General features: G+C 38.9%; 8 protein-coding genes across 15 annotated transcripts in view; 5 read left to right on the forward strand and 3 right to left on the reverse strand.

Moving 5' to 3' along the window:
- Window positions 1-1,806: 1,806 nt before the first annotated feature.
- Window positions 1,807-45,014, forward strand: gas7a (growth arrest-specific 7a). 2 transcript variants are annotated; one of them, XM_067616296.1, is made up of 14 exons: window positions 1,807-1,946; window positions 9,070-9,193; window positions 15,269-15,346; window positions 18,100-18,185; window positions 20,844-20,906; window positions 26,279-26,368; window positions 29,034-29,149; window positions 31,917-31,991; window positions 33,281-33,359; window positions 34,869-35,000; window positions 37,233-37,356; window positions 40,166-40,245; window positions 40,336-40,434; window positions 42,970-45,014. In XM_067616296.1, the coding sequence occupies exons 1-14, from the start codon at window positions 1,944-1,946 to the stop codon at window positions 43,081-43,083; spliced, it is 1,263 nt and encodes a 420-aa protein (XP_067472397.1). In that variant the 5' UTR covers window positions 1,807-1,943; the 3' UTR covers window positions 43,084-45,014. The 2 variants fall into 2 exon arrangements, with proteins under 2 accessions (XP_067472397.1, XP_067472398.1); XM_067616297.1 differs by lacking the exons at window positions 1,807-1,946; window positions 9,070-9,193; window positions 15,269-15,346; window positions 18,100-18,185 and having other exon boundaries at window positions 20,559-20,906.
- A 602-nt stretch (window positions 45,015-45,616) lies between these two features.
- On the reverse strand, window positions 45,617-49,190 carry LOC137168364 (S-modulin-like). Its single transcript, XM_067570909.1, has 3 exons — window positions 48,336-49,190; window positions 47,444-47,555; window positions 45,617-47,324 (listed from the first exon to the last, which is right to left on the reverse strand). Exons 1-3 carry the CDS (start codon window positions 48,714-48,716, stop codon window positions 47,206-47,208), a joined length of 612 nt encoding a protein of 203 aa, XP_067427010.1. The 5' UTR covers window positions 48,717-49,190; the 3' UTR covers window positions 45,617-47,205.
- A 3,531-nt stretch (window positions 49,191-52,721) lies between these two features.
- LOC137168171 (germ cell-specific gene 1-like protein) lies at window positions 52,722-65,068 on the forward strand. The gene is made up of 5 exons (XM_067570674.1): window positions 52,722-55,421; window positions 57,354-57,401; window positions 57,954-58,106; window positions 62,273-62,384; window positions 63,377-65,068. The coding sequence occupies exons 1-5, from the start codon at window positions 55,118-55,120 to the stop codon at window positions 63,681-63,683; spliced, it is 924 nt and encodes a 307-aa protein (XP_067426775.1). The 5' UTR covers window positions 52,722-55,117; the 3' UTR covers window positions 63,684-65,068.
- A 3,098-nt stretch (window positions 65,069-68,166) lies between these two features.
- LOC137168662 (protein NATD1-like) lies at window positions 68,167-70,270 on the reverse strand. 2 transcript variants are annotated; one of them, XM_067571404.1, is made up of 3 exons: window positions 69,949-70,270; window positions 69,100-69,218; window positions 68,167-68,906 (listed from the first exon to the last, which is right to left on the reverse strand). In XM_067571404.1, the coding sequence occupies exons 1-3, from the start codon at window positions 70,043-70,045 to the stop codon at window positions 68,790-68,792; spliced, it is 333 nt and encodes a 110-aa protein (XP_067427505.1). In that variant the 5' UTR covers window positions 70,046-70,270; the 3' UTR covers window positions 68,167-68,789. The 2 variants fall into 2 exon arrangements, with proteins under 2 accessions (XP_067427505.1, XP_067427504.1); XM_067571403.1 differs by having other exon boundaries at window positions 69,998-70,229.
- A 1,161-nt stretch (window positions 70,271-71,431) lies between these two features.
- On the reverse strand, window positions 71,432-78,769 carry dhrs7ca (dehydrogenase/reductase (SDR family) member 7Ca). Its single transcript, XM_067571402.1, has 7 exons — window positions 78,620-78,769; window positions 75,901-76,078; window positions 75,672-75,784; window positions 75,381-75,591; window positions 75,159-75,251; window positions 73,582-73,728; window positions 71,432-72,657 (listed from the first exon to the last, which is right to left on the reverse strand). Exons 2-7 carry the CDS (start codon window positions 76,061-76,063, stop codon window positions 72,452-72,454), a joined length of 933 nt encoding a protein of 310 aa, XP_067427503.1. The 5' UTR covers window positions 76,064-76,078; window positions 78,620-78,769; the 3' UTR covers window positions 71,432-72,451.
- Window positions 78,770-78,872: 103 nt separating this feature from the next.
- LOC137168660 (splicing factor U2AF 65 kDa subunit-like) lies at window positions 78,873-98,661 on the forward strand. The gene is made up of 11 exons (XM_067571401.1): window positions 78,873-80,777; window positions 84,704-84,881; window positions 85,620-85,723; window positions 87,873-88,024; window positions 88,139-88,255; window positions 90,810-90,948; window positions 91,043-91,122; window positions 94,177-94,299; window positions 94,390-94,476; window positions 95,715-95,957; window positions 97,161-98,661. Exons 1-11 carry the CDS (start codon window positions 80,729-80,731, stop codon window positions 97,290-97,292), a joined length of 1,404 nt encoding a protein of 467 aa, XP_067427502.1. The 5' UTR covers window positions 78,873-80,728; the 3' UTR covers window positions 97,293-98,661.
- A 3,613-nt stretch (window positions 98,662-102,274) lies between these two features.
- LOC137201017 (myosin phosphatase Rho-interacting protein-like) lies at window positions 102,275-130,998 on the forward strand. Of its 2 annotated transcripts, none has more exons than XM_067615823.1 (22): window positions 102,275-102,532; window positions 105,338-105,415; window positions 105,505-105,570; window positions 105,920-106,071; window positions 106,188-106,272; window positions 107,664-107,841; window positions 110,103-110,304; window positions 112,495-112,600; window positions 118,828-118,926; window positions 119,943-119,999; window positions 120,111-120,179; window positions 120,275-120,364; window positions 120,453-120,562; window positions 121,314-121,836; window positions 123,015-123,119; window positions 123,279-125,666; window positions 126,735-126,882; window positions 127,011-127,128; window positions 127,242-127,401; window positions 128,072-128,173; window positions 129,790-129,876; window positions 129,957-130,998. In XM_067615823.1, exons 1-22 carry the CDS (start codon window positions 102,407-102,409, stop codon window positions 130,095-130,097), a joined length of 5,190 nt encoding a protein of 1,729 aa, XP_067471924.1. In that variant the 5' UTR covers window positions 102,275-102,406; the 3' UTR covers window positions 130,098-130,998. The 2 variants fall into 2 exon arrangements, with proteins under 2 accessions (XP_067471924.1, XP_067471925.1); XM_067615824.1 differs by having other exon boundaries at window positions 121,341-121,836.
- A 3,403-nt stretch (window positions 130,999-134,401) lies between these two features.
- Window positions 134,402-144,179, forward strand: part of si:ch211-165g14.1 (uncharacterized) — a 12,066-nt gene continuing 2,288 nt past the window's right edge. Inside the window, exons 1-8 of one of the 5 annotated variants that reach the window (XR_010932116.1) lie at window positions 134,404-134,803; window positions 136,258-138,302; window positions 140,373-140,466; window positions 141,731-141,780; window positions 142,090-142,158; window positions 143,170-143,288; window positions 143,400-143,445; window positions 143,992-144,179. The exon at window positions 143,992-144,179 is cut by the window's right edge and continues 2,288 nt beyond it. Coding sequence is in view for 2 of the 5 variants with exons in the window: in XM_067615825.1 (XP_067471926.1) it covers window positions 136,260-138,302; window positions 140,373-140,466; window positions 141,731-141,780; window positions 142,090-142,131 (2,229 nt within the window). In the remaining 3 variants the exon portion in view is untranslated. Of the gene's footprint in view, window positions 134,804-136,257; window positions 138,303-140,372; window positions 140,467-141,681; window positions 141,781-142,089; window positions 142,159-143,169 lie in introns of those variants that run through there. The other 4 variants (XR_010932115.1, XR_010932114.1, XM_067615825.1 and 1 more) reach the window with 4 other exon arrangements.

The raw sequence follows: 144,179 nt of genomic DNA on the forward strand, positions 1-144,179 counted from the left end.
AAATGGACAATGTAACAAAAATAGCTTTTTTTTCCCCTTTTCTTTCGGCTTTTATTTTGGAGCTACTTTGATCAGTGGTGACAGAATGAGGAGGAGAACATGCAAATGTTTTGATTAATTTATTAAAGCCCAAATTCTGAAACATTTTTTTACCAACTAAACATTTAAAGGTGAGAGAAAAATTAAATTTCCATCACAAACTGCATAATCAAAACTTGTAACCTCAATGATAACTTAAATCATGAGATATGAGATGAACATTACAGAAAGATTATTAAAGGACCACTGGTGTCTCTGCTGGTCAAAATGCAATTCCCAGTTACAGTTTTTGTGTGAGATTTAATGTGATAATGAGAAAAGTTGAGAGATGCTGGTAGGTAAACCTTTTTTAACCCTTGGGCCAGCCTTCCAGTCTTTATGCTAAGCTAAGCTAACCACCTGCTGGCTCTAGCATCATTTATTTAACGCACAGACATGAGCGTGGTATCGACCTTCTCATCTAATCGACAAGAAAACCAAATGCTGAACTACTCCTTTAATTTAATTTATTATTAATTTGTTGATGTTTGCTGTGTTGCGACACAGTTTATTTGTATTCCAATGCAGATCCAAAATGAAAACAAATCTAAACACAATAATGAAATAATGAAATATCTTGTCTCTGCATCCCTTTGTTATTTGGATTGTCTTTGCAGCTTCGTACAACTCCTTAAAAAATTAGTTGTCTTTTGGAATTTCTTTTTCAGAATTAAAGAACTTGCCATAAACTAGTCAGATTATGAAAATTATTAGGGGCACTGTGCTAATACATATTTTAAGTTTATGACCTAGTAAGTTTTTTTGGGTGCTGTACCAGAGCTAACAAAATTAGGGAGTGTATCTTAAGCCTGCATTAACTGATTTTTTTTGTCCACTTGGGGGCAGCAGAAACAAACGCTTTGAACACAACAAGGTCATATCATCAGATTTTTGTTGATATAAGTTGATATATTGAACACCAATTCATTTGGAGTCATTTTTCTGTCCATCTGGTGAATGTAAGTCCAATATTCACTCTCTTTTAGCTTCTGTTTTTGCTCTCTACCAACTCCTGAGGTAAATATCTTGCTATTTAGCTGCTAAATGCTCCACTATGTTCACCAGCTAGTCTACAGCTAACTGTGTCTGTTTGCTGTTTGGTGCAGAGCAGGTAGTGTAAAGTGGCTTTTTAGAGCTTTTTCTCTGAAAACAGCTGCCTGAAAGTTGCATCCAGAGCGCTAAACAATGAGCTGAAAGTTGCTATAAAGCTCTGTATGGATAAAAAATATTGATTATAGCTGCTTCAAGTTTTTAGATAGTTTTTATTTTTGCATTTGCCTTAAGAAGGACAGAATATTTGTTTTTTTGTTAACAGCTCTTCTTTGTCTTTGAGTTATTTTTAATTGCCATGAATTGTAGTAAACTGTTGCAGAGTTAACTATATGTCTTTTAAATCTTGGCCCCAGCCGGCGCTGCAGTATATCCACAAGTGGCTGCATTCTCCTGTGAGAGAAAGACCTTGTGTGTTTGAATGGAGGATGACCAGAATGACACTCGCTATATGCAGAGTCAATTCAATTCAAACAAGTCCTTGTTGTGCCTGCGTACATCACAGCTCAGTCTGACAGTGTCCGCTTTTGTGTCCATCTGTCAGACACTGACACAGACAATGACTCATAGAAAATGTCTCACATTGATCAAAACCAGGCCTTTTATTTGGCACAAGTAGGAAAAAAGAAGGCACTTAGCTTGAAACATATTCAGTGTTTCTTCATTCCTTCCTCTTTAGCCATAAGATCCCGCAGGCTTTGGGATCATTTTGGGTCCAATAAGTGTAAAAAGTTATCTGCTGTCCCTTCATTCATATTTCCAGTGGCTGGTTGACTGACTGGCTCTTCAGCACAACAACAGCATACAGTAGCAGCATGGTAAGAACTTCATTTTACTGGCCTCAAAACTGCAATAGATACAGTAAGATATGTATATATATAAGATATGGATGTGTACATTAAGCTGTATGGCAGGCTGTTTTGTCACTAGAGACTTGGTTAAAATTTTGTGTACATTTTGCATGTTTGCATCTTTACCAGTAAATAACGCAACCATGCAGACATATCCACAGATGTTCATGGTCCCCCTACAGTATTTTTTTTAAAACTCTTTTCTGTTTTATGTGTCAGAGTAAGTGTTTTACAGCAGATATGTAAAGAAACTTCAAATCTCACCTTGCGTCGCTAAAAGAGTTATTTTCGTATTTATGCATATTAACTGCTTATAATTAAATTTTCAGATGAGCGATGAGCAGAACAAGAAGATGCTGGATGCATTCAAAATCTTAGCTCATGCAGAAATAAAGAAAAACATGTAGATATTTGGTTTGAGGTGAGATCTGTACTCCAGACCAGCACCCCATGGAGGGAATCCTTTCAGTTATGGAGGAGTAAATAAAGTTTTTAAATTAGTTGCCAACGGGGTTTAGCCTCAGGATCCTGCTTTTCTTGAGACATCAGGACACAATCTTAACTTAACAGCCATTCAGACAGCTAAAAAAGCAAAAGGGAGGTGTAGTTTTCTTTGCACTGACAAATTAATCATTGTTTATCTTTATTAAGATCACAAAGTTTCAACTTCTAGAAACTCTGGAAAGATCACTACAGTCATCAAACGTGCAAGGCAAGGGTTACATGACCATCAGAGCTGGCATTGATAGGTTACTTGTGCTGTAAAGTTGCAGGTTGTTGCACCTCTACACATGAAATGGTACTACAGTAAAAACACTGTTGTGCTAGAAAACAGTGAAATTTACTGCAATTCAAAGCAAACTGCCTAAATGCTCATGATCCACTCAGAATGAACCAGTTGGGAATCACTGTTTCAAACCTAATTGCTCAGAAAATATCAGATTACCACCATTAGGTTGTACAATCTATGTCCACATTTTCCCCTCAAATGTTGTGTCGTAACTGGGACTGTTTATGTATTTCAAACATTTGGTTTTAAGATGCGTCTCTGCTGACACACTCAGAGCTCTGCAGGAAGAAAAGCTGCCAGTGGGTTGATTTATGCATCACTATATGCTCATTTAGCCTCTGAGAGAATAAAGGGCTCATTGCTGTTTCTATGCCCGCCACTGTTTTTTTTTTTTCTTCTTCTTCTTCTTTATCAGCATCCTGTGTGGAGTGACTGTACATTCCTCTTTGAGGCTTCCTCTTGGTTTATTTGTTTTTTTGTTTTTTATAATTGCTGCAGTTTGAAAATCTCAGCAGCTGCCTCGAGGCTCAGGAACTAACCATGTGAGAAATTGTGCTTTTGTCGGAGACGTCTAAAATTACACACAGAAGCTTTTCCTTTTTGATTTTTTAAGATTGCTTATACAGTGCATTCAGATTAGGACCCAAAATAGATTTCTGTTATGATAATATAAAACTTTACTCTTTTTTGGGGGGGTGAGATGTCCCATTTTTAACTTATTTTTCCCATCATATTAGTCTGGTGCTTATCACTATACCTTTTATTAAAAATTATGGCTCTATATGGTGAATAAGGTGCAGCAATGGAGGACAAAAGCACAGAAATTTAAACATCAGCTCCTCTCCATCACTTCCTTAAGAATGTTGAAGTCCATTAATCCAGTTTTCCAGGTATAAAGCGAGCTCAAAGCTTTCTTTCTTTCCACTGTCAGTCCTCATGAACCAACTGAAGCTCAGGAAAGCAGCGAGAGGCATCCTTCCTTCTGCGGGAGTCTGACACAGCCTGTCTTGTTAGTTTCTTCCTATTCAGAGAAAAGTGAGCTAACACGACTGGAGTGAAGATCCTGGTTTCAGGGTAACACTGATAGCACTGCCCCAGGGGACTATGGGATTTGGCAAGGCTATGTTAAGGATCTGTGTTTTTCTTTTTTTAAAAGAGTTTCCATAAAAGCTCAGATGCCATTCGGCTGCACTTCTCCTTGGCAGCCAGAGGGCATGTGAAATCATTATGAAAAGGAAGGAGGATAAATGGGTGATGATAAAAAAAATCTCATGATAAGGGTTTATCTTCAAGGTGGAGGATTTAATGATTTGATTTGTTAGTGTGAGAATAAAATATGGATGGTTTTCAGTGCGTTCATATTTTAATCCTGCCTCTTAAAAATTGCATTCATCTGCAATTATCTGCAGAGCCAAACCAACAATGAATTGATCTGCTTACCAGTACTGTGTGTGTGTATCCAAAGCCTGATATATTTTATTCCTCCGTGCCGTAGACCTCAGTTTTTGTCCAAAAACTATTAAAAACATGTCGGTGAGTCACACCGCTGCACTGGGTGACATGTTCACTTGCCAACAGAAGAGTTTGGGCTCAGTAGTTTATTTAGAAATGGCTCCAAAGACTAATAACAACAATCATGTTTCAGTCGCCGGAGAGTGGTTCTGTGTAAGGCAGACAACACTGAGCATGTGCGAGAACGCGGTTCTGTTTACAGTTCTTTGCTAGCATGTTGTGCTACATATCACGACCTCTTGACTTTGTACTGAAGTTCTTTGAGAAATTGATAATGTAGTACTCTGTGTAAAGGTGTCTGCCTTACACGGAACTTCTCTTCAGAGAATGAAAATGTGATTGCTGTTATTAGTCTTTGGAACCGTTTCTGAAGAAAATAACGTGCCCAAACTCTTAATGATGAAGGAACATGTCACCCAGTGCAGCGGTGTGGCTCATTGACGTGTTTTTTTACATTTTTTAGGGAAAACAACAGAGGTCTACAGCATAGAGGAATGAGATTTATCAAGCTTTGGATACACACATAATACTTGTAAGTAGATCAGAGATTTGTTGATAATAAGAAAAATACAGAAAATCACCAGTCATATCCTCTAAGGTTAGGGGACGATCACGGTCATGGTTTTTAAAAAACAGTGTTGACTCGTGGTTGGAAACAGAAAATAAATGGTGTTTTTTAATTAACCTCTCTGAGTTTTTCCTCGCCGCTGTCGCCAAGTGCTTGCTGATGGGGGAATGTTTGGTCTTTGTAAATGAAAGAGTGTGGACTAGACCTGCTCTGTGTGAAAAGTGCCCTGAGATAACATCTGTTGTGATTTGGCTCTATATAAATAAAATTGACTTGACTTTACCTACGTGGACTTTCTCGCTTTGTAATAACGTCACCTGATTTCCTCCCTCGCTGCCATCATAATTACTACAGCTGATAGAGGCCATCTGTCACTTGAACAGAGATATATATAGTTTTGATGTACTTGCTTAAACAACTGATTCTGACGTCTTTCTTCTCAATGAAATGGGTTGACCTTACATGAGTCACTGTCAGCAGAGGACGTCACTTATCTTTTCTGTGCAGTAAACGTCCCCTCAGTGTGAATTCAGCTGCTAAAATACTGCAGCAAACCACAGCTGAAGCTATCCGCTGCTTTCACATCAAACATACATCAGAAGCAGAGATAGAAAGATCCAGTGAGTCCCTTTAATGTTATACATCAATCGCCTATATCCACCCACTCTGCCCTGTCGCTGGTGCGGGCAAAAAGAACATGATACGACTACTTTATCATTCCGTTAATAATCTCCGCCATTTATAAATCTGTCCAATCGCTTCCACCCACCTCCCCTCAGACGTCTCATTGGAGTCCTGAAGTTCAGCAGGGCCTGTGTCAGATTCAGCAGCCAGATCTGTATGGGTCGTGCACTGCTGCATTTGAAAATGAACAGTCAGCCAGATCCTGCAGATTAAAAATGACTTTTCCCTTGTAAAGCACATTGCAATAATTTCTGGCCCAGTGTGCTTAGAGTGGCTGCTATAAAACGCCTTCATGGTGGAGGCTCCTGGGGACTGCTGATAAGGTGAACCGAGCATTTATCATTATTTATCCATTCAGTGGATCACATTTCACCATATGAATAACACCATTACTTAGCAAGTGGGAACTGCTGAAAAGCAGAATGAGAATTTGATGATAATAACATCACTTATTGTTGAGGCTGTCACGACTCCCACATTTACATTTACTGCATATGCAAGCTTGTAGAAATGTTGTAACTCTATAAACTTTAACGAAGCAGCAGCAGCTTGACATTATACAGTTGGATGTTTGAAGCGCTTAAGTTATGCGAGTAACACTTACTGGGTCTTTTTAAGGCGATCGGTTTGCAACAAGTAAATCAGATTGATGCTTAAAGGTATAAAATATAATTAGGTCTAGTTGTTTTTAGACATTTTAATGTGGAATATGTTATATATGTTGTTGAGTTGTGTACTTACATTATCCCAAATGTTTCCAACAATTTTCAAACCCAGAGAAATCTGTAATTTATTCAAAGTAACGGACCGTTTCATTTGGTCGCATGTCAATGACATCATACCTCCTCTACCAAAGAGAAAACACGCACAAGATGCATACGGCGGCGCTGTGTTTGTCCTCTACAATGGCGTCTACCAAAGAGTAACTTACACACATACAAGATAATACATCGGCGTTGTGGTTGTTCCACAGAAACTGTTATAAATGGACTTTTATTCAGTTTTAAGCCACATTTTCATGATAAATTTAGGTCATTTTTAAATGTATCTTTTAGCCGGAAGAAGGGTTATAGTCATTGGACGTCTGGATCTTAAGTTATCAGAGAAAAAAACTGGGCAAACGTTAGCAGCAGCTCAGCTAACAGCCCCTCCAGGAAGTCCGGTGGTCACCAAACATCGTCGGAGAAATATAGATTTTTTAGGTGAAACAGCTTTAATTAGTGTTTTTACCTGTAATCATTGGGTCTGTTTGTTCTGGAGAGGAGGAGACCTCTGTGGATAATTCGGCTCCCGCTAAAAACATCCCGAATGATTAACACTGGAGTAATCCTTTCCCGGTGAAGCTGGTTATTTAACAACGAAGACAACAACTCCCATGATCCCTTGCTACTTCACACCATCATCACACTCTGTCTTTTGTTATTGTTTTGATTGAGAGACCCCTGGCGGCTGAAATTATGTATTGTGTGTTTAAGTTAGGGGTGTACCCGAATACAAATACATTATTTGGCAAAGCACAAATAGTGGGTTTTAAACGAATATTTGTTTCATACAAATATTTTAAAAATTATTTGTTGAGGGTGTTCCCCAGAGATAAAGTTGAGCTACTGACACAAGCAAAGTGCTCTTAAAGACTCTCCATAACCTGACTCTCCCTTTCTCCTTTCCACAAAGTTAGGTTGTAAAAAATAGGCAATAAATGAAAAGTGCAAAGCAATAATTGCCCTTGAAGTTCCTCCCTACATGATACACGGTGTGCTGTCTCTGTGTTATGGGTGTACAAATAGATAGGTCTGGCTGCAATGAGGCAATGAGTACAGTTTTAGCTCAGTAATCATAATAAGCCTCTTTCCACTTTTATTCAAATACAAATACAGATACAAATAATTTTGCTGCCTCAACAAATACAGATACAAATACAAATACTGGGATCTCTGCACATCCCTAGTTTAAGTAAATACAACTGAGAAATTCTAAGTTGCAGGACATGTCACAGTAGGTAGCCAAAGTTAAATAAATGTGTTGTTTGTTGTTACACACAAAGTATATTTCACTTGAAATGATTTAATAGTAATTATGAGTAGTTTATACTGAATCAAGTCACATCTTAAGTAAATGATCAAGTACTCTATATAGTTTTTTTTGTAAATTACTTAACTAACTCAAGTGTAAGTATACTATAAATAAGCATTTGTTAGTACAACATACAATATCTATTCATATTCATAGAAAACCGAATAATAGGTTATCATTTTATAAATCTTTTGTATGTTTGTTACAAATGTTGTTTTCAAACTAAGGGGGTTAGGGTTAGGGTTAGGGTTAGGGTCATTCTCGTATACATGATGGTGAAGAAATCCTGCTTTTAGGCTAGTTGAATTCTTGAACTTGTGTCTATCTTAGGGTTGTTTGCTGATTTCTGGGGTTAACCAGAGATATCTTTGCCTTAAGTCTACTGTCTTAGAACCTGTGTGGATCATGAGGTACCTAAGCCAGCTAAAGTTGAAGTATGTCTTTTGTTTGAAGTCACTGATTGACCATGAGGTCTCTGTGGGATCATCGTATGACTGTATTTATTTGTAAGAAGGTGTAACAGTTTGTGGAAGTCTCCTTTTAGGGACCTGACTGCTTTGCTTCTGGAGACGTATAAAGCTGTCTGGTTTGGGTTCACAGTCTTTAGGGAAAGGGCCGACTGAACAACATGCTTTCTCTCCAAAAATACAAGATGATTGTATTTTTGTTTGGACATTTGTATAATTGTTACTGATGGTGTGATGGATTGTACAGTGTCTACAAAAGCTTCAGCAAGTAACAATGTTTAATGCTTTCTTTGTGTCTCTGTGTGGCTCTTGAGCAAAGATGAAAAATTTAGTTTTTTTAAGGCAATCGGTCTGCATGCTTTTTTCAAAATAAGGTTAACTAATTAGATTTTAATGTTCCTGTTACTGAGGATGAATTAAACTGTATGAGTTGGGTTGTTTCACTCAGAGAAAAACATTCATTTTCACAGCGCTCAAGATCCTCAGTAGTCAATGACCACATTATGTAGTGAACATTATACCAGAACATTATACTTATTTTTCATAATGTCCTAAATTAATCAACTAAATTAAGTTTTTACTGATTAGAACAGATTGGGCCTGCAAGAACATTTTCACATTCATATCCTGCGTTTTTTCTGTGAGGTTTGCTCGTAAAAAATGTTCCAAGTCGGATTCAACAAACTCTCTTAACTGCACAGACTTGTTGTAAATCGTTCGTTTCAGCCTGATGAAAGTCACCTGTTCATGAGATTTGATCATTAGCATAATCCATGCCCTTAAAACACATATAAGGCTACAGGTTCCACTCCTTTTGTGGGCAAGTTTCATTCACTAAAATGTTCCTAAAGAGTTAAAAACAAGAATTTCACACTGAAGAGAGAATACTAAGTATGAGAAAATTGATTAATGCCACGAATGGGAGAAAACACAAGTAAACATCACTGATCTGTTACAGTTTGTACTGTGGTGGTGAAATGTGTTTGTGTTCGACAGGAGCCAGCGGCCGTGAGCTCTGCTGCACCCAGGGAGGAGACAGACAGCCGGCCTCTTCCCCCAGGGTGGAGGAGCTACATGTCACCTGAGGGACAGAAGTATTACGTCAACAGCTCCAGTAAAGGTAAGAGCCGGAAAACAAAGAGAAAGCCTCAGACCATCTGCTGGGATTCATATCTGCAAGGAGCAGATTGGTGAAAAGTGATTTTCAAAAGGATTTCATGCCCACAAGCATCTGAAATCTGCTGTGTTTCACAATAAATGAAGTTGGACAGGCCAGAAGATGGTTCATATAATAAAAGGTGAAGAGAAAAAAGCAAATATGTTGCTGATTATGTGAGTTTCACAATGTTTTTTTTAAAAAAGCAATCAATGATTAAAAAGTATGGAAGCCAAATACTGTCAGGAAGAGAAAAAAAGAAGAGAAAGAACAAATAGACCAAAAGTTCTGCATGATCATGGTGAGTCAAAATTTGATTTAATAAGTTAATGTCTCATCATTTCATGGCAATGTTTTTTTTTCATTGGCTAAAATTGGCTTCCATTTCAAAGGGGACGTATCATGCGTATTTCCAGGTCTGTATTTATAATCTGTAGCTCTACTGGAATATCTTTGCATGATTTACAACGCAAAAAACTATCTCTTACTAGCTCTTTATGCAGCCCCTCAGTTCAGCCTCAGTCTGAAACAGGCTCCTGTCTCTTTAAGGCCCACCTCCTGATGAGCCCACTCTGCTCTGATTGGTTAGGAAGCTGCCCCTGGCATCTCCTGAGACTACGTAAACCAACAGTATTAGTGGGATTTTTCTTTTTCTCATTCTTTACTCGAAATGTCAACTTCTCAACTTCTCAACACAACACAACAATGCGGGAGACCCCTGAGTCTGTTTCTGTCACGTTTAGTGGAGCAATATCTCAGCAGGCAGTTGTTTAAATTACACAAATATCCTGATGTATATGTGTTTTCAACTTATAAACTGTATCAATAAATCAATAAATACAAACACTGTTGATTTTTTCCTGTGGAGCTGACATGCAAACTGTTTTGGTTGAGTAAATTTCTGCTGTCAGTCAGCCTGGTGAAGACAGTTTGTCCTATCAGCTCACCAGGAGCTGCAGCTGACAGACGACAGAGACACTGGACGCAGGTCGAGTGAGAAGTGGGGAAAGTGTGGATGGACTGTTGTGCTCACATGTTAACGCATCGCTCTGGAGTCCACCATATTGGCAATGCGCATCCATGAGTTTGGGGGGCGGAGCTTCTGAAGGTGCAGGAAGGGAGGGGTGTATTTGTTTAGGTGCTTAGTTAGAATATTTACCATCTTTCTCAATAATGACTGACTCTACCTTTAACATAGACATCCAACATCATAAAAAATACAGAAAATCACAAAAAGCATATGTCCCCTTTAACCAAGTACTTTTGTTGCCTAAAATTAACCATACGCGGGACCATACCCCGACCACCTCAGACATACTGTAACAACAACATAATCCAGGCAGACGTTACGTTTGTCAATGTAACATAATTGAGAAAAAAATTTGCACTATATAAACATAATTTGTAGGAGACAGGGTTGAAATCTGATTAGTAAACATATGGCAAACTGAAGATATCCTCCTCATGTTGTTTACTCTGGTTATCATGGCGTTCAGCTCTCATTGCCTGAACGCTGTGAACTATGATGACTCATTATCATTCCTCCCCATCATCGTGTCTCAGCAGTCCATTCATGTGGAGACAGACCCACAGATTCGACCCACGTTAATCTGATTATCTTAAACGTGTGGCACTTCAGGCCTTCAGCAGCGCAGCCGGTAACTCCGCAGAGAGATCTGTGGATTCAGAGGTGGAAGGATGTTTGTCTTCTGCTCTAATACGCTGCTACCTAACAAGACACTAAAAAGGGTTACATTAATACAGTAGCTTGAAGGCAGGCGACCTTTCACAAACATGCTATGTGCTGTATGGGTGTGTGTGTGTGTGTGTGTTTGTGTGTTTTACACCTCATTTGGGAAGGCGTCCAGGGGGATAAGACAGGCTCCCACAGGACAGACCAAGGCTACATCAACAACAACTCTGGCAGTGATTGCACTTTGGCTCACAGCACACACACACACACTGGAGCAAAAAAACACTCAAAAGCTATTTTTACATTCAGAAGCCATATGCTGCAGCAGTCACTCTTTATTTTGTTACAGGTTTTTTCGTTTCATGTCTGAATATGGAAACAAAAAGCTGCTACTGAGACTGTGTGTTTTACCGTATTTATTAGAAAGCAGAAGTAAAGCAAATCAGATGAAATCTTTCCAGTTAATCCCCTCGGAGTTGCAAATATGACAGAGGGATTTGGAATGATAAGAAAGAATTACTGTGTTTTAGTTGCCTAAACCTATTCATACATTAACCAACCTTAAAGGGGACATAACATGCTTTTTGTGATTTTCTGTCATTTATATACTGTTATGGTATACATACATACTGGTATGTTAGTCTGATTATGTGATGGCTGAATGGAGCAGCAGTACCTGACGACACAGAAAACACTTTAAATCATGTTGTGGCAGGAAACGATGTTGGCCTACAGCCGAGTAACTATGATTGGTGGAAAACTACTTTACCTCACGGGTTAAATGGCAGCCTGGAGAGTTTAAATATATAACCAAGACAAAATATTCATCCAGACGTGTTTTTAACTACCGAGCTTCAGCACCAACCCCCGGTCAGCTCTCCCTAAGCTCGGCTCTGTTATCACAGCTGGGCGCCAGGTTAGCTTGTTAGCTTGTATCCTAGTTGAGCGAGGCTCGCGCAAGGCTCCATGGTGTCCCACAAGCAAGAACTCAGTGCGTGCAAACTTGAGGTAGGTATGTATGTGTGCTGCCTTCAAGTCAAAATAAGCCAGATACCCAGATTCCTCCTTGTGATGACATCAAATTGTTCGCACATGCCCATGGACGGCCGTCCACTCTGTCGTCTTTGTGGTTCTCATTGTCTATTTGCATATTTTGGGTCTGATGATTTCGGCTCAAACATGTATGGATGTATTTGAGAAGTTCATATTTTGAGTAAAGAACGAGGGAAAAAAAGTGAAATCCTACTTCTATAGTTTGTATACGTAACCGCCAGAGAAAGAGGAAGCTTCCTGAAGCTGACCAATCAGAACAGAGTGGGCTCTTTGTGAGGGCGGGCCTTAAAGAGACAGGAGCTAAAACGGCCTGTTTCAGACGGAGGCTGAACTGAGGGGCTGCATAAAGGGCCAGAATAAGATAAATAACTGTAAATCATGCAGAGATATTCCAGTAGAGTCCCAGAATATAAATATAGACCTGGAGATGTGCAGAATATGTCATATTATATAATATGTGTTACTGTGTGATGTGATATTCAAACTTTCACGTTCCCATCCACACGTTTGGACATTTGTTCCTCGAGTTCTTGCCATTATAGTAACAGCACTGGCAAAACATTTGTGCTGACAGACACTACATTATTTCTTTATTAGAAGACTCAGATTACACAGAACACTGCTATTACAGCGTAAATGACTTCCTGCTCTACTAAGTGGAATGAGTCCTGATATGTGACTTGTGTGTGATAGAGAGCTAAAACACAGCAGGCAAGTTGGAAATCATCCAGAAGAGTATTTCTTTCCCCAAAGGTTCACATACATGGATAAGTAGAATCTTCCTGTTTTATCTTTTTAGGAAATTAACTTTACAGATCACACCTTTCCCCTTCCAAAATGTTTTCTCATGTCTGTTTGAAAAACACAATTTTAGTTTTTACTTTTACAGAGTGATATTTAAAAAAGGAAATCTAATGGTTTCTGGTGCTGAAATGGGGACATCAGATAGGCAAAAAGCATGTGCTATATGAGAAAATCACAATAACAAGACAAAATGTCTAAAGTTCTTCATATAGCCAAGAGAGTTTGAGGGTGTGTGTTAATATTTCTTTTATTCAAAGATGACATATTGGTAGAGGAAGAAAAAAACTCAGGGACTCTGTGTAGATCCTCACTTTTTTATTAGCAAAAAGGAAAACATATTGGTGGGAGTTTCCAATTTTTAGCCTTTGATTAAAATGTCAGACATTACCAGCAGCAGATTAGATCAACTGTAGTTTATTAACCTTAATTCTGTAACAGCTGAAATAATACAGTTCTCTGGTTAATGTGCTGCTTTCTGTATTCAAACAAAAACACATCACTCTGTAACACCTCTGTACGACCGCCAGCAAGCTGTGTGTGTTTTTGTAGTTTCACAGATAAATGATCAGCTGATCAACCTCACATCATTCATATAAGATCAACCTTTTTATTCAGATTTATAAATGTAATAATTTTGAATCAGGACCTTCAGTATTTGGAGTAAGTGGGTGGTGAAGTGCAGAAGGCTGCAGCTGTTAATTAAATCTGTCAGATACATTTAATGAACACATTCATATATTAAACCACTGAGCTCATTTTCAGGTTGTGAACGTTAATCGGGCTTCAGCTGAAAACAGTTTCTGCCTTCTCAGACAACAAGAGTTGTAGTTATTTTAGCTTTTAGTTACCTTCAAATGTAGAAAACTAAATAAGATTTGAGAAGGGATTCGATACTGGCATTGAATTTGATAAAATGCTATTGAACTCCATTCTTAAATGTGTCATATTCACATTAAAAGGGTTTACAGAGGACCATACACCTCATCAAAACTAATGATGTTTGATTTTAATGCAACTTTTTCACATCAAGGACCCTTAAACTGACACAAAAAATTGACAATCCATCTGATAAGAGTTTTGCTTTTATATGTTTTGTTATAGAAAGTGTATGAAACCCAAACAGTCATACATTATATCAGTGTGTTACTCATAGTGAAAATAAATTATTCCTCTTTTGCTGGGGACCCCCTAGAACTCCCTCAAGGACCCCTGGGGGTCCCCAGACCCCACTTTGAGAACCACTGGATTAAGCAATTAGTGGATCAACAAAAAATTAAAATCACCAACTATTTTTATTATTAGTTTTGAGTTATTTTTTAAAGAAAAAATGTCAAAAATTCTCTGGTTCCAGCATGTGAATGTTTTTGTCTTCTATGGTGGTAAACTGAGTATCTTTGGGTTTGGACTGTTGGCCAGGATATAAGACATTTGAGTATGTCGCCATTTTTCACTATTTTCTGATATTTTATAGACCAAAATATAAACCAGACTAATCGATAATGAAAATAATGGTTAGTTGCAGCCTTAATTAAAACAAGAGGGGTGTTGATGTGGGTTCTGTATCAACTCTGTACGCTGTAGTGTTTTGTATAAAACTTGCCAGTTTGGGTGTGTACTAGGGGTGTGCCCGAATACAAATACGTTATTCGGCAAAGCACAAATAGTGGGTTTTTATGAATATTTGTTTCATTTAAATATTTTTAAAAAATATTTGGTTTTGAGAGAAAAAAAAACCATGTCAAATACCAGCGCACAGGTCGGTTACATCGCTATCTCAGTGTCTCTCCTCTGCTCCGCTGTTACGTCTATCAGCAGGTCTCAACGAGGGGAGTCACATCCACCTGCTACATGATGCACATTTCCTTATTTGGACATCACTCCCAGAGTTGGGGGTGTTCCCCAGAGATGAAGCTGAGCTACTGACACGAGCCAAGTGCTCCTAAGGGACTCTCCATAACCTGTTGTTACCCTTCTGCTTTCCACAAAGTTTGGTTGTAAAAATTAGGCATAAATCAAAAGTGCAAAGCAATAATCGCCTTTGAAGTTCTTCCCTACACGTTACATGGTGTGCTGTCTCTGTGTTGTGAGTGTATAAATAAGTAGAGGTCTGTCTGCAATGAAGTGATGAATAAAGTTTTAGCTCAGCACAGTCATTTTATCATCTGGGAGACTCCAGTCTGAGACCCAGTGTGGGGACCTAGTTTATTCATGAACACTTATTGTAACACTTTAATTTCCTAAATTAAACTCTTTCCACTTTTATTTGAATACAAATAATTTTGCTGCCTCAACAAATACAAATACAAATACTGGGGCCCTCTGCACATCCCTAGTGTGTACATTATTACAGCACCTGTCCTCTTATCAAATGTTCAGAATGAACAAAATGTTGACGTGCAAGAATTGCTGTGAAGGACTTGATGTTCTGTGAAATTGTGCCACGTTCTCTTCTTCAACCGTGATCCTTCCTGTTGATTGTGTCATTCCAGAAACAACATGGCGACGCCCCTCTATGTCAGCTGAGGCCCCGCAGAGATCACTGGCACAACAGAACTCCTCACCATATGGTAAAACTGGGCCTTTACATTTGTAAACATCCATTTTTGGACTCTATTTCTAAATCATGTACATAACAAACATCCACATGAGCAAACAAACACTGAAAAATGGAGGCTGAATGTAGAAATGAGATAAAAGAGTTTGATGAAGGTTTCAGTGGTAAAGAATGACAAAGATATTAAGAAGCTCTGTTTCCTGTATTCATTGGGTAAATTGCTCTTTCCATTCAGATGGTTTCCATGTGGAGCTACAGGTCATGACTTAATTTTTAACATTTTTCCAGTCGGACAGATGAAGCCTTTTGGGCAATCATTCATCAGCTGTAATCTGCTTATTATGCTAAAACCAGATTCCTTCAGCAGAGTAGTTTAACTGACACAATAGTGCTTCACTGTATTTCCAAGAGACTTCCAAGAGTCACATTTCGTTCTTGACAAATCCCGCTTGTAAAACAATTTTCCGCTGTGTCCGACTTTATCATGAACCTCAGTTAGTGTTACTGGATCAAATCCTACATTTCCTTAATGACTGGCTTATTATGTTTCATCGCTGCCAGCAACACGCTCGCTAACAGCATCTTAGCAGATAGCAGATGGTTTTCTTCTTTCTGCTGGCATGCAGCCTAAACACACTTAGAGGCAGTCAGCTGCAGGGGAGTTTGTCAGCATTCAACCAGACAAGTGTGAGCCTCCTTAGAGAGAGAGAGAAGTTTAATGAAGGCCGGGTTTAGATGGTCGTCTCCTTCAACCTCTGGACAGGAAACCGAGTATTAAACCGACTAATGATGCAGCGTCCAAAGGGAAGTTCACGAGACAAGGCTGAATTGCTGAAAATTAGCATCGCAGATACACATACATGAACACATGTACAACAAATACAGATAATGCAAATCTGCTTGTTTGTTTTTCTTTGCAAAGAGCAGGTAGAGGGTTATGACTTCGCTAGATGCTACAATTTCTTGTTTTTTAATAAGCTCATTCGTGCTTCGTCGAAGATCCTAATTCCATTTTAAGACGATGATCCCAACCTTTAAATGACAAAAAACATAAATAAAATGCATTTGAAATGACTGTTGCCCCCTCAATACATGGAGGATCAATTGAATTTTGTTTGTGCTGCTCAAAACATTAAAAAAAAATACATTTTAAAAATTCAGTAACAACATGTATAATCAGAAATTACTCAGGATATTCCCTAACTGTTGCTATTTCCATTTAGACTATTTCTGAGGTAGAGACTCATTCCTTAACTGAGTATAGTTTAACATTTTGGGAAATATGCTTATTTGCTTTCTTTCCAAGGGTAGATGAGAAGATTGATAACACTCTCATGTCTGTACAGAGCTGGAGCCAAGAGGGGGATTTGCCTAGCTTAGCATAAAGACAGGTAAAAATGTCAATATCTGGTTTTAGAGTTATGGAGTTATGTGCTGTGACTTTTAATTGGCGGACCACAGTTTATCCTTCTACCTCCTGCCAGTCCGGGCTGGGATCTGATTCGGGCTTGAACATGCACGGATGTATTTGAGAAGTTTATATTTCAAGTAAAGAATGAGATAAAGAAGCGAAATCCGACTGCTACTGTTTGTTTACGTAGCCTCTGGGCTTATCAGGAGGGACAGGGAGTTAAAACAGCCTATTTCAGACAGAAGCTGAACTGAGGGGCTGCATAAAGGGTTGGTATAAGATAAATAAGGATTTTTTTAAAACTGTAAATTATGCAACATTATTCTAGTAGAGCCCCAGGATATAAATACAGACCTGTAAATGTGCGTGTGAAAATGTCCTCTTCAACACACAGACAGGAAAGCAGCATCTTCTTATCTAACTCCCACAAAGAAAGTGATAAGCGTATCTTCCAAAATGTTGAATTATATCCTAACTTGGTAAAGATTGGACTACAAGAAAGTCCGACATTTCTGTGAAGGACAAAGCACAATTAATATTCCAGTAGCCTAGATGATAAAATATTCCTTCTGTTACTTTCTCTCTTTTGTGCAAATGTGACTCACTCATGTCAATTATAGAGAGTCTCAGAGAGTTGTTGACGCTGTTAAATTGAATCGGTCACTAACAAAAGTCAGTGAAGGTCGTGGACTTCTTAAGGCTCCTTTAAGCTAAGTGACCGCCATCGCTATTTTCAGAGTTGCCTCCGTTTTCTTCAGGCAGGTCCGGTCCTGCTCCGACCAGCGACCACAGCTTCAGGGGTCACTCTGCCGGACTCACGTGTTTACCTTCAGCCGGCGATGGGCCGATTTGATATGCAACGATCGGACAGCTCATGAATCACAGGCGATGATAGAACCATTAGCCTGTAGGATGAAACCGGGGGACGTTACTACAGAGCTGCTCACAAAGCTGTGAGCCCCCCAGGGCCGGGCTCATGTGTTCATATGTGGGTCTGAGAAGAGGACGGACACTGCAAATACCTGAAATAAGAACATTCAGTGCCAAGAGGAGATAAAAAAAGCTCCGTCATGGCCTCAAATTGCCTCAGACGCTGAGTGAAATAGTCATTGTTTATTGTGAAGGAGAACAAATCAGTGTCTGTCGGCTCTGAAGCTGCCAACAGCTCGGACATCCCAACATTAGGATGTCACATATTAAAATCTCAGCAGAACGTGACCTTTCTGCTGTAATCGAATTGAATTGTCGATTGCTCATTCCCTTTCTGTTCGTTATTGTGAAGTAATTGTTTGAAAGTGAGACTGCAGCTGTCATTCTTGACAGTAACGTGTGGTTTATGATGTTTCTGTCTGCAGCCAATGGAAGCCACAGCAGAATAAAACCCAGCCAGCCCACAGAGACGGCCAATGTTGCTCTGAGGAAACCTGTCATGAACAAACAGGTACGTCTCAATCTGAACGAGGCTGTAGCAGAATGAGTTGTCAGCATTGTTTCTACACAGACAGTGACAAGTGTTCTTCTTTTCTTTCTTTAGTCAATTTAACAACAACTTTGGACATTCATGGTTTCCAGCTTCTCATTTTCTATGTTTTAAATTGTTGCAAATTAAATATTTTAGAGTTTTGGACTGTTGGTCAGACAAAACAAACTATTTGAAGATGTCACCTCCGGCTCTTGGAAATAGCAATGGACAATTTTCACTTAAAGCGGCTATAATCAACATGTTTTATTATACCAACATATACACTGTCATCTGTCTCTGCAGCTCCCCTCAGCTTTAAGGAGTTTCAGCTCATTGTTTATCTGTCTGGCTGCAACTTTACCATTTTGGCTCACTCCCAGCGCTCTCATAGCGTCATTTTTGGCTGCAGCAGGCAGCTGTTTTCAGAGAAAAAGCTCAAAAAATCCACTGTACACTACCTGCTCAGCATCAAACGGTAAACAGACACAGTTAGCTGTAGACTAGCTGGTGAACATAGTGGAGCATTTAGCAGCTAAAGAGCCTGATATTTCCCTCAGGAGTTGGTAGAGAGCAGAAACAGAGTTAAAAAGGAGTGAATATTGGACTTACATTCACCAGGTGAACAGAAACACGACTCCAAATGAATGATAATGTTGCTACGTAACTGCTGGATGTGGAAACAAGCAACTGTTTGTTCAACATATCAACTTAAAAAGTGATGATGCATCAGTGTTGTGTTCTCTAATTGTTTCTGCTGAGAACATGTGACCAAAAAATCAGTTAATGCAGCTTTAATGTTTAACTGATCAATCTGTAGATTAAAGGTTAATAAAAAACAATCATTAGCAAGCAGTTCACTTTCACTGACACCTTCTCTGCTCCTGTCTTACGTTGGCTTATTGCAAAGACTCCAATACATTTGGCGATTTCTCCCGTTTAACCGTCTTCAGTTCACAATATGATATCAGTATTTCTGTGAGACAAAGCTGCCCCACTCCGTCCACTAAAGCTCCGATGAACCCGGGCCAACATCGGTTACATGCCAACCCACGTGACTAATTACGAGTCAGATGAGGGCATACCGTGTCATGATCACACAGGAGACTAGATGGACAGACAGTTGGGCCATATGGGCGGCTGAGATTTGGACTACACGTGTCAGAGTTTCTCAGCTTTTGGAAAGGAGGCCAGCCAAAACTCAAAGCTCACACTGGGAGCGCTGGAGCCCCCGATCACAAAAACCTGCCTGATCTCCGGCAGCCCGGACTGGGATCGTGCTGGTCAGAGCTGCCGCCGCCATGTTCTGTGCAGCAAAGGTGAGAACGTGAGTCGACGCGCTCCTCGGTGTGGTTTGTTGTGGCTGTGATGGTGTTGTTGTTGGACCGGCGCAGGTGGATGTTGTGAGAAGGTGTGAGAGGGCTGCTGCCCCTGCAGTGATCACGTGTGCCGTCGTAGCCGCTCCTGCTCTGCACACAGCTTGTGTTTGACGCCTCAGGTGAAGAGCAGTCATATGAGGAAGATGATAACAACGTAGCTGCATGCATGCACATATTTACTGTAAACACTCAACACACAGAAATGTGTTTTTTTTTTCCCACAAATATTTTTCTGTTATATGCCTCCTCAGCACACCTTTTTAACCCCTTCATGTGCATGCAGCTCATCCCAACACGTAAACACATAATCAGAGAGGCTGCATTTCATTGGCTGCCTGTTTTCCCTCCTGTGCTCTTTCTCCTCCTCCTCCCCCCTCCATCCTCCAGTTCCCCTCCCAATCGTAATTAGTCTTTTAAAGATCATCATTCAACCATTTCCATCAACCCCCCCCCCCCCACCTCCACCACCACCACCACAGCTGCTCCCTCCTCCCTCACTATCTGGCTCTCTGGGGAGGGACGAGGGAGGTGTGGCGAGGATCATGTAAATAAATCCCCCTCCTCCTCCTCATCCTCCTCCTCCTTTCTCTTACTCTCTTTTAACTCTCCCTGTCTTTTTCCATTTCTTTCTCCTCCATGCTTTTTTTAAAAAAAAAAAATTTTCTCTCTTCCTACTCGCATGCTCTTTTCTCCCTCCCCTTCCCTTCATGCTCCAGCATCTTCATCCACAAAGCGGTTCAGTGGTCTCTCTTTCTCTCTCTGCATGTACGTCGTTGGGTGAGGGGGTTGCGACGCAGAGCCGCCCCCCTCGCAGGCAGCATCCATCTCTTCGCAGACTTCAACCTTAAAACTCATGTGACAGCAGCTTAACCGGAGGCTAGACTTCGTTACGCTCCCACAGCCGCCACTGTCCCCCCCCCCCACCACCACCACCCCCCTACAAACCTCCCCTCCTCCTCCTCCTCCTCCTCCTCCTCCTCCTCACCCGTACCTTCCCACTGCTACACACCCCCCTCTCCCTGCAACGCGACTCTTCTCCACTCACTCCTGGCTTGTGAGACTGGAGGCAGCCTCGGTGCGTGGCGGGGGAAAGATAGAGAGAGAGACGGAGAGAGAGAGCGAGAGAGAGAGAGAAAGAGAGAGAGAGTGTGTGTGAGGCTTTCCCAGAATAGAGAAGCAGGAGGTGGTGAGAGGGATGATGATGGAAGCCAGCTTTGACACTGAGGAGAGTTTTGACGATCCCTCCTGTCTCGCCCCGCAGCCCCCCGGCTCCGTTTCGCCGGCCAAGAGGCAGATCAAGGAGGTCAAGGAGACCAAGATAACTGTGAGTACCCAGGAGCTCCAACTTAATCCTCCTCCTCTTCTTCTTCTTCTTCTTCTTCTTCATCTTCTGGTGCTTCCATCTGCTGCTTCTGTCAACCTCTCCATCCTCTGTGAAGCTCCTCATGTGGCAGAAATAAGTTATTGTCTCATCTTTTTTTTTTTCTTTTTTTCTTTTCAGCTGTTATCTTTAAGCTCACAGCTCCACACTAATGCATTATGGGTTCTCGCGGAGTAACATGGGGTTCCCTGCATATTGGATACTACATTAGTGTGAATGAACAAGCTGTCCAGGAGTCCTGCGCTCATTTCTGTCTCACTGATTGACTCGATCTCCATATTATTGATTTAATGTCTGAATTTATGCTGAAATGTGTTTCCTCGACGTGCAGTTTTCATCATATCGAAATGTTACTGAAGTGACTGAAAAGTACAAAGCTGATGTAGTAGCCTGCGGACCGCTGTTGCCATTTTTAGACTCAAGATGTCTTCTGTCTGTCAGATAAAGAAAGGATCTTGATCTCTGAGTGTTTCTGTCATGGAGTTGCTGCTCAGTGCGCTACTGTGTGTTCCCTTATTCTTCCTCAAAGGGGGACTTATCTGCAGGGCAGCGCAGGTCACACAGAACTGCCGTTTTGTCATCCGGCAGCATTTGGAAAGTGAAGACTTTGTGCGCCAGGCTGTGAAGAACTCGTAGTAGAATTTGGGCACCAGGATCTATTCAGATTTCTGTAAAGAAGTGTACAGTACCTTTGTCTTAAGATGCCTAGACAGTAGCCGTGGTTATGTAATCCTTAAGTCCATAATGATGACTGTGGGAGGTGGTGGGGGGGGTAGGCGTGCGGTGGTGATGGTGATGATTTGCTGGGCTGAGGGTAGACAGACAGAGGTGGTTTTGTGTCTCGCAGGGGCTGATTTTGCGCTCGGTGGGCTCGCTGACCTGCCGCAACCACGGGAGCCGTCAGTCTGGCTTTTGTGAAAACCCCACAGACCTGCGAGAGATGCAGCAAGTCCAGTTTCCATGGTGACAAAAGCAATAGCACTGATTAATGGGTGTTGAAATGGAAAACACTGCCATAGGAAAGAGAAAGGGGGGTGGGGGGGCCATTCAGATATTCACTGAATACGTACTGTTTGAAAAAGAAAGAAGATTATTTTCTTCCTCTTCCTTTGCAGGGTTCTTTCAAAGCTTCTCATACATCTTTTGTGGACACTTTGGCTTCACTTGTATCCAGTGAATTCTCATGAAGAGATGAGGCGTGACAGTGTTTTTTACAAATTAATCAGTATCTTAATTAGTTCCCGATACACATGAAGGTGAAAAAGTGTTAATTTCTGAAAACACAGACAGAAATGAAGCATGTTCTGTGCAACAGTGTTAAATATTCCTGCTGCGGTTGATGAGAGTTGGAAATAACACAGGTGATAATGATTGAATCTGTGGCTGGACGATGTCAGTCCACAAAGGTGTCTTTTTGTTCGCCACGGTGCACCTCACATTACACAACCCCTTTTACAGCCGTGCAGTTGTCATGGAGACGCACACATCCATGACTGTTGTGCAAAATGGACCCCTCGCAGGACGCCGAGGCGGCTCGTGCATCAGATAGCAGAAGGAGCAGTAACCTTGCTTTCACCTTCACCGAGCGTGATCAATATGAAGCCGTCGGATGAGGCGCTTCACTCCTCCGTTTTTTTTTTTTAGCTTATTAAACATTCATTTGTGTGCTGTTTGACTTGTTGCTATGCTGCGCTCGGCGTAGGCTATCGGGGAACAGCAGCTCGTTAAGAGTGTCATCTGGCTTTGTTGGCGGGACTTGGATGGGGCATCTTGATTGGTCTGTTTTCAGTCTGTGAAGAAGAGGAAGGAGGAAGGAGGGAAGAAAAGGCGATTAGAGAGAGAGAATAGAGGGGAAGTCTGAAATTGTTTTGTTATGAGAAGGTGTGTGTGTGTGTGTGTTGGGGGTGAGGGGTGGGGGGGTCCTTTACAGCAAAAGTAATTTGTCGCTTAGCAACAGCAGCATCCTACAGTCTCATTCGCCGTAGCTGCTCAGAAATGGATGTGGGAGAATGTTTCAGTTGTTTGTTGCTTTGCCAAATCATTGTTGTTTTTTTGTGTCTCATGGGCCGCTTGTTCTTCGACTGTGTCATGAATTTTTTTTTTTTTTGCCCTCTGTTCAGCGAAAGAAAAAGAGCAACAATGAATAAATAAAAAACATTTATATGTGTAATGAAATGAACCACCGCCTGAAGCCGGCATACAAAACCCTCACAAGAGCGAATGTTTATGAATGCCGAATGAGGACAAAATGTCCCAATTCACCTCGACAAATCACTGTTACATGCTGCTCGCAGCTTTGTTTTGTGCTAAACTGTAACATTCATGGATGCAATATGGAAATACAGCCTCCCACAACACCTCAACCTCAAACCAGAAAGGCTTAAGATCCCTCAGATGAGAAGGCTTTATTACATGCTGTGTCATAAAGGTAATCTATATCAATATTTTATTCCTAACCCCGGAGTACTTCACTAAGCAGCCATAAAGGAGAAGTAAGTTAGCCACACAGCCTTCCTTTAGATAAATGGTCTAATTTTCTGCTGGATGTGAGAGGCAGATAAACAACAGTCATGATAGATGTGGAGCCAGTGTAATGGAAAATCTGGTGCCCATGACAATCAGTATGATCTGTGAGGCAGAAAATGAACAAAGTGACTGGTCGACACGCGGAGTAAATCACATCGCTGCTTCTTCAGATTACAAAGTGTTATTGTGAGTTAATGTGTCTCCGTTGTGTATATGCAGGACGTTTTCAGTGCTCGCGTTTTGTTTGTTTTCTGTTTATCTTCTGCCGTATTGGTACGTGTGGATGGCAAAAAGCCATTTTAGTATTTCCTCTGGATTTCACTGATTATATAACAGAGGAAGTATTACTCATCTGTTTTTGAAGTTGTTTATTAGAAGCTGCACGGATCAAGTGCTGCGGTGGCTGTGCAGAGAATGAAGGGGGTCAGTAGTGTCGAGTGTTCATTGGAACATCGGCTTTTTAAAGCTGAGTGTTTTTGATGCTTAAAGCCTCACTTTATGCAAAAAATATACAGCCATCTTATCATCAAGTCAGGCTGCAACAAAGAGGAGTGCTCCATTCGCTTTGTGAAAATGTTCTACATGAAAGTAATATTTTGAAAAATAACTCAAATGTGCGTGTGCAGTGTCAAAGGGGCAACTGTTATTGCAGAGCCCATAGAAAATTATCACTGCAGCTTTTTGATTTGGTTCTCTGTCAAACATTTCCATTACTGAGCTCTGACAAGCTGATTGTACAGTACACTTCCTGTCCAGCACTGAACAACAGAAAGTTAGTGACTATTAAAGAGAGTAGATGTTAGACGATGGATTGATCAGATAAGGACAGAAACATGTGGAGGATAATGTTTCTCTGTGGCTGCTGGATCAACTAGGAATGCAGCTAATGTTTATTTTCATCATCAGTTAATCTACTGATTATATTCTCAATGAATTGATTGTCTAAAAAATGTCTGAAAATAATGAAAAATGTCTGTTATAATCTCTTAGAATCAAAGATGACAACTTCAGATAAGTTATGAGAAGCAACCAGCAAATGTTTGGAAATTTTTCTTTAAAAAATGATTATTCAATTATCAAAATAGTTGCCGATAAATTTTCTGTCCGTCGACTAATTGATTAATCAACTAATCATTGCAGCTCTATTGCTAACGTAACTCACAAAGCCAATGTGTCATACTTGTGTATTTCCCTGCAAATCAGAGCTGTTTAGCATCTTTCAGCTCTTTGTTTTGGTTTTATTGTTCAAATTAAACCTGCAGTAACTGAATTTTTGGCCGCTTAGACACAAGTAGTGAACACAACACTTACACATCATCACCTTTCAAGTTGATACGTTCAACTTGTCAGCAAACAGTTGCTTAATATCACATCCAGCAGTTACAGAACAACATTATCATCTCTTTTAGCTTTGTTTGTGCTCTCTACTAACTCCATCTGGCTTTTTATCCGCTAAATGCTCCACTATGTTCACCAGCTAGTCACTGTTCACCGTTTGGTGCTGAGCAGGTAGTGTACAGTGGGTTTTTAGAGCTTTAGAGTCGAAAACGACGCTATGAGAGCACTGAGAGTGAAGCAAAACAGTAAAGTTGCAGCCGGGCAGCTAAACAATGAGCTGAAACTCGCTATAAAGCTCCGTGAAGCCGAGAGGAGCTGCAGAGTCGCTGATAATTCTCTGTAGGTTCATCACTACGAGCCATGACCAACACATCACTGTCATTTCATACATCGTTAATATAAAAATATCTATCATAGTGGCTTTAATGGAATATAAACAATATACTGATTGGGTTACTGGACCTAATGGCTGGTTTTTATGGGTCAAAGGGTGTCACATGACCTGCAATTTCAACCATGGCCGCCGCTCTACATTCATCACACATCCTGGTGCTGATCCTGAGGGCTTAGCAAGATATCTGTCTAAGGAAAATTCAACTTACCAACATCATATCTTTAACCTCCCACTTCTCTTTGGTGTTCTTTCATGAATATCTTGTGATTTTCACGTTGCTCAAATGATTCAAATAATTCCTGTTACACCTTTTTATTTGAGTAAAAAGAATGAGGCAGTTCGGATGAGCCAGCTGGTCAGCGTTCCATGTTTTCCTTCAGTGTTTGTGACAGCAGTACAGTGGTGAACTCACGCTGTGAGTCAGTGTGTTTCTGTGTGTTTGTGGATGAAACATCCTGTCTGGATGTCCATGTAGTTTGCAGCAGCGGTTGACATGGCACAGAGGGTATCTTGTAGTGCCAGGAGGGAGGGCTCACAGATGGTGAACATTACATAATTGCAGCCCCAACAGTAATTGAAGACGCTTTGGACCATGGAGTCTGTATTCAGGCTGATGCTGGGTGTGTTTATCTGCAACGGTCCACATTTTGTTAAGTGTATAAAGTGTGTTTGTTCAATCGAAGGGATATAGTAGAATAGGTTTCTCTTTGTTTTCAAGTGATCAGGGTCTCTCTCTCTCTCTCTCTCTCTTCCCCCTAAAGGCTCATGGGTCACCTTCTGGAGGGCAAACATCCCCACATTCATATGTTTACTCATGCCTGACCTTTTTCCTCTCATCTGCATGATCCGAGTGAAACTCAGACTCAGGCTTTCAACAATATCATTTCCCACAGACTCCGCCGCTCATGTCTTCTTCTGACTGCTGCAGATCAAATTAATTCTCACAGAGGTGTTTGGCTCGGAGCCTTCAGCAGCTCTGTTATTTCTCATATTTTTCATCAGTTAGGTCATTGCTCTTCATCTCTGTTTCTTCTCCTTTTTTTTTTTCACCTTTCAGATCAACTGCGTGACTTTCCCTCTGCCTGGAGAAGGCCCGGAGCAGCAGCTCCTCAAACCCAACGAATGGAGTTACTGCGATTACTTCTGGGTGAGTTCGACTAAAACGCAGGAACTACAGCTAATCTTTGTGATATTTTGATGATGATGAGAGCCACCTTTATCTATAGACCACCTGACTTGGATAGAGGATTACCATTGAGGAGTATATACAATTGTGAACTTACAAATCCGCCTTCTCTTACACTTTATTTGCCAAAAAAGCTGAAACCGTTTCTCGACAATAATGATTATAATAATAATAATAAACTTACCTTATAATAAAACCACCTACAAAATTCGGCTCATATTGTTCGAGTCTCAGTCAGATCCAGAATATGTGAGTAGACAACTTGAAAAACCTGCTGAACAAATTCAACTAAAGTAAAACAGCAGTGATGAATATATATGTAAACATGAAAGCCAACAAACACTTTCACCATCATCATCTTAATAATGGCAATCCTGTAAGATTGAGGAGCTGTGTACATAATCAAGAATCGGCAGCGGAGACGTAATAACAGATTCTAGATAAAAGCAAGACTGAAAAAGTGTTTGTCGAAAGGCTTTGTTAACTCAAAAGCAAAATCCAATTTATCTGAAAACATTCAAAAAAATCACCAAATCTGGAGTAGAATGTTTTTCCCTCACAATATTTTAAAAAATGAGCAAAATTAAAATATATTGCCCAACATAACATGGAGTATATGTGACTACAAACAGCCAGTGTATTAGGGATGTGCAGAAAGCCCAGTATTTGTATTTGTATCTGTATTTGTTGAGGCAGCAAAATTATTTATATTTGTATTTGAATTTGAATAAAGGTGGGAAGAGGCTTAAAAATCCTGTTTTTGTATTTATTACGCTTTTAATTTTAGGCTACTGACTACTGAGCTAAAACTTTACTCCTCAGACCTCTAACTAACAAATATTTCTTAAAATATTTGTATGAAACAAATATTCGTAAAAAAAAACACATTATTTGTGCTTTGTCGAATAATGTATTTGTATTCGGGCACACCCCTTCAGTGTATACAGGTTGAGCCTGACTAATAAATCATGGGCATTGATCCATTATCAGCCTGAGAAATTACAGCACAGAAATGCCATAGACATGTTTGAGAGCATTAAGCAAGTTTATTTTTCAATTATAAAATGTCCTGCCCAGTTCATGTTTGTCTTTTATTTCAAATTAAATTCAGTCTAGTATCAGTCGAGCTTGAACAGGTAGCATGGTTGAGTTTCTGGTACGTAACTGTGGTGGAAATTTAAGATGAATTCACAGAGAGCAAGATGTCTTTCAGAGGTTTATCACAATATCCAGAATACACATTCTCCCAGTTTACTCGGCTGAAGAGATACTGTATGAAGTTCAGTGTTTGTTCATACATTCGTCATCCCAACAGGTGTCTTTTAATGAATACACAATGTTCCTTCTATTCATTCATAGCTTCTTATCCGTTTTTCCTGCTTGGGGAGTTTTCTTCTCTGCGTCTGTTTACTGAGGAGTAGAAGTTGAAGGCCGAATCTCAGCTTGCTTTAATTAACTGATCCACACCTGTTGGGAGGCAGCGATGAGACATGTTCACATGAGAGAAGAACTATGTTGTTAACTTAGCTGTAAGACAGTATAACATAAAACAATAAAACATAATCTTAAGACAATAAACACAAGAGTAAAAATATCCATTACAGTAACCGTGACCAAGTTGTCTTGTTGCCAAACTGACTAACTTCAGCTGAACTTCAGGCTTTACGTGAGTCATTTTCTTACCTGAACCATCTTATCATAATGAATCAAAGACAACTGCATTCTGCAAATACAGTATGAAAGTATTTGGGTGAATTACCACCAACCCACAAATAAAAAAAAGCTACAGACGGTTACTGTCAACTCGTTTTGTGACCTTTACAACATGTGTTTGCCGGGAAATGCTGCAGTCAAAAGCTTAAGGCGTTACATCAAATTGCTATGAGACTAAAAACATGGGAAAATGGTCGATATGCTTTTTGCCAGTTGAGAATGGATCCAGCACTTTACTGCTCGTTCAACAAAAGATACAATCGGCTTTCATGTTGGAGTGGGTGGATCACAGGTGGAAGGCTGATCGACCGGCTTCTCTGCAAACACAAGTGATGATCGCTGCTTCAAATGTCTCCCTCGTGTCTGCTGTAGTTTTCAGTTTCCATACATTTCCATCCTAAATTAGATTTGTATTGAAAAACCCTTGAGCCTGCATAATCGAGTGAAATCCAATGCCAGTTTCCTCCTCCTTTATTGCTGTGTTGCTGCTTGTTTGCGGCCTGTCGTGTCATGTTGCTTGTGATGCTTTGTACGTCCGCCGACCTGCTGCTCAGACCTGCTGTGTGAAATAAATCTGGCACCTTCAGTTCCACGTGGCGACACACATCACTCCTGTCACAAACGAGACAGAGTGCTGCACGACGCCCATAAAGTCTTTGGTGTTCTTGTGCTCTAAAAACACACATAACACACATATCCGCCCGTCCAGTGATTGACACACACACATACACCGACGCATGCCCTCCTTGACATGCAGAGTGTGAGTCACGCATTCATGCACATAGTTTCTGACTCACAAACCCCTCTCAAACGTAAACAACAAAGAGGTGTTACTGGACGTTCTATAACTCAGAGCTGTGGTTGTTTACTGGTCCGCTGTTGTATGTGTGAATGATGCTCTCCTCTTCCTCAGACCGACAAGAAAGACCCCCAGGGGACCACCTCTGTGGCGGGCTTCGAGGTTCTTCTGCAGAAGCAGCTGAAGGGCAAACAGATGCAGAAGGAGATGTCCGAGTTTATCCACGAGAGGTAAAAGTCAGATAAGACTCGACTCCACTGTCATAACAACAAAAAGGAGACTGTAGCTTGTTGAAGGCAGTTATTAATTATGCTTTGGATGCAGATATCATCCCCCCTGGTGGAGATGATAGTAACCCCAGTGACCTACTATCCTAATAGATAAGTCTGATGATATTCTGTATTTCTCTTATTGGTTATAAATCAAATAATAAGACCAAAACCAACAATGAATTGTGTACCTAAAGACTGATGTCTTATTCCTCTGGCCCGTAGAGCTCCATTGTTGTTCAAAAACTATTAAAAACATGTCAAAGAGCCACACAGCTGCACTGGGTGACATGTTCCTTTATTACCATGAACACACATACTGTCCTGCTGCCAGAAATACTCACTAGTGCACCAAATGTGGATTCATCCACTACAAAAAATAGGCCCTAACAAATGAGCAATTTATTCCTGTTTGAGTAACATTAGCTAAAAACTTTTGCCTTTTAAAAAAAAAAAATGAAACTATATATTTAGGAATCATTTTTAAAGACTAACAGTATACCTTTAGTAGAAACTAGGGATGTGCAGAAGGCCTGGTATTTGTATTTGTATCTGTATCTGTTGAGGCAGCAAAATTATTTGTATTTGTATTCGAATAAAAGTGGAAAGAGGCTTAAAAATCCTGTTTTTGTTTTTATTAAGCTTTTAATTTTAGAAAATTAAAGTGATGAAGCATGTGTCAGTAGTTCAGCTTTATCTCTGGGGAACACCCCCAACTCCAGGAGTGATGTCCAAATTAGGAAATGTGCGTCATGTAGCAGGTGGATGTGACTCCTCTTGTTGAGACCTGCTGACAGATGTACCAGCGGAGCAGAGGACAAAGACTGAGATAGTGACGTAACTGACCTGTGTGCTGGTATTTGACTTGTTTTTTTGTTTTTTTTCCCCGAAAACAAATAATTTTTAAAATATTTGTATAAAACAAATATTCATAAAAACCCCACTATTTGTGCTTTGCCGAATAACGTATTTGTATTCGGGCACACCCCTAGTAGAAACCAGTGGCTTTTGGGCATATAGCAGAGTCTGTGAGAGACGAACTAACACAATATTGCCTGAATATTATCCTTAACATGCTGCTTTTTCAATGGATTTTTTTTTTCAACAAATTCAGTTTTGCCAGTTCTTGTAAATATCAAGGTCCTGGCTTCTCAAAAACTCAACCAGAAGCTGCCAAAATGAAGCCAACAAGAGTTGCATTTGCACCTACAGGCTTTAGTGTTGGCAGAGGGAATAAGAGCTACTCTAGCTCTGTGTGTGGGAAGTGTGGATTATAAAACATCTTTAGTTCAGACCAAACAAGCAGCATAAGATGGATTATTAATATAATGTGTCATTAAATACTACAGATTCAGATTCAGTAAAATTATTTCCTGTGGTGAAAAAAAAAACCAGATTCCTTGCAACACTTCTTTTTGTTGTTGTTCATCGGGTTCAGAAAAATCAATAAATCTACCTTATCAGTCAATGTTCAATAGGTCTTTCTGAGGTTTATCTTTGTGTTATCACCAACGGTTTTTGTATTTCTGTGCTCTTTTGTCATCGTGGTGGCACTATGGAAGATTTGAGTTATTTGAGTCACATTATTTGTTTTTTGAGAGAAATATTTCATGTTCAAATGTGTACTGGCCTTCATAGTAAAGACATTTACTGCACCTTATTACATTATATACACTAAACTTACTTTATAACCACAATTACCCAAATTACAAAGACACTTTCTGCTGCGTGCAATGATGAGAAACCATGTCGTATAGTGTCAAAAAATGTCATGTCCATGTATACATACATAGCAAATCTCATTGTTTTGCCAATATATGAAAACAAAAATTAAATTCATTGAGATGATGCTACTAACGTGGCATGATAAAAATGTATTTCAGCTCCAAAAACAATCAGAGAAACAATCCAGAGAAAGCTCAGTTTAAAAAGGGATCTGAAGGGTGTTTGTCTCAAATGTTTGTCTTACAGGAGGGTTGCGATTTATGCTCGCAACTGTTAATTAAACGAGTCGTAGAGCCCGACCAAGTAACTGAACATACAGGGGAATTCACAGATTAGTAGTTCCTACTGAATCCAAACCAGGATGTCAAAAGCAACATGAATAATAAGCAAATTCGGTTAAAACTTTTACATCCGATCTCACGCCTCTCTATATAATTAGCTCCACCTAATTCTACAAAAGCTCTATTCACGTGTAGGTCGTGGGAAGTTAACGAACGTTCCCCTTTGAATATATGTAGCCACACATTTGAGACCGCCGTCTTCCAAATCAAGTAGATTTCTATTCACCGCTGACCTTTTCTGTGTTGTTTAGCTGGGTTGCTCGGCGCCGGGAGTATCCTAAAGTTACATGTAAGAACGAGTGTTGTGACCTTCTTTAGGTGACAGATTTACTCAGGTGTGGATGTTAAATGTGAGTCCGGCGAAGGAGGTGAAGATCACAAAGTACAAAAACACGGCTGTCCTTGTTCCATGTCTCATTTCCATCTCATTTTTAGAGATGGAAACTGTTCTGTAAAATACTGATGGAGAATTTTTCACAAGCACAATGGGGGCTATTGATGTCTCTGTGTTACATTTGGTTTTCAGCCTCTGTGTCAAATTGTAGAAGTTTCTGTCATTCTACTGCAATGTGCCCCTGAAATTATCTCTGTTTTTCTTCACTAAAGCAGCTTCCGTCCTCCCTCACAGCTCACAGTTTCACATCTTGCTCTTTGTGTTTCAGGATAAAGATTGAGGAGGAATATGCCAAGAACCTCTCCAAACTGTCTCTGAGCCCCCTGGCAGCACAAGAGGAAGGGTGAGTGCAGTAAACATTCGCTGTAAGACAAAACCATGTGTGTGTGTGTGTGCAGCCTGAAAGCTCCTTCTCTGCAAAACAGGACATAGATTTAGTAATTAACAGAGGCGTGTCTAAAGATAGGACTTTTTAAATAGATGTATTCCCACACTACTTTTTGTGTTTCATACACCTTTCAAAGACTGTTATCTAACCGATGAATGGATGCTTTTTCATGTTTGTCTGTCAGTAAAAGAACAAAAAAACCTTTGAGAAGGAGATCTCACAATCAGTAGAAAGGAAAAGATAAGGTTTGGGCTGAGTAACAGTCAATTTCGGATGCTTTCCTTATCCGATAATTCCATAATTACGGAGCATTTTTGTTTTGCCCATGAAAATACAACGAATGGAGACACAAAGTTGAGTCCAAATATCAAGTGTGTGTCTGCAGGTTCAAGGAATTAAATGAAAGGAAAATTACTTCTCAGAGAGCTTAAACACTCAGCTATTGTCCATCAGGTAAGATGGACTTTAAGATATCACTTAAAATTTATCTCAAAATAAAACTTTTTTTTTTACACCATTAGTTTTATCAGTTATAAGATCGCTGAGATCTCAGAGCACAACGGCAAACAAGGAGAAAGATTGTGAACAAACCTCCAAGTTGAACCATAAATCACAATTTAAACTGTCCATTGTAAACATCCGTCACAACTTATACCTTCAGCTTTGACCCACCGTACGTACTGTAAAAAACTGTGTCGTTCACACACAGTTTTCCAAATAAAGTGGACACTAATCTGATTGTCTGACTGCACATGTTTGTTCAAGATCACAGCAATTACTTCAGTTAGTTCAATGTTACTGTAGCCAGTGGTGGAAGTAGTATCGAGGTCTTTTACCCCAATAAAATTAGCACTAACACAACATAAAAATACTCCATTACCAGTAAAAGTTCTGCATTCAAAATGACCTTAAAGTATCATGAGTAAAACACTTGATATCCAAAATGGTCTTGTGTTTGTTTGGATAGTCTAATAATGTATCTTAATGTATAAACTAATCATATGTTTTATTATTCATATTAGATTTTGATATATATTTTATATTATGTAAAACATTTAATTGAAAAGTAACCAGTAACAATAGCTGTACTTAAGTAAATGTCCACCAGTGAGTATAACCGACAGCAGATGGAGCTGCACAAAAATAAAGCTGTTGTAATTAATCATAGTTTTCATTTCAAATTTAAATGATAGCAAGGTTATCTCTCCAAAGATTGTTTCATTTATTTCACAATCTTTTCTCAGGACTCTGGGAGAAGCCTGGACTCAGCTGAAGAAGAGTCTCCACGATGAGGCCGAGGTTCACCTGAAGTTCTCCAACAAGGTGCTTAAGACTTTTATTAGGGAAAGAAATGTTTTATTATCATAGAGAGCTAAAAACAATTTGACTTTTCTCTGTCATTTTCCAAGCAAAAATGTTGAACACACTCATCTATGATAGTGTCATATATGATAATAAACTGAACTTGGATTTATGGTGAAATAAAACAAGAAACATGAAGTCTCCACTCGATAATAAAGAATAATAATTGGCTGCAGTATCTTAAAGATTTTAGGAGTAAAAAGTAGCAGCTTAGTTACATTTATGCATTTATAGCTTTCTCTATTGAGAAGAGTCTTCTTTCATCACCGTGTAGAAGCCTTCGGTTCGCAGTTTTCTGCACCTTCAGGTCAGGTGTTAAATGTTTTCAATCACCTGAAGTAATGGATATTTGATCTGACCACATCCTGAGGTGACCGGTGTTATTTACCTCAACCTTGTCGGTGTTGACACAAGAAAGTGACCCGTCCGTGGTCCGATTACCAGCGATGCAGAAACCGCACGCTGGCTTCAGATGCGGCCTTAAATAACGCTTGGAGCTTTTCATAGCCCTCTGTTGTCTAATTAATTAGTTACGTGTTCTGATGAGCTCACACTCACGGCCAGGCGGACTCTTCCGTGCTCCATTTGCACTCTGACGCCTCATTATGAACAGGAGTGAGGAGAAGGTAATGCCTGGTTAGGCAGAGAGTCTTATCAAGCCTGCAGAAGCCCCAGCTCATATTTCTCCTCTGAGTTTCTAATAAGCTACATTTAAGCTAATAGCTGCTAGTTTTGGCATTTGCACCAGGTTAGCATTCTGTATGGAGAGCTAACACTGCTGACACGCTCTCTGTGGTTTATTGAGGTGTCAGAAAAAACACAATTTCTAATTATTGGACATCACAGGAACAGTGTAATAGTCTCCCTTTATGGGTATGGATCTCACTTTGTAGAACAGACTTTATTAAGCTATACTTTTCCATGGTTTTAACTGCGTCAAGTGACATTGATTTCAGAAAAAGGCTTTTGCACATAACTATATTTTAAGAAACCAGGCAAATGTTTCAACATTTTGCCACAAATAAAAACAGTAAACAATAAATTAAAAATTCTTGTTCATTCAAGGAGCTTGGTTTATGAACAACACTTGAACAATGTGTTTGCAACACAGCACTTACTCTAAGTAGTATGAATAGGGGTTTTATATTGATAAAACTAATAAAAATGTAATATTTAGAAGAGGTTATGTAATCAGGTGTGCTCCAGGTGTTTTTTCTGAGCTGAACTACCCATATATAGATTTTACTTTCCAGTTCATAGATTTTATTGTCCATTTGGTGCTCATTAGGACATCAAATAAAGTTCTGACAAAACAGGGATACTGATGGATTATAATCCTTACAAGTTTGGAGAATATAATTAAGTAGTCCAAAGTTGTCTTTACCTTCTTCAGATGATACTGCACAATAAGCATTGTTGTATTTGTAATACGCTGTATTTCACCAACAGCTGACTGACATGTTTTCACAGCTCCACAGTGAGGTAGAGAAACCCTTGCTGACGTTCAGAGGCGACAACTTCAAGAAGGACCTGAAAAAGTACGACCATCACATCGCCGACCTCAGGAAGCAGCTGGCGAGTCGCTACGCAAGTGTGGAGAAGGTACATCTGACGTGCCAGTATAGTAATATTTATGTAAAGACCTCAAAGAGTACAAATTAAACACTGTTTCCCTTAATGCTTACTGACCAATGTTTCCATCCAAGTGGTGCACAAATTTCCAAGTAAATCTCGAGACTCTGCAAGAGAAAAATACAAATCGATGTTTGTTTATATCAGAGAGATTACATAATGAAAAGATCTCCAGTAACTCCTACACTTTGTACAGGATAGTACACTACTTTGTTGCTGCTTCCCACCTGCTAAATCATTTCATGAATGAATTTGTTTTTCTCTGTGTACACATACCTTTTCTGTTTTTTATTTTTGCATTGCATGCGTTTTTAAAAGCAAGCCAAGAGAGAGGAGGAAGCAGGTTTAATCACTCTTGACTGCATTTTCTCTTTATAAACTTTTCCACATCAGTCAATAGTTAAAACATTTGCTATATTTTGGTCATTTTTACGATTTTATGGTGCCTCTGTTTAGGTTTTCTTAGACACATATTGAAAATGTGCATAAAAAAGTAGATGCTTACTGTTGAATCCCTACATACAAGAAAGTCCACATAGTGTTTTTACCTAATTACACATATCTATTAAGCTGTTTCTTGCACGGCACATATGCAATGTAATTTTTGATACAATAGCCCATTGATTTCAGATAAAAGTAGACAACACACCCAGTTCTTGCACTCAAGAAAATCTTGTGGGCAGATCGTTAAATCCTAAACTGTGACTGTGAAGGGACCAAAAAAATCCTGCACAGTCAGCCATTTGTACTTACTCTATTCATGATGTTTTGGTTCTCGCCTTCATCAGGAAATGTTCAAAGTAAATTGAGTACAAGTGATTTTTTGATCCTTTCACAGACAAAAGTAGACAAAGGCAGCTCCTCATTTCTAGTTGGCAACTGTTTTACCAGATTCTGCTGGCTGGAACGACATCTGTCACTAGCAGATTTTATCAACTGTAGTAAGATGGCTGATAACGTTAGCTCGATGAGTTGGTTTAAAATGCTGTCAGCGACGGATTCTTTAATGTTTCTACCTGACTTGTAGTAAAGAATCTCATAAAACTCATCCCTAAATATGCACTTGACGCTATATACAAGATGCTAAAAGATTAAATTCAGGCAACGAATCAGTATCCTCACCAGTTGATGATCTGTGTTGAAGACGTGGAAATAAAGAAACAGCATTGTTTTTGTATATTGGACTGTATATCTAGGTCTAATATTACAGGTATGAAGAAGAAAAATATAATATCTCACTGTTATTTCACTCTTAACATATCCCTGTTTGGCTGTTTAGCTTTATTGTATGTATCGTATTATCAAACATTTCATATGACAAGAGAAAAGGCTTTGAGGATGAAAACTACACTAACTGATGTGTTTGGCAAACGTAACGCTATCTTGGGTAACAGTGGCTGGTGTTGCTTGAGTGTAAACGTACCTAAATCCAGTAAAGAGCAGGACAGAGCTGCTAATGATAGCATCCAAGACCGGCTTCCACACAGCAGAGAAATACTACACAGGAGTTGTGCTAGTTGTGAACGGGGATTCATTAAATATAACCTGTAACCCCACTTAGTAATGTAATTAGCTCACGTAATGATATTCTAACTCTCAGCCTTGGAGCTAATGCTGCGTAGTTACTGTAGGTAGTAAGCTTGTTAGCCGGACATGTGCCAATGATTGCGGCTTAACGTTACAGAAGACATACTTTTGCTTCTGTGATTTAGGTTTTGGAACGGCTTAAAAAACCACACCACCCTCCACTGTTTACTATCACTGAAGCTATCCCGGCTATGAAAATGATTTCCAGCTAAAAACTTTTGGCTCCATCTCTGCTCCACTGCATTAGGTGACCTAATCAGTGGGTTTAGGCAGACTCCATCCCACATGGCTTCTTTTTGTTGTTGTCTGCTGAAAAAGAGATTTTCTTGGCTCACGCATCACTGTTACTGTATGTTTACCTTTCAAACACTCTTACACAATGACCTTGGAGAGAAGCCTCAACTCGAGAATAAACAACTCAATGATATGGATTAAAAATAGATTAAAGGATGAGTACAGGATCGGTGCGTGGATGTCAGTAGCCATCATGAAAAGGCTGTAATTACTCTTGTAATAGATGTAGGTACAGTAAATCTGCGGATTATGCTGAATGACTCATTGTTTCTACGTTCATACATGCTGCTTGATGTGTGTGTGTGTGTTTGCGTGACGCAGGCCCGTAAAGCCCTGGCAGACAGGCAGAAGGATCTGGAGGTGAAGACCCAGCAGCTGGAGATCAAACTCAGCAACAAGACGGAGGAGGACATAAAGAAGGCCCGGCGGAAATCCACACAAGCAGGTCAGAGGTCACAGAGTCGGAGCTTAAATAAGAGTTGGTTACAGCAAAACTTTGAAACATTTGCCAGATGTTACTAAATAACTTTACTGAGACACAGGGGAGCTGCAATGTTTGTTATGAGAGAGAATATATAGTACAGTAATCTGAACCAAAAGCAGAAAAAACTACAAAACTCAAACTCAAGGTGTCAAAGACTGTGTAGTAAAGCTAGAAGAAGGTGAATCAAAACAAAAACAAGTGTCACATGTTTAGCTAAAGTGAGGGTAACCACAATCTGGTACAATATCATCTGTTTTTGTGACATTTTGGGAAATACACATATTCACTTTCTTGCTGAGAATTAGATGAGCAGATTGATAGCACTCTCTATCATCTTTTCATGAATTATCCTACAGATGCATCTCTGTCATAACAACTTTTTTGCGGTTTTTCATTACCTTAAAGTCCAACTGAAATTAAATTGCTTTTTTTTCTTGTCTGCTACAGCATACATATTCACCAATAAAGTATTTGCATAAAGCAGTAACAGTTTGGCAGAGCAGACAGTCACACTGAGCCTGATTGCATCCTGCTACACAACACAAGAACCACAGACTCTGAACAACAACCCAAATTAGCTTTCCTGCTAAAGTCTCATTATCTAACCCACAAACATAAACACAAGTCTTGTCCTACACCTTCGCTTGTTGAACGAGCTGCCAAACAAACATTCACCAGGGAAAAGTGCACCGCCAAAACTCAGCAGGCTTAGCAGGCTGGATCGCTAATTAGCTGCTCAACTGCAGCACATTAAACAGCGTGTAAACATACCTGCAAATGTCACTTCTCTCGGTTTGTTTATATGCTGATGTGGTTATTTACTCTTCAATACCAGTGCTAATAACACACAGTCTGCCCATGACTTATAGCCACAGTACAAGTTCATTTATTTTGCCTCTTGTTTCGTACGGGGTTAGCCTGCCAGCTAATGTCAACCGAACACAGACACCGACACATCCTTCCAGTCAGCTGAGACAAAAAGGAGCATTTCTCATAATTCTCCAAAGACCTTTTTTCTTCATTTTAATAATACAAAACTATTAACAATACATTTTTAAAAGAACACATGGGGGATGACTAAATGTGATTTCTGTTGGATCTTAAATTGAAGAAACTAGAAAGACAAACACAGCAAAATAAATAAATCCTGCCTGAGATATTCTGTGTTTGACATTTTAATAATAAATAGGAGGAGTTCATGTTGTAATTGTTCTCTCATATAATCCTGCTTCAGTACAGGAAAAGTACTGCAGGAACGTATGTCCTTTCTCTCTTCCACTCAGTAGATTAGTCACAGTCCACAGCACTAATCAATAGCACCCATAAGGCAAAGTTAAATGATGTCAGCCTTGTGTCGGTGATCACCGCTACCACCTCAAGGTTAGACCAAATGTCGTTATGGCTCACTGCACACGCTGCCAAAGACAGAGATGTGTTTTTACCTTCACTGAAATGAATTTTAATAAGCCTCAGAGATGTTTTCTGTTTTACTATCTCACACATCTCCCTGTTTTTAGGATGAAAGGAGCAGAAATATCTTGCAGCATTTCAATTACATCTAATTTGGATTTGGGAGAGAGATATTTATAACTAGAAAAAAATATATACGGTACCAGGAAAGTGTGTCCAAACCTTTGACTGGTACTTGGAAGGTGACATTTAAAGAATTTATATAGAAACTTAGGTGATATTTACAGTGTTATTACAGTGTGAAGCCAATCTGACCTGCTGTTCAGTGTGGTGTCGTACTGGAATAAATAATCAGTATTAATTAATATCTAACCTTTCATATTCAGGTATGAATCAGGTTCTATACTGCTACATATGGTCTTTATGCTTGGCATGTGGAGTTTGGGGTCACCAGTACTCCCAGCCAATCAGTGTAGTCAGCAATTAGGTTTAACCATGGGCCAGTTTTCTTCTGCACTGTTTAATGGGGGGCCGACATTAAGGCACAGTAAAAAAAAACAACCCGATATAGTTTTTATAAGTTTTGTTTATGTCTTTAAATTTATTCAAGTTTAAAATTGACTTATAAAACAGATTTAGGGCTGTATCTGAGGGCAGATGTCATAATTCAAGTGACGGCTAACAGAGCTACAGCAGTTTATGTTAATACTCATTTGGCAAAAAATGACTCATAAACATGAACATATCTTCTGCATTACATTACGAGAATAGAAATGTAATTGATATGTTACCCAGCACTCAATAAATAGTGGCCTGCCTCATTTATTGCATACATTTATTGGGATTTATGTGAGCTGTGTTTACATTGTTATCTACTGTAGATTTATGGAAAGTCATATAAAAGATTTGTTATAATCTATAAAAGGGCACATGTTTAGTGTAATGGATGGTTAATAATGTTGTGTTAATAAAACCCAAGGAGCCTGTTTAAGAAGAGATCAGTGTGGTGCACTGTAAACCAAGTTTTCACCAAAATAGGAAACACTGTACAACACGATAAAAATCAGAGGAGAGCTTGTACATGGTAAAAAGCCATTTTAACAGGAACATGTCCACATTAAACCATGATTCCTCTGAGATGGAGTGATTCCTGAGCACCCTCTGCTGACCATGAAGGGTTTTGCTTCATGTGTACTGCATATTATGCACTCCTACCAACAACAACAGACATGCAGAGATGATCAGAGCGACCTACTTAACCAAATTACCTTGTAAATGCTGATTACTCTTTCCTTGAGGACTGACAGCACACCTTTGTTGACCCTGACCTCTCCTTCACATTCCTGTCTATGTTTTCCAGGAGATGATCTGATGCGCTGCGTGGATCTCTACAACCAAACCCAGTCCAAGTGGTTTGAAGAAATGGTCACCACCAGCATGGTAAAACCCTCTCTGTCGAGTTCCAAATAAAAGTTTGCGGCTGTTTGACTCTGTTTCTGACTATAAACATTTGTCTTCCTGCCACTTCAGGAGCTGGAGAAACTGGAGGTTGAACGGATCGAATGGATTCAGCAACATTTACGCCAGTACACCACTCTGAGGCACGAAACGGACATGTTCAATCAGAGTGTGAGTCTGTCTTCCTTTACTTACATTTTTCTGTAGATGTACTGTACCAAAAGTAGGTACTACAACAGGGAGTAGAGTAGAAATGTAGAGGCTAAACCCAACGAATATCAATTTATCTCCCTTTGCACCATGCATACATCACAAATCATAAAATCTATATAACCTAAATTCATAGTGGCCAAACTGATGTAGGTTATATGAGATTATATGGCTTGTTTAGACGGGGTAAAACATTAATCCATCAATCAAACAGTACAATTAATAACAATAGTAGTTATACTAGTATTAAGTAATATCAAACTGTTGTGCGCCATGAATATTGAGTATTTTACCGAAAACAACCCTTAACACATTGTGTTTAAATTGGAAATTATTTGCATTTCTCTAGAAGTCCCCAACCCATACCTTTTTACTAACAGCTAATGAATAGATCAGTAACTGAGCAAACCATTATTAGACTTGCCAGTGATTGCAACTGGCTTTGATGTGATTTGCGTGCCACTTCAGCCGAGAGTGTAGAGCCCTCGGTGTTCCCCTGTCAGCCTTTCATCCAGCACGCTGCCTGTCATCACTCTGCGCCTCAGAGAAGCCCACCCAGACGCTCTGCTTATTTAGGAGACCAGAGTAAACCCTGTAAATCTAACGAGACGTATTCTGTCAGCACTGTGAATCTACCATAACAAGGGTGTTTCTGTGTGTGCTGGCTGACAAATTCCACAGAGATGAAACACACACCAGAAACTCAATATGATGAAATACTAGAAGAATGTACATTTCAAGTCATGATATTTTGTCATATTAACTGATTGTTGATGCCAGAAAACTGAAAGAGTAACCCAGAAAAATAAAATAGTGAGCCAATGATGAGCTGTTCTGTTAGCGTAACTACTGTTACGCTAGCTAGTTAGCCAGACACGCTAAAGTTTGCAGTTCACGTTAATCCATTCCTTACACTTTTGCTCTTGTGTTTTTGGTTTTGGAAAATGTTAAAAATGAAACCTTGAACCGTCAAAACTGTTTAAATACCATGTATAACTCTTTCTACAGCTCCACGCGCACCGCTTCTAGAGAGCCGAAAGTCCTGACATTATATCCTAGCTAGCCTTTGCTCCACTAGCCACTGTAACTCGATGCAACCCATTTAGCATTTCTTTCATTGATCATTATAAAAAATTAAAATGTGTTCCTAACTTTTCCACATTCTAAGGCAAATTGGCTCCATTATAGCACTTGCAATTCGAATTTGAAACCTTTGTGATTTTTAAGAAATTATAGCTACCATGACTTGAAACTTGAAAATTCACCAACACTACCCTCTGATATCTTTTAAAAACCTTTTTTGCTGTAATTCCTATTGCCTCAAAAACAATATCCCATCGTCTCTGTCCTGCTGTTTTACAGACAGGTCTGAAATAACCACAGACACTTGACTCGTCTGCGGCCTGTGACGTTTAACCCTCAATGGTCTAAAGTGTGTGGGAAATTCTGTTCATCAAAAAACTGAAATACTGAATAAACAACAATATTCAATCTTATTTTTTATTTATTTTTTTTAAAAAGCCATCTTTCTCTAAGCATATGGAATGACCAACTAGACATACTGTTTAGAAAGGCTATGTTTGGATTTTTTTGTGGATTTTTAGTTATTTACGTCACCACAAATGTCAGTGAATGAGACAGGCCTGCAGTGCCTAGATGCAGTTGATAAACTAAGACTGGACAATTGCTAGGGGAATTGGTTTTCAAGATAGTTTGTCATGGTCTTGAGACCAAGTAGTTGTTGAGAACTCTTGCTTTGGACCAGAGTGTTAGATGGACAAGCCAACAAAGTGACTCCTCTACTTATTCTGTACACTTTATCTGATGCACAGTCCTGCACCCAGGCGGTTTGTCTTATTTTGAATGCCCTCGACACAACCTTTCACCATTCAGTTCACGTCCTGTCAAGTAATAGAAAGTCACTGATGAAACTGTAATGTAGGCTAGCAGCTAGCACATCAAAATGCTTGATGTAAAGACAAAAGTAGCCAGCGGTGAATACAAAATTGTGGACAATACCTCATCGAACACTAAGTCAGACATATAGGAGAAATTTGGTGTGATCAGAGACTGTGAGAACAACACTGTTAGTGGCTTTGCTGATTGTAAAAAGTGCCAAAAAGTATTAGCTTTTGATAGCTGCAAACTAGGCACATTGTCGCCAAGGAAACACATCAACTGCTGCAGGAGCACAGGTGCACTTTTATAAGAACACAACTCTAAAACCAGCAAAACAGTGGACAAAGAGGCCAAGACCCAGTTAGCAGGTAAATTTGCTGTTGTATTTTTGTATACACCAGGCTATGTTGCCCATGTGTTTACTTACAGATTTGGGTCAGGACTTACATTAACAGGATAATTGTTGGTAATAGGTTGGTTCTAGTAGCTTTACAGGTGCAGGTTTGCAAAATTGGACCCGTGCAAGACTCTGATCTGACATGTTGAGGCAATAATAATAAATGTACTGAATATACAAATGTGTATGTTTATTTCTAGACGGTGGAGCCAGTCGACCAGCTGCTGCAGAACGTGGATCCAGCCAAAGACAGAGAGCTGTGGGTGAAGGAGAATAACACCGGTGAGGTTCGGCCCGTGGATATGGACATTTAGACCATCCTGACCTGGCTTCAGCCATTCTGTCCTCAGTATTATAACACATCCACAGAGTCCCAGAACACTTCTAATAACACTGATCCAGGGACAGTGCATGTTCAGACCGCTGAGGTCTGCTCATCCTGACTGGAATAACAGGAGCAAAGGTTCACACTTAACGCAGTCTGAGGCCAGAAAAACAGTAATGGATCAACCGTAAAAGTACCAGCATGTTCCTTCTAAATTTTAACCCTGTCATAATCAACATTAGCTTATTGAATGCCATTTAACATATTCTGCTGTATACCTGTTGTAAAGTTGAGACTATTAAAAAATTATATGTATTTTGAATCGTTTAGTTTAGCTTCAATCAACACTTTTCCAGTTTGAGTAAACCAAACACACACACACAAAAAAAGTCTGATTATTGATATTGCCTTTATTTTAGATACGGATATTGAAGCATATTGAAATCTTAGAATGAATATGATATATTTTCATATTTTGCTGGTTCATTTTGGTGGAAATGCATGTTTTGAATATCTTGCTTTTACTGTATATGGAGAGCTGCACAATTTGTGGAACCATGATGGTTGTTTTGGTATAGTGCAAGAGTTTAATTCACTGAATTTACACAAGGTATTCTCTATCTTGTAAGTGACTAAGAATCAATTTAGGAGCTTTTTCACAATACATGAGAATTCGCATGTACAGCGTTAATATCCAGTAACCTCAGTTGTTTAGGGAAAAAAAAAAACCACACACACACACAGTGTTACAGGATGTGAAATTGATTTTGCTCGCCACAAGTCCCAACATGTGGTCAATCGAATTTAGGCCAGGGTCTATTTGGATCAGTCCGGAGGAAAAAGGTGGTCCAAGTTACACTGAAACACCTTTTAGTGCCTAACGGTTATATACCTGGAATGTCCTTGATATATCCTATCTGCATCAGTGTACATTTGTACATACAGGCTAGATGTATTTTGCTGTCAAATGTTAAACAGGCCTCAGATCTTTGGGCCGATGAGGTGTTTGTACTGTACAATGTTGTTTGTCTTATTTTTGGTAAATGTACAGAGAATATCCTCACGATGGTGTTTGGTAAAAGGGGCAACATGCAGCAGAAAGCAAAATTCACCAAATTACATATTGCAAAAGAGAAGATAAGGTAGGGAATTTTTAAATTTCACCAGTCATATGAATTGATCTGATGATCAATCCAGTGGAGCAAAAGCCACCTGACTCATCCCACCGATAAAACACATTTTATCAGAGATTGCATGTACCTACAGTATGTGTCTGTGTTTACATGTGTATGTGTGTGTGTGTCTGTCTTTGTCTTTACATTTTGTTGTGGTCTGTCTGTTCTGGATTTATTTGGATTATTACCTTTCTGTGGCCGTTCTTTAAAAGGACAAAGCCGATCAAATCACAAGTTGTAATCCAATCCAGTTTCCAGGCACAAGAAAAGAATTGTTATGAAAAAAAAAAATGAATGCTTACCTGCCTTATCACCAACACATTAAGAATGCGTAATGTGCATTAAATTCACTTTGTGTAACATTATTTTTTGTGTTAAATGAATCAGGTAAACTGGATTCAATATGATCAGACCAGACTTTGCTTTGACGCTAATCCCAAACTGCTCCATGCGCAGGTTTAAAATAGCATATCTGTTGTAGAGTTTTATCAGTGTTTGTCAATGTTGTGCACTAAATGTGACAAGTTATTATGTTCCAACTAAATGTTCTTGACAAAGAATCAACAATTTCATGATGAAGTAACGGTTGAGTTAACTGCCCTTCTGTGATGAACATTTTCATGACGTGCATTAAAATCCGATGTTCCCCATGTTTTAAGAATGTTTAATCATAGGTGACCTCTGTCCAGACAGTGTACTGTGGAATGCAGTGTCCAAAATAAATCTCCTCTTTGAAAAAATTAAATATCATGGTGTCGTTATGTAACTGTATTGGGAAGTTAGGATTTCAGAAATGGCAAATAATATTTTCATGGTTTTCAACTATTGTTTCATGCAGAGGAACACACACACACACACAGTATCTGACCCTTCTGTTTGATCAGCTGAAATTTTGTACCTTTTGGTCGGCTCATGGGGGGCACCAAACGCTGCTGGATCCAGTCCAGTACAGATTGGAAAGGAAAGTAAGGCAGGTGGATGGACACTGATACAGTATTCTGCCAGGTGTTAACCTGGAGTTAAAACTGGCTTCAGGACAAGATGATGCAAAGCCAACCACCCGTTCAGCAGAGCAGTATATGAGCAACTAGACTTTGATTGTATGTGCTCAGAGTCTAAATACTGCTGCACATAATGATTAATTTCATGATCAGTTGACCTGCTGATTATTTTCTCAATTAATCAGTTAGTTGTTGGTTTATAAAATGTCAGAAAACCGTAAAAAACTGTCTGTTTCCCATAATCCAGGTTGATGTCCTCAAATGTTTTGTTTTGTCTCAACCGACACTCTACAACCCAAATATAGTCAGTTTACTATAATAGAAGATTAAAGAAAACCAGAAAATATTCAAATCTGAGTCAATGAGCCACATCTGAATGACATGTTCCTCATATCACAAAGGGTTTGGTCACTAAGCATGTGCAGGAGTGCAGTTTTGTTTACAGGGCTTCACTAGCTTGTTGTGCTAAATATCACAACCTAATATTAAAGTTGAGATGAAATCCTTGGTCATATTGTGCACCTATTCAACAATATATGCCAATTTCTTTTTACTCTTATGTCAAAATCCAAGCATGTTTTCTTCCTGTAAAACTAAATATGACGTGTCCTTACACATGCTTAAACCAACCAATAATATCACGACATCCACCCATCAATCAATCTTTCAGCAGCGGAGAGAGACGCCTACATTTCAGTGTTCCAATCAAATTCACCCCAACGTTATGTGCCACCTTTCTATCCTGTTTCACTCTCAAAACGCTGTTTCATCTGGACTTTAAAGTTACTTACAATGAATGAGAGTTTGTAATATGTAGCACAACAAGCTAGTGTAGCACTGTAAACAAAACAGTGTTCCTGCACATGCTCAGTGGCGTCTTCTTTACACAGAACTACTCTCCGGAGACTGAAAACAGGATCACTGTTATTACTCCTTGTAGCTATTTCTGACCAAACTCTTTGTGATGAAGGAACATGTCACCCAGTGCAGCGGTGTGGCTCATTGATGTGTTTTTAATAGTTTTTTTTGACAACAACGGAGGTTTACAGCTCACAGGAATAAGATATATCAGACTTTGGATACACACACGATACTTATAAGTAGATGAATTCATTGTTCTGCACATGAGATTAGTTGACAATAGATGACAATAATCATAGTCATCCTTATCCTTTAATGGTATGACACAAAAATAATAAATTCATTCATTCATTAATCACTTAGCTTGCTAGAAATATCGATAACAGGACACTAAATGAAAACAAAGATGACAAAAAAGTGGCAGTGAGATTAGATTTGAAATTAAAGTTGGACTGTGCAAAGTATAGAAGCCATCCAGAGGCGCGTATTCAAGCAGTGTATCCTTCACTGTGCCAAACCCATATTATCCTAACTAGACACTTGAGTAAGGTTGTTTGTCTCAACTGACCTTCAGCTCCTAATAGGATTGGCTGATACAGGTGGATTGTTAACCTGAGCCTAATTCCTTTCATAAGGAGCTCTCGTCCCGAGTTTCTTGCTGTCAACCTAATGAATGAATCCAGGTGTGAAAAAACATGCTGTTACGCTGCCAGACACGAGAGAGTAAATTGGCTAGCATGGTGGGGGGGAGGGGTCATCGTTCAAACATTGTTAAATGGGATATAGAGGCTTATAAAGATGTTGTTGCACTACATGTTTAATACAGAACCACAGTGTAATCGCACAAAACTCACGGCTTAAAATGCCATTTCCAGAGATCCTCAGTTGCTGTTTTCTAGTATCAAACGATTTCTGAACAAAACTGCAACACTGTTTGGCTGGTTGCTAAGACCAAGAAAGAAAAAAAGAGCAGCGTGGGTCAAGCGGACAAGCAGCCAGATCATGTAAGAGTGTAAACATAAGAATAAAACAGTCTTAAAAGCACAAGAAGGGCCTTTTTTCCTGCCTGTGTAACTATTGCTTCTTCTCTTTCAGCTTGTCTTTAATTTTCTGTGGTTCATCGTATTGTATCAACCGCAGGATGTCCTTGTTGTCCATCACACCTTGAATGAATTCTCCCTCTGAGATTTTATCTGTGAAAGGACAAAAACAGAACAAGTAGAGCGGCGTCAACACATCTGGCTGCATGTGAAGGTACAGTATAGAGAAGGTTTAAAGCAGCTGGTAAAGAGTTAAAAAATTTGTATGTTACCGTTGTCCTTTTTCCCGAAGAATTCCCAGATTTTTTCAGCCCTCTTCTCCGGCGTGTTTTCATCCTCGGGGAGGTTGTCCTGGTCATCAGCAGGAATCATGTTGAATATTGACTGCATGAAAGTAATTTTATAAGATGTATTCAACAGTTCATACTCAAATTCATCATGAAATACAAAATAATCACACAAAATAACACCTTAAAGTCTTCAAAATATCCATGAACCTCAATTTGGTGTTGAAAATATGAGAAAATTAATCAATTTTGATAATCAGTTGATAGTCTAATTAATTTATCAAGCAAAAATGCCAAAAATTTGCTGGGTCCAGATTGTCAAATGTGACAATTTACTGCTTTTCTCTGCTTTGTATAACTGTAAGTTTTTACAGACTACTAGATTAATCAAGAAAATAATATGTAGATTATTTAATAATTGATATAATAATAATGATGATAATAATTGATAAATGATGAAAATACAATTAGCGGTAGCAGCACTTGCCTTGGTAATTAGCCTGGTTATTATTCTGTAGAGTCATTATTGTATATTGTGTGTACATATAAGGATTTAAACCTATGTCATAAAATCAACAACATTATGGATTCATTACAGTCTCATTCATCACAAGGCAGAAGTGCTAAATTCATTCCATTAAAGAAATTTAGCTATGAGAAATAAAGTCCAATGGACCATCTTGTTTTCATTGTTTATCCATATAAAAGGTTTTTTATACAGAGGCCGAATGGAAGTCAAAGTGAGTAATTACTGCAGGGAAACAGGACATTTCTATCAAATATGTACAGAATATAATATCAAATATACTTCAGGTTGTTAGCAGTAAATAGATAATGTTTTCTGTTCCAGCGTGATCAAAGAAGAAGGTATAAGTACCCTAACAATCTCTAGGATTTCATTTTTGTTGATGGTTCCATTCCCGTCCACATCATACAGGGCAAAGGCCCACTCCAGCTTCTGCAGAGTCTTTCCACCGGAGGTGAGGTGCAGAGCGACAATGTACTCCTTAAAGTCCAAAGTGCCATCTGCATTGGTGTCAAAACTCCGGAATACATGCCGAGCGTAGGCTGTGGGGTCTGCGTTCGGGAAGAAGCTGGCGTAGATGCCTTCAAACTGCTGCTTGCTGATCTTCCCGCTGGGACACTCCTTCAGGAAGGACTGGTACCAGGTGCAGAGCTCAGCCTCGGAGTATTTGGTGTTGGACTTCAGGTCTTCCAGGATCTCCTTCGACAAAGCACTGCTCTTTGTATTCCCCATGCTGCAAACTGGCTTTCACAAAGCTGAAATTCTTCTTCTTGTTCTTCTTCTTGTTTTTCTGTCCTCCTGCTCCTCGCGGTTTGGCGGTAAAACCTCTGCGGTGCTCGTACGGGTTTCTGCCTTGTGTTCGCCCTGGCAGCCCCTCAAGGTGCCAAATGGGATTATGGTCATCGCATCTCTAAATCCAGACAGCTGTCTTGAAGATTAAGGGGATAACCACGTCACACCATTATGACACCTCTTTAAAGACACAGTTAAATACTGTAGGTACAAGCAGATGATTAAACACAACAGGTGGCTAACACTTTAAAGGTCAACATCTGGGAGACTTTTTATGCCTTTTGCAGCATTTTATTGCTTACACTACAGTACCATCTGCCATCCCTGGGCAACAACGCACTAATAATAATAATATTTAGTTATATAACCCTCATCCTACCAACATATTACCATACAAGGACTACCAACTGGGGTCCACGGGGACCCCAAAGAATAAGCAACCATCATAGCAAAATGTTATTTCTTCTCAAAACATTATTAGTTATGTAATTAATGTCTGAATATATATATATATATATATATATATATATATATATATATATATACATATATATTATTATTTTAGGGAAAATTACAGTTGATTTGCATACTGTGTAAAACAAAAATATAAACTTTTCTTTAATACAAATTGCAGCTTTTATCCCAAGTACAATCTTTCCACAAAGCCTTCAAAATGACTGACAGAGGGGCCCCCCCACCCTACCTCACCCCACCCTGATAGAGTGTGATACTTTAAATTAGGACCCATGGCAAACATGAACTCAATAAATAGTTACATGTATTACAAAAAAGCATGGACAGCATTAGGTGCTTTTGACCGGGTTCCCTCAGAACCCTAATACACTGGTATTTTTATATAGCACTAATTAAAACAGAAAAAGAAAACAATAATATGAAGTCATCAGGAATAAATTGATTGACAAAGTCTTGTAAAATTGGAATGATAGAATAAAGAGGCACCTGTGAGATAGAACAAAAAGTAAACCTCTGGGGTCTGCAGGTCACCCAGTCGGTAGGATTAAGGATAAAGCTATTCATATAATATGATAGGTAATAAAAGAAGCATGTTATCAAGCCTTTGTATTTTACTGCACATTTATTTTCCTTTACTTTAGCGACTACCCTGCTTCCCTCTCCTCTTTTTACTCTCTTTTCTGACTTCTATCCATCATTTTCATTTTTTATGTTTTAATCCTTTGTTTGTTTTACTTACTTTGTGTTTCTACCAGAATAATAAAGAAAATAATTGGTAGAGTATTTAATAATGAAAATAATGGTGGGAGCCCTTGCCTTGGTTATTATTCTGCAGATTCATGATTGTACACTGTGAGTGCTTGTAAGGATTTAAAACCATGTCACAAAGTCAACAACATTATGGATTACAATGAAAAAACATTAGTTTTTGAACCATGTTTTATCACTGGGGACCTCAAACAGAAGTATAAAAGTAATTTTCTGTAGCGACTTCTGAAACATGTCATTGGTTCAAAATCATGTTTATAAGCAACTCTAATAAAAATTTGTATCAAGCTGATAAATAATGTTTTTAAGCTGTTAAAGAAGGCCAGTTGTCTCTAGATACCCAAACTGATCATTTGATTTAAAAATGCATCATCAGTTAAAAATCTGGTGTATCTGATAGGACGTAACAATGATAATATAATAAAACATTACCAGATTAGTTGCTGTACAATTGTAGGAAAGGTAAAACATACCTGAACTAAGAATATCCACATTTTAAGTGCTCTTACTCACCTTTAAAAGTAGTGAGTAGTGAGGAGAATGTAATGAGTTATATGAAATAAGTTTTCGTAAGTGAATGGGTGAGGAAAGGGAAACAGTTTACCCACCTTTTTTTAAACCATTTTTACCATAACATGAGTCTTGATCTAGATCTAGCTGGGGGGGGGGGGTCATGGTGAAGCTCTGCGTGGTGCGGGCGGGCTGCTCCACCACAATGGGATGAGATTATCTGTGTCTCCAGTGTAATAGTCTCAGGCCAGATTACAAGACCATCTGCTGTAGCGGTGCCGAAACCACAGCAAGTGAAGGTAATTAAAGAACCAAGATGAATGTATGTGCTGTGTAACGGAGTGTTGGAGTTGTGTCTAAGCTATTCTAAGTACTGCACTGACATTTAAACTATACGACAGAGGTGTCAGATGTGCCTCAGAACCCTAAAATCCTGCCGTGCTGATGATGCTTTTTGATGAGAATGTCTGATTAATATTAAATGAGACCTACACCCATATTTATGTATTTAGGATAACAGTGAGAGGACAACAGAATTCATACTGTATGTGTGCGGATCAGATATTGTGACTGGCTTGCAAAGGATCAATTGGAGCCGGTTGTTTTTTCTCAACTGGGACAGATTTCCTGATTTAACTAAAGCTGCTTTCATCCCAATGAATGCATGTTGTTCTCTTATTTTCTATGTTGGCCGATCATTCATTAGAGTGCACTTTTCCCCCCTGCTTTACAGGCTGAAATATAGAATTAAGCAGGTGTTTATGTTTTGTGTGATATTTTCCTTTTCTTGACATTTTTTAAAATATGCTAAAAATATGAGAATGTCATTGGAATAATTACTGACTTCCTCAGTGGATAACTTTATATGTGATTCCTTAAATAACTTTTTAAAGACATGCTGAGTATGTGATTCACTAAAGAAATATAATATACACAAATAGAAATGCACACACAAATATTTTTGTGTAGTTTATTGTGGGTTTCCTATTGTTTCTGACATCTGCAACAACTGAATTTGGGAGCGTTGATCTGGCAATCTGCATATCTAGAAAACCCCAAATCATTGCTTAGTCTTAAGAATATCATCACGTAATTTTACATAATCACATAACATTTAGGTTTTTGTCAAAATGCATGTCGAGCATCCCAGGGGACGGAGAAATAGGCCCACATTCAAATCTATCATCTGGCTGTCGTATACTCTGATATTACAGGGTTTGTCAAAATGAGTCCCCCCTGGCAGGTAGTTATTATGTAAAAAGGATGAGTCAAGGAAATATACACTGTACAACAGGCTTATTGCTTCATTAAGTGTAACACTGGACTTATTCGCCCTGTGTTTACATTTTTATTACATGAAAGCTAATGTTCAGAATAATCTCTTTGTATTCAGGGGAATTACTTTGTGAAACGTTGGCTACGACTTGGTCACTCAATGTACTGCTGTCACGAATTTACTAAGCAGTGAAAAAAAAAATTTCGGATACAAATACTTTTCTCACAAACAAAGCTAAACTAAAGGCTTTGCTGTATGCTCACACTGTCAGATCCTCATGCTAATCTCTGTATTGCTGCTCATATCAGAGTTTTGTACACCTGTTGGTATGCAGCCCATATCTGGTACCACTATAAAATGTTAAAATGGTATAAAATGGCAGTTTAAAACACATACAGATACACAATAAGAAAAAACATTACATGTATTTCACGTGTTATTCAACTACCTAAAGGCACTCCAATATTCAACACATTCTTTATAAACAATAAGTTTAGTTTAAAACTCCTTGCAACACAACAGTTTATTTAAAAAAAACAAAATAAAAACATGTCACTTGTGAGATATCATTTAATATGACCACAGTCAACCGTGGTTGTGTAGGTTGTGTATACATTGTACCTACATGAGTTTGACATGGTCAGAGTTGTGATTTGCAGCTAGAGGATTTAAATCAGAATAATCAATCTTCCTTCCTCTAACCTTTTTATTCAGTGTATTTTGGATTTGGCTCACAGAACATGACAAGGTTGCTATGATTGAGGGAATATTCAAGTTTTATCTCCAGGTTGTGAAACAAGACTTAACATACTCCATCAGAACTGCTTGTTGGACTGTCGAATAGCAGGTTAGGATTAGGGTTAGGGTAAAGGTAAGGGTTAGGGTAGGGTTAGGGGTTAGGGGTTAGGGTTAGGATTAGGGTTAGGGTTAGGTTAGGGTAGGGTTAGGGTTAGGTGTAGGGTTAGGTATAGGGGTTAGGGTTGGGTTAGAGTTAGGGTTAGGGTGGGTTAGGGTTAGGACTAGGGTTAGGGGTTAGGGTTAGGATTAGGGTTAGGGTGGGTTAGGGTTAGGACTAGGGTTAGGGGTTAGGTTAGGGTTAGGGGTGAGGGTTAAATTTAACCCATTCCCCCACACCTTTAGGGTGGGTTGTAACTGACTATTTCAGTAACTCTCCAAAACTGATAATCCGATAGTCACACCCTCTTCATGGTGTGATTCGCCAGCTATGCAGAGATGAGAAAGGAGCCTCTCTCTAGCTCTCTTTTTTGACACAACTATTTCTGTCACTTTTCATGTGAACAACCAAGTGTAACACTGGGAGCACCCTCTTTAAGAGACTATCTGAAATACGTGCACTGTTATCCATGTATTTAAATGATATCATGCCCTCTACGTCTTTATGGCAGCCACTCCACCTTCGAGGCCATTCAGAACAACTATAAACACAACCCGTCATATAAATTACTTCTGATCGAGCATAAACCGACCCTCATAGTGTGTTCCATTCAAGTTTGAGGTCAAAAACTTCCAAGTTGAAAATGATGAATCCTGAGCTCAAAGTGTTCCACGACTCACAACGTCAAATGGAAACATTCAACATGGCTGACTGTGAGAAACTCATCTTCTACATATAGCTAGTTAACTAGCTTGCAACATTTATGACTAATTTTAAGCTCTACATAGATAATTGGTCTTATTTTATTTACAGTGTTTTTAGCCAGGAGAAATGACTATATAGCCTTGAATTGATTACTTAACATTCACGGTGTTGATCTCCATGTTCACTTCTGTAGACGCGGCTATATCGAGTGACGTCAGAGCTTCGCTTCACGGTGAAGTCAGGCTGCATGAAATTTGGCCCAAGTTTCCCAAACAGAGCTCCAACTTCAAGAGCTGTTCCATCATAATTTTTTAAGTAGGAGGTTGTAAATTTTCAAGTTCTGAGTTGCCTGAAATGCAGCATAAGAGTCTTCGGCCGTGCTAGTGTCTCTGTGAGGTGGTTCCTTCAGGTAAATAATAACTTTAGCATGATAACATGCTCACAATTACAATGCTAACATTCTGATGTTTACTGTAGCAGGTATAATGTCCACCATCTTATTATAGTGTGTTAGCATGCTAACATTTGCTAGTTATCACTCAACACAAAGTACAGTTGAGGCTAATGGTAATGAAATAAGTTTTGCAGGTATTTGGTCATAAACCATAGTACAGGACAGATTAAAATTTTGACATCCATCCAACTCCCATCCATCAGACGCCTTTAGAGGTAAAACTATCCAGTATTTTGCAAGAAAATGGCTAAAATTTGAAAGAAGTAAGCAGATTACATTTTCTTCCTTATTTCCCATCTTGTTTATCATCTCACAACCTGTCATAAAATCTCAGACAACACTGATCTGACATTAGCAAGACTCAGGGAAGCTGCATTTCAACATGACAACAATTTACCTGCAGTAAATTACAGCTCAAACCAAAGGCGACATGTTTGTTACTGAGAGTCTGAGCTGCAGTGTTTTATGACATGTTTAATGGAGTGATGGAAAATTATAGACAGGAAGAGACAAATGTTTCAGAGCAAAGGCAGCACGTGTTTTCTCCTAACATCTGTCATCTCCTTCACATACTCCTGTAAGTAATTTGTCTTCATTTGGGCAGTGCATCCCACTTCAGCAGGCTATTAGACATGAAGAGATTTTCCCTGCATGCACACACATTATGGATGGATTTCCATATGAGACTGTACACATTATGTCACGGGTCACTGACTGTAAAACATTTGATCTTATGTCTGTGGCTGCAATTACTCTTGAGATTCGCTTTGACATGAAATGCAGAAAAAATCAGGGAAATGTAAACAGGAAGAACCTTGTTCTGGATAATAATCTAAGATTATAGTAATCTTTTTTATTAATATGCTCAGAGGAAGTCTGGAATATAATTTGCCATTTGTAATGGATGATATTGCAGGCAAAGATTTGTAGAAGGGGAGGAGCGATGGGGTTGGACGAGCTGCAGAGTGAACAGTGAAATAGTTCAGATGAAGCAGAGAAAAACAAAGAGTTGTTGCAGTGCAATGGGTTTCTATTGTTTCTGTGGAAGTAGAGAGAATGAATCCTTTAATCGATGTGGTGGCACATCATCAGAGTCGGCAGAAGGATGCACAGAATTCTCCTTCTCACCCAAGGAGCCCCAAACGCAACAAGATTATGAAGATTTGATATATCTGCTGGGAGGCGAAACACGGTGGCTACATATCGAAAGCCAGGATTAGTTGCCTTTTCATTTCATCTCATCTGGCCTGGCCTCGACCATGAGGCTAGAGCGCGGGCGACGGGCTTCTCTGGCACTCACCCTCAACTTTGTGGCGTTCGCTTTTGCCTTATCAGCGGTGACCACCAACTACTGGTGCGAGGGGACCAGGAAGGTACCCAAGCCCTTCTGCACAGGACCGCCGATGAAGGTGAAGCAGTGGTTCTGCATCCGCTTCAACAGCTCCAACATCAACGACAGCCGATTGGTCCAGTACATCTTTGAGACCGGTGAGGAGAAGTTTCTACTGAGGAAGTTCCACACAGGCATATTTTTCTCCTGCGAGCAGGCCGCTGACATGAACGGTAAGACAACTAACTGACAGCTTCAGCTAGGTGTTCAAGAACAGGAAGTGATGATGGAGGAAGCACTTAAATACCAACGTACAGTTTAGAAATATTCAGATGTTGCAGCAGCTAAACACAAAAATGTGGTTGCATGTGTTGCATGATGAGCTGAAACTTTCTACTTACAGTCATCAGGTTTGATCAAAGTCAAAGCTAAACCACATCAAACAGAATATTTCTCTGCATTTCACCAGAAAATCATAACAGCAGGTGAAGGTGCACTAGAGCAAGTATACCTGCGGTTTGGATGAATAACTCCAGCTAATAAAAGTGTGCCAGGTCCAGTGATTGTCCTTGAATGCTGAGGTATAAGACACTTTACTCTGTCAATATTGCTTCAGAAGAAAAACTGCAACGAAAACGGCAGTGAAATAATACACAATAGAAATTTTCTAGTCGTGAGCTCAAAAACACCTTCAGTTTCATATTGTTATTGTTGTTCTATAGTTTCAAATTTATGTGATCAGAAAGTCTCTTTAATAACTTTTCTATCAGGACAAGACCTTTGGAGTTTGAGTGAAATTGGTGATTTAATTAATGCAAGTGCTGCAAGTGCTAAAAAGAAGTGCAAAATGTCCATGTAATATTGCATAACAGAGATGTATTCAGTATGCCTGTGTGTATTTCAGGAAGTATCTGTTCTATGGGTCAATTATGGGTCAAAATGCAGAATAAGCAAATGCATTTGTAAGATTCTGTTATTAACGTCGCTTGCAAAGCTACTGTCAGCCAGAACCGGATTAAAATAATTTATCTTAGCGTTGCATGCAAGCCATCCCATTTGGTTTCATAATCTCTGGTAATAAGACTAAAATAAAGTAAATAAGAGTAAAATATAAGGATATAATATAAGGATTTGCATGCAACCCCGAGACAAATTGTTTAATATACAGTACAGACTTCCACCAATATGACCAATATATATGCAAGCAAGTTTCTCAGAAAAACAAGCTCTAAAAAATATATTTATCTGCCCCACAATCGAATTTACATACTGTGTATATTTAACACTGTGCAGCTCATATTAAATTGTTAATTAGAATAAGTTTCACTTTAAGTAACAACAGAGAGACAAAACATCTGGAGACAAATCCTGGATCATCTCCAGTGAATAATGGAACTGCTGGGGCTCTTTAACTGGGATCTGGGCACATTTTTTCTGATTCATTGCTGCAAGTTCTGCATTCAGTAGAGTCACTCGCTAATTCAGAGTCAAAGGAGTAACTCACGTGATGATAATCAAGTCATACCTACAGCTGAGTCTTGTTTGTACAGATTAATTTCACTGTCTGAAATTATTCTAATAATGCAGTGTAAATTCTTTAGACTGGATTTGTTCTTTTAAGAGCAGGGTTATGATAGAACATCTAATGTTTATAAGGCCAATAAAGTTTACATAGTAAATTTATATGCAAGATTTTATAGGTGATAATCTATACAACAGCAGAACTGGTGATATGATAATTACCTTTACATACATCCTGATGAACTGAGCAGCAAATTCTATATGTTCTGCTTATTTTATTTCCTTTATTTGCTGAGAACAGTTATGACACTTCTCAACTGCTCATCTATACAGTATACTGTATATTCTATACATACAGTATGTATGACCTTGCACATATGTACATCCTGTAAAAATGCTGTAAATGCACAGTTTGCTCGTCACTTTCTTGACATTTGCATTATGTTGAATTATACCTGCTGGTTTATTCCAGCTCTGTTTACTTGCTTGCAGTTGCTGCTTAAACATCTAATTTTGACTGTAATCATTTATTTCCATTAATTCTATGTGCTGTAATAACCAAAGTAATCATATCTGAAAGTGTCAGTTCATTCCAAAAGAAGAACCGATTTTACTGTTGATTGTTTTCTTTTGTCTGATCACAGGGTTTGACTGTCGAGACTTCTCAGAGATTGCACCTGAACATGAAAGAGGTTGGTAAAATTTTGTGATGCAATCCTGATCACAGATAGCATATTAAAGAGGTCATGTGACAGCGGTAGCATGGCTGACAGAATCAGTAATTGTCTAAATTTCAACATTTACCTTCATGCCTACTAAGATTAAAGAATCAATCATATATTTATGAATACCCCAAATTAAAATGATGATTGGCACAATTTATGAAAAAATGTACTAAATAGGATAAAAATACTCAGCCAGTAACCCACAGATCCAGTTCCTTTGTCAATTTATCTTCAGTTTACCAGGAACTAGTTCTCATATGAACACAGTGAAATCTTATTTTTGCTTGTTATGAGCATCTAACATCAGTAGCTGCTGTCCTGATTTCATAAATCCGTCCAGTCCAGGCGATCAGGTTGAGAATTTCAGACCTGAGATGAGTAGACCTGTTGCAGTCACATACATGTCCGCCTTCAGACAAGTGGGATTATACAGCAGGGACATGGTATTATTAGGACAACACAGCTCAATTCTGTGTCCCTCCCTTCCTCCCTCTCTCCGTCTCTCTTCTGTGTTCCCAGGGGTCCTGTGGTTGTGTATAGTGGCGGAGAGTCTGTACCTCACCCTCCTCTTCGCAGGCGGGACTCTGATGACCCTGGAGCAGTGTCCCTGCTTTAGTGTTATGAACAAACTGAAGCTCAGTGCCTTCGCTGCCTTGTGCACAGCCCTGTCAGGTAATGCTGCAAAAGGAGCATGGGTGTTTTCTTTTTTTTTTTTTTTCATCCATCAACTGTGTTATTCAAACAAGCCGACAGCAGGGATACTGTGTGATGTTGGCGTGGGCTTTGAATGAAAGCAGCTGGTGCCGACCTCCCACTGCCGTGATAAAGCTGGTACACATAGAAATCCCGTGGTGAGTTTGATTGGAGTTACAGTTATACAAACATTGCTTAGAGGCAGAGCTGTTCTGGACAGAGAAATATTCTCATTGGTTGAGGTAAATCTCAGTGGGCAGACCCAGAGACCTGCAGATCCTCTGGCTAAGTTGGAATGAATCACAGTGCAAAAGACGAGTGTCCAGTTAGCTTGTTAGCTAACTGATCTTTACAGTAGGTATGTAGATAAAGTGAAATATTCTGCTAACATTTAAAGCTGATAATGCTTTAAAAAATCACTGCCTTTACGATATTAATTTAGATTTTGTGGTGGTAAATTATTATAGTTTATTTAATTGATACATTTAGAAACATTGTGTAAAATGTTAAACCTACACTAACTGATTGTTTGTCCACTTGGGGGCAGCGGGAACAAGTTTTGAACACAATATTGACATTTACACAACTTTTAAGTTGATGTGTTGAACTTGTTAGCAAACAGTTGCTTATTTCTACACCCAGCAGTTATAGAACAACATTATCATTCATTTGAAGTCATGTTTCTGTCCATTCGGTGAATTTAAGTCCAATATTCACTCTCTTTTAGCTCGGTTTTTGCTCTCGACCAACTCCTGAGGGAAACATCTGGCTCTTTAGCTGCTAAATGCTCCACTATGTTCACCAGCTAATAGGGCTGGGTGTTACGGACAAAATCAAAAATCACAATGTTTTTGACCAAATACGTCAATATCAATTTTTTAGGGATGACTAAAATTTTATAAGATTTTGATAAATAATCATCAGTAATGTGGATGTAATGACTAAGTGGGTAAAAGGCAAATAATAGAACAGCTACAACAGTCTGGTAAGTTCAGAAAATTACATAATTTCATTGTAATTCAGCCTTTAAAATCAGGAAAAGACAACACTTATGTCATATCACGATATTACGATCCAAAATCTAAGACAATATCTAGTCATATCATGATATTGATATAATATCAATGTATTGTCCAGCCCTACCAGGCAGTTGTTAACTCGGTGTGTCTCCATCCACGTAAAGTTACAGATTTGCGCTACACTGTGCTTTGAGTGCAAAAATAACATTTAAAAGGATAGTGAAAAATTGTTTCATTTATCATTTGATAAATAGTTTGTTCACAATTTGAAGACAAAATCAATTAAATAAGATTCTTTACGAGTATTTTGGGGCATTTTTTCCTTGATTTGACAGTTGAAAGTGCAGAGAGACAGGAAACCTGTGACCTGGAACAGCAAACATCGACTTTGGGCTTTACGGTTATGTAGTTTGCATCTTAAACAATAGTCTACCAGACGCCCCCAATTACAGTAAATAAAATTATTAATTGGCACAATTATCATTTCACATTTTTTTCTATATAGAAATATTTTCTCAATACTTTTCTCTATACTTTTAAATTATATCGTACAAATGTAAAAAAAAAAAAAAAAAAAAAAGTTTCTAATTCAGATTCTAATTAACCACTGACAAAATCTAATTATTCCCTGTGGCACACTCAGGCCTCCATACATCACCTTTCAGGTTTGCTGTAGTAGTTATCTAAAAACTGTGACGCCCTTCAGCTCCACTCACTGAGACTATGTTCTCAGCTCTGCCTGTTAGAATTGTTTGTTTACCTAAAACCGAAAAAAGTCTGAGAGTTTTATATTGAACGATGTTGGGATAATACTGTACCGACTGGCACAGGTCAATCAAAACTGTACACATAAAAGCACCGTTTTATAGGTTCCTGCCTTAAATCTGGATTACTTAATAGCTTTCATGTTTTTAGAATAATGTCTAAATTCCAAAAAGCTTCTATTCAACTGTGCTTTGTGGGTAATGAATTCAGTATAGTCATGCAAGTGTGAAATGCTGTGCGACTCACTGCAATTTCTAAATAGCTCTTATCACAGCTGAGCTGAGAAAGAGTAATGGGGCTGCTTTGTTCGTTTCAGATTGATTAATCTGGTGATTATTTTCTCAATTATGTCAGAAAATAGTGATAAAGGCACCTCACAATTTCCATTAGCCAAAGGTGATACGTTCAAAATACTTTGTTTTATTCAAACAACAGTCCAAAACACAGAACATATTCAGTTTACCATCATATATGACGGGGAAAAGCATCAAATCCTCTCATTTGAGAAGCTGGAAACAGAGTATGGTTGGCATTTTGGCTTGAAATATAATTTCAAAATGGTTGCTGATTAATTTTATGTCGATCAACTAACCAATTAATCAATGCAGCTCAAGAATTACCTTCCAAAACTAAATATAATGTACATTATTTTTTTAAAACTGTCTTTAGCAGATGTATGCTTTGATTTTATTCAAAAACATCTGCACTCCTTAAAAATCCCTCCATAGTAAACATGCATCTTTGTGAACGACAACGTTGCAGTAAATGAGTAAGAAGAGGATCAGGGCAGCAGGTCAGGCTGGCTGCAGCAGGACCAGCGACCAGCGAGCGTACCGAGCAGTCAACTGTACTGTGTCCACTCACTGCCTCGGAGGATTTGCTGGTTTGCGTACTAATCGGATTGGAGCCGGGGCAGCGGTTTTGGGCCGTGCCAAGACCTGCCCAGAGGAGCTCCCTCCCACCCCCACTACTCCCCCCATCCCCTGACCCTCATCCCCCCCTGTTGTTATGAGTTAATCCCAAGAAAAGCAGCTGTGGCCAGGCAGACTGTTGGATGAGAGAGGGCCAGCATCCGACTGGAGGGAGAGAACAGAGAGGCACTGGCCAGTTCACCTCACCCACAATCTGTGAATATCACACATCCCAGTTTTTACCAGTCAGAGCGTGTTAAATCAGGCTTCAACATTGTGTCCTCTTTCCAAAGTGAAACACAGTTTCCTGTCTGTAAATACTTGTTCCATGTGGAACAAGACTACAAAGTGCACATTTAATTTTGTGTTTGTTACAACATACATAATGTTTATAAGTTCTACCTAGTTAAAATTCATCATTAAATGTGGTTGAAATCAACTAATCCATTAATCATTATTATCATCAACAATAGAAACTTCACACTAAATCTTATATGGAGGAAAAGTATCGCTCCACTGTCTTCTATGGGTTAAAAGGTTCAACACTGTTGCACTTCTGTCAATATACAACATCACAGGTGGACAGGTGGACAGGTGTGGTCTATATTGTACTTGTGGCCTTTCTCACCTGTGATGTAACACTGCAGAACTGCACATATGACGTACTGTACTACAAAAGGTGGTGACAGAGCACACAGCTACCTTGATTGTTAATCATTTAGCCTGGGTGTAGTTACTCCTTGAATTAATTACACCTTGAGAACCATTTTAGAGCTTGTTATGAGTTCAACTAGGAGCTGAATGTTTGCTGAACAACTAACGATTACTCTTATTTTCAATTAATCTGTAGATTATCTTCTAGATTCATTGTTTGGTCTGTAAAATGTAAGAAAACTGTGAAAAATCACAATATCCTTAAAACCGAAAGTGACAAATGTCTTGTTTTTTTCTGATTAACACTCTCAGACAATACAACCAGCAAATTCTCACATTTAAGAACATGGAACCATCAAATGTTTATTTTTTAAAGAAAAAATTACATTAACAATTATGAACATAGTTGCAAGACAATTTTCTGTTAATCGACCGATCAATTTAATCGAATACTAGTGGCAGCTCTACTTCCCAGCATGCATTTTAATTGGGTCAGCGCTCCACAAACCCTTTATCCTTCTAGTTTAAATAAAGTAACATGATGTTTTTCTTGTTATGTGTTTTCATGCATGCACTGTATCTAGCCATGCATGGGTATAATTTGTGATCAATGTCAACCATTAAAGAGATTAGTACTCACTTCAATCCCTGATTACCATGTTACTAAAAGTCAACCTTCACCTTGTTAATGTGTTTATCAGAACCTAAAGAGGAATGGCATTAAGAGAAAAAAAGTCACTGGAGGATTTCAGAAATGCATATGACTGCACACAGGCTGATATTCTCTTGTTTTCAGGCCTTTGTGGGATGGTGGCCCACATGATGTTCACCACCATATTCCAGCTGGCTGTAGCTATGGGGCCAGAAGACTGGAGGCCCAAGACCTGGGACTACAGCTGGTCTTATGTGTAAGAGCTTCTTCCATGTATTGTAAAAATGTGTCATCCCAGCTGGTTAGTTTAAGACAAACAACAAATGTGCAGAAAATACTTATCTCTATTCATTGGGGCTATTTTGTAAGAGTTCTTACATGTGTTGTAGAATAATAATAGTCTCGGTTCGTGCCTCTCATGTGTTATGAGGATACATTCGTCTCACAGATGTAACCATCGGTTTCTCTGAGAGATAATTAACTGATGATGTTTGAAAAACCCAGACGGTTGTTTAAAAACGCTTAAGGGCTCTTCAAACCATCTTGAGGAAAAAATATTCCATCTGCTGATTGATGAAAAATGGATCCAAAGCCTGATTTATCTTATTCCGCTGTGCTGTAGACCTCTGTTGTTGTCCAAAAACTATTAAAAACACATCAGTGAGCCACAGCGCTGCACTGGGTGACATATTCCTTCATTACGTAGAATTTGGTCTCATTAGTTTGTTTAGAAACGGCTTCAAAAACTTATAGCAGCGATCACATTTTCAGTCTCTGGAGAGTAGTTCTGTGTAAAGCAGATGCCACTGAGCATGTGTGGGAACGTGATTCTGTTTACAGAGCTTCACTAGCTTGCTGTGCTACATATCACAATCTCTTGACTTTATACTAAAGTCAAGAGATTGTGATATGTAGCACAGCAAGCTAGTTAAGCATGTGGCTTACACAGAACGGAGAGTGAAAACATGATCGCTGTTATTAGTCTTTGGAGCCATTTCTAAACTAAACATGCGCAAACTCTTTTGAACACAAGATCTACAGCACAGAGGAATAAGATATATCAGGCTTTGGATATACACACAATATGTACGTGACATCTGTTTACAATGAGAAAACTATAGCAAATCACAAGTCTTATCCTTTAATAATCTTTTAAAGAAACCTCTGGGACTGGAATTATGCTAATACACGAGAGGCACAAACTGGGGCTGAGTCTGAAACTGTTTTCTGTTGATACTGTCTTCTCAGCTTAGCGTGGGGCTCCTTTGGCACCTGCATGGGCTCTGCGGTGACGGCGCTGAACAGGTACACAAAGACCATCATAGAGTTCAAATACAAACGGCGAAACATTGAGAAGAGCCTGATGGTCAAGCAGAAGATGATGGATCTGGATCTCCCCGAGCAGATGTGGGACATGTACCTGACTGCTGCGCCCGCTTACGCCGAGGCACCACCAGAACTGCAGGTCAACGGCCACAAACCGTCCACAGGCACAACAACATATGTGGTTGAAATGGACGATGTACCAGAACAACAAGGAGAGGCATACTGCTAAAAATGGAGTCACCATCCCTGTCCCTGTGCCCCACTGGAACACATTTCGGGCTGATTTCCTGAACCTAAATTGACTCTTGTTCCTGGATTTAAAATTCTAATACAGGAGAATATTTGTTTGTTTTGTTCCTTGCCACATATCAAATGTGTGTCTGCGAAGCCAGAGCCTAGAATCTTTCTCCGAAAATAATTTAACACGGTCGGCTCGGACACAACATGCATTTCATCAAATCTCTCCATGCGATATTATTTGTGGGATGAAGGGACGTCTTCACATTTCAACGTCTTCACACTAAGCTACGGCGAGCTGCAGGATGTGCAGGCTACTGCTGCAGCACAGACACTTCAACATCTGTTTCAACGTAGAAGATCTTTTGTTGAATTAGCCTTTTAAACTGAAGTTGCATTAAAGTTTTTCTCCTCTTATCGGGGGACGAGGCTTGGTGACCTGCTCAATAAGAGAGACAATGATCTCACTGAAAACATTACTATGCTATACCGTAACACAGGAGAGGAGAGATTGTGCTTGTCAACAAAAACCACATCTTGTATGTGTCTAGAGGCGACACTGTGAATATTCTGATCACGACTGTTATTCAGGAACAGATGGGATGAGCTTTCTTCCCCAAGCTGTCTGTGCTCAGTTCATCATACAGCTCGTACAAGGCTGAAAAGATCAGCCAGCACTTGTTGGTATATTGACGATCATTACTTGGCAGGTATATTTACAATTATGCATATGGGAGCATGTCTGCAAATATGCTTTTTTCATGGTGCACACTCCATAGATGATACATCAACAGGATGCTTGCATGTATCGCATCTTTTTTTTAAGCAGTATTGTCCCTGTGAGGGCTTCTCTCATGCAGCATTTGGATTCATTTAATCATTTTTATCCACGCTTTAATTCTGTCATAGATTGTTATTCAAAAATCAACTTTGTATCCAATTTTAAATCAAGAAATTCGCTTTGTATGTCGACTCACGTCCATTGAAACTGTCATCTCTGATGGTGACTTATGATTAATCATAAGATAAATGTTTTTTGATGGGATCTTATTAGTGTAATGGATGTTGAACATTTTCCAATTTGAGATATGTATAAATCAAACATTGACAGTTCTAGACCAAAATGGGAGTGAAGGGAAATTTTCAGTGAAGTAAGACTGACATCTATTGGAACAAAAGTATATTATTTCAAGCACAACACAGAAATGCATGTTTTGCAGCATTGGATCATCCAATATACAGCTATATCACTGAATATGTAATCAAAATGCAAAATAAAATGTGGTTCACACTTTTCATGGCATGGTACAGTATATATCCTCAACCAAGAGGCAAACAGTTCAATGAAATTTTATTAAAACCTTGATTATTGTTGAACTTGTGCTTTACTACACAGCTGTGGCAACCCAGTGACTTTTGAGTGTGACAACCTGACACTATCTCACTAGAACACGGGAGTTATTTCTCAGAGGCGGAGCCGCATGGTGACAGAAATAATCTCATTTAGGTGGCAAGAATCCAAGATATACAATGCTCATCTAGCATTCTCATTTCTTTCCTAGCTTCTAGGCTCATGGTGAAGTCTATAAGTAATGATATAAGTAAACATTACATTTATTACCAAAACTGCCTGTGCTAAATGTCTATTAGATTTTGCAGAGCTACCCCCTTGTTCCAAATATATCTACTTACTATACATGTATTTTTAGCCACTCTAGCAGCTTGGTTCTAGGGACGGTGAAGCCAGTCTGCCAGTGGGTCAGTCCACCGTGACCGATACCTCAACAACTATAAAATGGATCGCCATAAAATTGTGCAAAGACATTCATGGTTTACAGATGATGAATCTTAATAACTTTGGTGATCCCCTGACTTTTCATCAAGTGCCACCATGAGATTCACATTTGTGGTTTTGAGTGAAATGTCTTGACAACTGTTGGATAGAATACCATGAAATCTGGTCGACATTCATGTCTGTGCTTTGGATGAATTACAAGAACTGATGTGATTGTTTAATTTTTCATTTATCATGACATTTTCAATTTGTTCAGTATTTTTGGTTCATGACCAAATAATCCAAAACTATAGTGACATTCATCCATAGCTGTATGTTTAGTATTAATTAGCAATTGTTAGCATGTCAAAGCTGCAGTGCAGAACTTTTAACGTTTAAATGAACATCTGTTACATTCAAGCCCTTGCCAAACAAGTTCACATAGTGCTTATTAAGTCTATCAAGGCCAGATAAATCTCTCTGTATTTCACAGTATACAGAGATTTAAAATCTCATGTCAGGAGGGACATCCCTGCACTGGCTGTTTGAATGTGCTAACTTCCGGTTAGCCCTCTGCTAACTTGAATGGGGATAAAATAATTGAATCTTGTGGCTCCTCTAGACTTTCCAAATGTTATCAGACCAAATGGATCAAATTTTGATAGTGAAACAAGTCATTTTGCGGGGGTCGTGTGACACTCAAAACAACTTATCCACCGTTTTACAGCTGCAGCAGTACCAACTGAGTAGGCTACGGTGCCTATGACGTTAGCATGTGTTGTTTTTGTAATTACTCTCACTGCTAGAAGGGGGAAGACAAAAAGTCCTGCCCACCAGCTTTAACACACTAAACTACAATCATGAACATGTTAAAAAATAATACCAGCTAAACATTAGTATGTTTGTTTGTGTGCATGTTAGCATTAACTGTGCCTACAAGTAGCTTACAGCCTCACAAAGCTGCTAGCATGTCTGTAAACTCCAGACACTGTAAAAGTATTGAATAAACTGTTGAAATAGTTAGCTAAAACTTATGGATAAACAGTTGAAATTATTATAACAACAGTATCCACTTTATATAATTAATAGTATTAAAGAACACTGTATTCTAAATAATTCAGTGACAGCTGAGGGTTTCAGTGAGGAGTTACTTGAACTCATCTGACAGGGCTGTAAGGGTACAAAAAAGGTTGGGAACCTCTCATCTGTGTTTTCCACTTTCACATTTAAAGAATGACTTGAAATGAAAGATGAATGAATGAAAGATGTACAGTAGTTACCCCACATAGTATTTGAAAACATAAATAGCAACAGTTTGTCTTAATGTCAGAGCCTTTGGACTCTGCCAGTTAGCAGATGTTCTCCGCTAAGGTTAGATTTCCAACTTGACCTTGAATCTGTAGAGAGTTCAGAGAAACATTGTGCAACACCACTACTGCCCTGAAAGACTACAGATGTGACTACAGGTAGTTACTTCAGATATAATGAAACCCTTTGAGAGGCTGTTTGTCAGGTAGCACATCAGACACTCAGCAAAGGAGTTAGCAGACACCTCCAATTTACATACCAGGCCCACATAGACATGGACACAGCCATCATTTACCTGCTCCACAAGGTGCTGCAAAGGCCGGGAAACGTGGAGAGAGACACGTGCTTTGATGTCGTCAGACCTTTCAACACTAATGAGATGCTCCTGCCGAGAGACAAGCTTGCAAGTGGACGATCCGGTAGCATTGGCGATTACAAAGTGACCGTTTGTTCACTACTAGCATAGCATATTAGACACCCTGAATCAAATGGCAGGTTAATACTAACCCCAGGGAGTTGTAATACTTTTTTCTAGTTCTTCAGATCCAAGTCATTCACCTCCATAAAATCCCAGAGAATTCTTCTTTTAAGGTATACATCAAAGGAGGCAACGGGGACTGAAGCAATAACCCAGTAAGGCTGTAGAAGAGCCAAATACTTGCGAGACGCCTCAGGTCTTCAAAGAATCCCAATAAAAACTGATTTTGTGTTGGCTCCGTGCTTAAAGGATAGGATCATAATATTTCAAGCCGATCTTAAAAAATTGGTCAGGAGCCCAAATGAACACTGAAACTGTAATCATTCCTCCTGTTCATACTTAGATCTCCCCCAAATGCACTAATAAAATCTAGTCCTCATTTTGAGCAAAAAGTTTATTTGAAGATAATATGAGGCTTCAGTCGACTGAGTTAGTCAAATAAAGTGGATGTCTTACAAAGGTCTTTTTTGTGTCAGTGTTTTCCTGTTTAGCTACAGTGGATGTATAGTAACAAAAAGAGGGACTTTGGCACTAAAATGACAGTAACTTTGAAAGATATTAACTTGATTTGACTCATTTGGACGCTGAAGCTTCATATTAGTTTCAGATAAACTTTTAAATACATTTTTGGCCCACATCACTTACATCGCATTATGAAGGGATCTTCTAATGGTCAGTATGAACAGGAGGAATGATTACAGTAAGAAAAACATGTTTCAATGTTCATTTGGACACCTGACTGTTGTTTTAGAACAAATTTGAAATATTGTTAACCTGGCTTTTAATGCTCCCCATCTGTAGGCCTATTTGATATATCTGCATGTACAGTATACTTCACTTTGCTGTATCACTTTCTCTTAATGCGGTCATATATTCAGTGGTCATATAGTAATATTCTCCCATGACAGCAATAAATGCAGAGAGGAAAAGATCAAGTTTTAATTGTCAAAATAAGTTTCTATCAAGAAAAAGGTACAGAATATACTGGCAAAATATTATAATATCAATTTCCAAATATTATGGCATGATAAATATTTCAATGTCTTGTCCCAACATTCAATAATTGATAAATATTACATGTTTGTGAGAAAATATACCTGACAGATCAGAGAAACAGGATTAAAAAGTGCAATCTGGTATCAAAATAAGCACCAATTTACTAGTTTCAGGTTGGTAAAAAGAATCTATATAAAATCAATATCATGCAGCCACTTCATCTTCAAACCCTGAATTTTATGGAGAGATAATGAGTAACTTTACCCACATTTATTCGGCATTCAAATTATGAATCTTTAAAAATAATACTAATTTCATTGCACTTATTCGTAATTGTTGTGATTTGGCATTTCAGTAGATGAAATTACAAGCAAATCCATCAAACAATCAATCATTCATAATGATTACTTCTAGATGTTGCACATTCTACAGATCAAGTACACTGTGCTTTACATCCTCCATTTGGCCTCCGTAATAATTTACAGTGAGGTACGTGAGGTTTTCGTTGACTCGAGGTAGCAAACTGGACAAACAGGCTGCAGTCAAGTGATGATGAGATCTTTATAACCTAGAAGTGGATTGTCCTCAATGTATTTCTTGATGTACCAGCAAGAGACATGAGCCTTGAGGTTTTCTTCAACCAGAAAGTCCATGGCGGCCTGTAACAAGAACAGAAAAATACACATATAATATATACATTTTATAAACAATATATACCTTTATTCAATTTTGTTTGTTGTCTGCTCTTCAGTAAAAAACTACAGGGTCAAATGTGGGTTTGCTTAGGCCAGTATACAGTATGGCCAACACTCAAACTTTCCAAAACAAAGCAAAGAAAAGTTTTTATCTTACCTTTGACAGCAGCGCTGCGACACCTTGGCCCCTAAACGACTCTGGCACATATGTTGACATTAAATCCACCTCCTTCTCCCCTGTGAATCTGTAGAGCAGCGTTGCACGTTCATGGGCATCTGTGGACAGAGGACATGGACGATTTTACACCACATTTGAAATTACTGGGATCCCACACTGGAGTATGACAGGTGTGGTGGTTTACAGATGAGCTGGAGGCATGAAGCAGCTGCTTAGGGCCAACATGTCTCTTCACTGTGAATATTTTAACTTTTACTGAAGTAAATTAACATGTTATCTCTTACAGGAGCATTTATATCTTTTTTTTAATTTAAGTTTAATGTATGGGGGAACATGGAGTGGAAATTAAATTCTGCTTAGGACAGTATATAGCTGGCCCTGGATTAACATGTCAAGGGAAACTATAGATTGTTAATAATACCAAACCTCCGTCCGAAAATGTATTTTTTTTTAGGTGACTCTCACGTCCCTGCTACGACTGTGCAATGTGGTAAATTACCCAAAAATGTACTATAATCCGTTGCATTGCCGGATAATATTAATGCCGAACTGTTAGGCGACTATAGAAAAATCGTATAATCTAAAAGTCATTAATATCATCTGCGCAACATTTGCCTTTGAGCAAAGAAACGTTAAATCTTCATATTTTTTAATGGAGTTTCGCTGAGGCCTTCCCTCCTCACTTAAAGAGAGCCAGACTGTCAATAAGCGAGTAAAATCCAAATTAATATCTACAACTGAGCAGCTGTTGTATCGTCTAACTGGGAATTAATCCACTGAACAGAAATGTGCTACAGCAGGCCGCGAGTAGACACCGGGCCCCCTTACAGAGTCTTCCCCCGTGCGCCGGAGCTCTGACCCCGGGCTCTCTGCTTACCGGCCCCGGTGCCCGGAGTGACGCTGAACCGCTGGTTCTGTCGGTCATGTTCCACCGTCAACCTGCAGCTGGAGCTCAGCGCAGCGAAGGCAGCCGGATAGGATTTCACTCTCAGAGTTAACGCAGTGACTGTGGAAAATATTTTAAACGCCATTTATACATGAAAAGACACGTAATACAAGACAGCATGTAGTAGTAATTGTGCATAGAGTCCTCTAGGGGGCGACAGCTGCTCACAACACAATTATTGATTATTTTCATGACCTTTCCTTGACCTCTACACGTGAAAATGTGGCTTTTACTGCTCAGCATCGACCCACAGCAAAACCACAGGCATGATTTAATGATGAGAAGAGGATTTCTCATTTTTATTATAGGTTGTACACTCTTTTTGACATACACTGGTACACTGCAGTATGTGCAGATGGGTGATAAATAAATGAGTGGAGAAACATAACGAATGCAGATGCTTCCACACAGATGCACTGCATGATACAAGTAAGCAATTAACATTCAATCATGCTCTGTGGGATGTATAAAAAATGCTGAGCAGGGCCAGTTGATTCTGATTTTGTATCAAGATGGCAAGAGGAAAAGATCTAAGTGACTTTGGAAGAGGGTTCATCGTTGGGGTACGGATGGCAGGAGATTCAGTCACAAAGACTGCTCAACTGGCTGGTGTTAAAATAAGAACAGTGACTAAAGTGACATCTGCATGTAGATCTATGGAAAAGATATCAGTAAACAGGGTCGGGACATTTCATGACCGTCATGCTCTTGCACCAGTGTGATATGTAAGGAAAAAAAGAAGAGCAGCTCTTCTTGACCCCTACAGTGAGGGGATCTGGTGGCTCTGTTATGCTTTGGGGGATGTTTTGCTGGTATGGTTTGGGTCCAGTTGTCCCCTTATTATTGCAAATCAATACAAAGTTGTTCTGAGTGATCATCTTTATCCTATGATGAAACATTTCTATCCTGATGGATCCAGGATGACAATGCCCCAATTCACAAGGCACGAGGGCTCACTGAATGGTTTAATGAGTATGAAAGTGATGTGAATCATATGCTATGGCCTTCACAGTCACCAGATCTCAACCCAGTTGAACACCTATTGGAGATTTTGGACCGACGTGTTAGACAGCGCTCTCCACCACCATCATTAAAACACCAAATGAGGGAATATCTTTTTGAAGAGTGGTGTTCATCCCTCCAGTAGAGTTCAGAGACTGTAGAATCAAAGCCAAGGCACATTGAAGCTGTTCTGGCAGCATGTGGTGACCCAACACCTTACTAAGACACTTTATATTGGTTTTTCCTTTAATTTGACACCCGTCTGTATGTCTAATCTTTTTCCTCCAGTATAGTATGTGTATGCTCTTGGTGCCTTAAACTAAAAGAAATCTAAAAAAAAAAAAAAAAGAACATTTAAATGACTTGGGCTGACACATAAATACTTTATTTATATTCTAAATTTAATCAAGTCCACAAATACATGAAGAGATACAAGATTTTCTTCTTGATTGACTAGTTTTATGCAGTGATATGATCATTTTATGTCAGGTCCATTTGTCAACCTTTATAATATACAGAAAACAAGTCTTTCCGATAGAGAAATTATGCATCACTGTACCGTTTTCATTTTCCAACAAGATAATCATATGAGGTGTAGAGCTACAGCTGATGGTTATTTTCACTGTTTTCTCAATTAATCTTTAAAACATCAGAAAATAGTGAAAAATATCCATCCCAGTTTACAAGAGTTCAAGGTGACTTTAAATGTCTTTATTTTGTCTGACTAACAATCCAAAAACCAAATATATTCAATTAACAATTAGCAAATTCTCACATTGTGGGTGAATTTTAACATTTGTTTCTTTAAAAATGAGTCAAAACGATTAATCGATTATCAAAATAGTTGTCAATTAACTTTCTGTCAATCATCTAACTGATTAATTGACAGCTTGTTGTGGCTCTAACGAGGTGTTCTTTGGTTGTCAATACGGCCCAGGATGGCTCGTTCTTTAGCATTTAACACAAACCTGTATGTACCTGTACAAGTTCAGTACAGACCAAAAATGATAATTTTACTCATAAATCTAAGTTTAAGACCATATTATTATCAATACATGTGTATATTATTGTCATATGTAAATGTATATGACATGTAAGACCTACCCTCAGATGGTTTAAAGGGTCTTAAATGTATTTCAGAAGATGTTTCATATTTCAGAAAAACAGGACAAAACAATATTATCAATATTACTTCTAGATTGTCAGCACGGATGGATGTGAGGACTGTGAATAAAATATTGTTCACAGACCTTGCTGTCATTTCCAACCATCCTTCATTTTCAAATTTTCCACTCATTTGTTTCACCTCCACCAGAAAATCTTGTGTCATAAATATCCACAATCATTACAGTGCGAGGCTGCATATGGCGGCAGCGTTAAGTGTTACATCCTGTCAGCGACGGCAGAGTTCTTCACTCCTGCAGCCATCACAGCAAAGAACACATTAGGGAAGAAGGATCTGGCGTAGATGGCCACCTTGGGGAGCGAGGGAGCAATTACCACCTCCTTCTTCTTGTTGTTTAGAGTCTTCACGATCTCAGTGGCTGCCTCATCTGGAGAGACGCCAAGTGGCTTCTTAGTGTACAACACTGCAAAGAGAGAGGTGGAGATAAAAAAAAGATAAAAACAGTCTAACCACCCTTAAACATAACTAGAGTTTACATACAGTATATCTTTATGATACATAATTGTTGTAGTGGTGGCATATTTACTCAAGTTTTTAAGTACATTAACTTCAGTATTTCCATTTTACATATTTATATTTAATTTTTTTATATACTTGTACTTTTAATACCAAGATTTTATACGTACAATATGTTTTTTTTAATGAAATATGCATTATTAATAGGTTATACCATATGTAAACTTGTTAGAATTAGCTACACTTACACTACACTAATGAATTAATAACAATGTTCCAATATATATATAATAAATAAAGCACTTGAGTGTATTTGCTTTTGATACTTTAAATACATTTTGCTGTAAAGATTCTGAATGCAGGACGTTTACAGAGTATTTTTTGATTGAGGTATAACTACTTTTTAAGGCTGCAACTAACAATTATTTTCATAATCAATTAATCAATAAGTTGTTTGGACTATAAAATGTCAGAAAATTGTGAAAACTGTTTCCAAAAGCCCAAGATGTCTTCAAATGTCTTGTTTTGTTCTGACCATCAGTCCACAACCCAAAAATATTCAGTTTACTGTCACAGAGGACTAAAGAAACAAGAAAATATTCACCTTTGGGAAGCTAGAATCAGAAAAAAAAGACTCAAAACGATTAGCCAATAATCAAAATAGTTGCTGATTAATTTAATAGTTGGCAACTTATCGATTAATTGACATGTTGGTAGTGTCAATCAAAATCATCCTCTAGCAATCACAAATATACGCATTTTCATAGAAATCTGACTAGTAGTTGTAAAGACACTGCATGTTGCTGTGAAGTAGTAAACAACAAAATAAAGTTCAGTGTACTTCTGCCTGCTTTCTTTTCATTTAACTCACATGACCAGATGGATTTGGAGGGGGCTGCCTTTGATGCACCGCTGCTGATGAAGGTGTGGTTTATGGTGCTGACGGAGATGCCGTACTCTTCCACTTCAGCCCTCAGACAGTCAAAGAAGGCCTGAACTGCATGTTTAGAGGCAGCATCTGGAAGACATGAGGTAACATCTAAATGTCCTCACTTCTAGATATTACAGCCATCTACACCCCATCATTACCATTAACTCATTTGGAAGCATCAGAATAATTACCGTAAATACACAAGATCATAACTGAGAACATTATTAGCCTCTACTGGACTCTGCATGTGCTAACAATTTGGTTTTACTGGGTCTTCTGTTTGTTTGTTTTTTATTTGCCTATCATGGACTTCAGGAAAATTTTGCATTTTTTGCATCTAACTAAACCTCAAACTCAAGTGTTGCAGGAACAAGACTGTGTGTCTACATGTCTACATGAGCCATGACTGTACTGTGCACAGTGATGCTTTGAGTTAAATGCTAACGTCAGCATGCTATCATATTCAAAATGACAATGCTAGCATGATGATGGTAATATCCAACTGAAAACATATTTAATCAGCCCTTTTTGCACACAAAACTAATGTCAACATTTTTAAAAAATGTATTGTTAATAGTTTTCTTTTAATAAAATGAAGAAAAAAATCTACTGAATGGAGACAAAGTAAAGTTAGCATGTTGCTAACAGGGATTTTGAAGAGCAAAGATCAACCCAGCATCTAACTGGTCTGAAGTGACATTTTCAGGTATGTTTACATGCTGTTTAATGTGCTGCAACTGAGCAGCTAATTAGCTATTTAGCCCGCTAACAAGCTAAGGTGCAGGAAAAGATGTGTTTTCATGTTTGTAAATTAGATAAGGAGGAGACTTTAGCAGGAAAGCTAATGTGGGTTGTTGTTCAGAGTATGTGGCTCTTGTGTAGCAGGATGCTATCAGGCTCAGTGCGACCGTCTGCTCTGCCTATGACAGAACAACATGTTACTGCTGTATTCAAGATTTGATTTGCTGTATTGAAATAAGGACTCCAGCTACGTAAGCAGACAAGGGAACACTATTCAATCGAATCAAATTTCTCCCTTTTGGTTTCTGATTTTTTTCTCAATGGAGAACACAGGGCAAGAGATTTACAAAGCAGATGCTGTAGTGGAGAAAAAAGGCAATTTAATTCCAGTTGGACCTGATCATGTTCACCATCTTAGATTAACATGTTAGCATGCTAACATTTGCTAATTAGCTCTAAATGCAAAGTACAGCTGAGACTGATGAGAAGTTCAAAGTATTGGACAAATTAAAAGTTTGACCTGATGATGATAAAAAGTTGAGATTACCAAAGTCAGCAGGATTCATCCTCTTGGGAACATGAATGTCTGTACAAAGGTTTATGGCAATCTATTCAATAGTTATTGAGATATTTCAATCTGGACCAAAGTGGTGGGTGTCCGCAGAGCCACACAGCTACACTACACTAATATTAATAAATGCTTTACATACAGTAGCACCTTGTATAAGAATTTAAAATATCCTGTGTATTTCCCATAATAAAACCCCTGAACTCACATGTAGTGCGAAAAGGCACAGCTAGTTTTCCTTGAATGCTGTTGACCAGAAGCAGGTGGCCAGTCCTCCTAGAGATCATGGAGGGCAGCACACCTGAAACAGAAACGTACTACTCTGCCAAGCCAGAACAAGCAAGCAACAAAACAAAAATGACAAAACCTCAAATCTTTTATGATGAATTATCTTCTCCTTTGCAGACTGATATGTAATTTCATAATCTACCTTTAGCCAGTGTTGCCGGTCCAAAGTAGTTGTTGTCCATTAGTAACTTGTCCATCTCCAGAGACACATTCTGAGCAGGTGCTTTAACCTTCATACTGCTGTTGAAGATGAGAATATCCAGGCAGCCGTAACACTCCAGGATCTCTTCGATTGCCTCAGGCATGCTCGCCATGTCTCCAAAATCCAGCAGCACCAGCTTAGGGGGAAACGTCTGAGGAGGAGAAACAGCAACAGTAAAGGGACAGTAATCGGTCATCATTCTCTTTCATGTTTAAGTGCTGGTGTACTCACCACACTGGGGTCTGAAGCGTTGGCCAAATCATCAGCGAGTTCCTCAAGTTTCTCCCAGCTTTTCCCACAGAGGATCAGCCTCGCCCCTCCTTTGTGAAACACACTTGCACATTCTTCAGTGATGAATCCAAAGCAAATTGAAAACAAGACAGAGAACAATGTAAAATCAAATCAAAAGATACTTAATAAGTTTTTCTCTTTTTTTGTCTTTAACTACAAAGTACATTACCTTTTCCGAGCCCAGATAAAGCATCACTTAAAACCACCACCTTATTGCGTACTGATGTTTTGGACAATAGACCGACAACCAAACCATAGAGGTAGAAAAATCCTGCTGTCAGCACGACTACGCAGGGCACCAGGAGAACGGTGGTCGTCCATCCTGGGTCCATGTCTTGGAGGATATCCTGAAAATGTGTTTTATTTTTAGATTAAATATGCAAAATTTATATAATACAAGGACATGTATTTTTAAATACTCACAAATAACACTGTTTGACATTTGGGAAATATGCTTAACCGTATTTCCTCAAATAGTGGCTGGGGCCTGCATAGGGTACCAGCTGTTTATTGGAAGCAGGCCTTTATTTCTAATTCCCTCTGTTTGATGAGTATATTTGCTCATACTTTAGTACAAAGCCTGTTTGTTTTCTGATCTGCTTCCGTTTGCTCTGTTAAATTTTTGTTACATTACTGGTAATCCACTTACTCCAACATGTGGAACAATAATTCTAGGGCTTGAGTTCCACCTGGAACGATTTGGCAGTGCACCACTTAGATGTAGCATGTGGGTAGCATGCTCATGGATGTATGCTTGCTAGCTTAGCCAAGTTACCCTGGTTACCCATGCTCATGTAGTGTTGCTGCCATCATTATTATTAAAATATGCATTGTTGTCCCCGTATTTAAACAATATCCCATCTCCGCCACCCCCCTCCCCTCTCTCTGACAGTCGGCTAGACTCTATATATGTACTCATAGAGCTGGACTTAAATCCAGGTAACCACTATTTATGCTTAACTGGTATGCACATTATATAACAGGCACAAGGAGTTTACCTACCCTTGTTTTTTCCCCAACTTATTTTTGGGGCTTGCCTTTATTTATTCACCCCTGGCAATTATAAGAGACCCATCTTTTAATTGACTACCATCTTTTATTTGAGGAAATACAGTATTCACTTTCTGAGCGAGAGATTGGTGAGAAGATTGAAACCACTCTCATATTTGTCAGACAGCAGCTGGTTAGCTTAGCTTAGCACATAGACTGGAAATGGCAAAAAGCTAGCCTGGTTCTGTCCAAAGTTAGGTAACAAAATCCACCTACCAGCACTTCTAAAGCTCACTAACTATATTACTAATTATATCTTGTTTGTTTAATCCATACAAAAACCGTCTGTAAAACAGTAATTCACCATTTACAGTCTTTTTGCTAAGCTAAGCTAAGCTAATGGACTGCTGACGGTAGCTTGATATTTAGTACTCATGACATGAGAGTGGCATCATTCTTCTCATCTAAGTCTTGGCAAAAAAGAGAATTTCCCAAAAAGGATCAAAGAAATCCCTTATAAACCAACACTGATGTCATCATGAAGGCCATGGTTAGCTAACAGGTTTTTGTGGTTAAAGTATGTTTAAAGACGTAAACATACTTTTCAGATGGACAGTGATTTTTCTGAGAATGCCGATGAGATGGGATGAGATGTCAAAGACCATTTAGGATCTAGTGAACGTGATTTACATGAAAAAGGGAACATTTCATACCCATAAGCTCTCCGGCTCCGTTACATTGGAATCCATCTCACTCTCTACAACCATTTTTAAATATACAGTAACTATATTCTTACAATTCTGAAACAAAAACAGAGGAAAAGACTTTTAACCATGTTCTTACATCAGCAATTAAAACAAAAAGTAAATGATAAACACAACATCATTAATATCTCAATATGGGATTTGTGCCAATCAGGGTGCAACTTTTTTACACATATACAGAAGGCAGTGTTTTATGAGGTAAAATCACATTCCCAACTCATAAAACTGAAGCTAACTTTTATTTGGAAATCTGCCAGCTGATTGAATGTATTAGACTGGAGCAAACATGATTTGTTTACCCTCTAGTACTGGTTCTAGCAGTACTACCACTACTGGTTGGTGTTGTTTTGAGCTCCTAATTCTTTCAGCATTTCAGATAATTTCTCATAAATCCAAGCATGCAATGAAGGCATGTTCAGAAACTGTTTTTGCAAACATTATAAGAATGAAGCTGTTATTATAAGCATTAAAATATAAATTTTGAACTCTCATATCCAACTTTTTAACTTTCCAAACCATATTTTAAGCTTTCTAAATATACTTTCAACCTTTCAGATATTAGTTTTAATTCTATGGATTGTGAATGTGATATACAGACAGATTATTTTTCATAACCAGCTTGGAAAAACTATGTTTCCCTCAAATTCTGTGTTAGAAACCATATGACAATGCCAGATTTTTTTTTTCCATGAGATTGTAAATACTGGCACTCACATGTGCTAGGTTTGTGGGCATTGAAGATAACCTTTTGGTTTAGGTTTATGATGCCAGGCACTGGGTGTTTGTCCAAGAGGGGGCTTCTAAATATAAACTGCCCTAGAAATAGATACTGTATCTCTCACAAAGGCTGAATGTCACAGAGTACTCGCACATTATTCCACAACGACGTCAAGAGATTCATAAACACAAGGAAAAACTGAAGTGGAACAAAGAAGCAGAGCGCCTGTCATTTTATGCAGCAGCTGTCTAGCATGAAATTAAAGATTAAAAACAACTTGTCACTCAAAATCCCGGTTGCACACTGCCCTGGCACTTTCTACAAATGACTGACTACTAAAGAGAACAGTTCAATTCTAACTGACTGAGTCATCTGACCTCAATATTGTAAGACATGAATTAACAGCCAGCACTTACTGCTTGGGTTTCTCAGGCCTCTGCAGGTATTCTGGACTCTCGATTAATTCCTCTCCTGAGGAGCTGTAGCTGCACGCTTCAGCTCATTCAGGGAGCTCCTCCGACATGACAGCCGGCCGGCCTGCTGCAGCAATACTTTGGGATTTGAGCTCTTTTAATAGCAGCACAGCTGAGTCAGTTATTTTCCATGTATGTTGTCGACATGTTATGTTTAGAATGACGGACAGCGAGGGGAGGGGGGGGGGGGCGCTAAGTAAGAGGTGTTTATATTAGCTGTGGTATGGCTTCTTTTAGGTGAAATTTCTGATGTACTGTACATCATAAAGAATAATTATACACACACACACACACACAAAGTCATACACATATAGGGAATTGTAGATTATAGAAAAGAAGCAAGCTCATAAGAGTTATGCATTTAATTTTGGTGTTGAGGTCTTGATGGTGGGATGTCTGAGTGAATGAAATGCCCTTAAAAAAAATAAAAATAAAGAAATAGACACATTTCTTTGTCCTAATTTCTATGCTAACACTTTATTTTTGTCCAAGTACGTGAGGCTGACTCCATTTTTCATCTTTGCCCCTGGCTCCTTACAGAATCTGTGCACAACACTGGCAGAAAGTAAGTAATTACAAAGAATATTATTACAGCTCCATATACAGTTCAATCTTTTTCTTTCTTTCTTTTTTTTATTTGCAAACATTTGTCAAGTGTGTGTGTGTAGTTTAATGTTTAAATGTTCTGTGATTTGTTGTAAATTAGTTGTATGTTTTAGCTTGTTTTCTTATGATAGTTTATTAAAATGTGTGTACATTTTTAAAATGTGGAGGTCAATTCTAATATCAGTCTGGTTTCATGTAAAAACATTTTTTAATAATTTTACCCAACTAGGTAAAACTGTCCTACAGCTGATTAGACTCCATACTTGTGTACCAGGTATTGCTCATGTTGTGGGGACATAAATCTGTTTAGTCGAATTGTGGGGACTTTCCTCCTCCGATTTGAGGACAAAAGGCATTAGTCCCCATAATGTAAATCAATAACAGTAAATTAAGGTTAGGGGTTAGGGTCTCCTATAAATTAATGTAAATCAATGTAATGTCCTCTGAAGTGATGGAAACACGACTGTGTGTGTGTGTGTGTGTGTGTGTGTGTGAAGAAATTAAAGGCTCGAAAATTCTGTCAATCAAGTTGGCAATGTTACACAGACTGACCGGATATTGACTTCATCACAATAAAAGCATTCAACATAAGCTCTAGTACAACTTAATGAATGAATGAATTATTGAATGAATGAATGAATTTTAAGTACAACTACGCAGATTTGTACTTTTTCTGTATTGTTTTGTGTAACTGACTAAACACTATGTTTCTGCCTTGAACATGTGTATCTTTAACAGGGCCATACCTTTTAAATCTAAAGTCTAAACATAATCTTACTGACAGCTAAAGACATTTTTGCGGAAATTATTACATTATTTACAAGCTCTTCTTAAAAGCATAATTTACTCTTAATTATGAGTGTAATTACATTTTATTTATACTTAACCTTTTAACTTTTTCTATGTAATATTTTTCTATGTGTTAATTATTTAATCTCATGTCATTTCACTTCATCTCAGTACTGACTTGATTAGTGCATCTGATTATCCAATTTGTGAATTTTGTGGTGCTCCAATTCCATATATTCCTTCTTTAATAATTCTTTATAAAGCCTTTCATCCCTTATATTATCCTGTTTGTATTGATTCATTGATATTTCGTTTTGTAATTGATGTATGTAAATGACAAAAGGTGAAACAATGTATATATATTAATAATCGACCAAAATCCACTGCAGGTAATACACTGATTATGGATTACATACAACCCCACTTCAAAAAATCCGAAATATCCCTTTAAAGGTGTCCATGTGGTTGTAATTTGAAGGTTTAACCGGATGTTGTGTGTTTACTGTGTCTGTGTTGACACCAGGGGAGATTTCTGTGTGTGTTTTTTTTTTTTTTTTTTTTTTTTTTTTTGCTGCACTGATACGGCGGACAGGCTGCCGTCATTCCCCTCAGACAAGGCAGACCTGCTCATTTTTACACTGACACATAACAAGTACAATGTCGGATTTTGAGGAATTTGAGAAGCAGCTCAGCGAAAATCGACAAGGTAAGTGTTAACGGTCTGTCTGTGCCCCAATTCAGTCTGCAAGCTAGCAATGCAACGCTTTACACAGCACGTAACGTCAGCCCCCCTGTTTATTTTATGAATGAGTTATTAACCTAACCTGACAGCAACTTTAGCGGGCACTTAACGCGGCTGTGACTCAGCTTGTGTGCCGTCTTCATGTCAACATTTAGCTCTGAGATGCCGGCGGTAACCTCATCCTCACCTCTTAGCCACTACACAGCCGCTGCTGCACAGTAACTGAAGGCAGTTAATGCACCGGTGTTACACCGTATTTGGCGACCCATCAGATTCTGTGACCTGCAGTGCTGGAAGAAGTGCTCAGATGCTTCACTTAAAGTTACTACAAGGAACTTTTAACTGGTTATGAAATAGTCTCATTATTACCTCTGATGCCTCTATATGACCTACATAAGCAAACGAGACCATCACCGAGAAGACTGGCTATTTCTATATAGTTATTCTAAATATCTGCAACCGGGTCGGATTCCCCGCGAAATCAGACGAAACAATTTATGGCACACAGACGAGAAGAGCCGATGTTTACATTACATGTAGCATTGTAGCATGAGGGAATGCAAAGATGTTACTTGGACAAGGGGAGGACATTTTTTTTCTTCGTTTGATAAGTAAAGTTAGACTGGTTTTTTTGATTATTAAAAAAGATGAGAGACCCTGTTTACACTTGTTTTAAAATGCGTATCGGGGCGATCGAATCAAAAGTGGACAGCGCTAAATACAAGTATAAACAACCACCAAGACGCGTTGTGATCCGAATACTCAAACCACTTGCCAAGGTGGTCTGAGACGCATTTGACCACATATTTTTTGTGGTGTAAACGCTAATGCGTCCTGCTCATGGATGTATAAAGAGAACTGGATACAGCGTCGGAGACGGGGCCCCGTTCATTCCTATGTGAGTTGCACAGTGGCGCATGAAGCCAAAAAAGTTCGACTTCCGGGTATAAAATTACCCGCATCTTCCGGGATCATTGGGCCCACAGAGCAAGCGCAACTGAGCAACTGAGCCGGCTACTTCCGGTTTAGCCCTCCGGCTAACTTGAATGGGGATAAAACAATTCAATCATGCTCAAAAAAATTAGCCGCTGATCTGCAGACGTCTCTTTCACAATGTAGGTCTGTGGGAAAAAGTCTTTTTGGGCCCAATAGCATTAATATTTTTGTTTTCTTAGCTAGCCCGTGTGTCAAATCTGGCGAAAGACTGACGTAATAACTGTGCGTGGGGCTCTTTGACCTTCTAGCGGAAGTGACAGGCGGTAACAAAATCTGAACACAAATGGTCAGCTGGACACCTTGGAGATGCATGATAGACACAGGTCAATCAATCAATCAATCAATCAATCAATTTTTATTTATAGAGCACCAAATCACAACAAAAGTCATCTCAGGGCACTTTTTACATAGAGCAGGTCTAGACCGCACAGGTGTGAACAATGATGTGTCTTGACTGTCCACTTGTGTTTGGATCACCGAAACACATTTTAAAATCAAGTGTAAATAGCGCTAGCGAGCTGAGAGCACTAGCGGAGAGAGAGATAAAGCAGTGGTGGTCAAGCGAGCTTGAGAGTGAATGATGAGAGCGAGCGACAGTGTAGCGAGAACAAAGTTTAGAGCCTAACCGATATATCGGTCAGCCAACATTGGCCTATCACAGATATATCAGTATCGGTTACTCCCTAATATCGGTATCAACATTGGCCTCAAAAATCCAGTATCATTCGGGCTCTAGTTACGTTCTTAAACACAAATAAACACACCCGCACCTCCGCACAACCCTGTGAGGTGCCCCAATTGCCCCCATTGCCCCCATTAGATTTGGTGTGAACGCAGCCTTACATGTAACCTTATAGGGGTGCATAAACGCTACTAAAACAAAGTTTACTCTGCTTCACTGTCGTCATATTACAGTTGTTAATCTTTCATAGCCACAAATAGATACATTACCTCATTGCTATGCATCCTTCAAACAGCAGGATGCATAGCAAACATAGCAAACAAATGCACGCGCTAGCAAAGATTTTACGACACAAGGCAGTGGTGGTCATGGGAAATGCAGTCTTCATTCTGTGTCAACACTACTGCATTTGTCCACAGGGGCCGCCAAAATCAACACACAATGAAAGTTCCTTGTAGTAACTTTAAGTAGGATTAAGTAGGAAGATTTTTACTCGTAATGAAGTATTTTTACAATGTGGTATTGATACTTTAACTTAAATGTACAATATACAACATTCAGCCCCATTAGATGTCAGCAAACAACTGGACCTGTTTGCTATGTAAAGATTTAGTGAGTAATGGCGTCCTGAGCAGAGCATGAAGTCACTCCTTCTGTGTGTGTTGTTATCCGAGCTTCTCTGTTCTTTATTTTGGAAGCCGGTCAAGATGAGCGTGCATGTGAGTGCATGTGAGTCACTCCCTGTCCTCCCCGTGCCCGTCCTCAACATGGCGGCCGGGTCATAAAGTTTCTCATATTACAGCCAAACAGTATACTAAAATATGTTTCTGAAAGCATTTGAGGCTTATTCTTTAAATACATTTAGCTGGTAATACTTCTATACTTTTACTTAAGTAGGGTTTTAAATGCAGGATTATTACTTGAATTAAGTATTTTTACATTTTGGTATTGATAGTTTTACTTAAAGGTGCAATATGACATTCAGAATATCTATAGACATTAGTTATTTTATTTTATTCACTTATTTTATTCATATTTTAAATTTTAATTGATCTTTTATTACTAATATATTTCCTTCTCTTATTGATTTTATTTGTCTTTGTGTTTACAATTTATTATTATAATCTATGTAGTTTTTTAATACAGTTTTTATTTCACTAATTTATTATCATAATTATAGCTTTTAAATCTTATTTTATTACATTTTCATATTGTCTTATTTCTCATGTGCATTAGTCTCAAATTGTTTTACTGGTTTGAGATATTCCCCCTGATAACGAGATTAATGACAATGATAATAAAAGCATTATTAACATCATCCCCATCATAATTTTGATTTGTGAAGCAAAACAGAAAAAAAACAGAATTAAACAAACTTAAAAATACGATTCTTATAGAGCTGAAGCAATTGGCCGATTAATCGATTAGTAAATCGACAGAAAACAATCGATCATTTTCAGTCATTTTTTAAAAGTAAAAATGCCAAACTCTCCCTGGTTCCAGCTTCATTAATATGAGTATTTGCTGCTTTTCTTTGTCTTATGTGATAATAAATTGAATATCTTTGGCCTTTAGACTGTTAGTCGGACAAAACAGAGACGTCACGTTGGACTTAAGGACGTTTTTCACTCATTTCTAACATTTTAAAGTCCAATAATCGATTAATTGATAATCAGTAATTTAAACAAATAATAAAAAATCAACAAAAAACAGTGAGGTAGGGCACTGGAGTAACATACAGCACATAGAAGTGTACCAGATACAAAAAAATAAAGTAAGAAAGAAAGAGAGTTAATAAAAAATCCGTCATGTCTAAGAGTTGACATGTAATCAAGAGGACCTCTTATTGATTGGTCTAAAGGTCTTCAGTCATGTTGTAGCAGACATTCCTCTTTTTCCAAGAAGCAAGTCCGCATGAAACTGTCAGATTTCTCAAATAAATATGATGCGGTGGCGTGTCCACAGCACAGAGCATGTTGTAGGCAATAAATATAGAAATGAGACGTTAGTTTGCAGTGAGGCACCACTTACTGTTACCTTATGCAGTATTTATTAGTAGAAAAATGTAATTACCTGCAGTTTTTGCCATGAAATAACATCAGTCACGTAATTATAGGAGGAATTATGTTGAATTGGAAATATAAAAACAGGTAAATCAATTATTTGTCATTATTTGTATGAAAATGCTGATTATTTCTTGCCGGTTACACAGAGAGAGAAAGAGAAAGACACAAAAAGAGGAGTCGCAGCGGATCTGCGGGCGGCCGAGCCGACAAGCATCGCAGCTGGAGCAAAGACCGAGGGAGCCGCAGCCGTGAGAAGCGAAGCCGCAGCAGAGACAGGAAGAGCCGGGACCGCAGGAGCTCCTCCCGGGACCACAAGAAGCACAGGTCAGTGGGTGAAAGCTGCCAGCAGCAGTGCAGCCACAGAGCTCACAGCTGCACCAGGCACAGCTTTCATGTTAAAATGCAGCCGTCTCTGCATGAATAACACTGTTGATTCATGTACTGTAATGTATAGAGCTGAAGAGATTCATCGATTGAAAGGCACAGAATCGGTTTTATAATCATCATTTTCAAGCACAAAAAGTGAAAAAAAATGCCAAAAATTCTCTGGTTCCAGCTTCTCATATGTCTTTATATCATTATGAACTGAATATCTTTGAGTTTTAGACTTCTTTTAGACGAAACAATTAAATGTTTGATTGAAAAAAACATCCCCTTTAACTCCTGGGAAAGCATGGTGGGTATGGAAGTAACAAAATGACTAACTGAAGAAACCCAGGATTAAATCAGTAAACAACAACTGAACTTAAAAATATAAAGAACTTATAAATTAGGGCTGCAACATGTTTTCATTACAGATTAATGTTAATATAAATCATAACTTTATATTACATATTTAACTCCCAGAATCAGACATTAATATTCTTAAGCTGGATTTACATGCTGGGTCTTTAAGTTTCAATGACAAACCGTCCAATATGAATATTGAATTGAGTTTATATGGTCATGAAGACTGTTATGAGGAAACAGACAAAGCAAAATTAATTAATCATTTAGAACCCCACAACTAATTACTTCTGCCTGAGCTCGTGTTTTGTTTATCTTCTTATTTTCCGCATGTAGCCATTCTCCGAGGCGAACGAGGAAGAAAAGGACCTGCAAATACTGGGATGTGCCTCCTCCTGGCTTTGAACACATCACACCAATGCAATACAAAGCTATGCAAGGTATGTCTCAGGTTGTCTTTGCTTGTTCAGTGTCTGAGTCAGTCTGCACCTACAAGTACTTCTTTCAGGAGTTTGCATACATTAATGAGCTGGTATCCAGACCTGCACAGGGCCGGACTGAGGACCGCTTTAGTAAAGTTCACTTGAGTTCCAAAAGGGTTCAAGCAAGGTTAAGGACAATATTTGCAATTAACCAACCAGTTACAAACATAATGATTCTGCAGTTTTTTCTTTTAGGAAAAACTTATCCAGCTGTAAATAAATAAATAAATGTGTCTACTGTGAATGACATCTATACTTTTAATATCTCTTTTTTTATTTGTTTACAATGGTGCCATTAAAAGAATGCTGAATTAGCGACTAGCAGTTCCTGTTTGCAACTTAAGATAATGATGTCCTCGGAAAGTATAAGTCACATTGAATCTAAAAATATCATGTCTATGTGTTCACATTTGAGCCTAAGAAAGAGTATGAATTTTTATGCAAATTGCAGCAGTTGGGGCGCAAAAAGGTTTTAAAATACCTTAATTGCCTCCATGAACTGTGTCACAGTCACTGCTGCAGCTCCAGCTGAGACAGTGTTGATAAGCAGCCAAACTACAATAACTAATGTTGTTTTTAGAAAACGGGCACGCACGTATCTGTTTCACCTCACTCAGTATCTTTGCCTCACATCTCTCCCTCCACGACTCTCCCGTGTGCCTCACAGTTTGAAAAGCTCTGCAGTAGATCATGGACAAGGTGGTAATGATCGCAGGTCAGCTTTAATATTGCAGCACTGAATTTTCATATGATGTTTTTAATCAGTGTGATGAAGTACTGTGATTTGTCAGGTGGATCCCTTTGTTCTTCCTTTATCTGTGAACATTAATTTCATTTTAGATTCCCAGAAAAAATAAAATAATAATAAAATAAGATTAAGTATACACTGATAAAGGATTTTATTAATACTGCCCTCCATAACTTTAATTTAATTTGTTCAAGGAAGATTAGATATACGAGTTTCTGTATGTCCCTTAAATATTTTTTCTTAAACTAGGAATGTCAGTTTTGGTTAATTTTTCTTTCGTCAGACAAACACCCATTAACCAATGACTAACTGGTTTATTTTTAAGAAAAGTTGTGACGTAGCTTTCATTTGTGGGAGCTGTCCAGCAGTCGGTGGTCAGAGCTAACGTTAGCTTGACTTTTAGCTTGTCCTTCTTCTCCTCAAAGTGTTTTTCAGTGCGTTTAGTCACAGTAGCTCTCGATGGTGTAACATACTCGGGCTCGAATAATACTACGAATATAAGGTGACCCCGATTATAAGACGACCCCCCTTGTCCAACAGCTGTTTTTGGAAAAACAACTTTACTTTTTGAATATAACTTACATCACAGTAGAGTTAAATACTCACACTCTCTCCTGCCAGGATCTTGGAAGTAGTCAAAAATAATTTTCTCCAGCAGTTAGCATTTATAAGACTGCCTCCTTATCATCTGTGCCAGTGGTATTTGGCGGCTTGACATGTTCCATTTCTGCAGCAGAGACGGCGGAAGACATTTTTGCATGTCATGAATTTATTTCCTCTGTGGCAGAAAAACACATTACATCAGCCTTCAGAAACTCCTGCAGGTTAAACTGGACTAACAAAACACTTTTAGTGCTGACTGACTCTAACATACTCACTATAAACAGACTTTAAGACACTCGCTAGCTTAGCAACATTAATGCTACAAACAACCCATAATGCAACACCGCTACTTTATCCATTCAAAAAGAATATCTGATGTTGTGAACACGTAATTGTCTAGCCGTTAGCGGAGTGTGTATGCAAATTAACCTTTAGAACGACATGCGTAACCAGTCAAAAATGTATTTTTTAGATTTTATACAGTAGGCAGAACAATAAAGACGCACAAGTCAAGAAAGTCATGAATCTGTTCTTGAAGCTGCACTCAAGGCAGAAACGTACAGATTTAAATCACTGAGCCAAACAAACTCTCAATATTTATTACTTTCAGCAGAGACACATTAATGCTCCCTACAAATGAATCATCCAGAAATGAGTCAAAGCAATTATAGATAAAGCAGCAGAGGTTTCAAATGATAATAGCTCTGTAGCTGAAGGTGAAGTTCCTCATGTGCTCGTTCTGTTATTTTCCCTAAGCGGCTGGGCAGATACCAACAATAGCTCTGCTGGCGACGTCCACCACCACTGGAGTAGCTGCAGCACCGACACAAGTGCCTGTAGTTGGCAGTCAGATGACGAGACAAGCCAGACGCCTCTATGTTGGAAATATTCCTTTTGGAGTAACTGAGGTAAAGTTGTCCTCTTGTCTGTCTTTATGTTTATTCCAATAACTGTGATGTTAATATCAAACACTCATATGTGTTTCCTGTCATGCTGGTTGTGTGTTTTTTTTGTCTCTTCAGGAGTCCATGGCAGAGTTCTTCAATGCCCAGATGCGGCTTGCAGGCCTCTCACAAGCCCCGAGCAACCCTGTACTCGCTGTGCAGATCAATCAGGATAAAAACTTTGCTTTCCTAGAGGTATGTAATGTTCACAAAGTCTTTAAGAAATAGTTTGGCATTTTGGGAAAAGCTTATTCGGTTTCTTGCTAAGAGTTAGTTGAGAGGATTGATACCACTCTCACATCTGAGTGTTAAATATGAAGCTTCAGCCAGCGGCCTGTTAGCTTAGCTTAGCATAATGACTGGAAACAGAGGGAACTGTTAGCTTAGCTTAGCATAATGACTGGAAACAGAGGGAACTGTTAGTTTAGCTTAGCATAATGACTGGAAACAGAGGGAACTGTTAGCTTAGCTTAGCATAATGACTGGAAACAGAGGGAACTGTTAGCTTGGGTCTGTCCAGAGGTTAAAAAAATCCACCTACTATCAAGTAAAGCTCAGTAATTAACCCGTTGTATCTCATTTGTTTAATCTGTACAAAACTAAAGTGGAAAAAGCCCGTTCACTGTTTTATGGCTGGTGATGTGCCGGATTTCTTGGTTACAACAAAACTTCAGTCCAAGAAATATGTCAGAATGTAACCAACTGTAAAACAGCAAACTGTCTTTTTACACTCTCGTTTCTGTAAAGATTAAACAAAGGAGATACAACGTGCTCAGTAGACTGACGTTAGCCCTGTGTAGCCCTCTAAGTCATTTATATGGGGTCAACTTTTTGATGGGGCGTCAACTTTTTGTTGCAATGCAATATCATCCAGCAAGGGGCCGCGTTGGCCAATTGCATACATGCAAGCATTCCTGGTGGATTCATTTGTAACGTGAACGTCATATTCGTCAGTCGCGATCACACAAGGAAAGGTAAAACATTTGCCGCTGTGATAACTTCCCAGAGTTGTAAAATCCTTTCTGCGAGTGTTTGCAGCGTTTTGGCGTCTGATAAGTCTTTAAACACATTAATCTGTAGCTCCAACTGGACTTCCTGGATTGGATTTTATGATCTCACCGATACCTTAAACAACACACTCCCACCAACAAAGCCCCTTGTATTATTTTAACACAGGACTGTTGAACCCACAATGTTTGATCAGCGAGATGCATTATGTATCAAGTGAGCTAATGCTTGAGACAGAAATTACTGTGTAAAACAAACAAAATAGTATCATGAAGCATAGTAAGTGATGTCTGTGTGAGCAATTATTACACAATGTTTAAATGTGATTGATTTTATGAGTCTTGGCTCAGCAGGTAGTTGTGTTTTTTTAACTTTATTTACAACAAAACATTACAATACAATTTCTAGTAGGAATATTGATTTTGCATTCCTCAAAACAATAGAAACAGATTCAAACCAGGAAGATTACATTGATAATAAATACAAATAGATACATTGATAAATAACAATAAAAGTACTCAGCCAAACATACCATTGTACAACAAATCATTTATATTATTTCAACAAATCACACAGACCACCCCTGTGGTAGCACAGCCAATTAAATGAGAAGTTGTGTGAAAGTAACAAACTTCAATTACAAGAACAAACGATCATCTCTGTCTGCTGAGATTAAAGTTGCCCGCAGCTGTTATGAACTTAGAAGCGTGTTGTTCTAAGCGCCGAGCTAACACGGCTCACACAGGACAGCAGATCATCATATTGAGACTTTTAATAGCACAAAAAATAAATCTTGCACTTTTTTAGATGTTTCTTTACAATATTAAAGGGAGCAGCAGAGATCTGCCAGCTCCCACACTAATAATTTATGTTGGACATAACTAATGATTACTGCCCTGATCCTGCTGGATATTTGTTTTTAGTGTTAGAGCCTGGAATCGTTTATATGAGTGAAGATGTTTGCATACTTCCTTCACATTTGTATGAGGGAGCCCTGACAAGTTGAAAACATGCAATTGGTTAGTTGATTGCCAGAAAATCAATTGAAAACTACTGATTTTCATTAGATGATTGCCAACCTGTCTGTGGTTCCAGCTTGTCCAATGTGAGACTTTGCTGCTTTTCTTCATTTTATATCATTATAAACTGAATATCTTTGAGTTTTGGACTGTTGGACAAACAAAACAAGATATGTAATGACGTCACCTAGGACTTGAGGGAAAGCAAGACGGAACATTTTTAAATGTTTTGTGACATTTCAGACCAATGAATTAATCAATAATGGAAATAATTGTTAGTTGCAGTCCTACAGCTAAGAGACAGAAACTGTCAGTATCCATTTCTCTCTACTGCTCAGATTGAGTCGGGGCTTCGGAAATGGCTTTTGCACATCAGGGAAAACTTTAAAAAAAATTGTTTGTTACCAAAATCAAAAGAAGCAAATTAGTGTTGGACACGATTTCTTCAACAACATGTTTTAACGACACATTTCTTCACATTTGCAGCGCAGTGATCATTTATTTATTTTAGTGGAATCACCAATTAGCCAGTAGATTAATGCGTCTATACGACCATCTGACTATTTATTTCTTGAACTAACCTGTTGATGCTAAGTCGTCGCTACTACTCATCACCTCTTTTACATGTTGTCAGAAGTTTGCATCATGTCAGTGGTCGTGTTTGGACAAAAAGGAAAACCTTGCAGCAGAAAAACGACTCAAAAAACGATTCTCCTTTCTAGTTCCGATCCGTCGATGAGACGACGCAGGCCATGGCCTTCGACGGAATCATTTTCCAGGGTCAGTCTCTGAAGATTAGAAGACCTCACGACTATCGGCCGTTACCCGGTATCTCAGAGCAGCCTGCTTTCCACGTCCCAGGTTTGTTACCGGCAAATCATGTTCTGTTATGTGATATAGAAACTTTGATTATGATTTAACTTGGTTTTTTTCTTCTTTGCTTGTCGTATTTTAGGCGTCGTCTCCACAGTCGTTCCCGATTCCCCTCATAAACTGTTCATAGGAGGTCTGCCTAACTACCTGAACGATGACCAGGTATTTAACTGAAAACAGACCGAACAGGTGCAAACACTTTGCTGAGGTTGTTATCACACTTTTTTTTTACTGACATGGAAAAAAAAAAGAAGATGAGTAAAATAGTATAAAAAAATGTTAGTTAATGTTTATAATAGCCAGAAGCAGAACGTGACCCCATAATGTCATAAAGACAAAAACAAAGATTAGCTGCAAAAAGATTTATTTACACAGTTTAGAGGAAACATTTTTGTCCTACAGTTTTAATCTGAAGGTAATATTGATATTTAATTAGGTGATATTCACAGTGGATGACTTCATTATTAGATTTATTTTAATTGTGTCAACTGTACACATTCTTAGTCGACTTAAAACCATCAGATATTAAACATACAAGCATGTTTTCTGTCATTAATCATATGAATATTGTAAAAAAAAAAAAAAAAAGGCTTTTTTGTGACTCGGCTTTCTGAGTAAACTGCTTATACCTTTCTCATGTTAAGCAAACTGATTTAAGAAAGGTAAGCACAGTCCAGCATTTACATAAGAGGCCCGTAAACTTGACATGTTGCTCCCTTTTTTCATTTTTAGTCAGTATTGTCAAAGAAAAATTCCACCTAAAGAAACCTTTTCTCTGCATTTCTGGATTTTGTTGCTGTTTGGTGGCTTTCATTGTCTTTTTCATGCAGGAATAATAATAAAAAAATCATTAATTGGGCAAGACCTCCATAGACTATAATGCTTTGCTGCTCCAGCTGAATTTCAGTGTGAATACTGCTGTGGCTGCAGTGGCCCCGTTTTTGAAACGCATTAGTAAACAGCTGTTTACTTATTAAAGGTGCCCTGTGGAGTTTTCTGGTAAACCAACAAAAGTTATGTTTACATCAGTGTTTCTCTACCAAAACGCATCATGATTATCCTCGAGGTCTAATTAACATATTGAAGAAAAAGAAATACTTTATCGATCCCTGTGGGGGAAATTGATCCTCTGCATTTGACCCGTCCTACACACCCACATGAGGAGCAGTGAGCAGCTGCAGTGCGACGCCCCCCCGGGGACCGAGTCCAGTTCTTTTGCCGGCACCTTGGTCCAGCAGCAGGAGTATTAACCCTAACATACATGTCATAGATGGTGGGAGGAAGCCGGACTGAGCCACCGAGCTGCCCAATGAATGCATTTTCCTCCTCATAAAACATTTGTAAAGACGATTTTTTATTAATTTGCTTTGCTTTGTTACTAGCACACAGTCTTTACCGCTTTTGTTTGCAAAACCAGGACCCGCTTTTAGAAACATGTCTCCACATATAGAGATACTCCTGGTCACAAACTCCACAGGGTACCTTTAAGCAGCCGTACGATCAAGCAAGTGCGCCGATACGTGCTGATGTATTTTTAATGCATTTGTCTATTTTTATTAAAAGCTTTTTTATTTTTAACCAACCACGTCAGTGCCTGGAATTGGATTTTTTTTTCTTTTTTTATGCCACATCCCACCAATGGATGAGGACATATTTCTTCCTCTTTAAGACAGCTATACGATCAGCTGATTCAATGATTTGTTGATCAACCGAACAATTAATCAGTTTTGACCGTTTAATAACCGTACAAGTGATTTATCAAGAAGAGAGTCTTCTCAAATGTGGAAAAATTCTTGCTTTTTACTGTTGTATAGCATTGTTTAGTGAATATCTTTGGAGCTTTTGACTGTTGGTCAAACAAAACCAATCTGAAGACGTCTTGTGATCAGCATTTTTCACTATTTCTTGACGTTTTATAGACTGAATGATCGACATTGTTAGTCAAACCCGTTTTTTGCTCCTGTGTTTAACTGAATCCAATAAGTTTAGGCCTCTTTTATGGATCTGGGATAATTGAGGTCAAGTGTGCGCACCAAAAAAAGTCACTAAACAACTCGGAAAAATGCATTAATTGTTATTAAAAGTACGAGAGGATCTGAGGGTGGACTTTATCTTTGAGAATATCAAAAGTTAGAGTGAATATTTGCTGATCAATAGGCCTTCATACTTCTGTGAACAGCTGTAGAGCTCCATCTTTTCTCTCAGGTGGGCAGACGCCCGCCGCACAGTGAAATTTAATTCTAACTGTCCATTCTGTCTCGTGTTACCACTAACAGAGCACATGTAGCCTGATGTATATTATTCACTGACTTATTTCTTTTTAATACTTGCAGTCACTGCCACTGCGTTGATACTCACAGCTCTTTCATTTTTGTTCCCCCACTTTGTCCCCAGCTAGGGGCCTGTAAGATCGTTAAGTCTGCGCTCATAATTTGTTCAGTAGTACTGATCTACTGCTGCCATGCCAACATGTAACACAAGGCAAGTAAGACATTCTGGTCCTCACACGGATACACTCCTTAAGCCAGCAGGCTCCCTTTCTGGCTGCTTTCTTTCTCCCATCATGCTTTTGGAGCGCGTTTAGGACCCGGGGATTTGGGGGTTTAGGACTTGGGGATGTTGTTGGAGGTGGGTGGTGGGTGTTCAGCTGTAAAAGTAAAGGTAAGAATGTTGTCTAAGCTATTCTGGTGCAGTTTGCCTGTAGATGGCAAAATATAATACGTCTCTAAATAAGGTCATTTATTTCTGTTATCTTGCACCATTTACCACGCAGCTTTTTTGAATATGAGATTATTATTATTATTACTCTTTCAGTATCTGTGTCTCAACACTTCAGATGATCTCAGGGTTTTTTTTTCTCTGCTGTTGTTACCCAGACGTACTCCAGGTCGCAACATCATCAGCATTTACTCTTCACGACTCCACTGAAACAGTTTTACGCTCTGCTGTCTCTTCTTGTTTTCTTTTTTTAGAAATCAGCATTGCAATGCAAACTCTGTAGAAACTCAGTACAAGACTGTAAAATGCACAAATGTACATGCAAATTCTGTTGAATTGCATACATGTTGTTGTTAAATAGACTTTTTTTTTTTTTTAATCCATTCCTTGTGATGTTGAGTATCAAATGGACATTTAGAATACAGGCAGTAGATTTAACATACGTTCGCTATGAATGATCAGTCTCATATCTTGTTGTCCGACTTGTTTTTTTTGCAGGTTAAGGAGCTATTGACTTCATTTGGGCCGCTCAAAGCTTTCAATCTTGTGAAGGACAGTGCCACGTCACTGTCAAAAGGTTACGCCTTTTGTGAATACGTAGACATCAGCGCCACTGATCAGGTAACAACAGCGGAAAGTTTCTCTGTATGCAGACGATTAGTTGTTTTCCCTGATATGTTGCTCTGAGGTTTTCTGTGTGTTCCTCGTCAGGCGGTAGCGGGGCTCAATGGCATGCAGCTGGGCGACAAGAAGCTGATCGTCCAGAGGGCCAGTGTGGGAGCTAAAAACACCAACCCTGTGAGTCCTTATAAGTCATTTAGAGCTGTAACGATTAGCCGATTAATGGATCGGTTGATTGACAGAAAATTTGGCAGAAAAATTGGCAGCTTTTTTGACAATTGATTAATCTTTTAAAGGTGGAGTGCATGACTTTTGTCTCCCCCTTCTGGCAGTGAGAGAAATTACAAAAACACTGTCAACACGTGTTTACGTCACATCTTCACCGTAGAGTACTGCATCGATACTGTTACGGCTGTAAAACGGTGGATAAATTGTTTTGAGTGTCACACAACCCCCTTGAAATGATTCAAGAATTCGATCCATTCGGTCCGATAACATTTGGAAAGTCTAGAAGAGCCACACGATTCAATTATTTTATCCCCATTCAAGTTAGCAAAGAGCTAACAGGAAGTTAGCCCTCCTGACATGAGATTTAAAATCTCTGTATACTGTGAAGTTCAGAGAGATTTATATGGCAGTGATTGGCTTAATCAGTGTTGTGTGAACTCTGGCTGGAATGTAACAGACATTCATTTATATGTAAAAGTTCTGCACTGCAGGTTTATAGTAATAAAAAATAAAGTAATGAAGACAAAATAGAGATATTTTAAGACGTCATCTCGGACTGATTTTTCACTTTTTTCAGATGTTTTCACCATTAAACGATTAAACAATTAATTGAGAAGACGATTGACAGATGAATTGATAATGTAATAATTACCATATGCCCTCACAAAAATAAAGAATATAGACAAAAAATAAGAATATACACAGATTTTTTCATCAGTTGTCCACAATCTTATGTTCAAATCAAATTTGAATGTTTCCTCAGAACAGGATGAAGCAATCATGTTAAAATCAAGGAAGAATACTCAACCTTAATGCACCGTAGCATGACCCAGAAACTCATTCCTTCATTTTATTACTAACATCTAGTGGTGTGTTGAAATATCTTCTTAAATACATATAAAACCTGAGCGCTAAGATGTGACGTCTCTGTTCTTCCAGCACAAAAGCAGCTCAGTTCTCTCTCTATGGCAGATGGTGGGAGTGAAAGGTCAACGGAAAAATGACTTCCAACATGTTTATCCTCTCCAGTAATACCAAACATACCGTACGAGGCAGAGGAAGGGGGGGGCAGGAAGCAGTGGGGCTTATGGGAAATAAATCTTGAGAATTATCAGTGGGACTGAAATCATCTCTGGTAGGAGATCAAGTCATTTGTTTACACTAACATACCTGTCCTCTACCTGCAGACCTCCATCATAGAGACCCCGGTAATGCTGCAGGTCCCCGGGCTCCAGAGGCTGCAGAACTCGGGCATGCCCACGGAGGTGCTGTGCCTTCTCAACATGGTGATGCCCGAGGAGCTGGTGGACGACGAGGACTACGAGGAGATCCTGGAAGACATCAGAGAGGAGTGCTGCAAGTACGGCAGCGTCCGCTCCATCGAGATCCCCCGGCCCGTCGACGGAGTGGAGGTCCCTGGCTGTGGAAAGGTGAAGTCCGTGTTTGTTTAACAGGAACTTAACGCAAACATGAGGAACATCTGAATGAGTGTTAAGCCCCGTTTGAATGGGACTTATATTACAGAAGGAGGTGAGGAATGGATATCATTATCTCAAATGTCTGTCACCAATAAACCTCCATAAATCCACTTAGAAATCCTAGAAAGAAGAGACTTGCCTGAGAATCATCACATTTTTAAGTTTTCTTCAGTGTCAAAGTCATCCAGTGATAGGTGTCTGTGGCTACACTGCAAACAGGAACTGCTGATCAGCTAAATCAGCATCCTTTAATGGCCAAAGTGTAAATAAATATCAGCTCAAAAGAGAATATCAGCTGACATTATAAGAGCCCATTAAATGAGCTTTTATGCTCTCCTGATGGTTGTATTTTGACTTTATTGTTGTTGACTTCACTTTCACATCGAACTCCAATTTTACACTGAGCTGATAAAAAACAAAAGTAAACACTTTAAAATACAAGGACGTCATTCCAGATGGGATTTCAAATTAATTACAGGAGGAACCAGTCATTCGGCTGGCGGTAATTTTGGCTCTAATTATTTCTTCTAAACATGACCCACATGCACACTCCAGACCAGAGCAGGTTATGTTCAGATCATCTCCTCCAGAGAGAGAAATCCTGGTCCAAACGGGGCTTAAAGGACGGGTTCACGATTTTTCAAGTCTGTCTTAAAACAACAGTCAGGAGCCCAGGACTTTACAGTCTTTTTAGTCAAAATTGTGTGTTTCCTCGGACAGTGTTTCCCTGTTGAGCTGCAGTGGAAGTATAGTAACAAAAAGAGGGACTTTGGCACTAAAAAGACTGTAACGTTGAAAGATATCTACTTGATTTGACTCATTTGGACGCTGAAGCTTCATATTAGCTTCAGATAAACTTTAAAATATTGTAAGTGCATTATGAAGGGATCTTCTAATGGTCGGTATGAACAGGAGGGATGATTACAGCAAGAAAAACAAGTTTCAGTGTTCATTTGGGCTCCTGACTGTTTTTTTAAGGACAGACTTGAAGAATTGTGAACCCATACTTTAAAATCTCTGACTAGCAGATAATGTTCAGATCAGCTCCTCTAGAGAAATAAATCCAGTCGAAACTGGGCTTAAAGTTCTCTCTGCGTAGATTTATGATCTGATCTTCATACCGTTGAGGACTCACCGACTGTTTTTTCACCGCAGATCTTCGTGGAGTATGTTTCCGCTGCGGACTGTCAGAAAGCCATGCAAGCCCTCACCGGCCGCAAGTTCGCCAACAGAGTGGTGGTCACCAAATACTACGATCCGGACATGTATCACAGACACGAGTTTTGAAAGCACAGACGAGTCTGACGGGGACGTTGTTTCCTTCTTCCTTTCTGTTTGTAAGCTTGAGTTGAGTCATTTTTCTTTACTTCTCTGAATGTTGTGAACGTGTCTTTAGAGACTAGACCTGGAAAAAGACTTTGTTTTATTACACACACCACATCTACTTAACAAACTGGACTGCAGTGTGTGTTTTCTTTTTTTTGTTTTCTTCAGTACTGAATATCTAACTCCAAGCTTTAGCTTAATACTCGCACAGTGAACTGATCTCATTCTGAATAAAAAAAATATATATATTGTAGTATACATTACATTTGCAGTAGATTGAATATGACATGTATCTTACCTAAACCTAAACTAATACTGCCTGACAACGCCAGGGTAGCTGTCTATCGAGTATGCACTATATCAGAAAAAAAAAAACAAGTCAAATGTTTAGATTTCCCTCCTGAGCACAAAAAACATTTAGATCTAGATTTGAGAAACTGTCATGATGTTTATCGTGTGGCTATGACGAAAGAAAATATTGTTTTTATTTATTTATTTTTCCAAAGTAATATTTTTCTCTCTTTATGCGTCACATATTAATCTTCCTTAACCGTATACGATGCTGTCACCTGTACTGCTTACATCGACCAAACGTCAACTTGTTTTGTCAAAAGTGAAACATTTTCTTATAACGGCCTCAAAGGTCCTTCATGACGACTGTCATTTTGTAAATAAATGAAAAAATATTAATGTCTAAAGGCAGCCATGCACACTTGAAGATATGTAATTTCAAAAATTATATAATAATAATAATAATAATAATAATAATTGTCTTGGTTGAAAATCTTTTATCAGACACTAGTAATCGTGTCAATCTAACAAACAATATTCTGCACTTTGTTGTAAAAATCAGTTTAACGCACTCAAATCTGTCTTCACGGTCGGATTTTAAAAGATAAAGCAGATACGCACATGTTAAGAAAAGCACCTTTTACGTTTTGTAGATAGCATACTGAATGAATTTTATAAGCTTTATTCTTGAATGTGCTGTTTTTTGCATCTGTTGAAGAAAATATGTTAAAATTAAAGCATTTATTTATTATGAAATAGCTTTTAAACTGCTTGAAGAGTGCAGGCACAAATACAGTATCCAAAAGAAATAACATCAGAAATTAGGATGCGTGAAAAAAAATCTGCATTTGGACTTTATCTGGTTTGCACATAGAACAAACGAGTGAACAAATTGCATTTTAGAGTAAGAAAGTGGAACATATCAAATGATAATTAACAACTACTGTATTTTCTACGTTTTTTGGATTGCCAAACATTTTTAGTTTGAACAATCCCTGCCACTGCCATCGCCTTCAATAAATGCTTGCATCCACTGTCAGTCTGTCTGTGTGGGATTCCTTATTTCTGCATTATCTGTGAATCACTTATGTATAATGATACAGATATTTATTCTTATTACTAATTTAGTAACAACATCAGTAGTATTAATATTATAACAATATGAACCCCATATTATATTATATATATTCAGCTCTGTGCAAACATTTTAGGCACTTTAGATGTTTAGATTCTTATCCATGATGCAACACCATCAGGGAGGCATCTGATTGGTCCCAAATTTACTCAGCAGCGTGACAATAACCCCGAACATCCAGCCAGAGTCATAAAGAACTATTTTCAGCAGCAAGAAGAAGTAGGAGTCCTGCAACAGATGGTTTGGCCCCCACAGAGCCCTGATCTCAACATCATGGAGTCAGTCTGGGATTAACATGAAGAAACAGAAGCAGCTGAGACGCCGAAATCCACAGACGAACTGTGGCAACTTCTCCAAGATGCAGGAACAACAGACCTGCCAAGAACCTGAAAAACTGTACAGGTGTACTGAGGAGAACTGCTTCTGTTTAAGGGCAAAGCTGCTTGCACCAGATATTGATTTGACTGTTCACTGCCCTCCAGTGGCCATAGTGAGGAACTGCAACTACATTAGTGGCTAACACGTTAGCATTTTAAGTGTTTTTACTCTTAATCTTCATCCTGTTATTAGTATAACTACAACATTAATTGATTTTTGTCCATTTTTTTAAGTTTATGTGTTGAACTTATTAGCAAACAGTTGATTATTTCCACATCCAGCAGTTATGGAGTAACATTATCATTCATTTGGAGTCGTGTTTCTGTCCATCTGGTGAATGTAAGTCCAATATTCACTCTCTTTTAGCTCTGGTTTTAGGTTCGGCACTAAACTAAAAAATACCGATTATACTAAGTGTTGTGTTAATAACAGTTCAGGCCTTGTAATTCACAAAAATTGACACAAGTGAATATCGGTGCCCTTTAGTCGTCACATTGAGGAAGTCAGACATAGTAGACCCAGTCTCCACGCGCTCACACTACGCCGCTATCTACAGAGCACATGCCAACATTGGTTCTTCCAACAACTTTCTTTGTACATAATCCAATGTTAGCACTGCATCTCTTACTAGATTATCAATGTGAGCATTGAATGCACAGTCTCGAGCAGCCTGGCATAAACTGCTGCACCATTTCCTCCAGTTTCTGTGTTGTCCTGGCGAAAACTTGGCGCGCAAACACAGTGTTCATTTGCGGTACGAAGTAGGCTTTCAGTGCTGTGACTGCTGCATCATAATCCGCACATCCTGTGGATCAGTACCTGTGTGATGTAAAAGTAAAGCCTGTCGTCTTTGCCTCACTGAAGCTACCACGTCATTAGACAGAATCAAGGCTTTTCCATCTGCAGGGCTGCCGAGTTGTGACTTCTGCTGACTGAGATTACTCTGAGCAGGATGCATACAATATATTTTTGTATATTTCTTGCTTACCCCCACTGCCATTGCTCGGTGCTGCTCTGTATTGTCTGTCTGTGCGCTGTCAGTGTCCTGTTTTAACACTGTTTTTCACCTTGTGAGAAAATGGACAGGTGGCATGAGATTGTGTGAAAAGTGTCAATTGCGTGAGACGCATCTGTTTACAGCACAAATGCCGTTAGCCATCTCAGTCCTAGCATTGCAGGCTCATTGTAGCAATCAAACTTCGGCAAAGAGTTGTCCATCTTTCTCAACTTAACTTTTCTGAATAAACTATCATTGTCATCTTCGTCGCCATTGTTTGATATCAACTACATATAACAAATTAAATCCTCCAGTCCGAAATGGAAACTTCAACTACCAAGTTTATTGAATGCTCATCTCTATAAACCTTTGCCCTGACTCAGTATACGACTTAATTATCACAAGCATTTATTTTAGTAACAATCTTATCAATGAGAGCTGTTTTAATGACTTTTCTAATGCGGCCACCCAATTGTCAAGGTAGACGTAATAGTATACCTTCTTTTCCGGTTCATACTTTCAAAATAAATGATTACTATCATCCCCAGCTGAGTTAGGGATAATACTGGGATATGTACCATTATCATATATACACATATCACATTTAAACCATCATATTTATATAAAAGTATATACAGGGATAAGAATAAGAGTTAGGGATAATGAGCTAATCCATAGCTGAGCTGTGTCCGTAACATAAAAACATAAACATGCAGTGTATGGTAGCTGTCTTTGAATGACATCACAGTCAGAGTTGTTTTGTAGCTGTATGTATTTATTTATTTTTACAGAGAGCTGAATGTCAATGTTGTGTCATAGTGCAGCTTCATTATGAATCAATCCGCACGTATTCCTTACTCACTTTATATTTTTTTTGTTTAAAATTTCCATAAATGAAATGCAACAATAGATTCAAACCATTCTGCACTCTATTAACACAAAGCCTTAAAGACTTTAAAGACTATTTAAGACTATTAATACATGTTAACTGTATAAGATCATTGTCTGAACTGCTGAACCTCTTTGTTTTATCTATTTGTAATGTTATCTTTTGCTTCTTCAATATTTTATTTATTTATTTCTTCTTTTATTTACCTTTAAACCCTGGTATATTTCTTCTATTACTGTTTGTTATCACACAGATTTGCAGTAAAATGAAAAGATAAGATACCTTTATTGTCACTGTACAAGTACAATGAAATGTTGTTTTGAGCAAGCCTATAGATGCCCAATCAAGAATAAACTATAAAAAAATATATAGACACTATACGGTATAAGAAAAAATAAGAAAATATAAACAAAATAATAACAAAAAATATAAAATAGATAAGAATGAAATACTGTATATACACAGAAACTAAATAATACATTTTTAAAAAGCATAAAAGCATAAACATCATGTAGCATACGAGAGCTGATTGGAAAAAATATTAATTGGGGAAAATGTATGAACATGGCAGGAATTTTTGCTCCCAGTTTACTTCATTTATTTGTTACTTTGACCAAAATTTATATATTAAAAATCAAAATTTACAAGCAAGAAGCTAAACTTCACTGAGTTCATCATCTGTGTCAAATAATACTCTTCATCAATAGTTGAATGTACCACTAAAAAAGCTGTTAAAACATAGAATGACTAGGGGTGCACCGATCCAACTTTTTCAGTCCCGATACGGATACCTGAGCTTTGGGTATTGGCTGATATTGAGTACCGATCCAACACCAGTGTTTAATTATTGAGTCTTATGCCTCACTGTGTGGAAGAGACTGGGATCATTCTTTTATGTGTAAGGCAACATCAGGCTTGACTTAAACATTGTTTTTTTTTAACTTTATAAAACTAAATGTAACAAATAAATACACAGTTATAAATTTACTGAATTGTTATTCATTAAAATAATGGTATCTGATACCAGATCGGCACATTGTCACCGATATCCGATCCAGTATCAATATCGCTGCATCTCTAACAATAAATTTTATTTTCGTTTCTTTCTATAAAAAAGTTGCTGTTTACTTGAAACTTAAAAGACAGAAAAGCTGTCAGTGTTGGTTTTATTTTGTAGGTTCCGGCCGGATGTTTGTATCGTGATCCTGCGTGATGACGTCAACATGACCATATATGTCTACGACCATGACGACAACAGTTAGTCAACACACCGCTGATCTGTGTTTGACAGATGTTCGCTCCGGATAAACCACTTCATTCAGTGCCGAGGAGAGGAGGAGGAGAGCGGTCACTGTTGGGATTATTCACCGCCGAGCACTAAAAACATGTCGGGGGAAAAGACGACGAGTCCCTGCAGCAAATTTCAAGCCAACATTTTTAATAAAAGTAAATGTCAAAACTGCTTCAAATCCCGCGAGCTGCATCTGTTGAACGACCATGACATGGAGCAGGTAACGTTCAACTAACGTACATCAGATTATGCTTCATTTTAGCAGTTAGTTTATGAATTTAAAGAGTATGCTGGATTTAACTTTGTCTTGTTCGTTTAAAAATGAACGTTACATATTGAAAATTAAGTTTTAACACTCTTTAAACATGTTTTTGTGACTAATATTCGACGTAAATTAAGATATTCTGAATGGCTGTTAGCTAGTTTTCTTCCATTAACGTTAAATTTGTTTGCCGTTAACTGAATATATCGATTAATCGTTATTGTAAGTTATAAAAGCTACACTTTTTAAGTTATTCTCTGTCAGTGGTAGTATTAAACTTCTACTGAAGGAAAAGTATCAATACAACAGTGTAAAAATATACAAATTCAAGTAGAGCCGCAACGATAATTTATCACTTTTATCGTTTTGAGTCATTTTTTCAGAAAAGAAAATGTCCAAATTCTCCGATTCCAGCTTCTCAAGTGTGAATATTTTATGATAATTGACAGATAAATCAAAATCTTTGTCTTGTGGACTAAACAACACATTTGAGGACGACTTTCAATTAGTTGACAACTATTAAATTAATCGCCAACTAGTTTAGTCATCGATTAGGCGATTGTTTTTAGTCATTTTTTAAGAAAAAAAGTCCAAATTCTCTGGTTCCAGCTTCTCATATGTGAATATTTTCTTCTCTGACAACTGGGTTATTGACAAAACAAGACATTTTAGGACGTCTGACTGACATTTTTCACCATTTTCTGACGTTTTATAGACCACACAACAAATCGATTAATTGAGTGAATAATCAACAGATGAATCGATAATGGAAGTAATTGTTAGCTACAGCCCTAATTTATACTACAGTATAGTTTAATTACAGTACTTGAGTAAATGTACTTGTACTGTAGTATTGTAGTATCATCTGATTTTCATTTGATTAACTTACCAATTAATCTATTAATTATCATTTTGTCTTTAAAAATCTTGAACCACAATCTTCCACAGCCCAAAGTGATTTTCTTTTTATTGATTATATTGTTGATATTTGTTGTTTTGATTCTTGATATGACACAGAAAATAAGCAAAACATCTTTTGAGTCGGTGGAATCAGAAAATGCTTTCTTTTCACTGGATATATAACAAACAATAAATCGATTATTCAAATAGTAATTTTCTGTCAATCCACTAAGAAGTTTCTGCGTTACAGACAAGTAACTCACAGGTCAGTCCCCTGTGAAAACACTGTTCCTGCACGTCTGTCATGTCAAGGTGATGTAAGGATCACGATGGCTTCCTACATGCCTCACATTGTTAAAATATGTTATTACTCTCTGTCCCCTGCCTGGTTTCACTGTGCCCTGTAATTTGAGTGCTGTTGCTCAACCTGCAAACACTGTACGGTCGGCTCATCTGCTACTCTGACTGTCAACTGTAGAGAAGCTGTTGTTTTGATATGAACGTGGATCATCTTTTATTTGTTTATAATATGCTGTAAAATTATGACGCTGCATTAATCAGTGATATTTCTCTCACTGGCCCATCTTACTTTTCACTAATGATAGAAAGAGAAATCCTCTTTTTCTTCTGTTTAAAGGGATAGTTCATATTTTTTGAAGTGGGGTTGTATGAGGTGGTTATCCACAGATCAGCTGTTTGGGTCAGAGAGTGCTGCTGTGGCGTATTACAGTGCGCAGAATGTGTAGGAATACAGAAGTTCTATGGTTGAGAAAATATAGTGTCAAAGGACTATTTCCGTAATCATTTATTCAATAAACTGTCTAGAAAACAGTGAAAAAGTCCAAGATGACACCTTCAGATTCCTTGTTTTTTGTCCGATCAGCTGTCCAAAAGTCAAAGATATTTATTCATTCACAAAAAAAAAGCCACAAGTCCTCACAATGTAGAAAACTTGAGGCTGTGAATGTTTGGCATTTTTGCTTGAAAAATTTACTCAAAAGATTAATTGACTATCACAGAAGTTGTCAGTTGACCAATTGATTAATCAACTTATCATTTCAACCCTAATCCTGTTCCATGTAGAGACATCGCAGAGCACAAAGCCATAAAAACTATCGGCCATATTCACAAAAAATAAATCTACAAAAAAGTGTTTATGTAGACTTTATTCCAATGTGTCACCCACTTAGATTTACCCTCAAGTAAAACAGAATGTTTCTTTCACATGTCTGAGTTTAGAGCTGGAAGTGTAGATCGACTGAAAACTGGCCAGAATAGAAGATTTGATATGCATTTCAACATATGCATCTACTCATCACAACATGACACAAATCTCAACAGTCAACATTATAGCTCAACAATACACACATAGATGCGCATACACAGAAAAACAAAACAAAACAAAGCAAACAAACAAGATAAAACAAATGCACTGAGGGTGGGCGGGGGGTGGAGGGGTTCAGGGAACCTGTATGTAATGTTTTCATACAACAGTTTGTTCAAAGTAGGAGAGGAAAGGCTTCCAGACTTTAGAAATCTGTGTACTGAGCACCCTGTAGAGTATTTTAAGTTTTTCAAGCCTTTACACTTCCCATCCATTTACAGTGTGATGGTGGTTTGGCAGATTTCCGGTGAATTGCCAGAATAGAATAGAAAAAATGCATTTCCTTAACAGAAACTGGCTCTTAATAAACTCCTGTTGTGCAGAGTTTAAATGTTGGATCTCAAAGCTCAAAACACCACTACTAATAAAATCTCAACCTGTGAGGAAAAACTGTAGAATCCACCTTTATTACCCAGTGAATCTTATGATACTGTATCAAAAAGATGATTCTGGTTTCCTCCTCTCCTCCTGACTGACAGGCGAAACCCATCTATGGAGGCTGGCTCTGCTTGGCCCCCGAGGGGACAGATTTTGACAACCCGATGCAGAGGTCGAGGGTAAGACATGACGAAACCGCTCTGTAACTTTTCTCACAAGAAAAAAAAATGTTGCTGTAATGATTTTGTTTCCCGTCTCTTAACGGCAGAAATGGCAGCGACGCTTCTTCATCCTGTACGAACACGGCAGCCTCAGCTTTGCTCTGGATGAACTGGTAAGAAACTGCAAAACATACATAAGCCGCGTTCTGTATATATATGCATTTACAGTACGTCGGGGATCTAGCAGGCATCTTTAGGCCAGATGTCGTGTGCAGAACCACAGCAGATGATTTGGGCTTAGCCTGTCCTCTAATGCACACATCCCCCCCCCCCCTCTCTCTCTCTGTGTGATCCCCTCAAATCTCATTCCCTCATCTCTTTCATGCAACACTTAAAACCGCAAACTACGCTCTGTTTGACTGTCATTTCATCCGCATTCTGGTGGTCAACCCAGGATTTCATAACTCGCTCTTCAACCTGCGACAGTAATATATATATATAGATGCTCTGATTCTCCTCCAGCCGAGCACGTTGCCGCAGGGGACGGTGAACATGAATCTGTGCACAGACATCGCCGACGCCGAGCCCAGGACGGGCCAGAGAAACGCTCTCTGTGTCATCACGCCGGAGCAGGAAATATTCATCCGTGGTGACAATAAAGAGATCATTAATGGGTCAGCATCAGCGGTTTGATTCTGCTAAATTATCTTCATCTTATGAGTTCAACTACAAGAAAATTAAAGGTTTCCTGCTTCCTACACATGTAATGTCTCTGCTGTGTCTTTATCAGGTGGAGTGAACAGCTTGCCGTCTATCTACGGACTAACAAGCAGAATCAGAAGAAGAAACGCAAAGTGGAACCGGTTACCAACCAGGTAGCAAAGCAGATGTTAACTCTTCAGTGGACTTATAGCAGACACACTGTGTTAGTCGTACGTCAGTCACTCTTTCCAACACTCAGTGAAAGATCACTCAACCACTACCAGTCTGATTGCCATGAAATTAAACACATATTTATGCTTCCCAAAGGATGAATCTTGATGTTTTGGTGACGTCTTTAGCCTCCATCTCGGGTCAGTATGAGACCAAAATATCCAAATTTCATGGCAAACCATCCGTCAATTAGTAATGAAATTACTCAAAACCACAAACATCATTGTCATGGTGGAACTAGAGGAAAAGTCAGGGATTCTCCAAAGTTATAACGATTCATCCTCAGGGGAAAGTTAATGTCAGTACTAAATTTCATGGCAAACTATGTAATGATTGTTGAGATATTTCAGTCTAGACCGAAGTCGTTGACTGACCGAACCATTATTGTCGTCCCAAGAGCCGCGTTGCTAGCATGGCTATAAACGTTAAAAATCTACCGGGCAGGATGCCACCAGAGTTTCTTGGCACAGTGATGTTTTCCAAAGGATGAGCCTCTTTCAATTTTGGCTTCTTTTTGGCAATTTTGGTTTACCACAAGCTTCTAATAAATTCACTTTGCACACAAGATACCTCGTAAGCTAATAGGCAGATTACCATGAAGTCAGCACATTTATGTTCCCGAGTGGAGGAACCGTTTTGGTTTTATTGATCTCATTGGTCTTTTTTTCTTTAGCTCATCAAGACAGATTATTTAGCCCCACAATCAAAAAGGCTGTAAAAAAAAACAAAAAAAAAACCTTAATCTAAAGCAATAATACTAAAATCAGTCCATTAACTAATTAGACAATCAGCAGAAACTTCATCTACAATTATTTTTTTGTTTAGATTATTCATTAAGCTAAATGCTAATGTTTGCTGTTATCTGAAGATTTGCTGCCTTTCTCAGTTTTATATCAGAATGCAACTAATGATTATTTTCAATATCGATCAATTAGCTGATTATTTATTTGATTAATAGATTAATCATTTAGTCTTAAAAAATGACAGAAAATAGTTGAAAAATGAGAAGCAAACAATGAAATTTTTGCTTGAAAATTTTATTTAAAAAATGATTTTTCTGCTGATCGATGAATCATTTTAGCTCTAAATTCAGTATTTTGGGTTTTGGACTGTTGTCACCTTCAGCTGTTTCCTTACAGTTCATAAAGTAAACAATGAATCAGTTCATTGAAAAAATAATAGAAAGATGAATTGATAATGAATTAGTTTTTATTGGTAATATGTTGATTTGAACACTTTCATGAACATTTCAGACGTTAGAAACTGACATCAGGAGAATGTTGTTCATACTTTCACTCTGAATTATCTTTTTCTTCTTCTAATGAAACATCAGGAACCCAGTCCAGCAAAGATGGCTGCAACTCATCCGAGTTTTCCATGCGCTGAGAGCGCTGCTGCAGAGTCCGGCTGCGGCCGGTGGCAGGAAGAGCAGCGGGGCAGGGGACCGGATAAAACCCCTTTCTGGACTGTCACAGACTCAGATCCCCCAGGCCTGGAGCAGACCCCTGCAGGTGCAGCAGAGTCAAAACACACACACACACACACACACTCACACATACACCAGGCTTTCATGTCGGTCAGCCAATCACAGCCACTTCCTGTCCTCTCACACTGTCCTAACGTCCTGCAGATGTTCACACACTTGCACGGCTTTTTATTTTAACATTTCATTTAACCCTCGTGTGACCAGGCATGGCAGCTGATTTGGAAAATTAGCAGGAAGCAAAGTCACAAAAACACAGAAACACGCTGCGAGATGTGCAGGAAAACTTACTCTCTAATCTTCAGACATCATAAAAGCCAAATTTCAGACATGATCCATAAAAAGACCTCTTAAACACGTCCTAATGGGCTTGACGGTAGATAGTCCTTCTCACTGCAGCTTCATGTTTTGACAAAACGGACACCGGCACTCATCTGGCGTCAGACTCATTGCAGAGTCTGCAGAGGTGGTGTAATAAAGGTCTGGATTAACTCCTGCTGACTGTGCCTATAGGCTGCTTCATTATACACAAGGGTCCCTCTGAGAGGCGAACTGGGAGGCTGTCTAATGAATGATGCTCTGTCAGGATTCTTCCACAAAACAAAGTTCCCTCTTGTCACTGAATTCCTGGACCGTCATGGATTTCTGCAAGGTGTTTTCCAGACAGGGACAGTCAGATCAGTTTTGATCGGTTCTCTGAGGAAGTCTGGCAATATCTGAGGAACTGTCACATATTTTCCAGTTTCTTGCACACATTTAATGATGGTTTCCTGGAGAATCGCAGTAGAAATTAAACTGCTTATCCTTTTAAGAAAAACAGAACAGAATACACTCACCAAAAACAGGAGTGTTTTACTGGGAATGCTGGGAAGGGTCAATTATGTTGTCTGAGACATAAAACAAATAATTTGAAAGATGCTGTTCTATACAAAACGTCTTGAGACTGGAACCTTTTACCAACCTACATCAATCTTCAGGTATGGAGTGATATAAATACTAACATCTCTCTCTCTTTGGTTATGTATCAGTTTCAGCCTTATTTTACATCGACTGTGTTATTCATTCTTTTAATTTAATTGAATCTTATTTTCCTCTTGTAACTTTTATTCTTTTCTTGTGTATTTGTGTGCACTAATGGAGCCCAATAAGACTAGCAGCCGCGTCAGCAGAAGCTAATGGGAATCCTCTTAACAATAAACAATAAGCAGTCAAATATTTAGGTCATAGATCCACTCTGATTAATACTGTACAAGGAAACTCATGTGGCTGGTAACTTCCCTGAAGCTTTTTAAGATTCCCCTTTAAATGCACTCAAAGCAGCACTAAACAACATAACAATGGATTAAATGACAATATGTGATGAACCATCAGAGATTTATCACCTGACTCTGCAGTTTCCTTCACCTCTAAAAAGCTTTTTAGCGTCTTTCAGCTCATTGTTTTGGTTCAGTGTCACCGCTTTCATCAACGTCATCTCCAGCAGCAACTGGCAGCTGATTCAAGTGAAACCAGGTCTGATAGACTCACTGAACACTACCTGCTCAGCACCAAACGGCTGGTAGGCAAAATTAGCAACTAGCTCGGAAACATAGCTGAGTATTTAGCAGCTTTTACGAGCCACATATTTCCGTCAGGAGTCGGGGGAGTGAATATCGGACTTATATTTGCCAGGTGGCCTGAAACATGACTCCAAATGAATGCTAATGCTGCACCGTGTCTGCTGGATGTGGAAATCAGCAACTGTTTGCTAACACGTTTGGCATGTAGACTTAATAGAGTAATAATATGAGATTGTTGTTGTTACAGTTTGTTCTCCTGTCCCTGATTGGCCAAAACATCAATTAATGCTGATTTTCTTGGAAAAAAGTTATACCGAAATCACTTCATGTGTTTGTATTTCCAGGTTGTGTCTTTTCTCCTTAAACTGTTGCACAAACATCCTAAATATCAACCGTTTAAAGGTTGAAATCAGGTTAAAGTCAGATTTACTTTGAATCATTTGTATCTTGTTCCTATATTTATCACTTAAAGTCATCTTTTCTTCTTGAGTTTGTCATTTGTAATTAGTGTTTTCTTTTCTTCTGATTAAGATGCTTCTTTTAAGTATGTTAAGAGCGACAACTAGGGATGTTTTTGCCACTAGCCAAAATGATTTCATCCAGTTTGTGAGAGCCCGGGTTATGTGGCAACATATAAATAAAAACAGCTACTTCAGACTTGTTAGATTTTCTGCCCTCAGTGTGTGTAACTCCAGTCTGAAACCTTTTTATTGTTGTTTTCTACATCCAGGCAACACATCTACCCACCTGCGCCCGGTCTCCAGGGACTCTCTGACCTTGGATGGTCCCGGCAGTTTCGCTAGCCAAGTCGGATCCTTGGACTTGGCGATCAATGGAAGTACGGACCCTGGCAGTAACAACCAGCTGGCTGAGCTGGAGCCAAACAACATCCAAATATCAGCAAACAACAAGAACCACAGCGACGACAGGAGGTTAGAAACAAATCAAGGAAGAATTAGCCACTTCCAGCCAATTTTAAAGATAACATGATGTAATAACTCTTTCATACATTGTGTTGGGCGTCAATCTGGGGTTGACTTTTTTAACGTATGTTTACATGTAATCTGTTGGTAAATCTAACAGCCATTTAAACTGGCTTGGCAGAGGAAAAAGGGTAAATGTGCAAGCAATTAGCACAAAGGACATCCAATGCCTCTCTGCTTCCCCCCCAGCATAAAGCCATCACACACCGCTAAACACCAGATCAAAGGCTCACGCTCTACCCCTCCATTAGAGATCCGACTGCCGCATTTTTAAATTTAGCATACAGAAAGCCTCCCAGTTTGTGCCCCAGCAGCATGTAAACCGGTCACGTGAGAAGAATACATCTCCCTTCTTCACTCGTTGCCTTTTTGGGAAACAAAAACACAAAATACTTATCCCCCCCCAAATAAGGCCAGAAATTCCAAAACGCTGGTGTAATTAGATATCTGCAGCATTGTTTCTCAGGACCTTAGCGCTGACTGTCTGCCTGCCTGTCAGAGGACGTAGACCTCAGTTTAAATCCCAGTTTCAGTCTGGGCACAGTGGTCTTCTGCACCCAGCAGAGGCAAAGAGGCCACTGAAGCATCCTGCTCAAGAAGAAATGACAGAAGCTACTTACACATATGGATGCAAAATGACTAAATCTTATTAAAAATGTATTAAAAGTCCATTTATAATGCAGCAGAAGTTAGAAAGCAACATAGTAAAACAGACCAGATTTTTTCCATTCCAGTACAAAAGAGACAGAGTTCAACATGTTTATGTTTTTACAGACTATATCAAGTCCTCGGGGTTTGAAAAGTTACGTCAGAGTCTTACACATGCTTTGACTTGTCTGCTTTTTGTATGTCTTGTTCTTCTTTTCTTTTTTTTTTAAAGTGTATAATATCAACCTGCAATAGAGGTGCAGATGAAAATGAGCTGTTTGGCTAAATCTGACACATTTCATAAATATCATATTTATGTTAATTTATGTGTTTTGTCCCTGATTAATAAATAGATAAACTTTTTATTTGTGATCAAGAAAACTAAAACTCTCATCCTTGTTTTCAATAATGTGACGATATTGACGTCTCTTTGTAGCAAAGAACGAAGCAAACATAAACTAGCAATACAGCACCGTAGCTAGTTTTATGGCTAGTTGGCTAAAAGCTAACTAAGCTACAATGACATTAATAACTTTAACAAGTTTTTATTCAGAAATGACTGCAACTAACAGTTTTTTCAGTTAATCTATTGATTATTTTTTAATCAAGGAGGAATAATTTATTCCATGAATAAACGACAAATACCAGTTATAAGTTACCACAACAGTAAGTCCAAAAAGCTGTCATTTTACAGCGCTAAAAAACAGAAAAATCCAATTAAGAAGTTATAATCTGATAAAGTTTGGTATTTTTACTTCATTAACAATACAATTATCAGAATTGTTGCAATCAATACATTTACAAATCATTCAGCACTAGATTCAGCTGAGTTTATTGTTCTTTTTAATTTTCTAATGCTTAAGGAGGAAAAGATTGTAGCTTTATCTTAAGTATAACGAAATCCTGCAGTCAAAACAAACTCGACTATATAAACTTTGATTACCGACTCCAAAAACCGCCAACAAATAAACATGTTTAAAATATTTAATTAAAAGCACGTAAATGCCTGAACGTTTGAAACACATCAAAACTCACACACACACTCCTAACAGATGTCCACTGATCCTTAAGCCAACTTTTAACTGCTTTTCATCGTTTGACAGTCTGTGTATACATTATATCAGGTTACTTTGGGGGTAGTTGGCCTGTGTGATACCTGCTCTCCTTCTACACAAAACACCTCTGACACTAACGCGAAGGATGTCGGTTCTTATTTAGTCTCTCAACAGCAACGTTAGCGGAGAAAGATCTGGGCTGCATTGAACGTCCTCTGGGCTCTTTTCTGCTGCACAGGTGCAGTTTGGAGTCCATTATCAAGCTGTCATCCTCAGTGTTATGCTGGTCGAAATGATGTCAGAACCCACCTGTGTGTGTGTGTGTGTGTGTGTGTGTGTGTGTGTGTGAGAGAGCGGGGTCAGGGAAGCCACGCACATACAGTGTTTTTGTCCACAGGTGGATTTTTCTCACTAATTAGTTGTTCATGTTTTGCAGCCCAACAGAGAGGCTGCTGAGTTCAGAGGCCACCAAGAAAGAGCATGAAGGAGGAACAGCTGCTTCCAGGAAGGGCAGGAGTGAAGCTCGTACCAACAAGCGAGAGGTAACCACACCAGTACACCTTCAAAACTACACAGGCTGGTTTTCTCCATCCATTTTCAGTCACTGGGAGTCCTCCTTATTGTTCCTGGGGGATCCCTAGGCGTTTTCAGGCCATATAGGCTACGTAATCTCTCCAGCGTGTTCTGGGTCTTCCACAGAAATACCTCCCAGCTAGATGTCCCCTGAATACCTCCAAAGTCATCCAGGAGGCATGTTGTGTGTAACAGCATAGACATTCAACTTTCAATTTCTGTCGTTTCTGTGAAAAACAGCATTTTTGTTTTCATTTTTGGGAAATACACTCATTCACTTTCCTTCCAAGAGTGAGATGAGATGTCTGTACAGTAAATATGAAAATGCAGACAGCAGCGGATTAGCTTAGCTTAGCATAAAGACAGGAAACAGAAGGAAAAAGCTAGCCCAGTTCTGTCCAAAGGTATTCAAATCTGCATACCACCACCTCTAAAGCTCGCTTATTAATATGTTATCCAGTACCAGTCAAAAGTTTGGACACAGCTTCCCCTTCCCTTGAACGTGTGTCCTGTATCTCATTTGTTTAATCAGTACAAAACGAACTGTAAAATTTAAATGTTGTGGTTTTATGGGCGATTGTGTGCTGTTTCCCTTTGTTTCCAGTTTTAATGCTAAGCTAAACTAACAGGCTGTTGGCGGTAGCATCATATTTAGTTCAGTTGAGTTAACTTTATTGCTGTTACAACAAAGTTGTTAGAAAATTGCCCTGGTGAGCTCATAGTGACACAGAACAACATTCAACACAACATACAACTAATAAAACCACATTAGAACATTTTACAATACACAAAGTATCATAAATATTAAAGATAAGCTTAAAAAAAAAAGATGTACTTTAAAGGGGACATATTCTGCACATTTCTAGGTCTATATTTATATTCTGGGGATCTACTGGAATATCTTTGCATGATTTCCAGTTCAAAAAACTCCTTATTTATCTCATACTGGCCCTTTATGCAGCCCCTCAGTTCAGCCTCTGTCTGAAACAGGCCGTTTTAGCTCCTGTCTCTTTAAGGCCCGCCCTCCTTCAGGAAGCTTCCTCCCTCCGGCTCCGCAGGCTACATAAACAAACTATAGTAGCAGGATTTCACTTCTTTTTCTTGTTCTTTACTCAAAATGCCAACTTCTCAAATACATCCGTACATGTCTGAGCTGAAATCACATCCAGAATATGAGAACGGACAACGCCAACAACCTCAGCGACAGAGATTACACAACAGATGGCCGTTTATGGACGTGCAAGACGAGCTAACATCATCTTGTTGGGAGCATTTTTATGTATGTTCACCTCAGGTTTTGGAACTTTGACCAGATTTAACAGAAACATCCAACATTATAACAGTATATAAAAGACAGGAAATCCCAAAAAGCATAATACGTCCTCTTTGAAGTGCAGGAGGTTTGTGATCCAGAAGTTAAATAACCTAATAAACATATTAAAAGTTGGCAAAATACCATAAGTATCTACAAAGACAAGCATAAACTAGAAAATGTACCTTATTGAAGTGCCTCAGGTGGAATAGTCTCAGGGAATGTACTTCTTTTAAATCACTCAGATTTAAGAGACAGTCGTCAGTCTTTTTCAGCCTCAGGAGACTATTATTCAGGGGGGAACTACATTTTAATATAGATTTTGGCATACAGGCCCATTTAATATCAGCCACAAACAGCCTCAATCCAAAAATATCATAAATCTTCATAGATCTTCTAAATCGACGCCTCACTGGTAACCTTAGCTGAACCAACATTGAACACTTAAAAACCCATTTCATGACTGCCGTTTGCTACCATATGATAGCAATAATCATAAATATGTGATGCTGATTAATCCTAACGTGGGTTGGTTATTATGGAAAAGTGTATCCAGCTGTATCCAACCTGTACTGGGCTGGGCTGTGGGCTGGACTGGTTTGGACGTGACTCACACAACCAGGTGTTACGCCAAGAATGACGTCACTTTAACGACGAAGCTCCGACCTGATCCCGCTCTGTGGGAGTCTGAACTGTTTGGATCCTGATTCATTTAAGACCACATTCAGCGCCATGTTCAGCACTGAGAATCAGGCGATGAGAGTTTGGCATGAAAAGTGTGCCGTGTCAAGGCATGTGTTTCTTCTGGCATGTGTGTGAGTGGGTTCATGTGTCAGCAGGTGGGAGCAAGGCGGTGATTCACTCAGCGTTGCATTTTGTTTGTGAACAGAACTGGTTTTGATGCCCTGAAGGGATTCAGTTCGCCTGGTGTTGTGTGTGTTGTAATCTGGGAAGCTGCATTCCTCCTTACAGAATTTTTTCCAGGGATTCATCACAACTTGAACCGAGACACAGCGTAATGTCGGGAGCCGTGACTCTTAAGGACTCTTTACGAGAATCTAAAAGCTCTGCCAACACAAAAATCCAATCTGCACCATCACGTGATGCTCTGTAAGCACATATTCACTGAACTTGATAAACTCTTAGGAAGCTCCAAAAGTAGCGCCTCCGTTTGCAGCTCCTTTCCAAGTGCACATCTGTTTGTGAATGACAGTCGCTTTGTGTTGTCCGGAGGAACCCTAGTGATTAATGAGGTGACTAAACCTTAACAAGTGTCTGTCTGCGTGTGACAGTATCAACAAAACAGAAACATGAAGCACAAACGGTGCATAAGGATGATGTTACATAAAGCCAGATTACCAGTTAAACCAGTTTTACTTCACTAAATAAATAAACTTATTTTCAAGAAATTGTGTTTCATGAAGGAAACATAAATAAATGTGACCTAATTTACCTTATCCTTCCTGACGAGCCTGGTCCTGGTCAGGTTAGTTTCCATGTTTAGCTTCACCTCTAACCAGTGTTACAACCAGAAACAGTGTTAAATCCAAAAAAGTTATTATTTTATTTATCTCGTCAGATTTGACATCAGCTGTTATTATTGTGTACTTAAAGTCATTTTCAGTCTAAAGTATCTGCACAGCAAAACATATTATGTGCTTTTAAATTGCAAAATAAAATGTACAAAATTAAAAATTGAAATTAAATAAAACTAATGAACAATCTTGACTTATGGCTGCATAAAAATGGATAAAATTAAAGGTAATTATACAGTATTTTTCTCATAAGGGAACTGTTATATCACTTGTATAGATCAAGTAGCAAAGTCCGATAAAAAGTTGATAAAATGCTAATTATCTTATTTTCTTGCTATAAAATGAATTACCTGGCTGGGATCCAATTCGATACTATGATACACTGATCTTGAACCTACAATGACACGATTATTAGCAAAGTGCTGCAACAAACTAAGCAGACAGAAGAGCTGGTCTACAACAAAAAGTTCTCTTTATGGCGTTTAATTAAACCTGCACACATAAAAACAGGCGCGTGCACGTGAGACAAGCGCACAGAACAGTATCCGCGAACGGAAAACCATCTTCTCGAGGGAGCATTTCTGCGAGATGAGCACAACCCTCCCTGCGTGGTCGCAAGTGCTTAAGACTCGCTCGTCAAGCTGACTTTTGAGACTGTGGAGGTGGAATACACAGCGCCTGACGTCTCTGCTCCTTTGATTGGTCACTTTGAATACTGACCATGACCTTTTAGCTCTAAGCTGGATATAGAAAGGCAAGACATAGTACTTAACATAGCTAAAACAATATTCAGAATAAAGAGGACAGGAATAGAAATTACATTCATGTGGATCCCTTCACTTATGGGTGTGGATAGAAATGAGCTGCCAGATAAAAATGCAAAAAGAGCAACATGGGGGGAAAAAAATGAATAAGTACGGTCGTAAAATATAGCAAGGCCGAGGTTAAAAAAAAGTATAATCAGAAATGAAAAAGAAGAGTGAGATAGAGGAAATAAGGGCTGATACTACCACAGCATTCAAAGAAAAGTGAGATAAATGAGGTAAAGCAATAGAAATAGAAAGGAAGAGGACATTATATCAAGGATGAGGTTTGGTCACACACGTCTGAACAGTATGTTAAACATCATGTATGCTACAGGTAGATGTGAACATTGCAGACTACAGGAAACAGTGGAGCGTATTTTATACTGTCCTAGATATCAACAAGAGAAACTTAAAATGATGCTCCAAGGGAATCACATGACACAAGGTGTTAGAGAAATGTTGCAGAGGAGTCCGTTTTTTTAGAAAACACTGGAATTAACAGGATAATTTAAAGGAATAGTAATCAGCCACTGTCTATTCCATCCCCGCCTCCAAAGTCTCAAAAATCAACTTATTGTAGTTTTCATGTTGTGAGGGAGCAGTGATTAGCATTATCTCCTCACAACAAGGAGGTTGTGAGTTTGAATCCACTGACAGGTTTAATAGATTGGAAATATACTAAGAGGGTGTTTAGTTAGTCACTGTGACCTGATGTTTAAGGGAAAATCTGAGGAAAAACCGTTTGGGAACTGCTGCTTTAATGTGTAGCTCTGTGGCCACCAGCATTGCAGTTTTGTCTTTTCATATCCAGTTTCTTTGCTATGAATAGATGTGATCTGTGCTTGTTGTCACAGGTCTATGTTTATGAAGTCATGACATAAACAATACGTGACTCACTCCGTTCACATCAGCTCTGAGTTGGCTTTATGAATCAGTTTAAATCTGGTTTACTTCATTAGGTTCATTCAAGAACGGCTTTTCTGAGCCACCTTTTGTGAAACACGCCTCGGTAGCCAAAGCTGACGTAGAAAAAGTATGTAAAAGTATGATCATGGTACATTCATTCTGACAGTGCAACACAGATGGTCATCAGTGTGGCAGCTGTTAAGCTTTGATTAAACACACAGGCTCATTCCAGAGGATTTGTCTTTTTAAATACACCAGCAGAACGTTTTATCCCATGTGATGATTTATGTGTCTTTGGGTGCGTTTGTTTTGGTAGCCAGGAGAAGGTCAAAGGGGCCTGGCCGGAGTTCATTCAAGCCTCCTGAGCTGCAATTCCCAAGGCAGACTCTTCCTCTTCCTCCTCCCTTCATCCCCCGGCTTCTTCACAAAACAGAGGACAGACTCTGTCTGCAGCGGTCAGCCATTGTTTGGGAAGAAACAAGACTAGGTCAAAACCTAGTAAATGGCTGGACAGTGTATGAAACAAAAGTATTTAGTTCCATGACAGAAATATGCAGAAATAGAGAAAACCCTGACCAGCAGCTTTCCGAACAAGCGTTATTTGGATAAACTGACCACATATTGGGAATCTAAATGGTTACTCCCGCCTGAAAAAATATTCAAACTTAATTAAGTGACACTCAACCATCACTGATTGCTTGTGGTTGGTGCGAAATGCATTCTGGGATACTTAGCTGTCCCCACCTTCGGCCAACTCCGGCCATCCATTGGTTTAACTTCATCAGTCAGTCAGTCAGTCAGTCAGTGACTCAGTGACGGACAGACATTCGTGGGTGTTGGGTTGGCTCAGCTGTTGCGGTCCAGCCAAAAAGGAGAAGTTCACACAGCAGCCAGAGCACAGTGTTCTTCCGTGTGTTGTGTCCTTGGATAGTTTTCAATGTAAATGCCTAAAAAAATACAAAGAATGTTCTGTAACGGTTAAAGTGGTCATTTTTTCCCATTAAAGTGGTTATATAACAGGGAAGAATGAATCTTTTGAATACCAGCGGCTCAAGTAAACAGAAAACGCACTTTTGTCTCATTTAGTGCTATGTAATCCAGATTTGAAAGACACTCTGATACGTGCTGTTAAAGCAGTTCTATTAGCCAGCATGAAACCAGATAATAAGGAGCATGCAGGAATCTCGCTCAGTTTTTGGACTGGATTCATCATTTCGAAATTTAAGACAAAAAAAAGCCAAGGAGTGTCAGGGATTATATACCCTCAAAAACCTTCTCATGCATTCCATAGCCAAATTCAGTCATCCATGTGCAGTTCACTGGTGATGTGAGTAAGAGTTTAACAGGCAGTGTAGAAAAGCCTGTTTGGCTCCCCGCGGTGCTCTACAGCAGGCCTAATCCTTACAGCTGACATCTCTGCCAAGGATCCAGACTATCGGTTACTCCGGTTGGTGGAATGCAGGCTGCCACCATCCTGATTGAGAAAACACGTCACGTCTTTGCACGAGTGAAAGCCTGCTTCTGATAAAACCAAATGCTGGTGATGAAAGGAGCTGTTATAATCTCAGTGTGCTGCTGATGTTTTTACAGTCATTTCATTTTGACTTTTTTTTTTTTCTTTTTTTTGTCTTCACCAGAAACTCCAGTCATGTGGAGACACAGCCCAGCTCACTGCACCCCCCCCTCAACGAAGAGCCAAGTCTCTGGACCGCAGGACGTCAGACACTGTCATGACGGTATGTCACCAATCAGATACAGTTATTACTAATTAGTTGTGCTCTCACAACAAATAAAAAAAACAAAAATACTTGTTTTTTTTCTGGAAATTGAAGCTGCATCAGGCAATATTACACATTTGTGCTCCAAATGAAGCCCCTCTTGCAGCCCCTAGAGGCCGTTCACCTCCGTTACACCCAAGAGTACAGACCAAATTGTGTTGGTTGCACAGAGCATTGAAGTTGATCAGATTCTTGTTTACTTATTAGATTTAAGTAAAAATATGTTCATCCTAAACTCTTCTAAAGTTGTTTGTTTTTTGTATTTAAACCAAATTTTTACCCCTCACAGTAGCAGAAAACAGTATTTTTACTGAAAAATGAAAAATATACTAAAAAAAACATACATAAAAGTGTTAAAGTGAAAATATTAAGCACTGATGTATTTGCAAGGTTGGGCTCATGTTATTAAATTAAAAAGCAAAATAGTCTAGAAGAACAGATCAGATCTGTCATTATTTATGCTTTAACTTATTTTCTGCTCTTCTTCGGCTCCGTAAAGCACTTTGAACTGCTTTTAGTACTGCAGCACAAATAAACTTGAACTAGTAACTAGTAACTAAAGCTGTGAAATAAACATAGTGATGTAAAGAGTATTTAAGTATAAAATAGCATTTATACAGTAGAATGGAAATACTCAAATCAGTTTAAGTGCTTTAAAATTATACACAAGTAAACTGATTCACTTCTTGTCAAAATGTTACCAACCCTCTACCTACAACAATGAAAAGTATCCCATATTCACTACAAATACCCTATGTTGGTCATTACAAACGCAACATAAAACAGAAAAAAAAACTTCAAAAAAATCTTCATTTAAACCACAATGGTCACTTATATCACATTTAGTTCATAAAGTAAACTGACATACAGGATATTAAATCACCTCAAACAACTCTTCAAATGCTTAATTTAGTTCTCACAAGTTTGATTATATTGTAAACAGCAAATATGTTTTCCTTTAATCTTCTTTACAGCCGGATTTATTAAACTTCAAAAAGGGCTGGATGGTCAAATTGGACGAAAATGACAAGGTGAACACACATTTAAATAGAAGTTGTGATTTTCTACTGAATACACTGGTTACTGTTTCTGAACAACTTCTTGCATAGTGAACGTTTTAAATGTCTTTTGCTTCCCTCTAGTGGAAGAAATACTGGTTTGTGCTTTCAGCCGACAGTCTGAGATACTACAAGGACTCAATAGCTGAGGAGGTATTTTGAAATTACTTGTTTTATAGAGTTTAAAAAAAAAGGATTGTCTGTGTTTGATTCAACACTTTAAGACGTCTTCTTGTTTCTTCTCCAAGGCGTCAGATCTGGAAGGAGAAATCGATCTAACAAAGTGTTTTAACGTGTCTGAGTACCAGGTGCAGAGAAACTATGGCTTTCAGATCCATGTAAGAGTTCACATCGACAGTTCATACGCTAAACAGTAACGTTTTTATTTCCTGCCTTAACAAGAAGTTAAATGTTTGTACATCACAGACCCCGAAAGGTGTCTACACATTGTCGGCCATGACGGCGGGGATACGCAAGAACTGGATTCAGGCTCTGATGAAAAACGTACATCCAGCTAACGCTCCTGATGTTGCCAGGTGAATTCAATTCAAAATACTCCAAATACTCAATCTTAGATATTAGTTGAAATATAAATTATGTTTAGTGAAGCACAAAAAAGAAGATAGAATAAAAAAAATCTATGACATCTACTCATTTTTAAGACAGTCAAGACCAATTTTAGAGCAAATCTTCCCTTTATGCTATAGTCTCACGACGCATTGTTTAATTATTTATCACACTGTCAAAATAATCATAAATAAAATATTTATTTACTCTGCTTGTACCTACAAAATTAGTTAATATAATTGTATTCAATCCATTAGCTTTGCTTTAGGATTTAGTCTCTACATTTGGACTGCTAACAAGCTAATAATTAGCTTGTTAGCAGCTAAGCTAACAATTACTTTCATTATCATTATTTTTATGATTAATCTATTGTTTATAAAATGGTGGAAAACAGTTAAAAATGTCCATTACAATTTCCTAGAGCCCAAAACTGTCATATTTTAATAATTTAGATATTAGAAGACAAAGATATTTAATTTACAATGATACAAAACCAGAGGAAAGCAGCAAAACATAACATTTTGAAAACAGGAAAGAGTAGTTTAGCTTATTTCCTTGAAAAAATTATTAATGATAAACTTCAATGATTGAATGATTATCAAATTGTCGCTGATTATTTTTCTGTTAATCAGTTATTCATCTAATCGTTTCAGCTCTACACTGCATTGTGATATTTTTCCATCCTCCTCTATTCTAAACATATCTACCTGTTGTGTATAGTTTACCCGGCCACCACTTTCCCTGCAGCCCACCTGAAGCCCTCCCCAAACCAGACGTGACTCAGGACTCTTCCTCCACGGAAATCCCCACAGAGAGAAACCCTCACCCCAAACCCAAGAGCGTGATGGAACGACGACGGGAAGGACGCTACAAAACCTTCGACTGGGCTGAGTTCAGGCCTCAGAGCAAGCCGACATCAGACACAGACCCTCAGAAGAGTAAAGCTCTGTGCTCGCTAGAGCTGGGCGACCTAGAGAGGAGGAAGAGGCGGGAGGAGAGGAGGAGGAAGTACGAGAGCATGCTAGGCTTCTCTCTGGGTTGGGAGGCGAGCGGAGATGAGTCGGCTGACGGCAGCGACAGAGCGCTGAGTCCGAAATCACAGCAAAGAATGGAAGAAGAGATGGAAGACTGTTGGAAGCAGGTGGAGAGGACCGTCTTTAGACTGGAGAGGACCGTCCCGCTTTATAATGACGTGAAAGACACTGCAGAGATGGAGAAGCTGCTGGACAGCTACAGGAAGGGGGTGAGTACTTCAAATCTATGTTCAACTCATACCATGTTGGCCTGAATATAAAACTTTTCCAACAGCTGCTTTTGGAAGAACACTTTTTTAACATATAACACTTTGTTAACCCTAACCCTGACCCTTAACCCTGGCCATAACCCTAACCCTGACCCCTAACCCTGGCCCTAATCCTAACCGTGGCCCTAACCCTGACCCCTAACCCTAACCCTGGCCCTGACCCCTAACCCTGGCCCTAATCCTAATCCTAACCCTAACCCTAACCCTGGCCCTGACCCCTAACCCTGGCCCTAATCCTAATCCTAACCCTAACCCTGGCCCTAACCCTGACCCCGGCCATAACCCTAACCCTGGCCATAACCCTAACCCTGGCCCTAACCCTGACCCCTAACCCTTTACACTCGTCCTATTAGGAAAGTTTCCCATTAACATTATTAATCCAAGGAGAAGAGAGTTGTCATCCTTAAAGCCTTTTCTCTTGTTGAACTGAAATATTTACATTTAAGTAAAATGTAAATTTTGTGTAGTGTAATGTAAACATTTGTTTAGTTTGACTATCAGTCACTCACACTCTCCTGTCAGGCTGTTGGAAGTGCTGAAGTTATTTTCTCCAGCAGTTAAGCATTTTTCAGAATTTCTCTTTAGCTCTTTAGCTTCTTTTAACTAGAGCTTTGGTTGAGCGTTCTCATTAAACTCAGTGAATTTCCAGTGAAAATTTCTGTTTTCAGCAACAAAAAAAGCTTAGATAAACCCAATGTACACTACGTATCCAGCACCAAACAAGACAGACAGTCAGCAACTAGCTTGTAAACAAAGTGGAACGTTTAATAGAACCAAATATTTCTCCCAGGAGTCAGTAGAGACTAAAACATCTAAAAAAAAAAGAGTGAATACTGGACTTAGATCCATCAGTATAGACCTCATAAATATTTTATGCTTATTTAGTTTATGTTATGAGGAAAATACCTCATAAAGTCTAAATGAGTGTTAATGTTTGTCCGTGTCCGATGTACGTCAGCTGTTTGCTGTTGTTAACCGTTAACTCTAACAACTTTATAAGGTCATGATATTTCTGTGCTGTGTGTTTGTTGTTACGGAAGCCCAAGTGGCCAAAAATTATTTGCAATTATTTTATTATTATTTAGCCTTTTCACTGGCTGTCTTTGTGTTTGTTGAAGGTCGAGGATCTGAAGGCCCAGCTAGAAGACTCGGAGCGTCGCAGACTGGAGCTGGAAGCTCAGCTGAGTGCAGCAGGACGTTATCAGCAGCAAGTCTGCAAATCTGTAAAGCAACATTTTTTTTTTTTTTTTACCTCAGCTACTTACTCTTGGTAGTTTTTGATGACTTGTTATGTAACAATCATTCTCTGATCAAATGTAATATTTTTAACATCTGGTAGCTAATCCTCCTTTTTTCCCCTTTTCTCTGTTGTTTTTCCGAAGCTTGACCCCTCGCCAAGTTCTGAAGCAGATTTTTTCCCTTTGGACACAAATGAAAAACCATTAAACAACCACACACAGAGTCTGAATGATACATACAAAGAGACTAGAGAGTCTCTAGAGCAGCAGAACGTTATCAGACAGGAGCAGCTCACACCTGCACCTCCTTTAATAGCATCTCAACACACACCTGAACATCAGACGCCCAGCATCTGGCTGCACAATACAGACGGCAATCTCCAGGAACTTGGAGATCTTCTTCCTGACTGTCCTGAGGCAGTAGACACACCTTTACTATCACCTGCATCAGACAGCACAGACAGATTGTCTGAGAGTGAAGAACAAACCGTAGGATTGAACTTGGATGACGTAATAACCAACCAGCAGAATCAGCAAGACAAAGAGGACTGTCAGCTATTTCCTAACTCAGAGACTCAAATAAATAACAGCGAATACAGTTCAAGTTCCTTCATCCTGGAGAATCCTGCGGAGAGAGATGACGCCTCGCTGAGCTGCTGTGTAGAGCAGCACACACCTCCAGACCAGGTGATACTGAGGAGGCTCTCCCAGGAGGTGGAGCTGCTCACCAGCCAGAACGAGGCGCTCAACCAGCGCAACCAGGAGATGCTAAACCAACTAACGGAGGCAGACCGGGAGATAGAGAGGCTGAAAGCAGAGCTCAGCAGCAGGTACACTGAGCCCCATCACCTCCCTGAAGTGGAACAACTGGGACAAACGCATGTGCAGGATCTGGAGAGGGAGCTGAGTATGAGAGAACAGCAGCTCCAGGAGGCCCAGACGTTGATCACCTCCCTGGAGGAAAACCTGAGGGACACGGAGACGCTGCTGCAGATGGGCGTCACGACAGAAACGGAGGAAACGGGACAGGAGGAAAGCGACTGCGCCAAGAAAGCAGAGGGATACCTGCTGCGGTGTTTCGAGGCCACCGAGGCCAAGCTGACGGAGCTGGAGAGGCAGCTCGACCAATCGGAGCTGACCTGCAGGAAGCTCCAGGCACAGAACACGGAGCTGAAGGAAGCTGAGAAAGTTTACTGTGAGAGAGCGGCCGAGACCGAGGCCGACATCAGGAGGTTGAATCAAGATTTAGAGAGGGAGAAGTTAAAAGAAGGAGAGAGAAACAGATCTGTTTGTGCTGAAGAAAGGATCCAGCAAGTGATAGAGGAGATGATCATGAGGTTGAAAGCTTTGGGGAAACTACTGGAGGTTATTGACAGGTTGGATTTCGATACGATAAAGAGATCGACAGAAAGTGAGGAGGAGGAGAAGCCTGCAGTGGTGAGTCAGCTGAAGTGGGAGGAAGAGTTTTGGGGGTTGTTGCTCAATGAAGTGAAGGTCAAAACCTCCCAGCTGAGTGAGGAGAAAGCTGTAGACGTGCTTCTCAGCGAGGTGACAGAACATATGATAGTGGAGAAACAAATGCTGCTTTTAGGCCATGATTTACTTTCTGAGAGAGATAAAGAAAAGGAAGATTTGGAGGAGACGTACGAGAGCGAGACTTTGAAAGATCTGGACGATATTTGGAAAAGTGTGACAGCATCAGAAACCAAAAAGACAGACGACAGCAGGAAGTTTGATTTTAGTAACCGGCTGTGCGAGATGGATAAAAACGTGATGGAACGTTTTAGAGTCACCACACAGATGAAAACGTCTTTGCTAGACGAGATCGCCTCCTCTGTCAGCACCTCCGCTCGTGACAAACTGCGGTCGATGGCCGACAGGCTTTCTGACTCTCGCTTTTCGGAGCATCCCGGGTTTTGTTTCATTCACTCTGCGGCGACCGAAGCGATTTACTGCTGTCACATCAACAGGCTTCAGTCGACATACCAGAGAGAACTCGAAGAAACCAAACAGAGACTCCTCACCTGCTCTCTCATCTGCAGCGACTGTGTCGACCTGACGGAAGAAAACAGAGAGCTGAGAGCGAGACTGTCAAACCTAGAAGAACAACAGACGTCCTCATCTGCCGCAAAGACGAACGCGTGCTGCCAGACGGAGGAAACTCACCTACAAAACACAGATACCGAGCTACAGATGGGAGATGAAAGTGCCGCAGATGGAATCGAAACAGGAAATGTACCGGAAACATCAGAAGAAACGGCGGAGAATGAGTCCTCGCTCAGCTGTATGGAAATCCCTCTTTCAAGCGGCGAAGGTCATTGGGGAATCCAGGAGATCTCAGATGAAAACACAGAGAAAAACGAAGCCTCCCGCAGGGAAACAGATCCAAGCGAGCAGGTTTTAGCGCTGAGGAGAAGAGTGGAGGAACTGGAGGAGCAGCTGTCTGTCATAGCAGAGGAACTGAAAGAAGAGTTCGACGGCAAAATGAGTTCCGCTCAGACGCAACATGAGAAGGAAATGGAAAAGCTGAAGGTGGGTGGCGCAAAATAAATGTGACTCTTTGTGCTAGACAAAATAATCGTATAATAATAGTCATAATTGTGTTTTTCTTCCAGTGAGGGAACAACTACTGACACGTTTAACCTCGTTGTCGACTATTTTTTTATAAGAATACCACAGTTTGTAGTTTGATGTCCTACTTTCTAGGCAGGTTTTAGGTCTCATTCGTTTCCATATTGTGTAAAAATCAGCTTATAGAGACTGGAGCCTTATTTATCACAGTGACCACTACGTCTGCATTTACTTTTCTTACAGCGCAGTGTTGTTAAAACTCAAATCAGTCTATATTTTCAACAGCATACCTGCAGACATGTTCTTAGTGAACTCGAGCAGGTGTCAAGTCTTTGTTCATCTATTTTCAGACCATTTAGACCAAAAAAAGCCAATCGGTGCCTGGAAGATTTTAAAAACACTATATCATGCTTTTTGAAATGCTATGAGCAGTGATATTATGTACAGTAAATGTGATTTGTAGTAACTGGAGGAAAAACAGTTGCATGATCCTTTAAACTACATCTTATCCATCATATCAGACATGGAGGACACTGGCTGGCTGATATCGAACTTTAATTGAAAGCAAAAAACAAATTAACTTTAGTCCAACATATAAGCAAAGCAGTAAAGTCTAGCTGTTTAACTCTGGGTTTCAATCTATTTACATTTAATTTTAGTACTTGGAGCATTCACAAAACAGCTCTTGATTGATAAAGACGGGTAGCAGCAAAGCATGTCAAACTGTACTCTGATGATTCAGCATTTCACTCCTATAACACTATCAGACTTTAAGACGGACAGTTTCAAAAAAACGATCAAAATCGACACAGAAGAACTAGAGATATCTTTTTTTTTAGTCCATACATTCTTCTTCCTTGTCAAAATCTGGTGCCTACATTACCCACAATGCAACTTGACTGCCAGTAGTTTGGTCGGGCTCAAGCAGGTAGCCGATGCGACGCTGACTCAATGTTTAAAATCCCTTTAACTGTAAAACCTTGAAGGTTTTAAGTATGTGACCCACGTGTTCGTCTCTGGTTCCTTCAGGCCACCTGCGAGCGTGGCTTTGCCTCCATGGAGGAGTCTCACGTAAAGGTTGTGGAGGAGCTGCAGCGCCGACACCAACAGGAAGTGGAGCGCCTCCTGGTGGAGAGAGACAGACTGCTGGAGGAGGAGAGCGCTGCTACGGCAACCGGTGAGGAGACATTCAGTCACAACACACTTTTACATAACGTGTGTACGTGTCAGGAAAAGCTACAAGCTGCTTCTGATATTCAGTAGATTATTCAACACGAGTCGCTTGTTTTCTTCTTCTTCTCTCAGCAATCGAAGCCATCAAGAACGCTCATCGCCTGGAGCTGGAGAGGGAAGTGCAGAAGAGATGCCGGTCAGAGAACATCACAGGAAACACACACCTGGAAGACATATACAGACAACACACGTACGTCTAGTCATCTTCTAAACTTGTAGACAAACAGCGCACTGCGTGTTGCTAATTGGAGACAGTTTAATGTCTGTGTTTAATATCTGCGTACGTGGGTGTGTTTTGTAAAGTGAGGAGCTGGCCTCCTACCAGCGGGAGCTCGAGGTTCTGTCAGAGCAGTACTCTCTGAAGTGTCTGGAGAACGTTCATCTGGTCCAGGCTGTGGATGCAGAGAGGAAGGCCTTGTGTCAGTGCCAGCAGGAAAACCAAGACCTGAGGACCAGAAACCAGGTGAAGAGCTCCGATACACACTAATCAATCAGCTGCCAGCTATTTTGATCATCAATTCATTGTTTTAAGTCTTTTTTTTTAAATGAAAAAAAAAAAAAAAAGTCCAAATTCTCTGATTCCAGCTTCTCAAATGTGAATATTTTTGGTTTCTTTAGTTTGTGTGATTGTAAACTGAATATCTTTGGGTTGGTGGTCGAGACTAAACAAGATATTTGAGGTTGCATCTCTCATTTTTCTGACATTTTATGGAGCAAACAACCAGTCAAATTCCATGAACAAGATTCTTAAATATTTTCTCTTGCATGATGTTGGCAGTAAATTGTAGTTTATGTGACATTAAAATTGTCTTATAAAGTCTTAAATTTAACTAAGTGGACCCTGCAGAAACCCTGACTCCATACTTTGTGTGCTCTTTAATTGTTGTGTACACAGTTAATACACACACAGACGTTCAGTATAAAAACAACAAACACATGATATTCTGCTCCCGTGTGTCAGGATATAAAAAAATACTGTAAGCAAGGATTAAATATCTATCAAGTAATTCAGGTTCATTTTACAATAAGTCTGATTTAGTGTCCTTTTTTGATTTTCAGTGATATTACTTTGATATAGTTGGAACATTAAGACAAAAAGAAACATGTCAGTAAGTTGTTTTTGGCTTGTTCAGGAGCTGAGCGGTCACCTCGCAGCAGAGATCACCAGACTGTGTTCGCTGGCCAAACAGGACGCCCTGCCGCTCAGTCAGGGGATGGACGCCTACGAAATGGAGGTGAGTCAGACAGAGAAAGTGATAACTGTGGTAAAATTTCCTGTGTCAAGATGATTTTTTGGCATTTTTTCCTTAATTGGATACAAGGGTAGAGAGAAAGACATGGATGTTATAGTTATAACGTCTGAACCAGTAGAACACAGATTTGTGTTTTTCCTTTTATGACGGTCCTGTCAAACTTCACCTTTGTTCATCTTGTCTTCTAAATAAATGACCAAATATCAGTTTAAAATAGCAATTATTTTGTCTGTTAAATATTTTATCTGTACAGCTGATTTGTTTTTGTAATTCTTCCACAGTTACATGTTGAGTCTTGTTTTCTCATCTGAAATAATCTGTAACATAATATTACTTAGCTCATTGCTGAAATAAGATTAAAAACTTCAAACGTTATTAAGACACCTTTTAATAATAGACATTAACATAACGACATGGATGTACAGAACAACACATTCAGAACAAGATACTGTAAATCCAACTTATTCTGCCAGGAAACAAAACAGAAATGTAATTTTACAGTGAAAAGAGTATCAATAAAGTAGCATCACTATCATAACTGTGTTCTCCAACCTCTGCCATGATCACTGTGTGTGTTTACTGGAAGAAGTCAGTTTTATTACAGCACCTGTCATACACAACGGTAGGTCCAGCTGCTTTTCATATCAGCATAAAAACAGCTGATCAACATGATCAAATCATTTTAATATGAAGAAATACAACAAAAAATGAACAAACTCTCTCTCTCATACACACACACACTTTAATTAAAAAATCAGTTGATTAAAAACAGAAGACTAGTGTGTGTGTGTGTGTGTGCGCGTGTGTGTGTGTGTGTGGTAATGGGCCTCATCTTGTGCTGGTTGCCAGTTATGGCTCAGGGGTGTTTTCATGTTTTATAGGCTACTAAAATGTGTTTAAATGATTCCAATCAAGTCGGTTTTATTTATATAGCCCAATATCACAAATCAGTCTCAAATTAGTCTCAGAGGGGTTTTACAACATCTGTAGAGCAACACAACATCCTCTATCGTTAGACTCTCCATTCAAATAAGGAACAGAACAGACAGGAATAATAAATGTTGTGTACACAGAATAGACCCAAGATAGCAAAACTACAGAAATACAGCAGGAAAAAACAGGATGACGAAATTATAGATTAATTGATTAATATATATAAACCTCAAACATGTTTGTTTTAACCTGATTTTTCTCCTGAAGTGTCCCAGAATATACAAAAATGGAAATATTTCAACTTTTTCTTATTTTTGTGCATCTGAAACACATTTTTGTACATAGTGAAGCGTTAAATTTGACCAAAATTTATTCAAAAATCACCATTTGCATTCTTCACAGTCAATAACATTCACTGAGATCATTATGGTGGTTATATTGTGCTGTTTGATGTAACATAGGATCATCATATAGTGTGATTGTGAATGTTTTTTCTCTATAAACAATAAAACCTAAAGAATACACTCTCTCTGCTCTCTGAAAGCTTCATTAAGGTTTAATTACCCATTTATTAACGACTGATGAGGTGTTTATGAATGAAAAATAGATTTGTGGTTCAGAAGTTTGTTCTAGAGACTAATTATTTAAAGTTTTTTTTATCTCAGATCACCCTGCGAGTGAAGGAGTCCGAGGTCCAGTGTCTGAAGCAGGAGATCACGTCTCTGAAGGACGAACTCCAGTCAGCACAGAGGGTGAGAGTCAAACACAATAATAACTGTAAATAGTCTGAATGTGTCATAGAAAGAAAAAAAACATCTCTGTCATATTGCAGGACAAGAGGAACATTACGAAGAAGTACAAGGACATGTACACCGAGCTGAGCATCACGAGAGCCAAAGCTGAGAGAGACATCGACCAGCTGAGAGAGAATCTGCGGCTGGTTCATCAGGCTCTGAGACAAACTTCACCCTGAACACGCTGCCGCTTTACTCGCAGACAAGCTGACGTTCGCTGCTTTTCATCCTTTCTCCTGCTCTTTTATTCTTTATTTTTCTTTCACAAAGGCAGTCGCTCGTCTTCAAATAAAACAAACGACAATTTAAAATCACATCAATCAATAAATAAAACAAGAAAAAAGCAAAACAAACCAAATATAAAGATCAGGAAATAAGCAAAATAACTCTTCATATGAAAAAACAGACAATAGAAACTTATAATAAATACAAAATAGCAAAAATAAATAGCAACAAAAACAAAGTATTACATTTTTTGGTGTGAATTTTGGAAAGAAACTATTTTCATTTTTTAACATTTACATTGTCTTCACTGTAACACTCAAGAAATCTAATTTAAAGAGAATTATTTCCTTCTACAACCTTTTATTTACTTATTTAATAAATCCTGAAACTCTTATACACATTTTTTTTATTTGTTTTGTACAGAAAAGCTGTATATTCATATTGTCTGTCATGCCTGTCTGAACTGATTATTAGCATTTTTAACAGAGTTTGTGATTTAGATTGAATCCTCTTGTGATGGTTCCTTTTTTTAATCTTGTCTTCTAAATATTGACCAAATATCAACATTTAAAACAGCAATATTTTATCTGTTGTAAATATTTGTATCTGTACAGCCAATTTATCGTTGTAATACTTTCACCAGACTTGCACAGTTCCATGTTTCATCAGATATGTATGTTAATTGTCAGCCTCTTCATCCCTGCTGTATGTGTCCTTGTTTTGTTTTTTAAGAATTCTTAAATTAAACATTTCTGACAGGTAGCTTTACTGTCATTCACAGACTGTAATTTATATTTGTACACTGCAGTGTTATTGACATAACGTGATTTTTAATTAAATTACATTGGCACTTGAGGCCTGTTTCTTTTCCTTTGTGTTGTTGACTGTCGTCATGCCACAGGTCTCTGCATGCTTCACGGGCTGAACACCGGAGACATTCATTTTGTTTTTGTCATTTCCGGCAGCGATGAGAGAAAATTCAGGAAGGATAAAAACTGAAAACAGCTGCTACGTTATTTTAATATCTCGTCAAGGTGAAGCAAAAACACTACATGTTCAGGCTATTCGTCAACAGTTTTCAGCCCCTTTTTTTTCTGGAGGAAGAAGACTGTCGAGTTACCTGAAGAAATACAGGTGACTTCCGAGTCGACATTTCAGTATAAAAGCCCTGATTGACGTGACGTATGAGAGTTGCTTCAAGCTCCACACAGTGAAAAATAACTGGAATAAGCTTTGAATTGATTACGACTATTGAATTAATCATATTTTTTCTATAAATTATGAAGAAAACAAGAACAAAATGTCGACATCTTAATATCTATTGTGTAAACTCTATATATACCATAGACTCACCATGACGTCATCTATTAGTTCGTGGACTGTTTTGAAGCCTGGGGTTCAGCGATTTGACCGTCGCCATCTTTGATTTTTGGAACCAGAGGTTAGGGCTGACGCTAGCTGCTAGCTTGGTAAGCACGGTGCATTTACAGTCTATTGTTAACTGTGATAATGCTAATGCTAATTTTCATTAGCAAAAAACAGGCCTAAAACCATTAAAACAAAATGTACATACTGGAAAAACTGAACATCTGACTCCTTAGAGGGTCTTTTAGTACAGCCAAACGTTGAACAAGACGTTTTTAGGCGATCAAAATGTTACAATTAACCTTCATGAACCGAAAACACACTGTGAAATAGCAACAGCTACGGCTATACTCTGTAAATCTGGGGTTACGCCATGTTTACGTTACCGTTGTCGCTGTCGTAGCGACTTGTCAATCACCATGTAGCCACGCCCTAAAGCATACCCTGCTTTATCGTCAAATTTAAATTAAATGGGACTATAAGTTACTAAATGAACATCATGCTGTATTGAAGAAGACTTTAAACTAGCGATTGCGACCATAAACTCATTAGGAAACTGTTTACTGAGGTAATAAATCAAGTGAGAAGTAGGGTCATTTTCTCATAGACTTCTATACAATCGGACTTCTTTTTACAACCAGTGGAGTCGCCCCCTGATGGCCATTAGAGAAAATGCAGGTTTAAGTCACTTCCGCATTGGCTTCACTTTTCAGACCCGCATCTACCTACTTTGATATATAAACACTCAAACTGAACATGTTTGCTGTGCAGTTAAGTTCAGTCAACAATTGTTTTCTTTTGACTTTGAAGTAAATCAGTCTTTTCCTCCATGAACTACGCTGCCTAATCAGCACTGATCCTTGTTTTAATGTGTCCAAACAGGGATGTGTTGAGATGAAAACTCTACATCATACTTTCCATTTTAAAAAGTATTTGGTTTGATTTTGGCCCTCGTGCTTTTGTAATCTGCGGACCAAAAGACTTGCTTTTTGACTTGCATGTCACATTTTAAAGACTTTGACCAAAAGACTTAAAAACAGCTCTTGTTTAAGTCCCCCTCCTTCTCAAAAAAATGTGTTTTTCCACCCGGTCTTTCACTTGGATGTTTGAGCTTCACTGTGCAGAATGAAATATGTGCAGTTTGTTTCCACTTTTACCTTCTGAAGGTGAAAATCGTGGTCCAGTATGCAGTTTACACAAGTGTGATGTGGAAACCTGAAGCCTCCAGTGCACAAACACTGATAATTAACTTTATAGTGAAGCAGGAGACATCTTGTGTCTTTGTAGATTCATAATTTTTTACTGAGGGAGAAGGAGAAGATGTCATGTTAAGAATTTTTTCGGAAAAAAACGGACACAAATTAATATTTAAAATAGAGTATTTTATATATCTTAAAATGTTTAAAGTTGAAATTTATTAAGCTTTATTTATTCAGGATATCTCATTGAGACCAAGGTCTCTTTTGCTGATCTGAGAACAGGTTACATATACACAGAATTACAATAAGACAGTTCATTCATATCACAGTCACAAAACAGTCATCATACACACTCACAGACACACTACTTAAAATAATCAAAAACATTATAATTGTTTTAATCGGGAGTAAAAGTAAGATTGGCATGAGGTAGATAATAGTGTTTATACATGTTATTTAGCGTAGCTTCAGATTATAAAGGTTAACAGACACTTCATTTATTAAAGTAACTATGAAATGAAATGTGTACACTAGTAAAGCTGTTTGATTTTTGTGCTGTTTTGATGAGTTTTTCACAAAAAGATAGTGAAATGTTATATTTTTAATCCCAGATTACAAGCATAAAGTGGTGGAAGAAGTATTCAGATCCTTTACATAAGTAAAAGTACAGCAATGTAAAAATACCCATTACAAGTAAAAGTCCTGCGTGAAAAATCCTACTAATCCTATATAAGTATTATCAGCTTGATGTAGTTAAAGTATTGCAGTAAAAGTAGTGGAAAGAAGAAAAAACATTAAAAAGACAAATACATCTGATTGACAAGAGCCATAACACTGTGATTTTTGCTGAAATATTGGATCATTTGAACATTTATTGAAATGAAAGCATGTGAGAAGTTTAGAGGGAAAAACCACTATTTGGTGGAGCTGTTAGCAACTCATACACATGTGAAATGTGACTCCGACTACACACTGCTTTTTGTAAGACGTCAAAAGCCAAAAAGGTTGGAAACCACTGGTTTCATCTTTAACAATGTGTTGTATTTTAAAAGCTTGTTATATTATCCATTGTGTCAAATCTTCATCTGAAAAGTAACTAAAGCTGTCAAATAAATGTAGTGGAGAGGAAGTATAAAGTAGCATAAAATGGAAATACTCAAGTAAAGTACAAGTACCTCAAAATTGTACTTAAGTACAGTACTTCATTAAATGTACTTACTTCCACCACTGCAAGTCAGAGTACTTAAATGTAACAAACACACGTCTTACAGGAGGGTGAAGGTTATTTGTCCAAACTTTGCTTAAACCCACAGAACTTTATTTTAAATTCTATCGGAGATCCCGAATTTTCCAAATGTACCAAATATTTGAAGCTTAACTTTGGTTTTCCCAAGTGAGGAAACATAATTTTGTCTCACTTTTACTTCCATACACTGTCAGACATTTCTTATATATTCTGTATCTGCTTTACATTGAGCTTATAAGATGTTTACAACAACTTTCTATTAAATTGGGGAAACAAAAAATCCACTTAATATTTCCCTCTGAAATGAAGTAGAGTGGAAGTATAAAGTAGCATCAAATGGAAATACTCAAGTAGAGTACAAGTACCTCAAAATTGAATTTAAGTACTTGAGTAAATGTACTCAGTTACTTTGCACCGCTGGCAGCGCAGCAGGTTACAAGCTTTGACGGATACGTTGAAAGCAAACGGCTCTCTTCCGGTGTCTTTGCGGTTGTTTCTGTTTGACTTGACGCTGGAAGGAAGGAGGTATCCATGATGACAACTTTAAAATACCAACAGTAAGCTAGGGCTGGTGATTACCTGTCGGACATACTTTAACAAACATGTTTATCCGTCGTCATCGCGGTGCTTGTCGCCTGGATGTGGATGCAGCTCAGCGGGGCTAACGTTAGCTTGCCAGCTAGCATGAACTCGGGCTGTCGCTGCTTTTGTTTACATCCAGTCCTGATGACGGGCCTGGAGAGGTGTGTTAGCTAACCCAGCTACCAGAGCTGTTTGCGGGGAAGCCTCATCCTGAAGCCCGCTCTCTCCAGGACCGGGGCCGTCCGATAAAACTGCTGACACCTTAGGGGTAAGATAGCTAACGCGTTTAACTTTTAACGACAGAGTTAACACTTATTATAAGGTCACATTACCTTTTACTGTACTGTTTGCATTGTGTAATACCATCTTAGTGATGTTTCATAAAGCTCTAGAAATGAAAAACAGGCATCATATATGACATATCGATTAATCTGCTGATCATTTCTTGATAAATCATTTAATCCCTTCGTCTGAAAATACAGAAAAGTGCCTCACAGTTTCCTAAATCCCAAGGTGACTTCTCATCAGTGGTGGAAAGTAACTAAGTACATTTACTTTAGTACTGTACTTCAGCACAGTTTTGAGGTACTTGTACTTTCCATGTGATGCAACTTTATACTTCCACTCCACTACATTTCAGAGGGAAATATTGTACTTTCTACTCCACTACATTTATTTGACAGCTTTAGTTTCTTTTCAGATGAAGATTTGACACAATGGATAATATAACAAGCTTTTAAAATACAACACATTGTTAAAAATGAAACTAGTGGTGTCCAACCCTTTTTGGCTTTCGACGTCTTACAAAAAGCGTAGTAGTGTAGTCGGGGTCACATTTCACATGTTGTTGTTGTTAACAGCTCCACCAAATAGTGATTTTTCCGTTTAAACTTCTCACATGCTTTCATTTCAATAAATGTTCAAATGATCCAATATTTCAGCAAAAATCAAAGATTAGAGAAAAAGTCCAAAGACTGAAAACAGATTTGTGTATCAGAACTTGTTTTTTCTTCTTTCCTCTCCCATTAATCATCTCACCACCCCTCAGATTTATCTGCTGACCCTTTGGAGGGGCCCGACCCCTAGGTTGGGAACCACTGGACTAAACTAGCTAACTGTATATAAAGTAGTGTAAACTAGCTCCACCTCCAGCAGCTACAACAGTAACATGCTGCTCTAACACTGATGCTTCACTATTAATAATCTAATGATGTCATATATAATAATATATCAGTCAGTTTACTGCAATACTTTAACTACATCAAGCTCATAAAACTTATGTACTTTACTTTAGTAGAATTTTTCATGCAGGACTTTTACTTATAATTGAGTATTTTTACATTGCTGTACTGGTACTTTTACTTCAGTAAATAATCTGAGTAGTTCTTCCAGCACTGCTTCCTTTTGTTTGTTATGTTTAAACCAAAGTCTAAAACCAAAAGATATTCAGTTTATTATCACATAAGACAAAGAAAATCAGCAAATCCTCACAACTGAGAAACTGGAACCAGATCATTTTTGGCATTTTCACTAGAAAAACTAACTAAATGAAAAAAATAGTTAGAAAAACTTATTTCAGTGTTTATTTGGGCACCTGACTGTTGTTTTAAGACAGACTTGAACATTTGTGAACCCGTCCTTTAATGTTTATTTTAAATAAATGTGCTGAAGCGCAGAGCAACTGTCCAAGTATTTCATGTCAGTGTTTGATGTGTTTCGCAGTGATGGAAGTGTCCTCTCAGGATCCATCTCTCATGGCTATGGACCTGTCAAAGAGCTACTCAGTCAACCCCCTGACCCGCGGCCACGCTGAAACCATGGACCTCGCCAAGAAGCCGGAGTGGTACCACAGACGCCCGCCGAGCTGCAGCACGGAGATCGGCTCCTCGTACAGATCCCGAGCCTCGTCCTCCTACAACTCTCTGTCCTCCCAGCTGCGTCCTGAGGCAGGTGCTCCTGTCCACTGCAGAGAAATGGAACAGGGCCCCGAGGCTTTAGGTAACTACATGAATTCAGCGCTCGCTCCAGGGCTGGATCTGTACCACGACGGAGTTCACGGCAACCTGTGGCACCCGGGGTTCTACGGGGCCGACCAAAGCGGAGGCCCGGGTCCTGAGAGCAGCGGCGGAGAGGAGAGCGACAGCGGCTCTGACGTTATTGTCCTGGTCTCCTCGGCGAAGGAGCCGCTCTTATGCGGTTCTTTCATCCAAGACAGCGTGAGACACATCGTGGAGCCTCTGTCCCCGGCTGTGTCCTCGCTGGATGAAGGGAGAGGTTGCTACCACCTACCTCAGCCTCTGAGCTCACCCAGTCCTGACAGTTCGTACTCGGAGGACTCTTCCGACAGCTCAGTGGACATTCCTGTACATCACACCAGGCCTGTAGTCCTCCTGTCAGACCTCAGCGCTGTTTACGGCAACCCCGCTGATTCTCCGGTAGACATTTCAAGCGACGACAGCGACGTCATCGAAGTTTCAGTCACTAACGAGAAGAAAAAAGGCCACACTTTTCCTTGTAAGAAAAGCGTTCCTTGTAAGAAGGGTCTGGTAAGAGAAACTCCTCCTCAAAGCGAAGGTGAAAAAGCTCCAACCAGAGAGGTGCGACGCAGCTCCAGGATCAGGAAATCCGTCTCCGAGATGCCTCAGTTTACCTGCAGCGGGTCGCGGCACAGTTTGAGGAGGCAAGTCAAAAACGACGCGGTGGGCATCTATAACGAAAGCTGCGATTCCGACGACATGATGGAGTACGCGGTGAGGTTATCCAGCTCGGATGCGGACGAGTCGGCGTCGCAGCCGAACCTGTCGCAAAGAGTGAGCAGCAATTCAGACGACTCTGACGCCGACGCTCGGACAGACAGGAAGTCGCCCTCTAAATCGCCGCAGAGAGAGCAGCAGCAGCAGCCTTGCCGCAAAGCTTCGTACACAAAAAGCATCAACCATAAACGAAAGAAGCCCCTCAACATTCCTAAAACTAAAAGGCTGAGAAGAAGCAAGCAGAAACAAAACCACAGAATCCCCCCAAAGCAGCATCAAAGGGCTGCGGCCGGCAGCCACGCGGCAGCAAACAAAAAAACTGTCATGAGACGGAAGAAGAAGCGACGCTCTCGGACTGGACCGTCCGCTCCGTTTCCTCCCAGAGAGCCAGAAATCCAGCTCAAATATCTGAAGGTAAAAGAGGGAAAAAAGGACAAGAAATCAGACAGTTTTTGTCCCTTTGTTCACATGGAGCGGCGAGTGTGCACCGTTGTCAACTATCGAGAGGAGGAGGCGACCGTCAGGAGCAGCAGAGGAAAGCAGCAGACAGCCGCCAGGTCCGTGTCCGGATTCGTCCCCAACACTTCCTGTTTCCAGCTGGGTCGGCTCAGCTCGGAAAGCAGGTGTCACGCCACCCTGTTGTGCTGCCTGTGCGGTCAGGTGGCCAACGCCAGGGGTCTCGGGGACCTCCACGGCCCGTACTGTCCCACCGGAGCGTCTGCGGACTGCCAGCAGCAGCAGCAGCAGACCTGCAGGACGGTGCAGAAACAGGAAGAAAACTTACACGGACTCGCTAGCAGCCACTCAGTAAATTCCTCAGACGAGGGTTGCGAGTATGACTGCTCTGCCGTCAAAAGTCTGCCCGAGAGCGACGACAGCTCTCTCCCAAAGGTGCCTCTTCATCTCGATGAGTGCTGGATGCACGAGGACTGCGGCATCTGGTCCGCTGGTGTCTTCCTAGTCAGAGGAAAGCTGTACGGGTTAGAGGAGGCGGCTCGGCTCGCACAAGAAACAGTGAGACACAGAATTAAATGTCGGAATGAATGTTTATCACCTTTTTGTGAAATTGTATCAACGGTTAAAGGTACATTTGGTATTTTAACTTTACTAAATTCCAGCAAATTAGTGATTCTGAGCAGAAAATTAGTTATTTAAAGTCTCCGTCCACTGAAAAATGTGTTTTTCTTGTTAGTACCTCAGTTGGATCGTCTCTGTGCAGAATGATGTATGTGCAGGGTTTGTTTTCACATTTGTCTGCTGAAGGAGGAAAGTTTATCTGTGCTCACCTTTAATTCTCACTTTAACACGTGAGATGTGGAAACTTGAGCCTGCAGGGCACAAACACTGAGAATGAACTTTACAGTGAAGTAAGCGTTAACTGAAGTTAACTCAATTTTTTGTGGAAAAACTATATCCTACACAAATTATTATTCATGGCAGAGTTTTATAGGTATTAAAACATGTGGGGGGTTATTAATTTACCTTTATTTAACCAGGAATTCTCTTTTACAACAGAGACCTGGTCAACATGGCAGCGTAAAACAAGTGTCACATACAGTAGTTAGATGAAAACTTGACTATTTAAAAGGATGACATTTCTCATGAAACATCTTTTTTAATGTTTGATATGAAGGCATCCTTTTCAGACTATGTTTATCGTTGCATATCATGAGAATGTAGTTTTTCCAAGTTCAGAGCAGAATCTAGAGATACTGAAGATCATTCATCTAGATGATCAGAGGTCTGTACTACGAAGCAGGATGTGTGCTTAGCGAGGTAACTTCAGGGTTAACTCTGGGTTTTCAGTCCTACGACGATGCTTCACTTCTTACTGGGGTTCATCACCATGGTAACTTATACTGAACAACAACCTCAGAGGATTGGATCACAACCTGTCAAAACCTCCACCAATCAGATCACTGTAAAAGAAACAGTCATCACTCCTACAGGATCCCGACACGGACAAAAGTCCTGAATTACAATAATGTGACAAGTAAAAAGAGCGATATATATATATATATATGTATATATATATATATGTGTATATATATATATATATATATATATATATATATATATATCTACAAGTCAGTGGAAACATTTTATTGTTTCAGGCTTTCTGTTTCCACTCTGGTTTTAAAACAGAGATCGTTTATGACACTTAAACACATGATGATGATTTTAGCTACATTTTAATTGTTTAAGTTGATTTTCTTCCTGGTTTGACAGCTGACAGGTTCGATGATTTTACTCTCTGATTCCATCACTGCAGCTCAGAATAACATGAAACGACTGAGTGATGAATACTGTAAATAAAAACAAAAGATTGTCTTTTATTAGAAAAATAATCAACACTGTTAATTGGCTCCATGACTTTTCCACTCTTTACTTCCGTAGCAGAAACTGTTTGTTTATGTGACATCCAACTAAAGAGCAAAAATACTCCCTCTATACTTAAGTCATATATAATAATTCCTACATGTATTTTAAGCCTGAGCCAACGTTTAATATGTGGAAATTATTTCTAGTGTTTTATTCTGTTGTATGATTACAGGCTCGTTTACATTTCACTTCATTGAATAGGATTTCTGTCTCTTTAACAGAAGTTTTCTGCAGTTACTTTGTATCAGTGTTTCATCTCATATCATATTGAGTATTTCATTCATGGTTCTGATGATGTCGCTCGTTATTAACAACCCGCCTCTTCACATGAACGAGCTCGTAGCTGTTAAACCCAGAGATGACTGAGCTGGTTGATAGTTGTGGTTCTCAGTGAAGCCAGATAACTAAAAGACGTCCTGGATATGTTGAACGTGCTTCGTAGTTCAGGCCTCTGGTCTGATAGCTGGTTAATTTTATTGTTTATCAAATTATGATTCTGAGCAGAAAATTGGTTATTTAAATTCTTGTTTTTACATGTGCGAACATCAATTTGATTATTTTTAATGTGATTCTTTTGCATGCGCGTGCATTATGTTCTCTACATTGTAATATTGATTTCAACCTTATCACCAAAACAAGATAATGAAGAGAAGATGCCATGTTTGTGTTTTTCTTTTTTCACTGAGATCTTCTCTTTTACAGATATGTTCAACATGCCAACTAACAGGTGCAATAATGGGATGTTTCCAGAAGGGCTGTCCCAGAAATTATCACTACAGATGTGCCATTCAGTCAGGTACGGTATGAAATATGCGTCAGGATTATTTAGAGCGTCAACAATTGAATTTTTAATCAGAGTTTCCCAAAAATGAAGGATTAGCAACAATTTTTATAATCAGTTAAAGGGGACATATCATGCTTTTTGTGATTTTATAACGTTGGATGTTTATGTTAAACATGGTCAAAGTTCCAAAACGTGAGGTGAACGTATGTGAAAATGTTCCCTGCGAGTCAAAATCCAGGGCTTCAACATACCCTGAACACTTCGCTTGCAAAGTCACCTCTACTTCCTCCTCGTGATGACGGCAGATTGTTCGCACACGCCCACAAACGGCCGCCCGTCACGTAGTCTTTGTTGCTAAGGTTGTTCCATGGGTTGATCACATTGTCCACTCGCTTATTTCAGCTGGAACATGTACAGATGTATTTGAGAAGTTTCCATTTCGAGTAAAGAAGGGAAAACAGAAGTGAAATCCTACTACAGTAGTTCGTTTACGTTGTCTCCGGAGCCAGAGGAAGTTAACCAATCAGAACAGAGTGGGCTCATCGGGAGGGGGCCTGAGTGGCTGCATAAAGGACCAGTATAAGATAAATAATAATAGAGTTTTTTTTAACTGTAAATCATGCAAAGATATTCCAGTAGAGGCCCAGAAAATAAATATAGACCTGGAAATAGGCATGATACATCCCCTTTAATCATTAAAGACAGTTTTCAAACAAAAGTGCCTGAAATTTGATAGTTTTAAATTCTTAAATTGGACAATTTGTTGCTTTTCCTTCTCAATATTTATCTTCTGGTTTAAGAATGTTGGTTTGACGAAACAAGACATCTGATAACAAAACCTCAGGCTGTAGGAAATAGTCATTAATCAATTCATTGAGAAAATAATCTGCAGATTATTTGTTATTATCCAGTCGTCATTATACACACTGCTTGTAAATGTGTTTTATTAAAAATGATTCTGTTTTCATGATTATTTTATGCCGGTCGGGTTTGTTTTTAACCGCTGTGGCTGCCTGTGTTGACTCTGGCTGTGAAAATGATGTTTGAAGTGACGGATCTTTGAAGGGTGAGATCCTGAGTCACTTGTGCTTTTCTTATGTGTGTGTGTGTGTGTGTGTGTGTGGGAAGGCTGTCATTCTCACTCAGCCTCAAATGACGAAGATTTAAGGATAATTTTGTGTGTGTGTGTGTGTGTGTGTGTGTGTGTGTGTGTGTGTGTGTTTTCAGGGCTGTCATAAGCTTGAAATGACGAAGCTTAAAATGTGTGTGTTTTCAGGCTGTGTCTTAAATGAAGACAACTTCTCAATGAGATGTCCGGAGCACAAGGTAAATATAAAAAAATAAATAAATCAAAGAGTTTTAACCGTGTTTGTGAGAGAAAAGTTGTTGTTTTGGTTTCATGGAGTGTAAGGAGCCGCTCGGCCTCTGGGGGTCACCGCTGCAGCGTTTAGGATCTCGTACTCTGTTTGAAGATTTCACACTACAGACAAGAAAGTGAAAGAAGCAGCAGCAGCAGCACATTTAAATTCATGTATAATAAATAGTGTTTTTAGCATAGAAGAAGTGTTAAATGAAAGAAAGATTATCTGATAATCCTCACAGAACGTCCTGCTGATGTGTGTTTTAATCCATCAGAACAAACTGTTCACAAGTGTCACCAGACAACACAAGAGATGACGCGAAAGACATCTGGGGACACTGGAGGTACGTGATATTTATCATTTAGACATAAAAGTTTAATTATAGTAGTTTGTAGAGCTGTAACGATAATTGCTAAATCGTTTAAGTCATTTATCAAAGATTTCATGTTCCAGCACAGGAGTCCTTCTTTTCTTGGTCTTACGTTGATGTATATTGAATATTTTTGGGTTCTGGACTGTTGGTCGGACAAATGAAGACGTTTAAGGATTTAACTTTGTACTCGTGGTGCGGATGGGTGATTTTTTTTTTTTTTTTTTTCCCCAAGCTTAGGGTTCACAGTTTTAATCGATTTTTGTTTGTGTGCAAAATGCAGGATTGGAACATCTTTTTAAGACAGTTGAGCAACATTAATAAAAGGCCTAAAAGGCACCACCTGCAAGACTACTGACCAGATGCTCCAACTAACTAGATCATATTTAGTTTAATAACCAGTTTCAGCACAGACAGACCAGAAAGGTCCGTTCATCAGTTGATCTGCTGTTGTTTGTTTCTTTACAAGACATCAGTCTGATATCTGCAGACTGCTGCTAGCTAGCGTTAGCTTCCCGGCAGGTAACTGTACAGAGTAGAATCTGGAGACGGTCGACACCCAGGACGTCAGCTCTCGTAGCCAGAGAGCCAAGCTGAGAGCACGGCAAAGTGTGCAGAGTCATTTTGTGCTTCTCATAGGTGTGAACGTTATATTCACTATAAGAGACAACAAGCCACCTGGAGTCATGACAGTCACAGTTGTGACATGAATAGCTGGCTAATGTAGCAGCTATCATCTACATAACTTACATTTATACATTAATTTGTGATATCACCCGGCCTCAGCTCTAGATCTATTGTGATTTTTCACTTTTTTCTGACATTTTATGGACCAAAAATTGAATAATCTAGAAAATATTATGCTGATTAATGAAAAAATATAAGTAATTTTTAGTGTTTGTAATCTGAACACTTATTAAACTACTTTACATTCAGAAATCTGTTTGTTCATCTTGAATGTGATTTTTGTGTCATTTTTTCCAGAACGGTCCGCAGCTCTCCTCAGGGTGCGACGTGACGTGCCCGACTTCACCTCTGCTGTTTTATAACACTAATTAAGGCGAGCGTGTGTGTGTGTGCTCGAGCAGAAGGAAAACCTTCTGGTAAGATTTCACTTCGTCATGACAGACAGATCAACCAGGGGCCACTTTAGGAATTTTTAAGATGTGTCTTTGTTTTGTTCTATTTCTATTTGTTGTTTTGTTTTTTTGTAGGTCTTTATCACAGGCAGTTTCACCTAATGGACTGAGCCAAGCTGGGGTGTGTATGTATGTGTGTCTGTGAGTGTGTGTGTGAAAGTGTATATGACTATTTATTCCTCTTCTTGAAGATCTACATTTGGACTAGCCACGTCAAATACAGTTTATTATTTCAACATGATAATTATATAAGAATTTAAATTAGCTTTATTGATTTGTTGTATAGAATATAATATCTTTATGTAAAGACACTTTTCTTTCTAAAGTTTTTGTACTACTTTTCTATTACTGTTAGTGCTTCAGTCATCACCTAACATAATTTATTTTCATCGAGTCGCATGCACAGTCGATGTTTGCTACAATGCACTTTATAGTATAATTTTATGATAACAGTTATTTGTCTGTCTCAAGACTTTGTTCCTCCCTTTTTACTAAAATTATTTAAGTTTAATATAAAGCTGCACTTAGTAAGATTTATATGTTAAAATATGAAATACCTGTTTAATTAGCTGAAATCACAAACTACGGCTTCAACATCGCATCCACACTAAATGGAACCGCAAACTGTACATTCACCATATTGAAGCAGATTTATTTCTGGTGTCAGGTTTGGATGCTTCTCTGCTCACAGGATGTGGAGACTTGAGACTGACAAACATCACAAACTGTTCAAGCCAGAAAAAAAGATGCAAATATCAGTGTTCAGTGTTTTGTGGCTGAGCTGGTGAAACATACAGAGTGCAGTAAATTCTTCTTTTGCGTCATGTTGCAGGATTTCAGAAAAGTTAAAAGCGT

This window comes from Thunnus thynnus, chromosome 17 (assembly GCF_963924715.1).
Source record: "Thunnus thynnus chromosome 17, fThuThy2.1, whole genome shotgun sequence".
In the NCBI taxonomy this organism is placed as follows: domain Eukaryota; kingdom Metazoa; phylum Chordata; class Actinopteri; order Scombriformes; family Scombridae; genus Thunnus; species Thunnus thynnus.

Bases quoted from the DNA above. Each gene is read 5' to 3' on its own strand.
- gas7a (XM_067616296.1), top strand. The intron at 35,001-37,232 runs GTACATCTGACG...TGCGTGACGCAG, and splicing joins GCTACGCAAGTGTGGAGAAG to GCCCGTAAAGCCCTGGCAGA. The intron at 37,357-40,165 runs GTCAGAGGTCAC...TATGTTTTCCAG, and splicing joins GCGGAAATCCACACAAGCAG to GAGATGATCTGATGCGCTGC.
- LOC137168364 (XM_067570909.1), bottom strand. From the start codon at position 48,716: ATGGGGAATACAAAGAGCAGTGCTTTGTCGAAGGAGATCCTGGAAGAC. The intron at 47,556-48,335 runs GTACTTATACCT...ACTTTCATGCAG, and splicing joins AAATCCTAGAGATTGTTAGG to TCAATATTCAACATGATTCC. The intron at 47,325-47,443 runs GTAACATACAAA...GTCCTTTCACAG, and splicing joins CTTCGGGAAAAAGGACAACG to ATAAAATCTCAGAGGGAGAA.
- LOC137168171 (XM_067570674.1), top strand. From the start codon at position 55,118: ATGAGGCTAGAGCGCGGGCGACGGGCTTCTCTGGCACTCACCCTCAAC. The intron at 55,422-57,353 runs GTAAGACAACTA...GTCTGATCACAG, and splicing joins GCAGGCCGCTGACATGAACG to GGTTTGACTGTCGAGACTTC. The intron at 58,107-62,272 runs GTAATGCTGCAA...TCTTGTTTTCAG, and splicing joins CTTGTGCACAGCCCTGTCAG to GCCTTTGTGGGATGGTGGCC.
- LOC137168662 (XM_067571403.1), bottom strand. From the start codon at position 70,151: ATGGCGTTTAAAATATTTTCCACAGTCACTGCGTTAACTCTGAGAGTG. The intron at 69,219-69,997 runs GTAAGCAGAGAG...CTCTGTCCACAG, and splicing joins CACTCCGGGCACCGGGGCCG to ATGCCCATGAACGTGCAACG. The intron at 68,907-69,099 runs GTAAGATAAAAA...TTCTTGTTACAG, and splicing joins TCGCAGCGCTGCTGTCAAAG to GCCGCCATGGACTTTCTGGT.
- dhrs7ca (XM_067571402.1), bottom strand. From the start codon at position 76,063: ATGGACCCAGGATGGACGACCACCGTTCTCCTGGTGCCCTGCGTAGTC. The intron at 75,785-75,900 runs GTAATGTACTTT...TCATCACTGAAG, and splicing joins TTTATCTGGGCTCGGAAAAG to AATGTGCAAGTGTGTTTCAC. The intron at 75,592-75,671 runs GTGAGTACACCA...TCTCCTCCTCAG, and splicing joins ACGCTTCAGACCCCAGTGTG to ACGTTTCCCCCTAAGCTGGT.
- LOC137168660 (XM_067571401.1), top strand. From the start codon at position 80,729: ATGTCGGATTTTGAGGAATTTGAGAAGCAGCTCAGCGAAAATCGACAA. The intron at 84,882-85,619 runs GTCAGTGGGTGA...TTCCGCATGTAG, and splicing joins CGGGACCACAAGAAGCACAG to CCATTCTCCGAGGCGAACGA. The intron at 91,123-94,176 runs GTATTTAACTGA...TTTTTTTTGCAG, and splicing joins ACTACCTGAACGATGACCAG to GTTAAGGAGCTATTGACTTC.
- LOC137201017 (XM_067615823.1), top strand. From the start codon at position 102,407: ATGTCGGGGGAAAAGACGACGAGTCCCTGCAGCAAATTTCAAGCCAAC. The intron at 102,533-105,337 runs GTAACGTTCAAC...CCTGACTGACAG, and splicing joins ACGACCATGACATGGAGCAG to GCGAAACCCATCTATGGAGG. The intron at 120,000-120,110 runs GTGAACACACAT...GCTTCCCTCTAG, and splicing joins AATTGGACGAAAATGACAAG to TGGAAGAAATACTGGTTTGT.